Source organism: Lynx canadensis, chromosome A3 (assembly GCF_007474595.2).
Source record: "Lynx canadensis isolate LIC74 chromosome A3, mLynCan4.pri.v2, whole genome shotgun sequence".
Taxonomy (NCBI): Eukaryota; Metazoa; Chordata; class Mammalia; order Carnivora; family Felidae; genus Lynx; species Lynx canadensis.
Genome location: NC_044305.1, coordinates 3,321,200 through 3,425,509, shown reverse-complemented (window position 1 = coordinate 3,425,509; position 104,310 = coordinate 3,321,200). Strand labels below are relative to the sequence as shown.

At 40.4% G+C, this 104,310-nt stretch overlaps 3 protein-coding genes across 6 annotated transcripts; 1 reads left to right on the top strand and 2 right to left on the bottom strand.

Moving 5' to 3' along the window:
• Window positions 1-6,555: 6,555 nt before the first annotated feature.
• On the bottom strand, window positions 6,556-73,570 carry SYCP2 (synaptonemal complex protein 2). 2 transcript variants are annotated; one of them, XM_032592550.1, is made up of 42 exons: window positions 73,507-73,570; window positions 71,696-71,839; window positions 70,535-70,663; window positions 69,379-69,483; window positions 69,064-69,088; window positions 65,176-65,261; window positions 64,419-64,504; window positions 64,115-64,149; window positions 63,123-63,265; window positions 62,984-63,036; window positions 61,324-61,369; window positions 60,688-60,783; window positions 56,328-56,388; window positions 43,806-43,954; window positions 42,552-42,626; window positions 41,974-42,120; window positions 38,679-38,778; window positions 37,180-37,337; window positions 35,311-35,380; window positions 34,867-34,924; window positions 34,201-34,334; window positions 33,621-34,054; window positions 25,821-25,948; window positions 25,001-25,037; window positions 22,649-22,719; window positions 22,500-22,557; window positions 21,955-22,010; window positions 21,469-21,526; window positions 20,160-20,328; window positions 18,191-18,228; window positions 17,533-17,703; window positions 15,939-16,137; window positions 14,583-14,785; window positions 11,030-11,120; window positions 10,615-10,767; window positions 9,963-10,090; window positions 8,851-8,945; window positions 8,674-8,773; window positions 8,173-8,231; window positions 7,989-8,067; window positions 7,844-7,900; window positions 6,556-6,988 (listed from the first exon to the last, which is right to left on the bottom strand). In XM_032592550.1, the coding sequence occupies exons 1-42, from the start codon at window positions 73,528-73,530 to the stop codon at window positions 6,911-6,913; spliced, it is 4,386 nt and encodes a 1,461-aa protein (XP_032448441.1). In that variant the 5' UTR covers window positions 73,531-73,570; the 3' UTR covers window positions 6,556-6,910. The 2 variants fall into 2 exon arrangements, with proteins under 2 accessions (XP_032448441.1, XP_030165133.1); XM_030309273.1 differs by lacking the exons at window positions 63,123-63,265; window positions 64,419-64,504; window positions 65,176-65,261; ... (3 more) ...; window positions 71,696-71,839; window positions 73,507-73,570 and having other exon boundaries at window positions 14,583-14,794; window positions 62,984-63,058; window positions 64,115-64,135.
• A 14,082-nt stretch (window positions 73,571-87,652) lies between these two features.
• PPP1R3D (protein phosphatase 1 regulatory subunit 3D) lies at window positions 87,653-91,299 on the bottom strand. Its single transcript, XM_030309270.1, has one exon. The coding sequence runs from the start codon at window positions 90,831-90,833 to the stop codon at window positions 89,940-89,942; it is 894 nt and encodes a 297-aa protein (XP_030165130.1). The 5' UTR covers window positions 90,834-91,299; the 3' UTR covers window positions 87,653-89,939.
• A 36-nt stretch (window positions 91,300-91,335) lies between these two features.
• Window positions 91,336-99,616, top strand: FAM217B (family with sequence similarity 217 member B). 3 transcript variants are annotated; one of them, XM_030309268.1, is made up of 4 exons: window positions 91,336-91,441; window positions 93,016-93,130; window positions 93,260-93,345; window positions 95,214-99,616. In XM_030309268.1, exon 4 carries the CDS (start codon window positions 95,218-95,220, stop codon window positions 96,325-96,327), a length of 1,110 nt encoding a protein of 369 aa, XP_030165128.1. In that variant the 5' UTR covers window positions 91,336-91,441; window positions 93,016-93,130; window positions 93,260-93,345; window positions 95,214-95,217; the 3' UTR covers window positions 96,328-99,616. The 3 variants fall into 3 exon arrangements, with proteins under 3 accessions (XP_030165128.1, XP_030165129.1, XP_030165127.1); XM_030309269.2 differs by lacking the exon at window positions 91,336-91,441 and adding an exon at window positions 91,596-92,087; XM_030309267.1 differs by lacking the exon at window positions 91,336-91,441 and having other exon boundaries at window positions 92,159-93,130.
• Window positions 99,617-104,310: the final 4,694 nt, after the last annotated feature.

The following is a 104,310-nucleotide window of genomic DNA, read 5'->3' as shown; positions in this document are numbered from 1 at the left end:
TGGCAAGGGCTAAATGTAGGGCCGCACAGTCTCCTTGAGGAACCTTCTTTCCTTCCCAATGGTTCTTTTCCCAGGAGGCCTGTCGAGGGCAATTCCCCAACACATAATTCCCCAGGTACTTTTGTTAAGGCAAGATTACATAAAAGCCGGAGTACAAGAAGCTTTGCTGTTGGCAGGTTGCCCTGCAGTCCCGATCCGTCCACTGCCCGGGCCCTGCCATCAGGCCGGTTGGATAGCTCGGCTTCCGGCACTCAAATTTTCCTATTGGTCCACAAAGCCTAAAACATTTCCTGTATGGTCTTTTAGATAATTTACCAACGGCTGCTCTAATTTTTCTTAAGTTGAAATAAATATATAATAGAAAATGTTAAAAATCAACTACACAGAACAAAGCGAAACAGCTACATTGTCTCTAAATAAGCTTAAAATTGCTTAACCATGAAATCTGTCCCAAACATCAGTATTCATTGTAATCTCATACTGACAGTACTTGACTTGCATAAAATGCACATTTTATCAGGTGACTAGTAAAGGCCCTATTGATGTTAAGGCAGGCATTTCATTAGTGTGAAAACCCTCACCCCTCCAACTCCCTTGCATTTAAAATTAATGCTATTGCAGCATAAACCAAAATTATAGTATCTGAAGTTCAAGATAGCACAACAGACAAACCTCATTAAAAACATCAGATTCCTCGGGTGCCTGGGTGGCTCAGTCGGTTAAGTAAGTGCCTGACTCTGACTCAGGCCATGATCTCCTGGTTCGTGGGTTCGAGCTCCCCATCGGGCTCTGTGCTGACAGCTGAGAGCCTGGAGCCTACTTCCGATTCTGTCTCCCTCTCTCTTTGCCCCCCCCCCTTCTCTCTCAAAAATAAACACTAAAAAATAAACATTTGTATTCCTGGCGGGGCGGGGGGGGGGGATGTACTGAATTCTTTTCCTCTAGATGTTATTTTAGAATATTTCCATGGATATTTTGACCTGATGTGTTTTAAAACCTCCCCAAACTAAACATTACAAGCCCAGCCATAAAAAAATATAACCTCTTCTTTGATAACATCTATGCACAATTGATACCCCTACACATTTCTTCCAAGGGGCCAAGCAAATGGAAGTCCCTAGGATTCTGCATCACTACCTTGAATTTCATTTTTAAGTAAAAGGAAAGGGTTGATCTCTCACTCATCTGTGTCTAGAGTGGAGCACAGTATGTGTCCTCTAACAGAGGCTCAAGTGGCTGATTGGCTAATATTTTGTTATCAATTTTAATGGGAATGCTGCAACTCCATAAAATTTGAGGGTCTGAGTTTTAGGTACATTGGCCCTCTCTGGTTTCAGTAAAGTCCTATCTAGAAATGCTACATTTGTTCACTTACTTGTTCACGTTGTTGCAAGCTGGCTTTTTAGGGCACTTTTTAGGTTCTGGAAATAGTGGTGTAAGTTACTGTTCACAAGTGAGTAAGACAAGCTTCCTGTTCTTGTAGGATTTATAGGAGTGGGGTTATGGAAGGGGAGAAGAAAGAAATTTCTGGAGTGATATTAACATTAACAGGATTGTGAGGGAAGATCTCTCTGAAGAGGTCTCACTTACATGGGACCTGAAGGACAGCAAGTTCCCAGGAACAAAGACTCTAAGGTAGGAATGTGATTGTTCAAGACACGTTGCTTGAAGTCTGAACGAGAGGAGTAGGAAATAAGGGTGAGGAAAGGGACAGAGGCCAGCTCACGTGGGAACTTTTAGGTCCTGCTATAAAGGTGGGTTGTAAAGTGCAAAGGACACCTCTGGAGAGGTTTTGTGGGTGGTGGTTTTTCATTTTTAAGTAAAGTGAGGTGAAATTCAGACGACCTAAAGCTAACCATGTTGAGTGCACTTTGGTGGCATTTAATACACTCACAAGCCCATACAACCGCTGCTTCTATCTAGTTCCAAAACATTTCCATCACGAAGAGGCTCTGTACCCTTGAAGCAGGTTCTCCTCAGCTTCCCCCTCCCCCAGCCCCTGGCAGCCACTCATCTGCTTTGTCTCCGTGGATTTACATATTCTGGAGATTGCATAATAGTCCAGTTCTATGGTGTAACCTCATGTTTATTTTTTCACTTAGCATAATGTTCTTGAAGCTCGTCTACACTGTAACACGAATCAGTATTTCTTCCTTTTGTGGCTGAGTAAGTAGTCCATGTGTAGATACACTACATATGTTTATTCATTTAATGCCCACTTGGGTCGTGTCCACATTGGCCATTGTGACTGGTACACATTCTTAGGTATTTGTTAAATATGTCTTCAATTCTTAGGGTAGATACCAAAGGGTGAAATTGCTGAGTCATGGGATAATTCCACATTTAACTCTTGAGGAACCACCAAACTGGTTTTCACAGCGGCTGGTAGTAGTTTACTGTATCCCCAGAAACACGCAAGGGTTCCAATTCTTGCACAAGTTTCCCAACGCGTGTTTTCTGTTCCTTGACTCTAGCCATTCTGGTGGGTGTGAAGTGCCATCTCGTTATGGTTTTGACTTGCAATTTCCTAACGAATGATGATATTCTGTGCATGTTTGTGTGCTGGTTGGCCAGGTGTACATCTTCCCTGGAGAAATGGTCACGCAAGTCCTTCGCCCATGTTTTAATTGGGTCATTTGTCATTCTGTTGCTTAGCTGTAAGAATTCTTTATATAGTCTCAATATTAGATCCTAATCAGGTACGTGCAAGCATTTTCTCCCATCCTGTAGGCTGTCTTCTCACTCTTATTAAAGTATTTTTGCACAAAGTTTTTCATTTTTTTTTAAGTCCCATTTGTTTTATGTTGCTGGTGCTTTTGGTGTCTTATCTAAGACTCCACTGCTAAATCCAAGGTCATGAAGACTTACTCCTATGTTTTTTCCTAAGAATTTTGGATCAGTTTATCTTTTATGTGTGTGTAAGGTCAGGGCACAACCTCACTGCTTGGCATGGGGCTAGCCAGCTGTCCTGAACTATGTGTTAAAGATTGTTCGTTTCCCCACCAAATGGCTTAGCTCTCTCGATGAAACTCGGTTGGCCACAGGCGAGCAGGCTTACCTCTGGACCACCGTTTCTATTCCACTGGCCTAGGTATCTTTCCCTATTGAGTCACTACACTATTTTGATTGATGTAGCTTTGTAGTTAAGTGTTAACATTACAAAGTGTGAGTATTCCAACTGTATTATTTTTTTGAGGTTGTTTTGCTTTGTGGGGCCCCTTCCATTTCCATTTGATTTTTAGGATCAACTTTTTTATTTCTGCAAAAAGGCCATTGGGATTTTGACCGGGATTGCATTTAATCTGTAAATTACTTCAGAGGACTGCCATCTTGACAATATTAAGTTTTGCACTCGACCACAAGATGTCTTTCCACTCAGATCTTTAATTTCTATTGACATCTCATGGTTTCCATGTGCAAATCTTTTACCTCCTTCATTAAATGTGTTCCTTTTAATGTGCTGCTGAATCCAGCTTGCTGTTATTTTGTGGAGGATTTTTACCTTGCGTTCATAAAGTATACTGGTCTGTAGTTTTCTTGTGATGTCTTTGATTTTGGGAGCAAGAGAATGCTGGTCTCATAGAGTGAGTTAGGAACGGTCTCTCTTCTATCTTCTGGTGTTAATTCTTATTTAAATACTTGGTAGAATTCTTTGTTGATTATGGATTCAATCTCTTCACGTGTTATAGGACTGTTCAGATTTTGTTTCTCCTGAAGTAAGTTTTGGTAGTTTGTGTTTCTAGGAATTCACCACTTTCACATGAATTATCTAATTTGTTGCCATATGACTCTTTATAGTATTCTCATGATCCTGTTTCTTTAAGGTCAGTGGTAATGTCCCAAATTTTCATTCCTGATTTTAGAAATTTTAGTCTTCTGTGTATCTCAGTCTAATAATGGTTTACCAACTTTTGGTTTTGATTTTCTGTTGCTTTTCTATTCTGTTTTTTTCTTAAATCCCCAATATTTTATTATTTCCTTCCTTCTAACAGCTTTGGGTGTCACTCTTCTAGTTTTTTAAAGTTGGGTTACTGATTGGAGTTGTTTTTAACTTCTATAAATTTGCAGCTGTAAACTTCCCTCTCAGTGATTTCACTGTCATAGAAGTTCCATGCTGCATTTCTGTTTGTCCCAAAGTATATTCTCATCTCCCTTTGATTTATTCTTTGACCCATTAGTTAAGAGGATGCAGTCACTGGAGTCTCAAGTAAGGAAGTGGCCCGCTAGGATTTATGACTTAGCAAGAATGTATTGGCTGCAAAGTAAATAAAGTGTTGTGGGAGCAAGTGTGAGTGCTGGAGAGCCATTCAGGAGGCTGGTATGGTAGTCTGTGCAAGAAATAGTGACACTGTCAATAGTAGTGACAGTGCAAGTGACAGAAATTACACATTTGGAACATACTTGGGCAGTAAAATCCACAGGATTTGATCAACTAAGTGGCCACTTAGTTTCAGTTAAGGGAAAAAGAGAAATCAGAAATTCCTTCTAGGTTTTGGCTTGCATGGTCGGGTGGCTAAAAGCGACATTTACTGAGATGGAGAGACGATATTTATTTTTCCTTTGGTGTCGAAAAGGAATGCCAAGGGAGAGAAATCAAGGGTTGTTTTGAGACCTGAGATGCTTGTTAGAACTGTCAATAACGAGTGTGTATGAGATGCTGATGTCCAGAGCAAGGGTCAGAACCTGGATACATCTGGAAGTCATCATCACAGAGATGGTGATTACTTGGAACCACATGCAGTTACCTAAGGAGGAAGTATAGATTGAGGAATGAGCCCCACATCCAGAGGTAAAGGGGAAGCCAGGAGCGAGACGAGGAATGGAAAATATGCCAGGCCAAGTCTGGGTGACAAAGCAGTGAGAAGCTGAGTTAAGAAGAAGACAGAGATTAAACTTGGTAAAATCAATCACTGATGATTTTGATAAAAAGTCGTTTCGGGGAAATAGTAAGTAAAGCAGCTGGGCTGAGGGAAGGTGAAGCGCACGCAAGAAGTGTACAAGCTGAGATAGTAACTGGGGAAAATTCTTTCCCTATGCTCTGTGTGGAGGTGAGTAGAGAATTACACGGGACGGGCAGCAGTCAGAGGGGAGCTTGGTGCTAAAGGCCTTGTTTTGTTTCGTGTGTGTGTTAGTAAGTGTGGGCCACACACCCTGCAGCGAGATGCCAGAGACAGTCAGGTGCAGAGCACTGGTGGGGACGGTCCTTTAAATGAAGAGGCACATGTGCCACTGGAACATGTGGGAAATTGGGAAATGCCGGTATTGACAGGTAACATGTCAGAATTCAGGGAGAAAGGACGGGCAAGTGGGAAGTGAGGCTCTCAGCTACAGGGGGAAGAACTAAGGACAGAGGGAGGTACTGCGATGCAATGATACTCCGGAAAAGAGGCAAAGCCAATTAAAAGGGGCAAGTGAGGATTGCCAAGCAGCCATTTGAAATCTGCCGTCCTAAGTTTAAGCTTGATTATATGACTTGGCTCCAGTGACGTTCAGGTTGTGGAATGAGGGGTGTGAATTAGCGGATGCAGTGAGAGGAGAGAGTTCTTTTCGACTGAAGAGCCAAGAATAGGTAAGGAAGGAAAGACAGACAAGAAAGGGAACAGGCTTAGCAGAGCAGTGGTGGCGTGAACAGCCCAGGGCTACTCTAGACAGCAAGCTGGAGAGACGCGACAAAGGTCAGCGCGGTAAGAAGGCTGGAGACGGAGATTCAGAGGGGGAGCAACTACTGGCACTGGCCAGGTCACAGCTCACACTCGGGCTGGCGTACAGTACAGTGAGTGTGGCCGCAGAGGAGGTGCGCAGGGAGGTGGGTCGTCACGCGAGCGGCTCTCATGTCTCGCAGGGAAACACGGAGTTGCAACTCCTCCGAGTATTATTTACTGTTAAGACAGCTGTCGCTGTCTCGTGCCATAAAATGCCAGCTACCCTATCAGTAATGGAATAAAGCTAAGACGGAAAGGGTTTTCCTCTGCTTGTCCAGACTGAGAAAAGCCACTTCTATCATGCTACTTCAATGCTGGTAGTAGTAAAATTCTCTGCTACCATTAAAATAGTGAGTGAGGCTGCCTAATTTCATACTTCAGATGTCTGATTGTACGAGGATATTTTGTTTGATCCGATGTTCGTAAAATGGGGAAATGATTCACAACATTTTATTTATAATCCTTATCCAAGTGGCACAGCATTTATTTCAACTTTAACATATTAAGTGCATTTTTATATTCTAGCAAAATATTACAGTGAATAGTAGGAGCTTAAAAAGTACTTGTCAAAAGAGCATGCTTAGGAGTTAAGGTATCTACCTGGAATTAAAATATTTAGAAAATACAGGAACTCTTATAGGCTGTTTAATGCCTTCTAATACAGGTGCCATGACTGAATAAATACACTCTCCAGCAGTGGGCCAGAAGTACCGACTCTCACTCCGGTAAGCATCTGAAATCAGAGGCTTCTCCCCCTTCTCAGCAGGGCCAAGTTTTTGTTGCATGTAGTATACTCCGAACTAGTAATACCTTATATTTAGTCCAAACTGTATTCATTTAAAAGTACATTTTCTATGGTAAGTTTTAGTTTATTAAAGAAACTAGTTTTGTGAGTATAGTTAACTCAGTAAGATTTGTCCAACATAAATAGTCCTACAGAAACAAGCAAAATTCCTTTCACTATTTGGTTTTCCCAAAATTTTTCCCTAAAAAAAGAACAGTACTATACAAAGGTCTTTTGAGGCTGGAGTCATGTTATAGTGGTTCTTTCTCATCCATAAGACAACAATTTCTTTGGATTTGGAGGCTCCTACAAAAGTACTCTTGCCTGGGTGACGTCTGTTTTTCTCTCGGTAGAGCTACCGTGGGATTTCCTGGTATACACAAAAAGGGGTAAGTGGCTACAACTAATCGCTAACACCCAGACATCACACACGAACGTTTCTTTCATGAGCCATGAATAATGACATCAGTCCTCTGCGTACGTTGAGAAGCTCCTCTTCTTGCTATAGCCAGGGGGGGAAAAAAATCACACTTAGATTTTAAATGATCACTATAAAACCATCAAACGGAAAGAAAAAAGCTAGCTGTTATTAGGGATTCTTTTCAAAACAACCCCTTTCCTAAAGGTATTTTGTATCAGCGCTCATTCTATCTAGCCCCCCAGGATCTATTCCTAGGTGTCTCCAGAGTTCAGGGCTCAACACGGATATTCTAGGCGCTCAATGTAGAGATCCGGTCTTTTAAAGCCCAAATTGCTGTTGACATCTCTTTCTAGACTGCTCCCCTCCAAACCGTCTTTGCCGCAACAGTCTGCTGAGGTTCTATTAAGGGAGCAAGTACACTAGTGCTCTGTGTACAGGAAGTCTTCAAGTCTACATGGAAAATGCCATCGTTGAGAGCAGTGCCTTTGGACCCCTCCCCTCCCCGCCAAGGGTCTTTGCCCCCAGAATGCAGCTGCTGGGCTACTAGACCTTTGATCAAAGTCCACTACTTTCATCCTGCAATCTAAGTTAATGGAGTCCTGCTGTCCAAGCAGACAGCGATTCTGGTAGCTCTGTCCTGGCACACCTTCTTCAGAAGGCACAGGCCTGCTGCCGGGTACAGTGCTTGGGTACAGAACAAAGAAGTTACTCTTTTAGCTCATGTAAACATTTCTGAACTGATACTCCCTTAGGAGGGACTCATTTAAGTCACCTCCATTAATATCGTACTCTAGACTTGCTCCCATTATTCCAGTTTAAAGAACTAAACCCACTGGGCTGAAAGCCTCTCTCCATCCCCACAGGAGAAAAGGCTGTAGAAGAAGTCGCCGCTACAAGAGACGGAAGCACGTGAACCCCAGGGGGCAGCCTACCCACCGTGTCCTTCAGAAGCTGTTCCTGCAGCACCTTCATGTCCTCCTTCATCGAGCACATCTGTAAAGCAGTATTGCATCCATGACGTTTACCGTCAGATTTTCACAGCGAAACCGTATCGATTATAGGAGTGTAAAAAAGCTTGTACCTCAGATGTAAAAATAGCGTCTTCGTAATCAGTGTTGTAGAAGACATTTTTGTCCAGTGACGCTTTCAAGTGGTGAAGCCTAGCAGAGGAAGTCACTTTTGAATTGCTAGAATATTGCAATTACGTTTATATTTAAAAATTGAAAGTGTATATAGGTCATAGTCATTAAGAATGCCACACCAACCTCTGCAGCTCACTTTTTTGATAGGCACTGTACTTCTGAAATATCTTCTCTCCCAATTCCTACATTTAAAAATACAAAAAATAAAACTTGCAGAATTCCTATGTTCCTATTCCTAGTTTAAATAAACTTGGCTAGATGCTGAGCATATTCTAGACGTCATACACTGTCTCAGGGTTTTCCCCATATTATCAAAGGTACTCATCATAAGCTTCAGTCTATAAGTGTGTGTATATGAAACCTAAAACTATTGTTTTTAATGTTTAATGTTTATTTTTTGAGAGAGAGAGAGAGTGTGAATGGGAGACACAGAATCCGAAGAAGGCCTGCACAGAGCCCGGTGCGGGGCCCGAACTCATGCTCCATGAGATCATGACCTGAGCCAAAGTCAGACGCTTCACTGACTGAGCCACCCAGGCACCCCTAAAACAATTTTCTAAAGAACAAAATTAACAGAAGTTTTCCTGAGTGTGGCTCTTTAAAAAAATTCTTAAAAGCACAAACCACAAATTCCTTCTCCAAATCTTTTAAAGACTGTGAATCTTTTTCAAAATTCTCCAGCTCCTCTATGATGATGAATTGGAATTTATCGAGTTTTTTGATCCTATTAAGGAAACAAAATGAAAAAAAATTTTAAACTATAGCATTCAGAAGACTGCAAAAAAGGCTTTTAGTACAGACCTGTACTCCTGAATCTGATGGTTCATGTTGGTCAGATGTTGTTGAGCTGTTTTCCAAGACTGCTTTGCAAAATAATCCATCATTTTTTGGCGGATCTGAAAAACACATTTTTAACTTGAAAACTCTTCACAAAATAATAATTTAACCAAGACTGTTAATAACAAAGCCTTTACCATGCAAATGACTAAGAAAAACTCAGAAGTGAAAAATGAAAAACTTGGTGATTTAAACTGAAGTGTTAGTAAAAAAGCTCAGTCAGGGCAGTGTCTGGTTCCATCAAGAAAATTCTAAGGATTGAGTTGATCATTGTTTCCATAAGGACACCACACTCTATTTATAAAAATGCTAGTGATTATAATTCTCTTCAGGGACAAAGCCCAAATTCACACTCAGAATGACTGTCTTCCACAAAAACATACATTTGCTTGATCTAGCCAGATGCAGAACAGATACACATAAATCAGGGCGGCTTCTCTGTTTATAGGTTGTCCTTTGATGATTAAAATATACAGAATCTTATTTCAGACGGAGGAAAAAGACAAGAGAGGGGCTGACGATAAAAGGTGTTTTTCCACACGGGTTAACAGGAGGCGAAGACAAGTACTCCCAGCACAGGCATGTGAGATAAAGAGGTAGGTGGAGAAAACAAGAGTTAATTGTTTTAGAAAGTATTTTTGCAAACATCACCTCACTGGAGCCTCAGTGGCTAAGGCTCCACGAGCAGTGACCTGGTAAAGCAGTGCGAGAGGATTCCTCTGGCTTCCTCCTCGACCGCAGCAACCTTGCTAGCTGTCATCTCCGCGCAATGAAAACATGAGGCACGGAAAGAAAATTGTTCAGACCAAAAGAAAAAGCACGGGAGGGTCAGAATGGTAAACTGAAAAGGAAAATAAAGAATCTAGGAAAAGAAAGACTATGGAAAATGCACAGACTTGAGAAGAGAAACCAGGCTTAGAAGACAAATCACTCCGATTCTCCCCAGTCGGTGAGGAAAAGCGAGTTCCTAAACGGGTGTGTTGTTGCCAAAGGATCAAATGAGCTGCTAGTCTAGTAGACAGGTGGCATATTATTTTATTGGGTATAAAATTGTCATTTAAAGAATGGTAACTTACGTGAAATTTCCTCCTAAATTCTGTATTGAGCTTCTCACACATCATCCCCACACCTGAAATTTCACTTTCCCAGCTCTCCGCAGGAAGAGACAAGTCATTTGTTGATAACGGAGATATACTTTCAGATACTAAAAAATGGAGACAATCAGCTGAAGATATGCATTATTACAAATTTAGCCTTACTTGTCATGAGGCTGAGGACAAAAATCTTATTTTCAGATCCTATGTGTGATCTAATAATATGACATAAAAGGTAGTTAAAAATATTTTCATTTCTAAAAAATCCTCTTGGCATGGGTATTGAGGCAAAAATGTTAACAGTGAAATGGAATGTTTTTTGGAATGGTTATTTTTTTAACTATTTCCATGTTAATAACCAAATATTTAGTGACATACCAATATATCTGTAAATTTACATTCTAGTAAAATGTGGTAATCAGTAATAGAATTATAAGGAAGATTTAGGGCACAAAGACCCTTGCTATATTATTCACATAAAGTGAACTTGGTGATAGGTGACAGAGCATCATCCTTATGAGACTTTCCAAAGTTCTCTTTACAAAGGGGATTTTGTGTGTGTGTGTGATTTAAGATCTCAAAAACCACCTTCCACAATTAATTGCATTTTGACACAGGCATTTGATCTACCTACCTTTATAAGTATGATTATCTGTGTCTTCAGTTCTGGATAGTTTTTTGGGAAGCAAGTATACTCTCCCTTCCTCCTCCTCTTCTACTACATCAGCATCACTTAGATTATCTTCTTCTATGTACATTCGTTTGCGACTAAAATGCCGTGTGGGGCCTTAGGAACAGTTAAAAAACAATAGCGCTACAATCTTGATCAAAAATAACCTAATAATTTTCTTGCTTTGATTAAAAAAGCCTTTCAGTTATTTATTTGCATTGTTTTAGGCAGCTGTACATTAAATTCTCTCCAGCTTATTTTCAATTTGACATTAGCTATATTGAATAAATGGTATGACTTAAAATGCAATTCCTTCAGAAAGTGAAATTGCATAGTAGTTCAACAATATTGTTTTTAAAGCAATGCTGTGACTACAAACCTGATACATGAGTAGAGTCACAAGGAATGTCGCACCGTATTTGCTCTCTTCCTTCACTAGACATAGATAGTGGAGATGCGGAATGATTTCCCTAAAACAGGTATTAGAAATTGGGGGAAAAAATTCTGTAAGTCCTCTTGGCTTCACCTTTGATCATCCTTCTCAAACCCTAAAGCAAGTCAATTTGCAAACGTCCATTCTTTTTTCAGATACTTTTGTTTAGGTCCCTTCCCAGCCCTCCTCCGCCAAGCTGTAAAATTTTGCATTTACCGTTCTGTGTCTTACAGATTAAAAATATTTTTGTTGATGGGCTATGGACTGCGGTAGTGGCACGAAGTTCAACCGATTCCCAAATAATCGTGAGACCAGAAAGTCCCCATTACAAATACATGTCAGTGGCTCGGCAACTATATCTTCACTATTTGAGAACTTACAACTTCTCATTTCAAAAATTTCAACTTTTTTCCATGATCTGCATACTTTAAACATCAGATTTTCAAGTAATAACCGTTGAAAAATATTAAAATATATTATTTAGGGCCAGTAGTCTGATTCTTATAAGAACCATCTTAGTTTAAGTCTGATGGCTATAGTGTCCTTCAAACCTCTATTGCTCCTGTATGTGATCTTCTTTGTTACGTGCAAGTTCAACTTTGATATACTGTTTTTTCCCAAACTGTGTTTCCATCTGAATAGCTGGTGGAAAATTATGTGTTTCTTATGTAAGCACCACGGAACTTATTATTTTTTCTATGCACAACAGTATTATAAATTGGAGTATGCCTGAGCTATGAATGAGCAAGACCTACAGAAACCCAAAGGAAATTAGAAAATTATTTAAAGCCCAAAACAAAACCACAACAATATTCAACCAAAACTACTTATGTTTCGAGGGAATAATTCATTTGCTGCTAAAACTCGACACCCATTTATAACAAAAAGGGAAAAGGTCCTTGGACAACTACAACATTAATTTGATAAGTATCTACCAAAAACGATGGGTAAGTGTGTCTGCTAGTATGGCATTTATTTAACATTTCCCCAGAGGTCACAGTCACCTTAACAATAAAAAACTTAAGTATAAGGACAGGAATGGGAAATGCACAAGTTATCATGAGTAACTGTCTATATCCAGAATCCAAGGGAACCTAGGCAGGGAATTATGACAAAATTAGTGAAGGTAGGTGGAGATATAAAAATCCATAGTGTTTCCATACAAAGCAAAAACATTAAAAACCCAGAAAAAAATTTTAAGGTTTTTTTTTAGTACAGCAAAGAGAAAATCCATAAAATACAGGAATTAATTTTCTTTGTGGAAGATTTGGCATCATTTTTTGGCAATAACACCAAAATGTAGAAAGAAAAATATATGGGTGAGAAAGCACCCAGTATCAATACTAGGAAATGGCATTCTTCCCTCAAAGTAAGTCCAAAATTTACATGGATGATTCAAGGGCCATGAAGATTTTAAGTAAAAGAATGAGAGGGGTGGGATTGGTGAAACAGCCTGCAAGTGTTAAAGTCTATACCAATGACAGCAATGGGGCATTAGCACAGAGACAGACTGGCCAGTCACACAGAACACTGCCCAGCAGCTGGCCCTCCAGGTTGCCTAGGCTGTGCCCAGATTAGCATTACGAACGATGGACAAAGGAGGGCACTTCATGTATGATGCTGCACTAATGCCCGAGAAAGACTGAAAACCTAGAAGTTAAAACTAACATTTTTACAAGAAAGGAAAATATGACCATAGCTGAGGGATTTCTTGATCACAGAAAGACTCTGGTAAATTCCATTATAACAAGTTTTGTCATATGGAAATTTTTCATTTAAGTGAAATTATAGCTACTGGAAGAAGAATGTTTGCACTGCACATACATAAGCAATTTAGAATATCTAGACTATTTTAAGAACTACAAGTTTATAAAAAAAAAAGTCAAACAATTAAAAATTAGCAAAAAAAGGCAATTCACAAAATGGCCAAAAAACATGAAGTACTCACTGATGTTTTTAATCGGTAAAATGCAAATCAAAGTTATACACTACACATCAGATTGGTGATCACAAACAGAACATCTGGTAACAGTTAAAACTGTAGAGAAAACTGCCACTATCACAGAGAGTGTCGGAGAGTATAAGCTGACAGAACTAATTTATATAGCAAATTTCTAATATCTCAGAGTCAACAGTAAACGGAAAACAAATGGCCAATAAATATGTAACAATTAAAATTCTGACTAGCACAGCGTAGCCTGAAAGCAAAGTGGGCAGGGAATCCCCTGCGTTTTGAGATTTGCAAGAGGGGAGGGACACTGGAGGGACTAAAGGATTCAGGGACACGAAGGATGGTACAGCAAAGGACCATGGGATGGTGACCGGGTGGAAAACTGGTGTTCTGCAACTGAGAGCCTTGCAAAGGTGCTTTGGGAGTTACCCAGGAGGGGGGTTAGACCTGTCTGCTTTACATGGTGTAGCTCCACTGTTATTTGTTTGGCACACTGGAGGTTTCATAAGAGATTCGGTTAGAAAAATATGCTCTGTGAAAACTACTAAACAGAATAAAAGGACCTTAAAATCCTGCAGAAATACAAATATTCGGTTCAAAGTGATAGGACAGAAGTTTGGTTTTATCAGAGGTCTCCTATCTGGGCTGTGGGTACACTGAACTCTCGTTAATTCCATGTCCGTATATGGAGGTCAACACATATCAAGAGAATAATGTATCTGGGTACTTACTACGTATCAGGTATTCCGCTTGTACAATCAGACTAATTTTTCACAACCCTACTGTACAGATGAGAAAACTGAGGTGCAGCGGGCTTCATTAGCCTGTAAAATGTTACACAGCTAGCAAGTATTTAAATGCAGTTCTGTCTCACTCAGAACTCTTTCAGCTATACCCAGTTATACTATCTTGGCAATCAGTTCTATAACTTTATAGAGAGACCTATAGAGAACTATAAAATTCTCCAAATTAAGCCATCTATACAACCCAAGTCAAAATGGGATGGCAGTGGGGTGGGTTTTAAACTGGTACCGAAGTATCCACAACTTAAAACTCTTCTCTGGAGGCATAGTATTTTAACCTCACTTTGACCATAATTGATTCCTATCTTTAATGTCTTTTTACAACACTTTGAACATACCTACACGTTAGGAAGAAATGGTACACGTAACAATACACAAGAGAAGAAGAATGAAGAATTTTCCACTGTATCACTAACTCTGTTCATCTTAATATTCACTCATTCATGAACTATGTGGTTTCGATGCATAGACGAGTGAGCAGTGCCTCTGTCGAAGTGATCATTCCTTGAGAAGAGACACACTCGCTACTTCTCACGCCACCACACCCTTCCTCCTGGACAGCTAATTAGTCTGTCAATCTCACAGAGGCCGTTCTACTTACCAGTACATTATTCCTGTCCCACAGACCAAACCCAGAACCCTAAGTTAGGTGGACAAGCAATGTGTACTTGATTAAAATTAGAGGGAAATGATTTCCCCACTTCAGATAGATCTGATAAAGGAGGAAAATAGCGTATATTCTTACCAACAAGAAGGATCGTGGAATTGGTGAGCAACGTTCTCGTGCACATACATTTTTGTCACTGTTTTTAGGTGACTTTATTGGACCTCCGACTCTATATTTACTGTTTAAAGATTCAGGTGATGAAGTTTTCAGATAAGGTGATATGGATTTTGTTATACAGTCATAATCCTGAGTAAAATCCTTCTCGGTTATTTTCTCTATACCTATATTGCCTCACAAAACACAGATGACAGGTATTATCATTGATGTCTGCTTTGGAAATAGTAAGATGAAACTCTAAGACTATAATGATTTATCAAATCCTCATCTTCTTTGTATTTAAAAAGATAAACTTCTAATAAATCAACTTTAATTTATATTAAAATCATTTGATTTGTAAGGCTTAGAAAAATATTAATTGCTCCATTTAAGATGTAACTATAAGAACTTTCAAAAGCTCAAACAAAAATATCTATAGTATGAGCTGCACTGTAACGATCAACCTAAGCATTATCTTGAGTATTTTGACATCATAGCCAGAACTGTTATAAAGTCACAGAATTTTCTGGTTGGAGATGGCTTGGGAAATCATCTTATCTAAATCCTTCATATATAGGTGAGGAAATTCATGGCTGAAATAAGTCTTAGTATAAATGGACTCTTAGTTTTCAGATAAAATCAGGGCATGTGCGTCTGTTACAGTATGCGGTTATCTGAGATGTCAGTGGTCCTGGGCGCTGAGAAAATATTCTAGTAAAGAACAAAATAGCTACTTTGGAGGAAGTATATATTAACTTATGGATACTTGGAAATGCTTTAAAATATCCTTAAAAAGAACAGAAAAAAAGTGCAAACTTATAGTTACTATATTAGAAAAGTGTGTGTGTGTACCAGAGCTCCAAAGAATATGAATTTTTCTTTGTGAGTTATCTTTCAATAAAAGCAAACCTCAAAAATAATCCACTATGGGTCCACAGAATGACTAGGATATTCCTTGCAGACTTTTTTGTCAATGAAATGTAAAAGAGAAAAAGTAGAAATCCCCATCATTATTTTCACATTAAATATATCTGGGGATTAAAAACCTAAAAGTTGATTTAAGCTTTCACATTACAATTTGTAAATATGCATTAAATATTTTCCATATTGAACCATTTGGTCTTTAACGTCCTCCCGTGAAAAACTTGAGTGTCGTAGTGACACCGTTCCCACGTCTACTTAGCAAAGACTAAGTTACTAGCACTAACTAGTTCACAAAATGAAGTTTTGACTACCTATAATTTTGAGGCACATATTTAAGATTAATCTTCAAACTCTGTTTTCACAGAGTTATAATAGAAACTTGTTGAATATTTAAAAGAAAAAAATGATACTCACATCTCATGACTTCTATAGATGATGGGCTCCCAGATAAAGATACAGGAGATAAACCAAGGCTATTATCTCTTTCAGCATCTTTTAGTAGAGATGAATTTTTCCATTCTTTTGATATATCCTTCTGTGATTCGGCAGAGAAGGCTTTCTTCTGTTTCTTTGGCAGCTTTATGGTTTTGCTTCTGGAATGGATATTTTCCTCCTAATTGTATTGATACGTTTTAAATTATACTTGAATACAAGAAATTTATACTTGGACACATAAAACAAATTATGCTGAAATATTAAATATCTTCTATTGCTATACACGAGCACAACAGGGGCTTCAACATGGGTGCCAAAGGACTTTCTGCGTGTAGAAGGCATATGACAAATTCATAGGAAAATATACATGGACTATAATATCCTAAGAAATGCAAATAAAGCACTGTAAGGAGGTTATATCCAGTTTAGGGAAACTAGAAACAGTTCCTGGATTTCATGGTACTTGACGTGCTCGGGAGGCATAGAGAAGATGGCGAGGGGAGACCCCCCCGACAGGGTGCAGGGACTGGAGCTGCACAGTCTCGTGTGGGAGTCCCAGGTTAGCCCATCTGGCTGTTTCAGCTCTGGGCATACACCGGAGAGCAGGGGAAATGAGCTTGCAAAGGTATTCTGCTGCACTGACCACATAGAGACTGTCAGCGTTTTTCTTTGAAGAGGGAGATGATGACAGGGAGCTTGGGAAGACTCATCTGACTATATGGAGAGTAAATTAAAGTAAGAAGTGAGAGAAAATGGAGACGTAAGTTATGAAGTCCTTAAAGTCTTCCAAGTAAAGAATAACAAGGTTACAAACAAAGGGAGGTACAACTTTAATTATGTGCAATCAGTCAGAACAGTGTAATGATCAGACCTACCTTTAGTGCCAGACTCTTTGGGTTCAAACCTTTGTTTTACCACCTCCTAGCTGTGTGACCTTGGGCAAGTTCCTTCATCTCTCTGAGCCTCAATTTCTCATTTGTAAAATGAGATGTCAATAATAGTACTAGTCACCTATGGTACTTAAGAGATTTTAAGAAGTTAAATCTATAAAGTACTTAGAATAGCACCTGGCAAACTATAAGCACTATTTTTCTTTCTTTTTTTCTTTTTTCACTTTGTTAAAAAAGCTTTCAAGCACAGATGGCTGCGGATATGTCTGTAACATTAAGAGACAGAAAGAAGTCAAGGATAGACACAGGTGGGCAGTGTGTGGGAAGAACCTCAGATCTAGTATTTTTGCTTCCATTCAAGAGAAAGAGTCACAGCTTTCCAACAGTCTGCACTTTTTTGAAGTATAATTTGGAAAAATTCAAGCCCTTTTCTAATTCAAAAATGTTATCTTAAAGTTCTAATTTTACTAGAGTCAAACATCTGTTTTGTAACACTAGTGCCAACTTATCACACATTTTAACATACTGCCTAAAGATCAATTTTTAGCATATGACATTTCTCATATAGAAGGTTCAATCTAAATATGTGACAAATTCGACATTTTTGTAAAAATATATTCTCTATTTAGTATTTTAACAGGCTTTTTAGAAATTTTTAATCTGAATTATATCTATTTACTTACCTTTTCTAGCAATTTCTCTTTAAATGAATGTGAAAATTCTTGTTCACTCTCTGATTCTGAATTTGAGAGATCTTTGTAATTTTTTTTGGTTTTTGCCGCTCTTCGTGGAAGTCTGGTTCTCCCATCTGGAACGGTCTCCTCTACCTTTTTGGTGGTGTTTTTGTTGGGTGTCTTTAGGAGAAAAAATTTTGAATTAGTAGGTCAATATGTGAGATGTAAGAAATACAAGCTATTTGCTATAAACTTGGCCTTGTGAAAATACATAAAATATTTGCATTTTATAAAATTCCTGATTAATATTTTAAAAATACTGGATTTTATCCTTCCGTCCAAGTAACTTCCCCATCACCTTTTTTATTCCTATCACTAAAGCTCTGCGGGGTCTGGTATATATATTACCTAACTTACATAAAAAAGAGAAAGAGAGGAAAAAAGAGAAACAGCTATAGGTATTATAATCACAAAATAAAATAGACCTAAAACAGGCCAACATGATTCAAAATGGCAGAAAGTAAGAGTATGCATGCAAAGGCTAGAACAATTATGGAGAAACAAGTAACAACAAGGATAAAATTATAACATGAAAAATGAGGTTTTTTACATGCTAGGAGAAAAATAATTTTCAAGGGATGTTTGAACACCAACTTCTTGGTTTTACCATTTTAGATCTTGGTTGTCCCCTTTCCAACGATGGTCCTGCAATGCAAGAAGATAAAGTTACATTTTTCAAATAGATTAGAACTGGTATTAAAATTTATTAGAATATTTCTGCATAGAAGTTAAAATCATAACAAGAATACATATTTAAATTCATTCAAAAATTTGAATTTCGAGATGATTTGAGGCTAAACTGACATCGATAACTTTGTAGTGTTTGGTAGGATATAAATGACCAATTTCTTTTCTCCTTTACACTATGAAACTTCTTCAACATGCATGAGAATAGGGAACGTAAGTTATAAAGTGAACACCTATGCATCTATCAATTTAAAAGCTAGATTATGAATAACGATGTTATCTATTTATGTGTACTCTCTCTGAGGCTCAATATCCCCTCTGCCAAAAGGGAGTATTTTCATTATCCTGAATTGTTTCTCATTCATTTGGTCTTAAAAAAAAATAAAGTTTTACTTCACAGATATGTATCCCTAAACAATATAATGAACTTTATAAAACAGTATCCTCTCCTATGTAATATTCTACGGTGTGCTTTATTTTTCGCCCCTCATTGTTTCTAAGATTCATCCATATTTCCTGAGAGTAGCTTTAGTCCCTATTCCTTTTTTTGCCTTTCAGGCACAATCAACTTTCTGAATATTCTCTGAAGCCTAAGAAATGGGACTATCCAAGCCAAGGAAGCAATGAAGTTCTGGGAGAAAGGTCTTCCAATCCTGGCGATAAGCCAGTCCCTACATATGACTTGCAGACATGCAGCCGTTTAAACAAAACCATTCACTCAGAAGTCCAATTTTAAAACTCTGTACTGATTACAGTATTCTAACCTTGAATGTCTCAAGATGTTACAAATGAGTATAAACTCCCTGAGAGCATGTGACTTTTATCAGCTCCTGGCTGATACCACGCCGCTGCCCAGAGCAGGTGCAGTGCATCTTTCGGCCTCTTCTCACAGGTCCTGTCTGGGCTCTGGCCGCTCCCCCCGCCCCCCGCCCCCACTGCACTCCCCGCACCAGCACATGCTGCTGTCTCAGACTTCTCTCTCTCAATCTCTCTCTCTCTCTCTCTCTCGTATTAAGATGATTCTGCTGCTTCTCGTCTTGGCAGAGATGACAGGCCTCGTCTCTTTTCAAGATTCAGCCTCATTCACCAATACGTGCCAAGCTTCATTTCCAGGTTTTTGTTTTTACTTCTGTTTACGCCGTCATGCACCCCACCCCCCACATACACAGAGGCTACTATTGGTTATATTTATCCTGACATAAAGTAAAGGCTGGTTCTCTTAAATATCAACTTAAAAGGTCTTATTTTAAAAATGGAATATATAAAATCTCTGTGTTTTAGTAAACAAGCTAGGAAAATGGTCCATATGTCTAGCCAAAAACCCATACCTCAAACTCTTATCCAACTGCTTTAAGAGATTCACTAGACAAAGCAAAAGCCATATGCTGGGAAGACATTCTGTGGAAGATTTAGGCAAAAATATTTCTGCAAGAAAATGGTTTTCCTTATAATATGTTTTTATATGCATTCCTAAAAAGTACATGTGTTAGCTGTGACAGGAAATGGCATGTCCAAGATTTGATTTTTGCTTAGAGTGTTGAGTTCATGAGTATTTAATAACACACTATCCACAATTGCTAAACAATTGTATAACAGCAGGCCACGAGTGGACAAATGGTGAAGAGTATGCGTGAACCAAAGAATATGACAATCATATTTTCTGTCTTTAAGATTCCAGTAAAAAAAAATAATTTCTACACAACCATATTACTAAAAATAAAACAAAAAACAAAACCACTGTAGTGTCGTGGTGTATTTACTCTTCTATTCATAAGACTACATCGTTATCAACACTAACAACGTACAAATATACTTGTCAGCCAACAAAGCATTTTAAGTAGTTGACATGGTAAAATCATTTCCAATATTTCTCTGAAGTCATTTCTTACTTGATTTGCCACTTTTCTGTTTCTTCACATTTTTATTTCTGCTATAGTCTATCAGCTGTGGTTTTGATTTTGGTTCCTTCAGCCAGCTAACATCGGTCTTGCTGTCATCACATCCGTATTCTGTGTCAGTATCACTAAAGAGATTTTTCTTTTTATGATTTGCTACAATCTATTAAAAAAAAAAAAGAATCCATATAATAGATGAAGAAACGTGTCTCATTATACACCATTAAAGGTAAGTTAAGCTAGGGGCACCTGGGTGGCTCAGTTGGATAAGCATCCAACTTTTGGCTCAGTTCATGATCTCACAGTTCGTGGACTTGAACCCCGCATTAGGCTCTGTGCTGACAGCTCAGAGCCTGGGGCCTGCTTCGGATTCTGTGTCTCTTTCTCTCTCTGCCCCTCACCCACCTGTGCTTGTCTGTCTTTCAAAAATAAATAAATGCAGGGGCGCCTGGGTGGCTCAGTCGGTTAAGTGTCTGACTTTGGCTCAGGTCATGATCTCACGATCCGTGAGTTCAAGCCCCGCGTCGGGTTCTGTGCTGACAGCTCAGAACCTGGAGCCCGTTTCAGATTCTGTGTCTCCCTCTCTCTCTGCCCTTCCCCTGTTCATGCTCTGTCTCTCTCTGTCTCAAAAATAAATAAACGTTAAAAAAAATAAAAATAAAAAATAAAGAAATGTAAAAAAAATTTTTTTAAAGTTAAGCTAAAAAACAAAAAAACAGAAACAACCCAAGCAACAGAAAAACTAACTTAATTTTTTAGCATACTAATGTACCTGGCATTAAGAACACATATCCAGACAAACAAATCACCCAGAAACCCAGATCAGAGATTGAGATTCCTATTTTGTTGTTGTTTGAAAGTTAAAACAGCTTACTTCCACACAGACATGAGCTGATGCCATCAAAGAAAGTAACTAAAGCTATCATATCTTCTGTTAGTAGATGACTTACAAATAGCTCTGAGACCATAACAGAGTCATAGTGGGCACATGAACAGTCTAATAGGGGGGGAAAAACCCAAATATTTTTGTTTTCTAGATCTGTGATCATCTCTGGCACAGGAAATTTTTGTTTAAGTATTTATCTTGAGAGAGAGGGTGTGCATACGCGGGGGGAGGAGTAGAGAGAGAATCCCAAGCAGGCTCTGTGCTGTCAGCGCGCAGAGCTCGATCTCAAACCGTGAGATCACGACCTGAGCCAAAACGAAGAGCTGGACACTCAACCGACTGAGCCACCCAGGTGCCCCAGAAAATTATTTTTTAAAATAAAGTTCTTAACGGACACATTAGGATATTGTAACTTACTTTTTTATCTTTTGTTTTGAGAGAAGATTCAAGTTCATCATGATTCCTCAAACCTATCCTTAAACAAAAAGATGCATTAATTTTAATTTAATTACTTTTTCCTTAAGGTAACATGCACCGAACAGACACGGGTCTTCAGCCCTACTCTTTCACTAGCTCACTGTATAATTCTGGCCAAGTCGCTCATCCTCTCTGACCTCAGTTCATTATAAAAACAACAAGGTTGGATGAAGGACTGAGTCCCTCCAGCTTCATCATCGGACATGCACAGCTAACATGACAAGTGCAGAGGACGCACATGTCAGTTTCAGGAGTAAAGGCCGAAGTGTCAGGAACGTCAGGGGGCAGTCCCACCAACAACGTTCCCCATCCTTCTTCTCAGTATGGTACAGCCTCTCACACAAACTGGGAGGACATACTGAAGAAAAAGAACAGCTGAGAAACTTATTTTACTCTGATCCATCCGATTATAATAAAAACACCTACAATTTTATTGAATTATCCACACAGGCTTCTGTAGCTTCAGCTTGAAATTCCTGGATCTAGATTGTGAATAAACATTAAAAATGTTTTCTTAGTGTCAAAATAAGGTAAACATACGTTTTAAAAAATAAACATATAAATTCTAGTTTCTATCACTTCCTATCGTAAGACGCATCAATTAAATTAAGCTTACTAAAATACTTTTATATATAAAAAGTTAATACTATAAAATATATTAAAAACAAAATAAGTAAGAGCAATGGTTTTAAAATGTCTTGTATCAAGAAGCAAAGTGATGTTCTTGAAGTAGTAGGGTGAGTCCCCACTCCCATGTCCTAATTACTCATTTTTCTCTACTTCAGTCCAAAAGGTTTTAAAGGAAACCAAATATACCTAAGTCGGTACAAAAGAAGCTTTAAAGTATTTAAACATACTTTAAAACACATCTACAAGAGAATGGAAACCAAAAAACATACACTGTAATAACAATATAGTGAATACAAAATAAATACTGAATAACCAATACAAAATACTGATTTCTAGCTTACTCCAAGTTTTATAATAGGCTCATCAGCGCCATTCAAGTTAAAATTGTAAACATCATTCCTGTAAAAATGAAGAGAAATATTAACTTCATTATATAATAAATATTCTTCGTATATGAAGAAAACTGCAAGATCTATGAAAAATTACTTACAGTGGGCATTCAGAAGTAACATTAACAAAAGTAGTCTTCAGTTGCCTATAACTTTTTTTCTGAACCTTTTCCTAAATACAAAAGAAGTTTATATACAACCATTGAAACTTGTACATTAGTATACTTGGCAAACAACATGCGCAAGTGTATTTTTCATGTATTTTCTACCTGTTTCTACTCCTATTTTCCATCTGTAGCTGTTGCCTTAATGTAAACTGAATAAAAGTATTCAACATCCATACTGTTATAAATTTTGAAGACTTAGGTATTAAATAAGAATATGACTGAAAGTAAATTAAATACAAACATAGAATCCTTACTTTTTAATAGGCACTGCCATCACTGTACATAGGTAAATGACCTTTTCACTGGTTTCAAAACAAGCTGAACCTTAGTGATTCCAGAATCACAGAACAAACATGCTTCTTTTTTTTCTAGACTCGTTTGCTTTAAAGTCTTCAACAGAAAAACTTTGGGAGAGACTAAGGTTTATGGAAAATCACTACTAGTATCACTAAATGATTGCTTACCGAAAAGAGATGCTCAGAAGTCTAATGAGTTGGAAATATTAAAACAAAACACTCATTTTAGTTGTTAACTATATTCAATTTTATTATGTACTTTGGCTATCTTGTATATAATTATGTGTATTATTCCAGAAAGTTTATCCCTTAATATATTACTCCTCTGATCGCTTATCTGAGTCATCCTTTCCAGTATGATTTTTACCAGTGTTTAGATATATCTGTTAAACTCGTCTATTGCATGCTAGCGTGTGTAGGTATTACAGAAGACACAAAGATAAGCCAAGGTATCAAAAGAGATACAAAAGTAAGCAGAAGGGTCACACAGGATACAAAGATGATTTAGACAGACACACGCTAATAGAAGACACCAGAGAGAAAAAAGAACTGCAAGACTCAGTAGAATATCAACAAATGGTACCAAGAAACCGGCGTGTAGATTCTGCCCATGTGGGGTTTGCCAAGTTTTCAAAAAGAAGGCGGACTCTGAAGCAAGACTCGCAAGGAGAAATCAAGCTCTGATGAGCAGAAAAGAGTGTGAGAGCATCCCGACTCAGTTCGGTTTTTCACAAAGAGGGGAAGAAAAAGAATAAGCACTTAGGGAAAACACTTCGGGGAATCTCAAGTTATTACGCTTCAGCTAAAGGAGACATGTCTAGGGAACTAATACTAGGAAATAAAGACGGACTTTTTTTTTTTTTTTTTTTAATTTTTTTTTTCAACGTTTATTTATTTTTGGGACAGAGAGAGACAGAGCATGAACGGGGGAGGAGCAGAGAGAGAGGGAGACACAGAATCGGAAACAGGCTCCAGGCTCTGAGCCATCAGCCCAGAGCCTGACGCGGGGCTCGAACTCCCGGACCGCGAGATCGTGACCTGGCTGAAGTTGGACGCTTAACCGACTGCGCCACCCAGGCGCCCCAAAGACGGACTTTTAAAGGGACTAGAGAGCCCGCCCAAGTCTGCACTCAGTAAGCAACAGGGACCAGAGAAGGCATCTGAACAGAAGGCACAGCTGAAGTGTGTGCTTTAAAAAGAGAAAGAGCTGGCACTGAACAGAATGGCGGACTGACAAGAGAAATACTAGAGGCAAAAAAATTACACAAATGCCACTGCAATAATCCAGGGATGAGAAATCAGAACCCAAACTAGGATAAAGGAGCTACATAAGGCGGCAGAGGGTGATTCAAGAGGAACGTCCAGAAGGTGAACCTCAAAACTTGAAATTAAATGGATAGAAAGTAATTGTGAGGAATAATTCAAAGGCAATTGGTATTTTAAGCCTGCATAAATCATTTTTTTAACAGAAATACAGAGTTAAGAAAGATCTTCTTGTCAGAAGAGATGAGATTAGCTAAGGAAAACAAATGAAAACAAAGATTTATTGAATCACAAGGCAGAAAGTGAAAATATCACACTCACACATGTAAAAGAAACATTTTGGGGGCACCTAGGTGGCTCGGTCAGTTAAGTGTCCAACTCTTGACTGCAGCTCAGGTCATGATCTCACAGTTGGTGAGATCAAGCCCTACACTGGGCTCTGCACTGCCAGTGCAGAGCCCGCTTGGGATTCTCTCTCTGCCCCTTCTCTCTCGGTCTCTTTCTCTCTCAAAAGAAGTAAATAAATAACTTAAGAAAAAGGAAGTTTTATTTTGAAAAGCAGAACAGAATAGGACTCTTTTGAGTACTTGTCACTAAACTTGCGGTTGTTTAACCCATTTATCAACATGCTGAAAACATGAACTCCATCCTACTGTGCTTCCATTTTATGTTTACAGTTATCAGAGTTTGGCTATACATTTGGTGTAGTGAAATAAATGAAACCTACCTTACTGAGCTGTAGATCAGATTTGTTTGAAAAACCACTATAAAAAAGATATTGTCAAAATGAAAAAAGCAATCATCAGTGGAATGTTCTTCGTAAAAGCCATGTTATATAAGGTAAAACATTTGGATCGCTAAGTTTACATTCGATACGCTGTAAATAACTGCAGTGTGACAAGACTAGTCTCATAATCCTGCAACCTCCCTCCTCGTAAACAGCAACCATGACTGCTAATTCTAAGATGAACCACGCATGCGGAGAAAGGTGCCAAGCAATTTGAAATGAATGGTTCTGCCATGAGAGTCTTTCATGCCTTGTAATAAGGCCAGAATTAATTTAGACATGAATTAACCACCTACAACCTGTAAAGAAACATCTTTTAATAAGAAAAGACCTAACCTTCAGAAAGACTGCAGACAAAAAATAACATATTTATTATATGAAAGCGACTCAGCTCAGCTCATTTCGATTTCCTATTCCGTTCAAGCAACATATGTACACGTATTTAGTCTTACTCATTACTAGGCTCAATAAATAAAATCTGAAAATGTCTATAGCCTAAAGACTTATGAAAAGGTATGCTCTATCAATATGGTATTTTGATACTTTATAAAATATAATCACATACTACAATGACTAATTTCAAATTTAGTTCCCTTCCTGTATAATTAAAACAGCTACTATTTACAAAAGTAAGTAACAAGGTGTTTTCTACTAGAAAGTTATACTATTTGAACATGTTCAAAACTAATTTTCTTATAACTGTGAAATAATTTAGTTGGATCTGTCAAAAAATATTTATGTCTAAAATTTAAGTACATACCCATCAATCAAAGACTCTTTGAATTTTCTTGTAGACTTTATGTCATCCTTGGGTTTATATCTCTTATTGAGTTGGTTTATCAAGGATTCTGTTGCATCGGTAAATCCTTTCTCTTTTGACTTTTCCCTCTGAAACAATGTATAAGGTACTTTAAGACTCTACCAGTTAACCTTCAAGGAAAATAAAGGCTGAAAGGAATGTTTAAGAAAAATCTGGTTTTATATATAACTACAAAGAGAAATAAAGCGGGTAAGAAATGATTTAGGAAGTTTGGGCTTTGTTAGGCATTAAATAACACAGGATAGAACTTAACACAGAGAACCATGCAGAGTGCTCTGTAGAGATCAAAAGAAAAGTTCCATCCATGTAAAAATAAATGGAACTAAAATACAACTGTGATAGCATTGCTGAAGGATACAAGGTTACTATACAAAAGTTGACTGCTTTCTTATAAACTAGTGATGAACAACTAGAATTTGAAATTACATTCCGTTTACATTAGTACTCCCCCCAAAATGAAATACTCAAGTATAAATCTGACAAAACATGTATGAGCTCTATATGAGAAAAACTATATGACGAATGAAGAAAATCAAAGACTCTACATAAATGGAGAGAAACTTCAGGTTCACAGATAGGAAGGTTAATATTGTCAAGATGTCAGTTCTTCCCAACTGGATCTAGAGTTCATGTAATCCCAACAAAAATCCCGTAAGTTATTTTGTGGATATCAACAAAATGATTCTACAATGTACACGGAGAAGCAAGAGAACCCAGAAGAGCCAATATAATGTTGAAGAACAAAGTTGTCAGATTGACACTACCCTACTTTAAGACTTGCTAAGATGATACAACAATCACTATAGTGTGGTATTGATGAAAGAACAAATAGAATAATAGAACAAAACAGAGAGAAAACAGAGAGCCCAGAAATAAGCCCTCACAGTCATGTGATCTTTGACAAAGGAGCAAAGGCAACGCAATGGAGAAAGGACGGTCTTTTCAGCAGACGGCGATGGAATAACCGGACATCCACACATCCACGTGCAAAAAAACCACAAAAAACAAAACCAACAACAACAAAGAAAACCAACAAACCAGAATCCGGACAGACCTTACACCTTTCACAAAAATTAACTTAAAAGGGACCACAGGGGCAGCTTGGGTGGCTCAGTCAGTTAAGCATCTGACTCTTGATTTTGGCTTAGGTCATCATCTCACAGTTTTGAGATCAAGCCCCACGTCGGGCTCTGCTCTGAGTGTGGTGTCTGCTTGGGATTCTCCGTCTCTCCCTCTGCCTCTCTCTCTCAAACTAAACAAACATTAAAAAAAAAAAAAAAAAAAAAAAAAAAAAAAAAAAGGACCATAACCCTAAATGATGCAAGCTATAAAACTCCTAGAAGGTAACATAGAAGAAAATCTAGGTGATCTTGGGTTTGGCAATGCCTTTTTGTCTATAACACCAAAAGCACAATCCACAAAACACAAAGTTCGTAAGTAGAACGTCACTGAAATTAAAAACTTCCGTTCTGTAAAAGACACTGTTTAGAAAATGAAAAGATAAGCCATAAACAGAAAATATTTGTGTAACACATATCTGATAAAGGATTTGGACAGGCATACCACAACATACCATGGGTTTGGTTCTAGATCACAGAGATAAAGAGAGTAATGCATTAAAATGAGTCCAAGGAACTTGGTTTCCCAGCACATATAAAAGTTATGCTTATGCTACACTGCAGCCTATTAAATGCACAATACCATTATGTCTTACAAAAACAAAGTACATACCTTAATTAAAAAATACTTTAATGCTAAAACATGCTAATCACCCGAGTCTTCAGCAAATGGTAATCTTTTTGCTGGTAGAGGGTTCTGCCTCATCACTGGTGGCTGCTGACTGAACAGGGCGGTGGCTGTTGAGGACTAGGGTGGCTGGGGCCATTTCTTTTTAATTTTTTTTTTTTAACGTTTATTTTTGAGACAGAGAGAGACAGAGCATGAACAGGGGAGGGGCAGAGAGAGAGGGAGACACAGAATCCGAAACAGGCTCCAGGCTCTGAGCTGTCAGCACAGAGCCCAACGCGGGGCTCGAACTCACGGACCGTGAGATCGTGACCTGAGCCGAAGTCGGACGCCCAACCGACCGAGCCACCCAGGCGCCCCTGCCATTTCTTAAAATAAGACAGCGATGAAGTTGGCTGCACTGACTGACTCTCCCTTTCATGGGCGATTCCCGTGTAGCATGCAACGCTGCTTCATGGTAGTTTACTCACAGCAGAACTTCTTTCAAAAATTGAAGTCAATTTTCTCAAGCGATGCCTATGCTTTTCTCAGCTAAGTTTATGTAATATTCTACACTCTTTGTGGTCAATCTTCCCAGAATCTTCACCAAGAGTAGATTCCATCTCAAGGAACCACTTTCTTTGCTCCTCCATAAGAAGCAACTCCTCATCCATTCAATTTGACTGTGAGATTGCGGCCATTCAGTCCCCTCTTCAGGCTCCACTTCTAATTCCATTTCTCCTGCTCTTTCCACCACATCCGTAGCTACTTAGGTACCTCCTTCCTCCACTCAAGTCCTGAATCCCCCAACGTTGTCCATGTAGATTGGAATCCACTCTTCCAAACTCCTGTCAATGTTGATAGTCTGACCTTTTTCCACGAATCATAAATGTTCTTAATTGGTATCTCAAATGGTGAATCCTTTCCAGAGGTTTTCAATTTAGTTTACCCAGATCCATCACAGGAATCACTATCTACAGCAGCTGTAGCCATATGAAATGTATTTCTTAAACAGTAAGACTTGAAAGTAGAAATTACTCTTTGATCCACCGGCTACAGAATGGATGTTGTGTTAGCAGGCATAAAAACGTTAATTTTGTTGTGTATCTCCATCAAAGCTCCTGAGTGACCAGATATAATGTCAGAGAGAAATAATATTTTATTTTTTAAGTGTTTATTGAGAAAGAGAGAAAGAGAGAGGGAGAGGGAGAGGGAAGAAGAAGAAGAAGGAGGAGGAGGAGGAAGAGGAGGAGGAGGAGGAGGAAGGCAGAGAGGGAGACAGAGAATCCCAGGCAGGCTCCACAGCTGTCAGCACAGAGACCAATGTGGGGATCGAACTCACAAATGGCAAGATCATGACCTGAGCCCAAACCAAGAGTCACACACTTAACTGAGCCACAAAAGTGCCCTGAGAAGTAATAATATTTTAAAAGGAATCATATTTTTCTGAGCAGGTCTCAACAGCAGGCTTCCAACATTCAGCAAACTGTGCTATAAACAGATATGCTGTCACCCAGGCTTTGCTGTTGCATTTCTAAAGCACAGGCAGAAGGGATTTAGCATGATTCTTAAGGGTCCTAGGATTTTTTACATTAAATGAGCACTGACTTCAACTTCCTATCACCAGCTGCATCAGTTCCTAACAAAAGAGTCAGCCTGTCCTTTGAAGCTCTGATGCCAGACATTGACTTGTCTCTAGCTATCGAAGTCCCAAATGGTACCTTCTTCCAAGATAAGGCTATTTTGTCTACACTGAAAATCCACTGTTTAATGGAGCCAAACTTATTACTTATTTTATTCTGGCTGGATCTTCCAGAGAACTTGCCGCAGCTTCTACGTCAGCACTTGCTGCCTCACCTTGCCCTTTTAGGTTCTAGAGACAGCTTCTTCCCTTAAACTTCATGAACCAACCTCTGCCAGCTTCAACCTTTTCTTACCGCTCGCAGCCTTCATAAAATTGAAGGGAGTTAGGGCCTTGCTCTTAATTAGCCTTTGGCGGAAGAGAATTTGGCGGTTGGTTTGAGCTTCTATCCGGGCCACTAAACTAAAACCTTCTCCAGGTCAGCAGTAAAATGGTTTCACAAGAGGCTGAGCTTTTTGCTTATCTCAGCTTTCTGCTTGCCTTCCTCATTAAACTTAATCCTATTTTTAGCTTTCAACTTCAAGTGAGAGACTGAGAGACGTGTGCCTCTTCCTTTCACATGAACACGTAGAGACCACGGTAGGGTTATTAACTGGCCAAATTTCACTACTGGGTGTCTCAGGGAATAGGGAGGCCTGAGGGGAGGGAGAGAGACGAGGGAGTGGCCAGTGAGCGGAGCGGAGACGAACGCATTTGTCACGTCTGCCATCTTCTCTGGGTGTGGGGGTGTGGTCGGGTTGTGGCACTTCAATCACAATTGGAACAAAAAACACTGATCACAGATCACCGTAACTGATACAATAATAATGAAAAACTTTGAAATATTATGAATATTACCAAAATGTGACAGAGACGAAAGTGAGCAAATGCTGTTAGAAAAACGGCGCCAATACACTTGCTCAATACAGGGTTGCCACAAACCGTCAGTTTGTAAAAAATGCAACATCTACAAAGTGCGATCAAGTTTGGCGTGCCTGTATCGAAATTATACAAACAACTATTGATACTCAACAGTAACAAAGAACTCACTTAAAAAATGAGTAAGGGGGGGCGCCTGGGTGGCGCAGTCGGTTAAGCGTCCGACTTCAGCCAGGTCACGATCTCGCGGTCCGTGAGTTCGAGCCCCGCGTCGGGCTCTGGGCTGATGGCTCAGAGCCTGGAGCCTGTTTCCGATTCTGTGTCTCCCTCTCTCTCTGCCCCTCCCCCGTTCATGCTCTGTCTCTCTCTGTTCCAAAAAAAATAAATAAACGTTGAAAAAAAAATTTAAAAAAAAAAAAAAAAAAAAAAATGAGTAAGGGATCTGAATACGTAATGCACCAAGGAAGACATACAGAGGGTAAATAAAAATATAAAAAGATGCTGAAAATCATAGATCATGAGAAAACTGCAAATTAAAACAAGATACCACTGAGCACATACAACAACAGCTAAAATCCAAAACGCTGACAACACCCAATACTGGCAAGGATGTAGACCAATAGGAACTGTCTCATCTGTTGCTTGGAATGCAAAAACGGTACAGCCACTTTTTCCACTTTGGGAAGACATGCGGTCTCTTACAAAACTAAACACACGATCTAGCAATTCTCCCAAATGAGTTGGAAGCTTACGTCCACCTAAAACCTGCACGTGAATGTTTACAGAAGCTTTATTTATTAAGTGTTAAACCACGGAAGCAACCAAGACGTCCTTTCACAGGTGAACAGATAAACAAATCTCGGTACACCATGCAATGGGACGTTACTCAGCAGCAAAAAGAAATCAGCCGTCAAGCCCTGAAAAGACACAGAGACACGTCATGGCATGTCGCTGAGTGAAAGAAGCCATCTGGAAAAGACTGCATACTATATGGTTCCAATTCTATGACATTCTGGAAAAGGCAAAAGTACTACAGAGACAGCAACAAGATCAGTGATCGACACGAGTTTTAGGAGGGAGGCAGCACAGGGGAAGTGTAGGCAGGAAAATGATTACGTAGGATAATGTAACAGTAGGTACTACAGGCTGCTATACATCTGTCAAAACACATAGAACATACAACACAATGAATGAACTCTAACCTCAACTACAGGCTTTAGTTAATAATAATGTAATGATGTTGGTGCATAATTTGTAACCCATATACCCACTGATGTAAGATGTCAATGACAGGAGAAACTGGGGTGTGGGTGAAGGGGCATATGGGAACTCTGTATACTTATACACCTGAGACTGCTCTAAAAAATCCCATTATTTTAGGGGCATCTGGCTGCCTCAGTTGGTAGAACGTGCGACTCTTGATCACGCAGTTATGAGTTCAAGCCCCACACTGGGTGTAGCAATTACTTAAAAAAAAAGTAAAAACGAGTAATACTCTAAAAATGGAAGGACTACAAAGAATTCTTATCTGCATAATTTTAGGTAATTTGGCTGAAAGAAAACTCCCTATAATAAAGACATGAGTTCTCTTGTCTTGACTTTAGTTTTACCTTTCTCAGGGAACCAGGCATACGTTTTGTTTTTAACTATGGTAAAATACAACATGAACATAAATACAAAATTTACTATTTTAACCATTTTTAAGTTTATGGGTTTGTTTTGTTTTTTAAAGTTTACTTGGGGGGGGGGGAGGCAGAGAGAGAGAGAGGACCCCAAGCAGGCCCTACGCTGTCAGACACGGGGCTCCACCTCACAAACCGCGAGATCATGACCCGATTCAAAATCAAGAGTCAGATGCTTAACCAACTGAGCCCCCCGGGCGCCCCCAAGTGTATGTTTTTATATGTAACAAAGATAGTAAGTATTACTTACTATCTCTTCTTGAGATTACTTTACTTGGCTTCGAAATGTAGCAAAAATGAACTTCCCATAAAATAGCGAGCGTGTGATTTAAGAACTTCCAGCATAATTAGAGCCAACTTGGGCAATCTGTACCATCGTGCTACAGAGGTTCTATTTCTCTGGATTAACCCAGTAAACAAGAAGCAGAATCAGATGCCTACCTTAAAAAGAGAGTCATCCATGTATGCGAGTGGCAGAAAGTCTTATAACACAGGGAGCACCACTGTGTGAGACTGAAGAGAACTTACGAAGACAGGAAAGTGGATTTTAAAAAACCAGAGCACAGCTTAAAAGACATGATCAGTTTCCATGCTCCCAGGAAAAAACGAGTAGCCGGCTTAGGGAAATTCTGTGGAATGATTCTAAACTGCAAAGAAAACAGCTGAAAATAAAAGCTCAGCACTCAGACAAAAAGAACCTACTTTCCCTGGGTCTGAAGGAACTAAATAGCTAAGACTAGAAAGAACAGCATACTAAGAAACATGAAAAAGTGACCCAAAAGGATTTGGTCAAAGAAGAAAGTTGCCAAAGCAGGCAAAGTGAAATACAGATTAAAGACAAAATACAAAGGCCGGTTGAGACAAAGGAAATAATGTCTAATCATAAAAGAACAATAGGAAATTATCTCTTAAGTATCTCATTTGCATGTTGAGATGTCCCAACACATGAACACTTTACATCAGCTCTAGATATTTGGCTATCCAGGTATTAATACCACTCTGGATGATAAATGAAAATAGAAGCCTGTAAAACCTGGATCTTCTAAGGAGCAGTGAGGAACAGACTGTATTACTGGCAGTGGAAATGTATTCTAATTACAAAGTTTTCTTAATCTGCATCTTGACAGCAATGACAAGAAAAAGATTTCCTGTAACTGCTACAAAAAGTAAACTTTCAGCCTAAAGTATGGCGCCGCTCAAACTCCTACTAGAGATGTCCCACAGAGGATTAATCTCACGTAGGAGGTAAAGGCTCCAAAGGGGATGAGCAACAGGACAGAAGATCGACTCCTGCACTCCACCTACATCTTTTCTTGAAAAATCTTGCTAAACTTTGATGCAATAATTCAAGAAATGTAGATGCTACTGTGTGCAAAACTGCCAGGCCGTTCAGGATAACAACGGACAAAACACAATCTTTAAACTCTAAGAGGTTAAAGCGGGAGGAAAAAGAACACACAGAGACAACCAGTTTTTAAAACAAAGATAAGCACCGTGAGAGAGGCACAGAGGGTTGTATACACATGCTCAGAGCACCTGCGGGGCAGAGTGAAGGAGAGCCAATGGGAGGAGACAAGGGGCTGCCGGGTGTTTTCTTGCTACACCCATTTACACACCGGCCCTGCGCCTGCAGGCACACTGGCTCGGTGGGGGCTGGTGCCAGGACGAGGTGAGGGAGTCGGGAGGTACTCACTCGCACACTGGAGACCTGAGTTAAAGAACGAGGTCTCACGAATGTTAAATCTGCAGCACTCAAGAAAGCGTCTTTCACTGTCTATGTTATTAGGTAGGCATATTGTAAGTATGCAGAAACCAAACACACTGAAAGCTCACCATTTGTTTTTGTTTCAGATCCCAGGAATTAAGTTCAGACGTTAATCCTTTCCCTGATCTTCTGTGACTTTTCACATTTTTTCTAGGAGAAGGGCTTTTATCACAAATAGCGGTATTCACGTCTTTTGACAAGATGTACTTCTTCCTATAGATCAGAGACTCCTCAACGGTCTTATTTAAGAGAACGGATTTGAAAGTAGTTTCAGATTCAATACGCCAATCTCTCTGCTTGGTATTTTCAGTGTTTTTCAGCTCTGAATGTTTAGGATGATTTAGTTGTTGCTGACTGTCTCTTTTGCAAACTCCTACTTCCACTTTATCTATTTCGCTATGCTGCGTTGTTTTTTTCTTATGCGGCACCTTTTCTGTGTCTTCACAATTATCACCAGATGTTGAAGAGGATGATTTCTGTTTAGTAAGTTTTTTGACAATACCTAGTGGAAAAATAAAACATTTATCTTTGTGAACTTAATAAACTGGTAACACATAAATTTGTTAACATCAAAGATATTTATTAGACATTTAAAGAAATGAGTATTTCCCTGAGCTACTGCTATATACAGAAAAAACGATGTTTCACCTTGATTGAATGTATCTCCCGATGAAGTACTTGCTCTTTTGTTGTTACATAGATTAATACTTGCTACAGGGGTCCAACATGACCATTTGGAGTTCATTTTATTTCCACAGACGTTGTCCAACACACCAGATAACCTGGAAAATAAAATAGCCTGCTTAACGTATCATAAAACATTAGCCTAGGACTCTGACCTGAGACCTTGATTTTTTTTGTATCTAGTCAATGTTTATCGATGGTCATTTGTTAATAGTCAAGTATGAAAAGATTTTGGTAAGTCATGATGAAAGTTAAAATTTACTATATAACTGATGAGATTAAAAAATGTTATTACAAAAGGTCTATTATTGCCACTATTTGATATCTACTAATATGTCTCGTATCTTACATGTACTACTGTGCATTTAAACTAGGTTAAATTTCTTCACATTCATACCTTATTCTTTTAAAAATCCCGTTCATTTTGAGTCAATTTGAAAAAGAGTTCTGTTGGCTGCTATGGAAAAGCAGACTATTCCCCATTGTTCAGTCATAGTAATATATGTGATGATCAGAGCTACAGCCAATACCACCTTCTAAGAATACATGGGCCTTTTCTTTTAAATTTATTACATTAATCTAAAACAACATTCATATATGCTGACTTACTTGATGGTTTTTGATACTTACACAGGTTTATCTTTTTTTCCCACTGTCTGTGAATCAGGAACAGCATCCTGCAGTTTATCTAAATAAAACCAAAATTATGGCATTTTCAGTTCTGTATGCAGCTGGCAGGGTAAAATGGAGTCGGTATACAATTTGATCAAGGTTCACATATTAGGAAGGAGAGACTGATGTTCTTGGAAATAGAGACTGTAGAATATTTTCCTGTAACCTCTAAGTTTCTAAATGCATAGAGCCAAATGCATTCATTATTAATCTTTCTTTTTCAAATCAACGAAAGTCAGTGGAATTAAAGGAAAATATGAAAATAATATTTTTATAAATATTATATACATAAATATATAAATTTTATAAATATATATTATAATATAATATAATATAATATAATAAAAAGAATAAAATATTTTTTTAAAGATAAAGTAAAATTAAATTTAAGAAGTACTTAACTAAAATTTTGGTTTAGGAATTCAGTGTCCTTGTTTTCCGTCTTCTCTACAGCTTTAGCAGTTTTGATATGCTATAAAACATAGGGGACATGTTAATGTTAAACAAGGTATTACATGAAAACAACCCTTAAAAGTCACCGTGTTAATGTTTAAAACCTTTAAAATAAATTTGCCTTGCTATTAAAAGTTGGATAGTACTTCTACTGTTTCATAAAGATGATGCCCATTCCAGAATATTGCTTATCCTAAAACACAAGAAAACCATTTTCATTGCAGACAAGGCAGAAGATTCTACAAATTTTCTGGACTCATCCAGGGCTAGTACAGTAATTCAGCTTCCATCTGTAGCCGACACTTTCTAGAATCGCCACGGCACGTCTACTGCTCTGCTGCTGCTCTCACAGCCTGCACCTATTCTGGTCTTTTCACTAACACGCCTAAAAGATTGGGAAGTTACGAAACATTAGAGGATTTGGTAAAGTTGTGGCCATTGGGCAGGCGACTTCTTGCCTACACCAAGCTTCCTTCTTTCCATAGCCACAGATGCACATGTACCCAGATCAAATAAAAACCTGCCATGACTATCAGAAAAACACACCCTACAGGCTGGGACATCGTGCCTCGTCCTGCCTGTCTCCCCTACTGAATCCGGCCAGTGGGTCTCTAAGTCGCGAGAGGAGCAGTGGGAACACGTGCTGGTGCGTTTGGTTGTCACGAGGACTGAAGGGCTCCCTGACGAAAAAGCACAGGCCTAGAACACTCAGGACCATGCCACACCACTGAATGAATGACAGTGCCCGGATTAAGGAACACTTAGCCTGGAAATCGGAACAACTCCTTCTGACTCTTTTCTTAGTACCGTTTATCATTCTGCCACATACCATTTCATCTTTCCTAAACCCACCACCTATTCTTTACTGCAGTAACAAGGCTGTTAAGCTCTGCTGGAGAAAATTACACATATTTCTGAACTAATACATGTGATAGAATTCAGCCTTAAATTTAGAAGGCCTTCACTTTGCCTCACACCTTTACTTACTCTTCCTTCTCTCCATTATCTCTTAGTAGCTATTTCAATCTTTACAGGTCTCTGAGCCTCTCCTGCAACATAATGCAATAGAAACTCACCAAGCTCACCTGACACTTCAGAGAAAACAGACCTGTTAGGTGCTCCTCATCTACAAACTTAACTTACCTGCATCTCTCATTACCTCCTACATCTCCCAGGAAATAACTTTCTTTTACCTATTCTCTTATCTGTTGTTCTTCAAGAGCATCTCCTGGTCTTCACCCACGCCTCCAGCTCTGGGGCTAGGCACCTGCCCCTCCATTAGGTTCCTACTGCTTCCTTTATTACAGTCTGAGAACATTTAGACAATATTATAATTATCTTATTAATCTATCTAATTTCCACAATAGACTCTGAGATACTTAAGGACAGACTCCACTTGTATTTTACATTTCTAGCAGACACTAACTTGTATAATAAAGAATGATGGCAAGTCCATTTCTCCTCCCGAATACATAAATCAAAGTTATATTGAATGGATATTCCTAAATTTTATTGGTAGCAAAATAAATAAAAGTCATAAGGACTGACTTTCAAGAACAAGAAGTCATATATATATATATATATGTATATATATGTATAGTATTTATACATATATATAGTATATAGTATATATATATGTATAGTATATATGTATATACGTACATATATATACATATATTATAGTAATACATATATACATATATATAGTAATATTTTCAACAAAGTGAGACACTACTTGCAAAAGAAATTAGCTCAATATGTATTTCTATAGTAACTTGATAAAATTAATTTTTTAAAATGTGGTCAAAGTAAAATTACTTTGTCTGTATTATCTCTGCTCTTTCTTTCTTCAGATGGTCTGGATGTAAGTGATTCAGCATTATCCACCCCGCTTTCGGATGTTTTAGGAATATCAGGTTTTTCCGCAGAACTCATCATGTGCAGCGGTGGTTTAACTCTTCCTCTTCGTGGTGTTGCTAAAAAGGAGGACAAAGGACTGCCGTATTTGTAGGGTTTTAAACATGACATATTGCGGGGCACCTGTGTGGCGCAGTCGATTAGGCGTCCGACTCTTGGTCTCAGCTCAGATCATGATCTCACAGTTCATGAGTTTGAGCCCCATATTGGGCTCCGCGCTGATGGTGCAGAGCCTGCTTGGGATTCTGTTTCTCCTTCTCGCTGCCCCTACCCCGTATGTACTCTCTCTCTCTCTCAAAATAAAATTTTTAAAATTACATATGGTATTACTGAGGCACTTTTTAGATGAGGAATGTAAAAAAGGGAGGTGCTGGGATGGGCCCAAGACTTCTGGTTTAGATGAATAAGTGGATACAGATGCCGTTTACCAAGGTAAAAAAATGGACAAAAAACTAGCAGGGAGGGTGGAAAAATCAATTTATTGGGGACCTGTTAAAATTGAGGAGCCTGTTGGATATTAGACAATTGCCCAGGAGGCAACTGGATTTTGGGAACAGAAGGTCACTATTAAATTGTCATAAGACTAATAATAAATATGACTGTTTTATAGCAGCTAGTACGTAGCATTATGTTTTCATTTTTATTCAGCTTAGTATGTACCAGCACTGTCTAAATGTTTCACAATATTCCTCATTGAATGAATGATTTTCATTTTGTCTTCTAAACAACTTGATGAGGTAGACACTTTAGCTCCACTTTAAGAAAAGAAAACTGGTTCTAAACTCACCTGGAGGATAATCTGTACAAAGTACACACCTGGGAGCAGGAGAACAAGCCCAAGCAGCCCGAGGGACACAATGTTTTAGCTGCTATGTTATGGCTGACTCCCGCTTAAATGACAAGTTATTAACCTGGGTATTAATATTTTGAATAATGCTTATATGTTAATACCTGTCAGACCTTTCTTCGAAATTTGAAATTTCTTGGCAATTAGAAGACGTTTGTGGTTTGTATCTTAACAATTTCCATATCTCTAACTTATCCTCTGTGTAAATTAAATCCCCAGAATATCTCTGAATTAAAAAATGCCTGCTTTAAAGATAGAATAATGTCTGGGGCACCTGGGTGGCTCAATCGGTTAAGTGTCCGACTTCAGCTCAGGTCATGATCTCGTGGTTTGTGAGTTCAAGCTCCACATCAGGCTCACTGCTGTCACCCTGTCAGCGCAGAGCCCACTTCAGATCCTCTGTCCCCCTCTCTCTGCCCCTCCCCTGCTTGTGGTCTTTCAAAAATAAAATAAACACATTAAAAAAAAGTGTATATATATATATATATGCACAAAAATATGGACATATATATAAATATGTATGTTAGAAATCTTTCAAGAATATAAAACTTACATGTGTTGATTAAAAGTATTGGGCTTCTCACAGTGTATCTATCTGCACCAGGAATAATCATTGATGCTTCAGACATTTTTCTTTTGCTAGGAGTAATTATCTGAAACCATGAGAAGCAGCCACAGTAAACACACATCCTCTTTTGAAATGAACTGTCCTACAATTTTATTCGTAACATTTACCTTGACTACACCCAAAAGACATATGGTATTTTATACATGACATCATATCAAGAAATTTCTGTTTTAGGCTGACTTGAGAGGTTCTATCCTAAATATTTGGTATTGAATAGGTAGCCCAAACAAGGAATGTTGTTTTAAAAAGTATTTATAGAGGGACACTGGGTGCCTCAGTCAGTTAAGCGTCCGACTCTTGATTTCTGCTCAGGTCATGATCTCACGGTTTGTGAGTTCAAGCCTCATGTCAGGTTCTACACTGACAGCATAAAGCCTGCTTGGGATTCTCTCTCTCCCTCTCTCTCTCTCTGCCCCTCCCCTGCTCGCATGCTCTCTAAGAAATAATTTTTAAAAAGTAGTTATAGAGTATCCAGATATATGGAATACAGCACCTTTATATACCAGCTGAAAATATTTTACTGATACTGGGTGTATCTTACAACCAATGGCTCAGTTTCTTATTCTATTTCAGGGTGTGATGTTTGGATACAGACTTAGGCGAATTTGTTCGTGAATGCCTTCATAATGTTCAGCATTCCTCAAAACTTTCACATATTTTAAAAAATTGTATTAATAATCTGTGGAGACCAAATTGACTTTGGAGTAAAGGTAGCTACAGGAATTCAGAGACTCAGCAGCACACGCACGAGCTAGTGGCTCTGATAAAGATGCACATTTTCTGACTTCATTCTAGAGTGACTGAACAGAGGGAGGCAAGCAGAGGCAAGGGCTGCAGGAACAGGAGTTTCAGGGGGCGTCATATAAAGGAGGAGATGATGAAAAACTGCAAAGAGGCAGAGGAGAACTGTGTTGTTGTTGTTTTTTTTAAAGGCACCTGCCCCTGAGACTAAAAAAAAAATACTGCAGGTATTTCAATAGGTATGTAAATGGGGTGAGAAGGAAAGGTGGAAAGGAGAGGAAAAGGGGGAATTCTAAGATCAACCAGAAAACAAACTACTGAACCAATGGATTCTTGTGCAAAGAAGGATAGTTCCTAGCGGCATAGTGAGTGGGACCTGGAAAGTTACTTATTCATATAAATGCTTGACAGTTAATTCTGAACGAAAACAAAGTGGGTATTTCACAACGGTGCAATGTTTTTTAAAGACATCTTTTCCAGAGTTTATGACTTACTGAGTTTAAGGTGGGGGTCCTAAGAATTTTAAATAACTACTCAAGGTACAACTTGGATATAAAAGGCACAGCATTGCCAAGTAGTATTCCATTGTATATATAAACCACATCTTCTTTATTCATTTGAAATCTGGCCATTTGCAGCAACGTGGATGGAACTGGAGGGTATTATGCTAAGTGAAATAAGTCAGTTAGAGAAAGACAGATGTCATATGTTTTCACCCATATGTGGATCTTGAGAAACTTAACCGAAGACCATGGGGGAAAGGGAAAAAAAAGTTACAGAGAGGGAGGGAGGCAAACCGTAAGAGACTCTTGGATACTGAGAACACACTGAGGGTTGATGGGGGAGTGGGGGAGAGGGGAAAATGGGGGATGGGCATCGAGGAGGGTACCTGTTGGGATGAACACTGGGTGTTGTATGGAAACCAATTTGACTATAAATTATATTACATAAAAAAAACCAAAAGGCACAGCAACTGGCAAATGGCTTTTATAACTGAATTGTCTAAGGAAAACTGACATTTCACTTAATGAAGAAACAAGACTAACGGGAAAGGACAGCAACACCAACACGTCGAAGTGTATGGGGGAGCCTGTGAGAGTTCCAGTTGTGTAAAGGTGAGAAGTTAGTAAAAATTGCAGCGGGAAAAGGTCCATGAAGAGAAGTGAAATTAATCATCAAGCCTTGCAAACATAAGGGCCAGAGGGAAATGGGGAAAAGTGAAAAAAAAGGACACACAACACGGATGAACGTAGAGGCGCAAAAATTAGTGCGACATAAAAAAGAGGCAGTAAAGCAACTGACCTTACTCATAAAGTGGTCTTTAGAGTAAAAGGAGACGTAGAAGGTCCCAGAATTGAGTCCAAGTTTAGATGCAGGAAGGTAAACACAGAGATCACAAAGTTTCTGAGCAGAAGAATGCTACCAGGACGCCGGTATTAAGAAAAGCATGGGACACCACAAGGGGTAGCTCACAGGATGAAGCAACCATGTCCAAGAACAATGAGGGGGTGGCTGCATTAAGCCAGGTATGCGAAGATGAGCAACAGTGAAGGGCGTGAGGAGGAAAGGACTTGAGAGATGTTGTGAAAGGACCAGCGCTGGTACCTCGGTCCTAGGTGTGACAGGAGATGAGGCTGGATTCAGGACGCTATCCAAACGCTAACGGTAGCCTTACTGAAGTATGCAGACAGATGCAAATTTGACACAAAAGATAAAAGAGTTTGAAGTTAGACTTTAGGAAAAGACTTGGAGGGACACACCAAGGGAAACATTAGAAGAGTGAGGCGTCACTGTGGCACTCTGAAGAGAGGTCTGGTACATTTCAAGAGTTTACACTGGGCACGTGAAGGAGCTCTGTAAGCGAGAAGGCACAGACGTGTTCAGGAGGCTGAGCCACGCTTTTAGAGCGAATCTACATCCAGAATGTAGGGAGGGAAAGTACCTCCAACGTCGTGACAGAGTAGGGAGACAATTAAAATGCTAGCAGAAATCGGAGGAGGAGAGGACAATAGGAAAGACAGGGCTGTTGGCCATGTCAAGTGTCACAGCGAGGGAAGAAGGTGGAGTGCTGGTTCTGTTGAGTGTGGCCTAGAAGGGAGTCTCCACGAGCAGGAGGAGGAGGAGGAGGAGGAGGAGGAGGAGGAGGAGGAGGAGGAAGAGCTTAATACTTTGCTTTCTGTCCTTGTGTGAGTAAAGAGACACTGCATTATAGATTTGTGTTCTGCATAAGGCCAAAAGCAAATACAAAACAGAGGGGATAAATGTAAAAAGTGGTAGTTACTCTCTTACACTTACACATAAACAGAATTGCTAAAGCACAATGCTTTTGTTTGCATTTGTAAAAGGCAGGGGAAAATACTCTGAAATGTTATTGATGACAACCATTAATGTAAACTCTAGATGCCTTTTTCTATAATTACATATAGCAATGATTTGATCTATGCCGTTTTATAAACAACTATTTTGACACCATATTTACCCCAAGCTGACTATTCTTTCTGTCCCCTTGATTGCTGTTTTTGATACATTTTGGAGGTTTAGCGAATTCCTTTTGGGAGTTAGGTTTTTCCTTCAAACTAATGATTTCCTCTTCCATGGGTGAGATTTGACTTTCTGGCACCAGAATCTGTTGGGGAGAATGTGGAAAAAAGTATTTCAAACTCCAAACCACACAAAGTTCTCAAAAATCACTGGATGTCTTAATCAAGTGCCTAATCATCCCACACTTGCATCAATTCTTTCTGTCTTCCATGTACTTAGTCCTACAGATTGACCCAACAAAAAAGCATCCACGTTTCAAATGTCAACAGACATAAAACCAACTTTGGCATTAGAGGCAGGACATATACTTCTAATTTTTAAAGTTATCAAAACTACTAATAACTATCTTCTGTACTAAAATAATAACATACTTTAAAAATCCCATACATCTTATTGGGGCACTCTCTATGCTGAGACAAGATATCTTTTAGATACTCCCCCTCCAACATCATACTGTCCTATTACTTATGGTTCAGCTTAGCCCAGTGATAAAAATCAAGTAAGTCAGACACATACCTGTGATCCACTTGCATCAAAAATTATATGCACAGATGTTTTGGCAACGGAAATACCTTGTTTTCTGTTAAATTCCTAAAATTAATTCAAAGAGATGTCATTTTCTCTCAGTTCCTTCTATTTTACTGCAATTATCTCCTGTTTCCTTTCAAAACTGCTGTATTATCTCAAATCATTATTTTGCGTACGTAAATACCCTTCTCAGAATACCATAATGTCTCTTCACTAATCAGTCTTCCTAGCCTGCCATTTTGGTGAGGGTCCCTCAGAAACATAGTCTCTTTTTCTTTACCATAAATCTTTCCCACAGCTATAAACTGAATGTGTCCCCCCCCAAATTCACATATTGAAACCTAATCCCCAAGAGATGGTATTAGGAGGTGGGGCCTTTGGGAGGTGAGTGGGTTATCAGGGCAGGGCCCTCATGAATGGGATCAGTGCCCTCATGAGACCCCAAAGAGCTCCTTCACCCCCTTCTGCCATGTGAGGACACGGCGAGAAGCTAGCCACTGTGAACCAGGAAGTGGGCCCTTACCAGAAAATAAGTCTGCTAGCACCTGATCTTGGACTTCTAGCCTCCAGAACTATGAGAAGTCAATGTGTGTCACTGAAACCACCAAGTGTATGGTATTTTTGTTACCGCAGCCTGCACAGACTAAGACATGCATTACCCAAGCTTGTGAACGGGATATCTCCCTCAAACTTAACATGAATTGTCACCTTATGAACTCATGATGTCTTCCACTATTCTAGAAAGCACCTTATCTAAATTACACCCATCAATTTCCAAAGCCATTTCAAGCCCCGTCTCCAAAGCCTTTCCTTTAAGTCTCTTAACGAGCATTCTCTTCCCTCAACTTCTATACCCCATTTTCCCTATGCCACTCATTCACTTTTTCTGGGGTACAGTCTGTAATTCTCACAATGTTTACTATCGTAAAAACAGGGTTTTGTCTCAATTCACTTTTTAAACACCTAGCAGGAATTTTGTTAGATGTTTTGAGTACTGCAGCTTATTTTGTGATCTGAGATTCTAAACAGGTGTCTCAAGGATACAACTAACAATCTGATGGCTATTCCACATTACAAATTTTAAAAACTAAAATCTACATGTCATTTTAAGAATTCTAGGGGAAAAAAAAATCAATGAAACTTATAGCCCCAAGTAACTAAAAGTTTCCAGAATTATGAAAATAAATATTTATTTAAAAGAATTTGATGAAAGTATGTATTAAAAAGAATTAAAACACTTACCCTGTATTTATTTGCACCCCAAATTTTTTGTGTCACACTAGCAATTTCCAATGATGCATCAAAATACAGAAGCAATTCTTTCCCTTCTCTTTTACTAATTTTTACTGTATTTTTCAAGATTATGGTCAGTAGCTTCTTCGATTCTCTCACTGCACATAGACAAATCATACTGATTAGTTTACATTCATTTCTATGCTGCCACTCTATAGGTACAGTATAAATAAGAAAGTCATGCAGCATATTCATTAAATCGAAATAATATTAACTTCTGGATCTAACAATATTTAATTAATTCTGGGACTAACTATCTATGCAAACAAATCAATTCAATTCATTTTTCCGAGTCTTCTGATCGATGAGTTACAGGCTAATAACTAATAAGCTAAAGCCATAAATATGTTTTGGACACTCACAGGTTCTTAGTAAATATTTCCGGAACACATCTAAGGGAACTATTTGCTTAACTTAAAAGAGGCAAACAAAATAACTTCAGTTCCATACATAAATAAGTATATTTTTAGGCAAAAGCATCTAATCAAACATTTCTGTTAAAGCCAGTTGTTACAAACAAGTTGACAGTCAACAACGGTCAAAAAACTTGAGTGCCAGGAAACTGAAGAAGAATACGGTGCAATTCCTCATGAATTCACTGATCCAGTGAAAACAGTTAGTGCCAGTTTGTAAGAGGGATTTACCTCCCTTCGGAATCACTTGGCATCCAATTCAAGTGCCTGTACTATGGACTACAGGCCACCAGGGTCCTGTCCTACTCTGCCAGTGCTCCTGTTGACTGGCAAGTCATCACACCTGCCCCCAGTGTACACTTTGGGGCAGGAGGAAAACACCCTGATGGAAATGGAGCACACCACGTAGAAAAATTTCTCTACATCAGGGAAAGCTCTACTGGCTACTCCATGACCTAACCCACGGGATAACTGTCTCCATTGGCTATAAAATTCTGATTCCTATGAGGCTTACTCAAGCAGAAGATGGGTTGTTTTTGCAACGATATGGTCATGAAAGCTTCCAGAGTAACATCTGTCATGGTAATAAGAATTATTAATTGCTTGAAGACAGTGGTGACAGTCTCTAATTTAAAGAGTGCGGTGGTTTTATTTTGGGAAAAAAAGTCATGTGTGTCAACAGGAACAGGTATTCAGACTTTAGAGATGAAAGTTTTGGTGACTTTGAAGACAATAATGTTTTGAATGCTGATGATGAATATTAGAAAATTTATAATCCTGATGTATATTTTTGCTGATTATTGTACCGCTCTGATCTGATTTTTTTCTGCAGCTTGCTATGAACTAGTAAATGAAACATTTACTTTGCTGCTTACATAACCACGGTATTAGAAATTACTTCAAATGTTGCTGAATGCTTTGCGCCTTTATGTGCAAAGTATCCTCCACATATGTTGTAACTATATAAGAATTAGTTGATATTTGTTATCTTTTATTGTCAACTTTGTTGAAACTTCTGGTATTTCCTTTGACTGCGTGGACTATGTCATGGCTTGTTTTTAATTAGCAATATTACTGAGATATCAGAAAAGTCATTTTATTGCTTGCTAAAGAATCCAAGTATTTACAGATAAACATATTTGGACCTTATGTTATCTACATACCCATAGGAGATTCCAATACACTATAGGTACATGAATATAATAATATGCTTTCTCCTGCAAAGGCATTTAAAAAATTTTTAAGATCATCCATGGAGACTAAATAAATAAAAATTCTTACATATTATATACAAAAGGGTCTAACTGCATGCACCCATTGTGCTGCCTCCTCATCCCCTAGTCTGCAAGTTTGCTAACTGATCTCCAGGTTTTGCTTTTTTTTTGTTGGTTTTTTTTTTTTTTTTTTACTTCCATGGGTGCCATTCATATAAAAATTTGGTCTTGCCTGCTCCATACAGGTTACATTACATTACCACATTATTATGAAGGATATTAAAGGATACAAACACACAGCCAGGTGGAGAGATAAGTAGCATGAGGTCTGGAAGGGTCCGGAGACAGGAGCTCCTATCCCTGTGAATTTTAGGTTGTACCACCCTCCTGGCACAATGATACATTCTTATTCACCAATCAGGAAGCCCCCCCCCCCAAACACTTTTAATCCACATATAAAGAACTTAATTTTTTTAATAAAAGTATCCTCGTAAAATCAGGATGAGTTTTATATCGGAAAAATCTTAAAATCAACTTCAAGTTATGCTATTAAAACAATGAAAATAACTTTTTTTTGCCCAATTATGTGCAGCTACACTTGGCAAGATGCAAGACACAACCGCATTAAGAAGCGGAACAGTGATTGGCGTGAAAATAGAGGAGAAGAAATTCAAAAGATTTTAAGAGATAGTAAAAAATGGACGTGGAAAAAGATCAGTTAAGGGAAGGAAACGATCAAGAGTGGCTTCTGTATGGGGCGGGGGGAGCTGGAAGGTTATCCTACCATTTGTCAAAACAGGAAATAAAGAAGGAGTTTGGCGGGATAGAATCAGGAGTTTAGTTTTATTTTTATTAATTTTAAGTTTATTTAAATTCAAGTTAGTTAACACACAGTGTAGCATTGGTTTCAGTGATTCATCACTTACATATAACACCAATTGGTCAACACAACAGTGCCCGCCTTAATGCCCATCCCCCACTTAGCCCATCCGCTCACCTACTTCCCCTCCAGCAACCCTCAGTTTGTTCTCTGTATTTAAGAGCCTCTGGGGCTCCTGGGTGGCTCAGTCGGTTAAGCGTCCGACTTCAGCTCAGGTCATGATCTCACGGTTCGTGGGTTCGAGCCCCGCGTCGGGCTCTGGGCTGACAGCTCAGAGCCTGGACCCCACTTCAGATTCTGTGTCTCCCTCTGTCTGCCCCTCCACTGCTTGCACTCTGTCTCTTGCATCGTCTCAAAAATAAATAAACATTAAAAAAAAAAAAAAAAAAAAGAGCCCCTGGTGGCTTGCCCCCGTCTCTGTTTTTATCTTAGTTTTTCTTCCCTTCCCCTACGTTCATCTGTTGCGTTTCTTAAATTCCACATATGAGTGAGTTAGGGTTAGGGTTATTTGTCTGACTTATTTTGTTTAGCATAATGCATTCTAGTTCCATCCATGTTGTTGCAAATGGCAAGATTTCATTCTTTTTGATGCTGAGTAATATTCCATTGTGTGTGTGTGTGTGTGTGTGTGTGCCACATTTTCTTTATCCATACATTGGTCAATGGACATGTGGGCTCTTTCCATAATTTGGTTATTGTTGACAGTGCTGCTATAAACATCGGGGTGCATGTGCCCCTTCAAATCAGCATTTTTGTATCCTTTGGATAAATACCTACTAGTGTATTCCTAGGTCTTAGGGGAGTTCTATTTTTAATTGAGTTTAGTTTTAGACATGGGTTTAGATATTTTAGACATCTGCAAAAATATAAAGGTGGGATAGTTTATTGCTCACATCTCTATCTAGAGCTTAGTTAAGGAATTAGGAAAAAAGATTCAAAAATCAAAGTGTAGTCAACAGTGTCAAATGTAAGGGAAGGGTCAGAACGAGGACTGCAAGTGTGCAAACTGATACTAATAATAAAGTTTATTGTTTGGACATCTAAAATTCAGTGGAGTGGGACAGAAAACAGAATGTAGTAAGAGCAGGACTGAAAAGCAGGAGAAAAAAGATTTAGTAAAAACTCTCAAAGTTGGCTATAAATGGAAAAAGAGTAAGAGGGCTAGAAGGAAGACAGAGGATCCAAGTAGGTTTTTTGTTTTAAAATACAGTAACATATGTATCATAAAAATATGGGTACCATAAAAATATAAGATGTGAGGGGCACCTGGGTGGCTCAGTCCATTAAATGTGCAACTCTTGGGGCGCCTGGGTGGCGCAGTCGGTTAAAGCGTCCGACTTCAGCCAGGTCACGATCTCGTGGTCCGTGAGTTCGAGCCCCACGTCGGGCTCTGGGCTGATGGCTCAGAGCCTGGAGCCTGTTTCCGATTCTGTGTCTCCCTCTCTCTCTGCCCCTCCCCTGTTCATGCTCTGTCTCTCTCTGTCCCAAAAATAAATAAAAAAAAAACGTTGAAAAAAAAATTTAAAAAAAAAAAATGTGCAACTCTTGATCTTGGCTCAGGTCATGATCTTACTCATATTGCAAAGTTTCTGACGCACGCAAAAGCAAAACAACAACGACAGACAGACAGACTAAAAACTTTTTTGTACAACTGACAGCAATGGCACAAAAGCCAGGAAAGCAAAAATGGAAGTATACTCTTACGGAGTTCCCATGCTACACATAAGAGGGTATAATATTACACACTATCAAGCTAAAGATGTATAAAATAAACCCCAAATCAACCACTGAAGGGGGTATAAAGCCAACAAAAGAGACATAATGAAATCACTGGAAAAATCAATTAATACAAAAGAAGAAAGAGAGAAAAACAAACATGGCAGAAGGAGTGGTAGGGAGAAAAAACAAGAGCTAGCTGGTAAATTTAAAGCGTATTCAAAACCACATCAAACACCGTAATTCAAAGGCAGACATTGTCAAATTGCATTTAAAAAACAATGCCTTTAGTATATGATGCCTACAAGTAACCCACATTAAAGAGACAAAAATGAGTTAAAAATAAAGAAAGATATGCCATGCCATAATTAACCAACAGAAAGCTGGAGAAGGTATCTTAATATTAAAGTAGATTACAGAGCAAAGAATTTAACTACAGGAAGAACAGGGTCATTTCATAAAGATCAAGGGGTCAATTTAACAAGAAAAGATTCTACTACATGTTTATACAACTAATCGTAGAGAGTGAAAATACCTGAAGCAAAAAATGATAGAACTCAACAGGAAAAAAATCACAATTACAATGGTGACTTCCATACCCCCCTCTCAGTAACACAGGACAAGCGGATGGACAGGGTATGTAAGACTCAAACAACACTGTCAACCCACCCTCCCACCCAACAATAGAATGCCCATTCCTTTCAAGTGCACACAGAAGATTTATCATTACAGACCACATGCTGGGTCATAAAATAAGTGTCGAGATTTTTAAAAGGATTCTCAAATCATACAAAGTATGCCCTCTAATAACAATGAAATAGTTATCTCTGAAATCCCAAATACATGGACTCTACATAAAAAATTTCTAAATAAAACCATGGGTCAAAAAAGAAATCAAAAGAAAAATCTTAAAGAATCAGATTAATGAAAATGGAAATACAACATATGGTAATTTGCAGGACGCTGCTAGGAAGTACTCGGGGAGAATTTAAAGCTGTAAATTGTAAATGGCAGGACACCTGGTTGGCTCAGTTAGTCGGTTGAGCGTCTGACTCTTGGTCTTGGCTCAGGTCATCTTCCCAGGGTCGTGAGATTGAGCCCTGTGTCTAGCTCCACATTGGGCCCCTGCATCAGGCTCTGCACTGAACATGGAGCCTGCTTGGGATTCTCTCTCTCTCTTCCTCTGCCCCTCTCCCTTCCTCTCTAAAATAAAACATAAATAAAAATTTTAAAAGCATCTTCATAAAGTACAATACAATAAAGCTGAAATGGCTATACTAGAAGAATAAACAGTCTCAGATCAATGACTTCAGCTTCCACCCTGAGACACCAGAAACAGAAAGGCAAATTAAAACTAAAGTAAGCTGAAAATAAAGAAACAAGAAACACGAGAGCAGAGGTCAGCAAGATTGAAAACAGGAAAACAAAAGAGAAAAATCAATAAAACCAAGGGCTGGTTCTTTGACAATATCAATAAATCGATATTCTCCTTTCATCAGACTGATCAGGAAAAAAAGATACAAGTTATGAACATCAGAAGTGACAGAGAGGCCATCATTGTAGTCTACAGACAGTAAAGACAGGAAGGGGCCACAATAAACCACTTAACACCAATAAATCTGACAATATGGATGAAATGGAGAGATTACGAGACACAAATTATCAGTTTACTCAGGAAGAAATAGGTACCATGAAAAACCCCTTAGATATTAAATAAACTGAATTTGTGGTTAAGAGCCTTCACAACAAAGAAAGGTGCAAATACTAGCAAGTAGTTAAGAAAGAAAGAATACCAATTTTACACACATTCTTGTAGAAAACTGAAAACTACGCAGTGCCTGGGTGGCTCAGTCGGTCAAGTGTCCAGCTCCGGATTTTGGCTCAGGCCATGATCTCGCAGTTCGTGAGCTCAAGCCCCATACCGGGCAGGCTCTGTGCCAGCAGCATGGAGCCTGCTTGGGATTCTCTCTCTCTCTCTCTCTCTCGCTCGCTCTCTCTGCTCCCCTCTGCTTGTGCCCACTCTCAAAATAAATAAACTTAAAAACAAAAAAGAAACCTGGAGACTATGGAAAACTTGCCAATTCATTCCGTGAGGCTAGTAACACTGCCTGCACTCTGCCACAGGAAGACATAGACCTAGCATACAGAACATCAAGTTCCTGCCTGACTTCTGGGAATCAGTGCCAATGATACAGAAAAGGAGAATACGTACCGAAACCAAGTGGGGTTTATCCCTAGAATGCAAAGTTACTCTAACATTGGAAAATCAATGTATTTCTATTAGGAACCTAACAAGAGAAACCATGTATTATATCAACACATGCAGGAAAAGCATTTCCCCAAACCCAACATTCTTTATTATCAAGGAGGGCTCTCAGCAGCTTAGGAATAAAAGAGAGTTTCCTCAGTCTGATAGAGGGTACACATGAGAAAGTGTCACCGTAAATAGGTCATAGTGAAAAAAATGCTTTCCCCTTAACATCAGAAGCTAGGTCAAGACATAGGCTCCCATCACTTCTACTCAACATGGTACTGAAGGTTCCCGGCAGCGTAATACGGCAAGGAGGGAAGACTGACCCTACGGAGTGTCGTCAAGGATGTGGACAACTGGAACTCTCACACACTGGTGGTAAAAATGTAAAATGATAAAACTGCTTTGGACAAGTCTAAAAGTTTCTGAAAAAGGTAAACCTATACCTGTGCTTTTGATCACACTCCCTGGTATTTAGCCAGGAGAAATAAAAGCATATATATAATCACACATACGTGAAGATAATTATACATGAATATTTTCAGTGGCATTTTACAATAGCTGGAAACAGGGAACACTCCAGATAGTCATCAACAGGGGAATGGGCGGAACAAACTGAAGTAAAACCATACACTGGAATACCATTCAGCAACAAAAAGGATTAAACTCTTAATACATGTGATGTGGCTAAATAAAAAAAAATACAAATGTATATACAAAATATGTCCTATATAAATGTATATATTATGTGTAATATATGTCATGTAAAATATGTAGTATACTTCTACATGTATACTTTGTATATTATATATTACATAGACAGTATACATAAATACATCATATACTGATACAAGTATGTATGTATATACATATGCATTACTAAAAGAAAGTAGCCAGAAAAAATTGCTACATGCTGTATAATTCTATTTATAGAGACTGCAGAAAATGTAAACTTATCCAAGGTACAGAAAACATCAGTGACTTTCTGGGGATAGAGTAGGAGACGGGATGAACGGATCAAAAGGAGCATAGGGGTGCCTGGGTGGCTCAGTGGGTTGAGTGTCTGACTCTTGATTTTGGCTCAGGTCACGATCCCAGGGTCATGGGATCAAGCCCTGTTTTGGGCTCCACACTGTGTGTAGAGCCTGCTTGAGATTCTCTCTTTCCCTCTGCCCTTCTCCAGTGCTCATGCTTTATTTCTCTCTCTAAAAATTAAAAATTAATAAATCTTTTTTTTTTTAACGTTTATTTATTTTTGAGGCAGAGAGAGACAGAGCGTGAATGGGGGAGGGTCAGAGAGAGAGGGAGACACAGAATCGGAAGCAGGCTCCAGGCTCTGAGCCATCAGCCCAGAGCCCGACGCGGGGCTCGAACTCACAGACTGCGAGATCGTGACCTGAGCCGAAGTCGGACGCTCAACCGACTGAGCCACCCAGGTGCCCCTAAAAATTAAAAATTAAAAAAAAAGGAGCATAAAGAACATTTAGGGAGACTGGATATATTTACTAACTTGAATACCCTAATGGTTTCAATGTGTGTTTATACATGTGAAGACTCACCAGCTTCCTCAACCCGATGGAAGTTTATCTACAAAAACCTTCAGCTAACGTCATGCTTAATGGTCAAATACTCAACATTCTTCCTTAAGCAAAGATGAGGAAGAAAGCAAAGATGACCACTTTTACCACTTCTATTCAATATTGTACTAGAAGTTCTAGCCATTGCAATAATGCAAAGGGAGGAATAAAGGAAGGGAGGGAGGGGAGAATAAAAGAAGGATAAAGAAAGAAAGGGAGGGAGGAATGAAGGAAGAGAGGAATAAAGGAAGTAAGTTAGTTAAGGAAGGGCCTTAGAATCAGAAAGAAGTAAAACCCTATCTCTATCTGCAGATACCATGACTGACTACCTAGAATAACCTCAGGAATCCACATTACAACCACTGGAACTAAATAGTGACTTTGGCAAGACTGTAGGATACGAGGTAAGTATTGCAAAATCAGTTATATTTTTATATACTAATAGAAAATATTTGGAAAATGAAATTAAAGATTCATTCCATTTACAATCATATAAGGTAAAATTGAAGACTCAGGAATAAGTTCATCAAGGGGTGTGTAAGATTTCTACACTGAAAACTACAAAGCGCTGTGGAGCGAAATTAAAGACCTGAATAAATGTAAAGATATACCACGTTTGTGGACTGAAATATGTACTATTGTCACAATGTTGCCTCTCCCCCTCTCAAACTACAATCGCAATCATACATACTGCTACATCCAGCAGGCTTTTTGTAGCAAGTAGTAGGTCAACTCTAAAAGTTATATGGAAATACAAAAGATCTAGAATTTCCTGAAAAAAAAACCCCACAATTTTAGAAGACTTGTACTACCCAATTTCAAGACTAACTAAAAATCTACAGTAATTAAAACAGTGTGGGACTGGCATAGTGAAAGGAAAATAGATCTGTGGGATGGAGTACGGCTTTAAGAAATAAGATGTGAACTTCTATCAGTCATCTGACTTTCTTTTTTTTTTAATTTTTTTTTCAACGTTTATTTATTTTTGGGACAGAGAGAGACAGAGCATGAACGGGGGAGGGGCAGAGAGAGAGGGAGACACAGAATCGGAAAGAGGCTCCAGGCTCTGAGCCATCAGCCCAGAGCCTGACGCGGGGCTCGAACTCCCGGACCACGAGATCGTGACCTGGCTGAAGTCGGACGCTTAACCGACTGCGCCACCCAGGCGCCCCAGTCATCTGACTTTCAAGAAGGGAATCAATGACATCCAGTGGGGAAAGGAAAGCCTTTTCATCAAATGGTCCTAGAAGTGACTGCATGTCCATAGAAAAATAAAAATGAACCTCAACTCCTGTATCATACCAGAACCAAATATTCATTTGTAATGGATCATAATCCTAAACATAAAAGCTAAAACCACGAAGTTCTGACAGAAAAACAAAAGTTCTTTATGATTTGGTAGTAGGCAAAAGTTACATAAAGCTATAAGCACAAATGAAAAAAGTGATAAAGTGGACTGTAAACTTAAAGACTTCTGCTCATTAAAGACACCATTAACAAACTTAAAAAGCAAGACACAGATGGGGAGAGAATACACATATGTATCTATCAAAGGATTGGTATGCACAATATTTGTAAGAATCCAAAAACTTAACATAAAAAAAGACAGCCCAGTAAAAAAAAGGACAAAATATTTAAACAGATACGTCACAAAGGAATATATATGAATGACAACCAAGCATATGTAAAAGCGCTCGAAGTCCGGAATTGTGATGCCTACAGCTTTGGTTTTCTTTTTCCACATCACTTTGGCTATTCGGGGTCTTTTGCGATTTCATCCAAATTTTAGAATTGTTTGTTGCGGCTCTGTGAAGAATGCTGGTAATATTTTGATAGGGATTTCACTGAATGTGTAGATTGCTTTGGGTAGTACTGACATTTTAACAATAATTGTTCTTCCAATCCATGAGCATGGAATGTTTTTCCATTTCTTTGTGTCTTCTTCAATTTCTTTCACAAGCTTTCTATAGTTTTCAGCATACAGATCTTTTAGCTCTTCAACTAGGTTTACTCCTACATGTTTTATGGGTTTTGGGGCAACTATAAATGGGACTGATTCCTTGATTTGTCTTTCTGCTGTTTCATAAGTGGTATATAGAAATACAACTGATTTCTTTCTGCACATTGATCTCATATCCTGCTACTCTGCTGAATTCATGTATCAGTATCAGCAGTTTTTTGGTGGAGGCTTTTGGGTTTTCCACGTAGAGTATCAGACTTCAAGCTATACTACAAGACTGTAATCAAGATACTATGGTACTGGCACAAAAACAGACACATAGATCAACGGAAAAGAATAGAGAACCCAGAAATGGACCCACCAAGGTACGGCCAACTAATCCTTGACAAATCAGGAAAGAGTATCCAATGGAAAAAGACAGTCTCTTCAGCAAGTGGTACTGGGAAAACTGGACAGCGACATGCAGAAGAATGAACCTGGACCACTTTCTTACACCACACACAAAAATAAACTCAAAATGGATAAAAAACCTAAATGTAAGACAGGAAACCATCAAAATTCTAGAGGAGAAAACAAACAACAAACTCTTTGACCTTAGCTACAGCAACTTCTTACTAGACACGTCTCTGGAGGCAAGGGAAACAAAAGCAAAAACAAACTATTGGGACCTCATCAAGATAAAAAGCTTCTGCACAGTAAAGGAAACAATCAACAAAACTAAAAGGCAACTGACGGAATGGGAGAAGATATTTGCAAATGATGTATCAGACAAAGGCTTAGCATCCAAAATGTATAAAGGACTTCTCAAGCTCAACACCCAAAAAACAAATATTCCAGTGAAGAAATGAGCAAAATACATGAATAGACACTTTTCCAAAGAAGACATACAGATCGCTAACAGACACATGAAAAGAGACTCAACATCACTCATCATCAGGGAAATACAAATCAAAACCACAATGAGATACCACCTCACACCTTTCAGAATGGCTAAAATTAACAACTCAGGCAACAACAGATGTTGGCAAGAGAACACCCCAAAGTGTTCAAAAAGGAAACCCTTTTGCACTGCTGGTGGGAATGCAAACTATTGCAGCCACTCTGGAAAACAGTATGGAGGTTCCTCAAAAAATTGAAAATAGAGCTACCCTACAACCCAGCAGTTGCACTACTAGGTATTTATCCAAAGGATACAAAAATGCTGATTCAAAGGGGCACATGCACCCCAACGTTTACAGCAACACTACTGACAATAGCCAAATTATGGAAAGAGCCTGCATGTCCATCAACTGATTAATGGATAAAGGAAATGTGATGTTTATGTGTGTGTGTGTGTTATTATGTGTGTGTATGTATACGTGTGCGCAAACACACACAGTGGAATACGACTCAGAGATCAAAAAGATTGAAATCCTGCCATTTGCAACAACATGTATGGAACTGGAGAGTATTACATTAAGCTAAATAAGTCAGTCAAAGAAAGACAAATATCATATGATTTCACACATGTGGAATTTAAGAAACACAACAGATGAACACAGGGGAAGGGAAGGAAAGATAAAATAAAAACAGGGAGGCAAACCATAAGAGACTCCTAAATACCAAGAACAAACTGAGTGTTGCTGGAGAGGTGTTGGACTAAATGGGTGATGGTCATTAAAGATGAGCACTGGGTGTTATACTTAAGTGATGAATCACCAATTTCTACTCCTGAAACCATTATTACACTATAGGTTTACTAACTTGGATTTGAATTAAAAAAATAATAAAAGTGCTTAGCATTTCTGGTCACCAGTTATTTGCAATTAACGACAATCATGACTGGGGTGCCTAGGTGGCTCAGTCGGTTGAGCGTCCAACTCGGCTTATGGTTCATGAGTTTGAGCCCCACGTTGGGCCCTATGCTGACAGCTCAGAGCCTGGAGCCTGCTTTGGATTTTGTGTCTCCCTCTCTCTGTGCCCCTCCCAGCTCATGTTCTGTCTCTCTCTCTCTGTCTCAAAAATAAACAATCATTAAAAAAGTTTTTTTAATTAAAAACAAAAGACTATCATGACATACCACTACATCCCCACTGAAATGACTAAAATATATCTTGATATGTGAATCTGTAGTGGGGCCAGTCTTACAAGTTGTAGGACTTTGTCCAGCAATGTTATACAATGCCAGTCATAAAAGTGCAGGAACCAGATGTCTGGATCTAATCATACTGACAGAATAAAAAGGCAAGAGCCTTGAATATATTGACAATAAAGTGACTGATCATGGGTTTTAGACTAGATAACAAAAATAAGTTCCAAAAGGAGTTAGGAAATTGGGGGTGAGGGAAATGTGGGTTCAGGGAATTCTGTTATTAATGTGAATACAAGAAACTGTTGACTTTGTTTTCATGAGTATTTTTTTACCCCAGAGAGCATATAACTGCCATGTGATAAGAATCAAGTAGAAAATAAGCTTAATACCTTCAATGCTGTATATCTGTACTCTTTCCTCAGGCACAGTCACTGCTTCCCATTGATGATCCTTAAATTTAAAAACAGGTTTGACCATAAATAAATAATTTACCCCTGCTTTACACCCTCTTTAAACACCAGTTTTTAAGTTATACAATCAAGTTTATTTTTTATTAAGTACCACTAAGTAACCAGTTGATACAACCTATTTCTTGCTCCATCAATTGATTGTGTAATAAATACATTACAGGCCACATTTAATCTGCTTGTTCACTTTTTTTTTTTTTTAATTTTTTTTTTTTTCAACGTTTATTTATTTTTGGGACAGAGAGAGACAGAGCATGAACGGGGGAGGGGCAGAGAGAGAGGCAGACACAGAATCGGAAACAGGCTCCAGGCTCTGAGCCATCAGCCCAGAGCCTGACGTGGGGCTCGAACTCACGGACCGTGAGATCGTGACCTGGCTGAAGTCGGACGCTTAACCGACTGTGCCACCCAGGCGCCCCGGAGAATATCCTTTTTAAGAATGTTACCAAATCCTGTTATTTTGCCTTTGAAATACTGTGAGAAATCATGCACATTCATCAATTCCCACTCATTGACTGTCCTTAGATTCGAACACGGAATGCATATGAATAATAGCTGAAATATTTCCCCCTCCTCCCTTCCCAGTGCTTTTGCTGAAAATTTGTATAACGGGGTAACACTGATTTCACACATGCACAAAAGCTACAGGAAAAATTACATTCCACCGCTAAGAGATGGGATCCGAAAACCTCCCCCTGATCTGGTGAGGAAAACAGACCCAGTCCTTCTGCGGTTCGGGACAATTCATTCTAGGGAATTCACCTGAACCCTCCATCTGTTTGCTAACTGCCTCCACTTCTCGGCCTGGATCGAAACCGGTGCACAGGCTGAGGGCCCCACCGCTGCTACCACTACTGCAACCACATCTCTGGCTACGGTGCTGGCTGCCCCATATACCGCAAAACCTCAGGGCCGGGAGGAAAGGGTCGGTCTTGTCTTTTCTGCCCGACACTCCGAGCAGTTTCAGGTCTCTCTGGGTATAAAAAAACTTGCTCCCGTGAGGCATATGCAGCTGGCCATTTTCAGGTTCTAACTCCACAGTGATGCTTCCTGCTTTACTGCCTTCCTTTTTAAGAAATTTTTATCTTAGGGACATTTTCATATGGGTTAAAAGTAGAAGTCCTTAAAAAAAAAAAAAAAGTAGAAGTCCTTGTATAACAAAACCAACTGTGCCCTCGCCGAGCCTCCACAGGCCCTGGTACACTACGCACATCTTGCTTCACCTTCACTGCCTACCCTCCCTCCATTGTATGCTCTTCCTCTTGACCTTAGTTTTTATTTATTTATTTTTTTTTAACGTTTATTTATTATTGAGAGACAGAGAGACACAGAGCATGAGCAGGAGAGGGGCCGAGAGGTGGAGAGACACAGAACCTGAAGCAGGCTCCAGGTTCTGAGCCGTCAGCACAGAGCCCGACGCTGGGCTCAAATCCACGAACTGCGAGACCATGACCTGAGCCGAAGTCGGACGCTCAACAGACTGAGCCACCCAGGCACCACGACCTTGGTTTTTATTTAATCTATCATCCTGGCCATCGGTTTGGAAAAGCTCTTATTCTTAAAGTAAAACAAAGTACCTCACGAAAACCCTCCTTTGAATCCAATCTCACTTTAGCGACTACTGTGCCTTCCCCTGACTTGGCGTCCTGACTTCTTGCACAGACATGCAAACATTCCAGGAATGCGCAAACCGCATGGCTTCCATAGAACTGCTGTCTCACGGATCACCAGTTCTGATGTCAGTTAACACTTGATTTGACACTGTTCACCATTTCCACCCTCATAAAAAACACCCTTCTCTTCACTTTCATAACATGACACCCTTCCAGTTTGTTCTCTTTTGGCTGATTCTGTAAGTGTCCTTCGGGCTAGCATTCCTTCTATCTATGCTGTGTGTATCTGTGGTTCCCAGTTCTGTCATTACATCCCATGATCGTGTTTATCATCTATACATAGATGGCTTCTAAATCTTCACTGTGCACACTTCCCTCACTTGAACTTCAGATCAGTATATCCAACTGCCTAGCAGACATCTTTGTTGAATGTCCCAAAAGGATCTCCACGTCAAACATGCAAAACTGAACTCCCCCTATTTCTGCTACAGAACGCATCCTCCTGTGACGCAGCTCTATCCACCCACTCAAGCTTTATTAATCCTTCTTTCTCTTTTTGCCAGAGAAAAATCAGGTCTGCTCAATTCTATCTCTTTTCAAGTCTTCCTGGAATCCATTCATTTCCATCCATCTCTACTGTCACTTTCCAAGATCACACCAGCATGACTTCTCACCAGCATTACCACAGGTCTCCTGCCACTGGTCTTGTCCCTTTTTAATCTGTTCTCCCCCCCAGAAGAATCTTTAACAAGAAGGTGAGCCTCAGTGCCTAGCATAAATCTTGCACATAGTAATTTCTTACTTAATGTTCCTTGAATTGATGTTACTTCCTACTTGTAACCCTTCTTTGGCTCCACACTGCTTTATTTCTTTCCAATCTCCTTTCCACTCTATGTACTAACCATACCATAAATCTTTCAGTTCTGTGAGTTTTCTATTCACTCATTCTTGCAATAAATTTGAGTCCTTGATTAGCTATAAATAAGAAGACACAAGTCCTTGATTTCATAAATCTTATACTCTGTTGGGGGAAAACAAACAACAAACAAAATGATTTTAAGCAACAATTACTACTGTAAGGGAAATTAAAACAAGACAATGTGATATAATGTGGTTGGGAGGCAACTTTAGACGTTAGATGGAGTTACCAGAGAATATCTCCATAAAGAAGCAATATTTGTACTGAAACCGAAATGGGAAGAAACTAAGATGCAAAGATCTGGCACCTTCTAGGCAGAAGAACCAGCAAGTAGAGAGATCCGAAATGGGCATGATCTTTGTTAAAGAAATAGGAAAAAAAAAAAAAATGAATGTGGCGGGAACATAGTAAGCATAGAGAATGGTCTTGAGATGTCAGAGAAACAGCCAGGGGCCAGATCATAAAGACCCTCATATACAATGTTAAAGAGACAAAAGATGGGTTTTAAGCAGCCACTCTACAGAGTATGGATTCTAAGAAAGTCAGAGAGAATACAGGGAGAATGTACTATTGCGACAGAAATCCAGAAAGGAGGGGATTCTGAATATGTGTTTTGGAAGAAGAATCTCCCTACATTTCTAGATCAGTATCTGGAACACAGCAGGATTTAACACTTATAAATGCATTTTATACTATCCCTACCATGTATCATACTATAATTGCTTATTTTCTTATTGGAATCATCCATAACATCAAACTGAGTAAAGGTAGGGACGATATCAATCCTATTCTATCTTCTTCCAAAATGAAATCCCATTCCTAAAAATCCAGTTAAAAATATTCCTACAAACCCTAAAAGAATAAATACACTAATAAAAACTGTCAGTGACCCTGAGAAGCAGTGCTAGTATCTGGAACTCAATTTTAATTAAGTATTCTATGAAGATACTCTAACATAAAAAGAAATAATGTGGAAATCTTCAGGAGCATTTTGTTAAGGTCTATCCATAGTTTACCTGGAACAAAAAGCAGTATTTTACAAGAGCAGACTAAAATGACTAAATCCTCATTAAAGTATCCGCAACCACATCTGATTAGTAAATGCGGATCAACTCTTAGTTGGATGTTTATGAAGTGACTATATCGTTAGGACTAGAAGCTTGCCTACGGACCAAATATTAAGGATAGCTATTTGGAAACAATGACTCAAGAATTCTGCTCAGGTTAAAAAGAAGTCAGTAGAAAATATACCATCTGGCTGGAAAGTTTAAACATAGCTATTAATATAGCACATAAAGAAGTAAATCTCTTCCAAATACCACCATAAGAATCAATCCCTCTCTATTTTCAAACAGAAGATTTTAGAAGGTATAAGACCACTCGTCATTACCTGTTAATATTTTTAAGTGAGTGCCTCTGTATTTGAGTAACTGGTGTCTTTTCTAAATTTCACTCTTGTTCATATGAATGTTAAATGTTATATCATTAACATGTAATTTATTTCTGAAAAGCTTAGATTGAAAAACTAGTATTAAAATTTAGTATTTTCTGTTGCAATAAAACATCAAAAATAATTTTCATTTCTAATTAACTGCTAAAGGGTTACCATGCTCATCAAAACTATGGGGTAATACTAAAATCTATTAAAATAGCTAGAAAAATAAACATACAAAAAATCCACATTCTTTAATTAAGACACTGTAGACATACATAAACAAACATATAAAATGGTAGATGGAATAAAGCTTACGTCATTATCTCCAGCAACGTAGAATGATAGAGCCTGGCTCCCAAGATTAAAATCTATCCAAAATTCCTCAAGTTTTTCATCTGAAGGTATTTTCAACTAATAAAACAAATATATAAAACTGTTATAGACTATGACTTTAAAAACAACAACAGAAAATGAGGCCTATGTTATGTTCATGGTTCAGTTTTGTTTGTGTGTTTGTTTTTAAGAAAAGAGAAAGGTGAGGAAGATAAAGGGCAGACAAGTAGAGCATTTAAACCAATTTAGAAACAATCAAAAGAAATGCTTCTTTAATATTTTACACAGAAATGAGCTCTAAGAAATCACAAATATTCCAAGTGCAAATAAAGGTTAACAATATCAGTCTGAATATATTAATGAATGATAAATCAATTAGTGGGCTTGATTAAGGGAAAAAAAGACAATCTGAAGCACAGACTTTTATTTAAGTTATCCTTGGCTATAAATATATCACTTCAGAAAACACACACACACAGAATACTAGACTAGACTAGCTGTATCTGTGATCAAATTATGACTATTTTTAATGTTCTTGTCAATTTATAAGCTGTAATTCAGTTGACCCTGGTATCAAAATTCATCCAATAACTAAAACATGTTAAATTCAAAACTCACCTCATGTTTATCAAGAAATGCTGATAAACAAGGAAATGTAAAGACCCTGAAATAAAAAAGTAGTTTGCACTAAAGATTAATAGGCCTTCACAGTGTAATCTTGACCAGCCATAGAGAGCATATGTAGGATCAGAAGGAAATCAGGAAGTAGGCAAAACGACTGAAATCAAATCATCTTTTCTTTCTTATTACTTTTTTTTAATGTTTACTTATTTTTGAGAGAGACAAATAGAACATGAGTGGCAGAGGGGCAGAGAGAGGGAGACACAGAATCCAAGGCAGGCTCCAGGCTCTGAGCAGTCAGCACAGAGCACAACGCAGGGCTTGAACCCACAAGAGGCAAGACCATGACCCTGAGCAGAAGGCAGACGCCCAACCCTTATCCTTCTTTATTACATTTTAAAGCAAGAGTTTAATGGAAATTTGTTTCTGTGTATTATTTTGAGGATACTACTCAACCTTCCATTCTGACTCGAGTGAGTGTACCAATTTACTTCTCATGCCATCGACTCAGAGTAGAAATTCCTAATTTAGCAGATACTTTCAGTACAGTGGAAGCTCCCATAGGATTTACGTGGGAAAAGAAGAGTAGAAATAAATAATACTGCTGATAAAAATGACCTAGGGGGCGCCTTAGTCTGTTTAAGTGTCCAACTCTTGATTTCAGCTCAGGTCATGATCTCACAGTTAGTGGATCCAAGCCCCACATTGGGCTCCACACTGACAACGTGGAGCCTGCTTGGGATTCTCTCTCTCCCCCTTTCTCCACCCCTCCCCCACAAAAGCTCACATGGTCGCTCTCAAAAAAAATAAATAAATAAATAAACTTAAAAAAAAAAGACTGAATTCACAGAACGCTTTCTTGGGCAGATAATATTATGAGCACTTAGCACATGATCATCTAACTTAATTTTCACAGCAAACGTACGAGGTAGGTGTTAGTATAATTTTACAGCTAAGGAACTGAGACAAGTAAGTTTAGTACTTTGCCCAACATTAGAATAGGAAGAGGAGAACTATAATTCAAATCCAAATAGCATGAGTCCCTGCCCTTAACCCTCAGCCTGTCTTTTGTTTCCTAAAGTAAATGTGAACTCACACATCCAATAAATGTATCCTGAGCATCTAAAATACAGTGCAAGACACTGAACTCCAAATACTATTCTTTTGTTACTAACAAAAGTGATAATTATGATAATTACCTTTCATTCATGCCCATTCCCGAGATTAGATAACCTCAGAAAGGTTAGCCTTAGTGTATGTTAATTATAAAAAAATGTATTTGTTTGTCGTCTATTTTTATTACAGTACGTGGAGAAAGGAGGTAGCTCAAGTAATATTTATACCTAGATTTTTATAATAATGCAAATGGAATTCTAAATTATAGTAAATCAATTTCAGACACTCAAAGTTATTAATATTAACTAAAAATGCACGTTTCCTCTAAAAAGTACGAAGTAAAATAAGACCAGTGGAAGATTATTTCATCCTACCAATGTAGTACCTTATTACACAGTGTTACAATAGGATATTGTTTTAAGTATCTCTGTGCATTTTCCATTCCAACACAACAAATAAATTTTAAAAGTTCAACACTGTGTACTCCCTCTTGAGCTCCAGTTCTTTGTCAGTAAATGGTTGAATACTGTATTATGCTTACCTTCTCTTGTCTCCAAGCATGCCATTTACAAGGTTGAGAAATACTCTGCAATCCTAATTTTAAAAAAAAGACAGACTTTTAAAAAGCAGAGTGATTTTTAAAAACTGTTGTTAATTTGATATTTTTTTATACTACTCACTGTTTCAAATTCAGAGTCTTTAATTCCTTTAAATGCATTAGCAATAAAATCCATTGAAAACCACTGACATGAAAGTTCCTGTCTTTGTTTTTCTGAAGTCATTCTACATAGTGCTTCTACGATACCTACTTGTAAATCATAATCTTGAAAAAAATCGTTAACATGTTATTTGAAATTGTGAAAAAGAAGCTCACACGTCATCATTTATAAGGTATTAGAACAAGCAGGAGAAAGAAAGAAAACGTTAGTGTAATTCACTCTTTTTTTTTTGCCATTTTCTTTATAAGAATTAGATCTATCCCATCATCACAAAAGTGAACACAGTCCAAATAATAAGTTTACTATCAGAAAAAAGGAGTAAAACTTTTCTCCAAAACAGGATATTTAAAAGAAACTCCTAAATATTCAAAGGCTCTGCCATTCCATTATTAGAGTTATGAATTGCAAAATAACTCATACAATAATCTATAAATCACAGAATCTTTTACTTTTGTACTATGTTTATAGTTATTCCAAAGTACTTTAACCAGTGGTTTGTTCTATATGTAAATCACTACATCAAAATGTTCTCATATGAAACTTACAAAAGAAAATTTGAGTTGTAATAAACACATTGTTTAAAAACAAACTTATTAGTCCCCAAAATATTAAAACTCCCAATTCCAAATATAAAACACTATTTGAGGAATTTCTTAGGAAAAGTAATTCAAATCTATTAGAAAATTAAATTATTATTCATAAATCTACAACAGGCATAAATTATATTTAACAACTCCTATTATCATGCTTAATTATTATTTTAACCCCATAGATACAGATCATTTAATTTCTTATTAGTAATTAAAAATTGCTCAATTGTACAGAGTTTATAATTTCCTCACATAATCTCACTAAATTAAAATGTTAATGTTATTTTGACTAAGGAGATATTATATTCTATTAATAAATCTTGAATAATTTCAAATATGAACATTTGAAAAAAACATACTTACCTCCAGCATCTAAAATCCTTTCTCCCATACTACTCCTGTAAACCAAAATAACAGATCATATACTAAACTAGTATCAATTAAATAGAAAACCCATGTATTTGGGGGGGGAATTTTCACTAAAATGTACAATTGGCTAGTATCACAGACCTCTGCAGGACATATAGCCATAAATTATATTACAAATCTAAAACAGCTTATCAGTTTTAATTATTAATGCAACTCATGGTTGCCTATAGCCTTGTAAAATATCCTTTAAATTATTGACTTGAACCACTAATGAAAGCAATATAATACAAATTATTACATGAGAATAAACATTTCTTGGTCAGAGAGTATTGTTCTGGCGTCTTGAGGCATTTTGTCAAGCATAACATTCATTTTTTTTAGGGCCTAGAAAAGAAAAAAAGATAATCCATTAACTTTATATATTCAGTTATATAAATATATACATGTGTATATTTAAGTATTTAAAGAAATATTCTAGGTATACAAACTTAGGAGCCTATTTAGCACAGCATTTTATGCAGGGAATAGAGAAGGGTGGAGGAAAGAATATAAACTATAAAACAGTGAATACAAAAAAACATGACAAGGATATCAAAAATAAAATATACCATGATACCTACACTTATCAAAAACAGAATATACCATGAGTCCAGTTCTACTCTTTGCAATAAGACATAGGTTTTCTATTACTCTATTTTAAGAACTAAAGAAGCAAAATTATTATTTGTTCTTACGGTTACCTATACGTACACACATACATATAATAATACAGGTTATTTTTAGGATTTAAATACTGAGAACTCCTAATATCTGGATGGTTGAACTTATTTTCATCTGAGCTATGTGTACATAAACCCAGATGGCTAGGACTATGCAATAAATATTTAGGTAACATTTATTCATCATTTCAGGCAATAAATTAAGACAGCAGAAATACAATACATAATTAATTAAATACCAAGATAAAATGATTATTCATTTTGATGAACTGCTACTATATTTTCTTCACTTTCTCATTTTTAGGGTTTAAAAGAAAATCTAACAAATGACTTTACCTCTTGCTGAATACAAATATTCACTCTTGAGTCAATAACCAGGACACAGATTTGAGGTATAAAATTTTCCGCTACTTGCCTTTTACCTGAAAGTGTTAAATCATTAATAAATGTATATTTTAAACCATTTTAAATGACAGTCTTTTCTTATTTGAGTTAATGAAAGAATGCACTAGTTCAGACATGGCCCACTCTCTAGATGGGCATCAGAAAACATGAAATCCAATCCTACCTCTTCTATGAACTAGCTACGTGGCTCCGAAGAAACACCATTCAACAGAATGACTCATCTTAATGGCAAAGGAAAAACCCCAGATTCAGCTTCTCCTTTTGGGCACCTAAGGCAGTACTGACTTACAGTTCAAGAGTTGAAATTTCTATAGTGAAATTCTTATGAAAACAGGCCTCATTAATTTAGTCATACAGTAAAACCTTGGATTAAAAGTAACTTGTTCTGCGAGTATTCCACAAGACAAGCAAACATCTCTAGTAAATTTTAACTTGATAAATGAGCAAGGTCACGCAATACGAGTAGTACGTGATGCCGAATGTCACCTGATCACAACCAGCCAATGGTTCTTCTCTCTCTTTCTCTCTCTGAAGGATCATGGGTGACCAGCTCCCATGCTCAGATGCTCAGTTTCAGGACGTGGTATTTGGCAGAAATCAGTGATTATTCAGGACATTGGAAGGTGCCCACAATTGGTGCTAGTGTATTTTTTGTCACTTTGAAGCACCTATGGACAGTCCTTTGCTTTTCCAGGCAAGAGTGAGCTTAGGAACGCTTTGTTTCATTCTAGGTCAGGCTGCCTACAGATATAGATCCTTTCCTCTGCTGCCGTATTGCCAGTGTACAGTATATGGCAAGAGTTTATTAATACTGTAGTCAACATCTGGGCGAGCGTATACAATGGCTCCCAGCAGAAAAAGGCTGAAAAGAAAGGTGGTTAGAAGAAGAGAGGATTATGGTGGAAGTTAAGAAGGAAACCATCGAGAAGTACGAATGAGGTATGCAGTGGCCAAAACTGCAAGATTTTGTAAGAAGTCTATGTCTGCATCTCGTCTGTAGAGGAGGAGGAGAAGAGGAAGAGGAGAAAAGGCGGAGGAATCCCTCACCTCAAATGAAATTAGGGAGATGTGTAAAATGTGGGAAAAAGTACAAGATTTTGTAGAAAATCACCACCCAAATAAGGCTGTAGCAGTGCAAGCGATGAATCTGTTTAACGACAACGCAATGTCACACTTCTGCAAAATCCTCTAAAGAAGGCAAAAGTAAGTGTCATTGGATAGGTTCCTTGATTAAGTTGCACAAAAAGAAAAAGATTCCATAGATAGCAGTGATTCAGTTAGTGATAGAGAAAGCTGTCCTACACAATTACCTTCCTCTCTCTTGTCTCCTTCATCCACGCCACGAAAGTTTTCAAAGGTAAATGCAGGTTCATTTGTGTATTTTTCTTTATATTTTGTATTTTATAATTTTGTACTATATTACAATATCATAATTTTTTTTTTTAATTTTTTTTTTCAATGTTTATTTATTTTTGGGACGGAGAGAGACAGAGCATGAATGGGGGAGGGGCAGAGAGAGAAGGAGACACAGAATCGGAAACAGGCTCCAGGCTCTGAGCCATCAGCCCAGAGCCTGACGCGGGGCTCGAACTCACGGACTGCGAGATCGTGACCTGGCTGAAGTCGGACGCTTAACCGACTGCGCCACCCAGGCGCCCCCATAATCATTTTTATATGAATATCTTTGGGTTGTGGAACAAATCATCTCAGTTTACATTTCTAATGGGGAAATTCACTTCGATATACCAGTGCTTTGAATTACAAGCATGTTTTCGGACTGAGTTATTCTCGTAAACCAAGGTTTTACTGTATATTGTAAATTCCATAATGGCCATAAACTCTTGTCGATATAAAGATCTAAATATTTGAGCTTTTTCTAAAAGTTAACCCTATTCTCAAAAGAGCAGGCTTTATCAATACAAAATATATTCAGAGGAATTTGCCACATGCTATTTTATAATGCAAAGATAAAAAATAATTTTAAATAATGGCAATACTGCAACAGAAAATATACAAATTTCCAAAGTGACTACATTGAAGGGAAAAAAAAATCATTCAATGAGATAAAAAGATATAATGATTGGGGCGCCTGGGTGGCTCAGTCGGTTAAGCGGCCGACTTCGGCTCAGGTCATGATCTCACAGTTCGTGGGTTCGCGCCCCACATCAGGCTCTGTGCTGACAGCTCAGAGCCTGGAGCCTGTTTCGGATTCTGTGTCTCCCTCTCTCTGACCCTCCCCCGTTCATGCTCTGTCTCTCTCTGTCTCAAAAATAAATAAATGTTAAAAAAAAAAAATTAAAAAAAAAAGATATAATGATTTACTTAAAATTTTTTTTGATTACTTCATACTCACTGGTGCCTTAGGATGGTTTTCTTCCCTAAAAACTTACGAATTTAGACTAGACTGTTAAATCAACTGCAAAGCAATCAATGAAAAGGTAGCATCAACTACCTTTGAAATAAATAGCAATTGAGCTTTTCAAAGGTTTTGGTTTTGAAGGCAAATTGTTCCTTTATTTACAAACAATTCACCAGCCTCAATGACTAATCCTAGGTAATTCTTCCTCAACCAACAGAGATAAAATAATTTGGACTGATTGCTTGGCACAAAAAAAGGGCTACTCACAAGTGAGGATGAGTTGTAATGTGTTCTCTATTTTGAAAATTTTGTCCCATTAGATCAAGAGTTGGCAAATTATGGCCCACAAACCAAATCCACCCCACTGCCCATTTTGTATGGCTGTATTACTCATCAGCAGGTGACTCTGTGGAAATATTTGATTCAATCATGTTTCACTGAACCAGCAGTAGCAAAGTGAATTTCATTCTACTCTCATGAACTTAGCCAACATCAGTTACCGCTGAATGGTTTCTGTAATTAATTAGCATGAGCTGCAGAGTTGATGTTTCTTAATGAATCTGGCACAAAATTACAAGGCAAAATCATGCTGATATGACAAACTTATACTTCACTGAAGTCATTTCAATGAAACTAAGGTTATCTGAATCACAAGTTATGCTAAACTGTTTTATACATTTCCCAGGCTGTCAAAAATTAAAACAAGGAGTGACATCTCCATTCTCACACAAATTTACAGGAGTACATTTTTTCCAAACTCCAGCTACAGGTTGAGCAGCATTTTTGGACACTGACAAAGTGCAAAGGACATTCCCATATTTCAAAACCCATTTAAATGTGCAATTGAGGGGTGTCTACCTAACCTTCAGTTGACAGTCATTCATCTGCATGCAATGACATTCTAAAAAGCAAATATTAAGAAAGGAATCTAATCTTCTACAAATGCTTTCCAAGTGATGAACACGCTCAATTAAAAATCATGCTCATGAACTGATATTTGGCATTATCTACATGAAGAGACAGTTTCTAATGCAATATACATAAAATCTCATTACAGATAAGCATAAAAAATGAATATTTGCAATGAATTCTGATAACAGCAAACACTAACTCTGAACCATAATTAAGTGAAATGTCATCCCCTCAAGAGTACTATTCTCATTAGTTGACCTATTACAGAAACATTGTACTCAATTTTATAATATTTTGAATTGTATAAATAAAACATCTGTGGATATTTGTTTTCTTGTTATATAAGTGGCTATATAACATTCTCACTTTCTTGGTCCTAATATAAAGCTTATAATGTTTACTATCTGTCCCTTTACAGAACAAGGTTGTTGATCCCCAAATTAACTAGTAGATTCCTAATATTAGCACAATACTATGAGGATTGCAAAATTATACTAAAACTCTAATAGGAAATTATTGTTTTAATAGAAGTAAAATGCTTATTATACCTTCATCATTGGTGTCATGTATGACCTGAAAAAAAAGTGAATAATATTTAGTTTGTAATTTACTATCTTATAAGCCATTAAAAATAGTATTAAAATAACAGATCACATTGGAACTCACCATGTAATTATTTAACTTTTATTTATTAACTATTTAATTACATTAATCAGGATAAGTGCTTTAAACAATCTGAATAGAGTAATTAAATCAAGTCACTAGCCAATTTGTTAGTGACTTTTAGGCTCAGAACATATAGAACACAAATTGTTTTTTAAGTAAACAGACTTGTAAGATTAGTTAATCGATGTGATTTTTACCATCAAAAGATCAAGTAAGTCTTCTATCATATTTATAGCTGCCTCATCTTTTGAATTTCCTCGACTGAGAATAATCTCCTTGGATTTTTCAAACCAGGCAACCATGTAAAAAAAAGAAATGTGCATATTAATTACTTTGAATTCAATTTTAATAATTTTAAGAATGTACTTATCTTTGCATAAACAGTAAACCTAGGAATAAAGAAACATCAAAAATAAAAATTCCAGTATTATATGAAAATAAGTTTATGTTTTTAAACATCTTTCTTGTTTTCATTTTTTGGTATCTCACCATATTTTTCCATTGTTTAGATGGGAATAGATGAACTAATCCTAATTCTAGGTAGACCACCTTTCTTTTCCCCTTCAAATACCTAGTTCAGGTACATTCATTAACAGATAAAAATAAATTATCATCATATATTAGATTATTTTGGCATTATCACTATTTGAAAAGTTTTAGTATTATTTTATTGAATTTTTAAAAATTTTTGTAACATTTTATTCATTTTTGAGAGACAGAAAGAGACAGAATGTGAGCAGGGGAGGGGCAGAGAGAGAGAGGGAGACACAGAATCCAGAGCAGGCTCCAGGCTCTGAGCTGTCAGCATAGAGCCCGACGCGGGGCTCGAACTCATGCACTGTGAGATCATGACCTGAGCCAAAATCAGATGCTTAACCAACTGAGCCACCCAGGCGCCCGTTAATGAATTTGTCTTAATGAATTATTTTATTTTAATGAATTCAGATATTTGAGTAGATATTACATCCCAGGTACTGTTCTCAGTGTTAGGTACACAGAAATGAACAACACAAATAAAAATCAATATCCCACATTCTAGCATGGGAAGTAGAAAATAATATAAAAAGAAAAACAAATAATGCTAGATAGTAAACAGATAAAATAAAGCATGCAAAGGCCTGAGGGAGTCTTGTGATCTCAAATTCACATGATTATCAAGGAGCCTATGTACAGAGTGTCCTTTTGATCTTCATCTTTGTAACACGTAACACAGGTTATAGAAACATTTATTTTATCTAAAAGTTTTTATAAAGTTCTCAAATTTATTTTTCAACTGTTTGAGCTGTTAATTTTATTAAACGACACACCTTTAATCATACTCCCTCACATCAACATCACACATTTCATACTTATCTTCTGGACTAGTCCTTGTTTTATCATAGTTAAAAGTCCGGCTTGCCCCAATATACTGATATTGTTACTACATCTTCCAAAAGAAACAAAAATGGTTGAAACAGTTTGGATGTCCTTTTTATTAAGCTCCTGAAACAAAAGGATACACGTAAACATCTGTAAACACAAAACAGTACAGAATTGGCATTGTGCTAGGAGTTTTATAATCCTCACAGATCCTGTAAGTTTGCCATTATCATAATGTCCATATTGCAAAGTACAAAAGTGTGGTTTAGGAGAGCACTAGGGTGGCCTAAAGCCACCCAGCCAGTGAGTAACAAACTCAGTATAAAAATGCAGATTTGTATAAATTCCTGCAACTTTAGACTATGATGCAATGCATCAGTTACCTTCCATTCTACAAAGCTCTATGTATGTAACTAATGGATAAAAGAAATTTTTACTCAATTTTTAGATTCATGATAACAAATCTCCTACTGGGGGAGACTGTCAATACTCACTTTTTCTCATGTATAAAAATACCTTACATATGATAAATCAAGTCCAAGGTTGTAGATAATTTTTGTTTATTTGTTTTATTTTTGAAAACACCAAGCTCTGGCCCATAACATGAAGAATATGCTGATGGCTTTTTAAAAAGTTGCTCAAACTTCAAACAGGTAGACTATTTTTCCCCAGTTTAGGTAACAGTTAATAATTATGGGATCACTATGTAAACATAGCTTTGTGTACGTTGTATTTAGAAAACAGTAGACCGATATGTTATTTGGGATTCCTCAGGCTTTTTTTGGTTTTTAATGAGCACTTACTGGGGCACCTGGGTGGCTCAGTCGGTTAAGTGTCTGACTTTGACTCAAGTCATGATCTCGTGGATCATGAGTTCAAGCCCCACATCGGGCTCTGTGCTGACAGCTCAGAGCCTGGAACCTGCTTCGGATTCTGTGTCTCCCTCTCTCTCTGCCCCTCTCCTGCCCATGCATGCTCTCTCTCTCTCTCTCTCTCTCAATAATAAATATTTTAAAAAATGAGCACTTATTTATATAACTATAACCGAATTTGCCAAAGCCTTTTTATTCATTTTTTCCAATGGAATATTTCTTCCTAGAAAGTAGAGTGCTATCTAATAATTTCAATAATCATTCAAAGAAAAGGAGTACTTACCCTGCATACAAGGTCATCCAACTTGTGTAAAAATTGCTTGCTGCATTTAATCTTTACATCTTCACAAACACCAATTTGTAAAAGTGTTTTTAAAGGTTTGAAATCATTTTTTCTTAAAGCATCATCAATGCATTTTTCCAACTGCTAGAGAAATATAGTTAATGGCACACATATTGAATCAAAACCAAAATTATCACCTTATGCAGTCTAGTCTTCACATGAAAATTCTCAACAGATCTTATGTCAATTCACTTTATTAAAAAAAAACACCTGTACACTATTAAGTTTGAAGTAACAGAGATCAAGTTTCTTTGATAATAGCCAAGATTCTATATAAAATATATATATTCTAGTAATTTTCCATTTCACATCCTTTAAAGTCATCAGTACGATGAATTAAAAAAAAAAAAAAAAAAAAAAAAAAGACCCCAGGGCACCTGGGTGGCTCAGTCAGTTAAGAGTCGGACTTCAGTTCAGGTCATGATCTCACAGGTTATGAGTCTGAGCTCCATGTCGGGCTCTGTGCTGACAGCTTGGGAGTCTGGAGCCTGCTCTGGATTCTGTGTCTCCCTCTCTCTCTGCCCCTCCCCCGCTCACACACTCACTCTCCCTCTTTCTCTCTCTCTCCCCCCCCCCACCCCTCAAAAAATAAACATTAAAAAAAGTTTAGGATGCGCCCGGGTGGCTCAGTCAGTTGAGCGTCCGACTTCGGCTCTCAGGTCATGATCTTGCTGTCTGTGAGTTCAAGTCCCGCATCGGGCTCTGTGCTGACAGCTCGGAGCCTGGAGCCTGTTTCAGATTCTGTGTCTCCCTCTCTCTCTCTGTCCCTCCCCCACTCATGCTCCATCTCTCTGTCAAAAATAAACATTAAAAAAAATTTTTTAAGTTTAAAACAAAGACCCTATTAATAAAAGAAGTGAAATAAACTATATAGTAACTAATACTTAACACCATGGAGAAAACCCTAACACATCCGACTATAAATTTCTTAATGAGGTTTAGTTTTTTAAAAATGCTTAAAGACAGACAAAAGCACTGTTTGGAAACCACAAGTCAATATAATTTAAGAATTCACTTAGTATCCTGTGCACTTTTTAACTTTTACAGAATCCACCATCCTTACTACTAAAGCATAAACCACTAATAAGGAATTTTTATACTACAATCTAAACCCCAGATTTGGTGGTAAACTACATACACATTAAATACATATATTAAAACTTTTTACCTAAATGATAGTATCTTACAATTCTAAATCCTAACATAAAAATACCCAGGCACTGGTTATATATGCATCACTGTGTAATTCTTGTCAATGTAAAAGGTATATGTAAATAACCAGCATCTTTCATACCTCACAAGTTATAATAGGTTTTGAAAACAAATTTATCAAAAAAAATGAAAGAATAACATTTCATTTAAATTATTCTACTCTGGAGGGGCACCCGGGTGGCTCAATCAGTTAAGCATCCAACTTCAGCTCAGGTCATGATCTCACAGTTCATATGGGTTAAAGCCCTTCGTTAGGCTCTATGCTGACTGACAGCTCCGAGCCTGGAGACTGCTTCAGATTCTGTGCCTCCCTCTCTCTCTCTGCCCCTCCCCAGCTTGCGCTTGCTCTCCCTCTCTCTCAAAAATAAATAATATGAAAAAAAATTTTTAGTTAAAAAATGTTAAACTATTCTACTCTTGACCATTTCATAAAAAGAAGTAGGCTTTGTCTTTCCTAAAAATATAGCACTTAACACTTGTAAATAAACCAAAATGATTTTAGGAATTAAAATATTTCCTTTTGGTTTAGGACTACATACCTGGAGATCTGGTCTTATTGGCATTTTGATGTAATTTTAAAACAGCAAGACAAAACAAACACCTATAAAACAAAATATATGCTTTCAATACCTTATAATCTATTCTATATATGTTTATTTACAGTTCAAAAATCTTAACACACATAAATAAGCTTATACCAAAGGCAATAAATAATTTCTTCAAGTTCCTCACCATTTAAACATGAAATTACACATTTGAATTTGACTAAAGAAGTTTCTGGAAGAAAGCCTGAAGATCATTTATTCAAGCCTTCTCTTTTTGTAGATTACTTAAATACATGTCCAAAGTCTTGCCGAAAGGTCACAAAACTAGTTAGTGAAAGAATACAAACCTGGACTCTCATGAGCAATTCCTGCTGTATGTGTTTCAACTTTGGGAACAAGAGGAAAACGAATCTTTAATTAATGTGTAAATGAAATTCAGTCTAGTAACCTAATACTCTTATGAGAAGGGGGGAATATCCCAGTACGTTATCAAAGAACAGGATATAAGAGAATAGACAAATACAGAATGAAGGGAATAAGGAAAAGAAAACCTAAGAACATTGTCCCTTCAAAGAAGAATGGAAAACAGGAATCAATCGGGTTACCCTGATTGATTCACAAAAGCATCTAACATTTTCAAATGTAATTTAGATGTCAGCTCTATGAAGGAAAAGAAATACCATCTTTCCTAGACATTATAAGTGGAACAATTTAAAAATAATCTGTACTGGGGCGCCTGGGTGGCGCAGTCGGTTAAGCGTCCGACTTCAGCCAGGTCACGATCTCGCGCTCCGTGAGTTCGAGCCCCGCGTCGGGCTCTGGGCTGATGGCTCAGAGCCTGGAGCCTGTTTCCGATTCTGTGTCTCCCTCTCTCTCTGCCCCTCCCCCATTCATGCTCTGTCTCTCTCTGTCCCAAAAATAAATAAACGTTGAAAAAAAAAATAATCTGTACTTAAAGAGCTCTGTAACAGAAACACCAGGAAATCCACCATAGAGAGGCAATTAATTAATCCAAGGTGAATACAGGACCATGTATTCCTAAGAGAACGAGTGGCATTAGTCACAGTCTACTTTCTTGCACACGCTAGTAGAGAAATTTAAGCGCCAACAAGGGCACACATATCAGGCACGGAAAAGGCATGAGTAAAAAATCTCTTATAATTTCAAATTAACTCTAGGGGGAAATATCTGATCCTCAGAGAAACATTCGCTCCATGTTTATTAGGAGCCAAGTCTAATGATGTTTTTGCAGCACTGTGGTAAGTGGCAACAATTCAAAAGTACCCAGATAGGCGCTGGGAATGGGAGGGAGAGTGAAGAATGAATAAATAAAATGTGGTATATGATAATCAATTTTGTAAACGTAACAGATGAACCAGAATTTTAGATATCTGCAGTCAATTTTAAGTTAAATTAAAAAACAATGTTGCCGGGGCGCCTGGGTGGCGCAGTCGGTTAAGCGTCCGACTTCAGCCAGGTCACGATCTCACGGTCCGTGAGTTCGAGCCCCGCGTCGGGCTCTGGGCTGATGGCTCGGAGCCTGGAGCCTGTTTCCGATTCTGTGTCTCCCTCTCTCTCTGCCCCTCCCCCGTTCATGCTCTGTCTCTCTCTGTCCCAAAAATAAATAAACGTTGAAAAAAAAAAAAAAACACAATGTTGCCAAATGATACATACTGTGTAATGGCATTTATGTAAAAAAAAGAAACACTGTTTTATGTATGATTATATCTCTAGGTGTAAGTATACACATATTTGCACACATGTTTGTGTGTATTTGTGTGTGTGGTAGGGGGAGATAGAGAAGGAGAGAGGTAGGGGGGAGAGAACGAGAAAGGGAGAGAGGTGGAGGGAGAGGGAGAGAGAGATAGAGACCTGTACCATTTCAGGACAGTTGGAAAGTTAGCTTACTGGTGAGGAAGAGTAGTGAGTTCCACAGAAATGTAACTTGCTATTTGTCAGAGGCAGGCTTTACCTGTAATTTATGCTTACGTGACTTTTTAAAAGCACAATAAATTCTTGCCAAAATATAGGTAAGTGGAATCCAAAACATGGGAGATGTAAAATGCGGGTGGGGTTATAGTGAGGGGACAAAAATGACCCAGGCCAGCCTCGATAGTTAAGCAGGTGGGAAGTCTAGCTGGCTCCATCCAAACCTGTTCAGAGTCCAGCTGTGATTTTGTCCCCCCTGGTTGTGCTTGTCTGCTCTGGCCTCTACTGTATACTAAAGGGGCAATTCTAGGTCTGTGGCTAGCTGGGAATTCCAATACACCAGCAAGGATTCCAAGATCTCTAAGTAGCTGGAAGTCATTTTGTCACTCTGCCTAACTCAGAGAGATATGACCCAGAAAATATTGGAAATGCAGGGACTCACTGTTTGCTTCCCCAATTCCAAAGAAGGGGTTTATCGATTTTCTATTTGGCTTAACTCTTTAATTCTCCCCAGGCTATCACAGAAGATAGAAATTTAGGTTGGTCCTGTTAGAGAAAGTTTTACTATACACTTCCAAGATTTTAGTACACCCCCCCCCCCCCACAGACTTGCTTCATATATAGAAAATAGTGGGGGAAAGACATGAAAAATATTATCTCAAACACAGGAGTAAAAAATAAGTACTGAAGGTCAACAACCAAATGGGGGTTAATGAGGAACAGCACTGGCTAGAGAACCTTAAGTATCCATTACTGCCACTATTATCATAAGCCTAAAGCTTAGGGGGGTGGCCCTCTGTATAAGGGACTATTCCTTGGGTAATATGATCCAGAATATCATAAGGAAATGAAATGATAAAATGTATACAAGAAAAAGTTGATATATGAAGGAGAGATGTAGATATTCCAGTAACTATTCAATAAGAATGCCAAAAATTATCTTAAAAAGACAGTGGGGGTGGTAACAGAATAACAGGCAAGAATTTCCCCAAAATAAACATACACATCCATGAATTTAAGGAGTCCACTGAATCCCTAAGAAGACAAATTTTGAAAAGTACATCTATAAACATTGTGAGGATATTTCTGAATAATAAAAGAAAAAATCTTAAGTCACAAGAGCAAAAACAAAAGCAGGCAAAAGAATATGATACCCTGTTTTCATAATACAATAAATTTAGACATCTGCTACAAAGATAGCTTTAAACTTCCCATCTATTTAGAAACTAAAATATGTGCATGTGAATAGTCCTCATGATATGAAAACAGAGAAATGAATAAGTATTTAGTGAATGAGAAAATGTGTGTATACAAAAAACTGTAAGACGCAACCAAAGCAATATTTAAAGTGAAATTCATAGACTTGGGCCAATCTACTGAAAAGTGACAAACAACAGTAGTAGCCTAAAGTAACAGGGTCACAGGGCCTCCAGATGGTAAAGTTATTAAACACTTTACAGTAACTATAAGTACTGTGTACATAAGGATTATTTAAAAAGACTGGGAACTTTGGCAGAGAACTAGAAACTGGGGTGGGGAGTAAGGAAGGCCACAGTAATTTGAACAAGAACCACATAATTCTAGAAACAAAAAAATAGTCAATAACAAAATTATTTAGAACAAAATAGAAAGACACACAGATGAATGAAAATTACAGAAATGGGAGCCATATCAGAAAAAAATATCTACAAAGAAACAAAGATACACAAAAATATGGGGAGGGAGACTAGAAGACAGAACAACACAGAGGGTAAATAATAAAGCCCTATGTATCTGTAAGTGAAATCCCTGGGAGATAGTGAACGGGGCAGAGGCAATAGCTAAAAAATGATGACTGAGAATTTCCCGAAACCAATAAAAGACATCACTATTGATTCAAAAAGCCCTATGAACCCCAGAAGGAAAAAGAAAAACTATACCCAAGTGTACCACAGAAGACTGCTAACAATCAAATACAAAAACATTAAAAGCTGCCAGAGACTAAAAAAAGACAGCTTACTTTTAAGTAGCCTGATAAGACTGATAGCCGACCAACAGAAACCATGAAGGCCAGAAGGCTTAGAACAGTATCTTCTTTAAAGTGCCTAGGAGGAGTCTGGGTGGCTCAGTCAGTTGAGCATCTGACTTCAGCTCAGATCGTGATCTCGCAATTTGTGGGTTCGGGCCCCCCACGTTGGGCTAGCTGCTATCAGCGAAGAGCCCACTTCAGATCCTCTGAACCCCTCTCTCTCGGCCCTTCCCGCATTCATTCACACTCTCTCAAAAAGAAAAAAAATTTAAAGTGTCTAAAGATCAGACTTAACCTACACATTAGACCAGATGGACCTAACAGATTCACACAGAACATTTCTTCCAACAGCAGCAGGATACACATTCTTCTCAAGTGCACATGGAACGTTCTCCAGCATAAGTCATATGTTAGGCCACAAGTCTTAAGAAATTTTTAAAAATGTAAACCATATCAAGCATATTTTCCAACCACAATGATATGAAACTAAAAATCAATTACAAGAGGGGCGCCTGGGTGGCTCAGTCAGTTGAGCATCCGACTTCAACTTAGGTCAGGATCTTGTGGTTCGTGGGTTCAAGCCCCGCGTCAGGCTCTGTGCTAACAGCTTAGAGCCTGGAGCCCGGAGCCTGGAGCCTGGAGCCTGCTTTGGATTCTGTGTCTCCCTCTGTCTCTGCCTCTCCCCCACTCATGCTCTGTCTCTCCCTCCCTCTCTCTCGCTCTCTCAAAAATAAACATTTAAAAAAGTCAATTATGAGAAGAAAACCAAAAAAAAAAAAAAAAAAAAACCACAATTATGTTGAGATGCTTCTGAACATGTTTCTGAACAGCCAACAAAATCAAAGGAGAAATTAAAAAAAAATACCTTGAGACAAATGAAATGGAAAAACAACAAAACAAAAATTATAGAACACAGCAAAAACAATTATTAAAAATGTTTCTTTATTTTGAGATGAGGGAGAGGGCAGCGAGAGGGAGAGAGAGAATCTCAAGTAGGCTCTAAGCCTGACCTGGGGCTCAATCCCACAACCCTGGTATCATGACCCGAGTCAAAATCAAGAATCGACTGAGCCACCCAGGTGCCCCATTTTTAAAAATGTTTGCAAAAACAGTTTTAAAAGATAAGGTTACACTGAAAAACACTTACAGTAAAAGAAAAAAAGATCTTAAATAAACAACTTAAACTTACACCTAAAAGAACTAGAAAAAGGAGAAAAAACGAAGCCCAAAGATAGTAGAAGGAAAGAAATAACAAAGATCAGCATGGAAATGAAGGACACAGAGACTTAAAACACAATAGATCAATGAAAATAAGAGCTGGATTTTTGAAAAGATAAACATAATAGACAAACCTTTAGCTAGAGTTCCCAAGGGGAAAAAAAGAGGACTCAAATAAAATTATAAATGAAAGATACATTACAATTGATACCACAGAAATATAAAAAAATCATAAGACACATTAACAATTACATGTCAATAAATTGGACAACCTAGAAGAAATGAAACCTAGAAGAAACATACAATCTAGAAAAATACAAGACTGAATTGTGAAGAAATTCAAAATCTCAACAGATCAATCACTAGTAAGGAGACTGAATCCGTAAGTAAAAACCTCCCAACAGGGGGGCCTGGGTGGCTCAGTCAGTTGAGTGTCAGACTCCAGCTCAGGTCATGATCTTGTGGTTTGTGGGTTTGAGCCCCTCTTTGGGCTCTGTGCTGACAGCTCAGAGCTTGGAGCCTGTTTCGGATTCTGTGTCTTCCTCTCTCTCTGCCCATCCCCCACTCATGTTCTATCTCTCAAAAATAAACAAAATGTTAAAAAAAAAAATTGAGGGAAAAAAACAAAAACAAAACAACTCCCAACAAAGGAAAGTCCAGGGCAAGAGGCTTCACTGGCAAATTCTACCAAACATTTAGAGAAGAACTAACACCAATCCTTCTCAACCTCTTCCCAAAAACAGAAGAGGAAGGTACACTTCCAATTATGAGTTAGCATTCTCTTGATACCAAAGCCAGACAATGACACTACAAGAAATTACAAAGTACTGAAAGAAGAAACTACAAACACAAATTTACAGCCAGCAAAAATACTATTCAAAATTAAAGGGAAGAGGTTTAGAAGAAACATACCTCAACATAATAAAGACTCCTATATGGAAAATGCACAGCTAATCTCATACTCGATGGTGAAAAACTGAGAGCTTTTCCCTTAATGTCAGGAACAAGACAAGGATGTCCACTCACACCACTTTTATTCAACACAGTACTGGAAGTCCTAGCCACAGCAATCAGACAAGAAAAAGAATAAAAGGCATTCAAATTGGCAAAGAAGAAGTAAAACTCTCATTATTTGCATATGACACGGTAGTACATATAGAACACTCTGAAGACTCAACCTAAAACTACTAGAACTGATAAATGAATTCAGTAAGGTCGCAGGATACAAAATCAACATACAGAATTCTGTTGCATTTCTACACACTAATAACAAAGTAGCGGGAGAGAAATTTAGAAAACAATTCCATTTACAATTGCACCAAAAATAATAAAACACCTAGGAATAAACTTAAACAAGGAGGTAAAAGACCTGTACTCTGAAAACTATAAAACACTGATGAAAGAAATTGAAGACAGACACAAATAAATGGAATGATACTGGGATAGGGAGAGCAAATATTATTAAAATGTCCTTACTATTCAAAGTCATCTCCAGATTTAATACAATCCCTGTCAAAATACCAAGAACACTCTTCACAGAACTAGAAAAAATAATCCTAAAATGTGATTGAACCACAAACACCCCAAATAGCCAAATCAATCTTGAAAAAGAAGAAAAATGGAGGTATCACAATCCCAGATTTCAAGGCATACTACAAAGCTGTAAAAGAGAAGTCAAAATTGTATGGTACTGGCACACAGACACATGGATCAATAGAACAAAACAGAAAACCCAGAAATAGGGGTGCCTGGGTGGCTCAGTTGGTGGAATGTCCCACTATTGGTTTTGTTTGGCTCAGGTCATGATCTCACAGTAGTGAGATTAAGCCCCATGTCCAGCTTTGCACTGAGCATGGAGCCTGCTTGCAATTCTCTCTCCTTCTCTCTCTGCCCCTCCCCTGCTTGTGTGCACTCTGTCTCCCCACTAAAAAAAAAAACAAAAAAAAACATTAATTAAAAAAAAAAAAGCCCAGAAATAAACCTACAATTAAATGGTCAATTAGTCTTTGACAAAGGAGGTAAGAATATGCAATGTGAAAAAGACCGTCTCTTCAACAAATGGTTCTGGGAAAACTGGACACCTACATGCAAAAGAATGAAACTGGACCACTTTCTTATACCATACACAAATATAAATTCAAAAATGGATTAAAGATCTAAATGTGAAATATGAAACCATAAAAATACTAAAAAGAGCACAGGCAGTAATTTCCCTGAAATTAGCCACAGCAACATTTTTCCAGATAGGTCTCCTAAGCCATGGAAAACAAAATAAAAAATAAACTACTGGGACCGCATGAAAATAAAAGGCCTGCACAGCAAAGAAAACAATCAACAAAACAAAAAGATAACCTACTGGACGGGGGAAAGGTATTTGCAAATGATATTATCTGATAAGGGGTTAGTATCCAAAATATATAAAGAACTTATACAACATCAAAAACACAATCCAGTCAAAAAATGAGCAGAAGACATGAATATAGACATTTCTCCAAAGAAGACCTACAAGTCGCCAACAGACACATTGAAAAGATGCTCAACATCATTCATCTTTGGGAAATGCAAATCAAAACCACCATGAGATATAACCTTACACCTGTCAGAATGGTGAAAATCGACAACACAAGAAACGACAAGTTTTGGCAAGGATGTGGAGAAAAAGGAACCTTCCTGCAGTGTTGATCAGAATGCAAACTGGTGCAGCCAGCGTGGAAAACAGTTCCTCAAAAAAGTAAAAATCAGGGTGCCTGGATGGCTCAGTCAGTTGCACACCCAACTTTTGGTTTCAGCTCAGGTCATGATCCCAGGGTTGTGGGATTCAGCCCCACATTAAGCTCCACGCTGAGCATGGAGCCTGTTTGCAATTCTTTTTTTCTCTTTCTCTCTCTCTCCATCCCTCTCCCCCATTCACCCACTCTCTCTCTCCCTTAAGAAAAAAGAAAGGAAGAAAGAAAGAAAAAATAGAACTACCATATGATCCAGTAATTCCAATGCTGGGTAATTACCCAGAGTACGAAAACACTAATTCAAAAAGATCTATGTACTCCTATGTTTAGCAGGATTATTTATAGTAGGAAAATTATGGAAAAAGCCCAAGTGACCATGGATAGATGAACAGATACAGAAGATGTGGTATATATACACATGTATGTATGTGTGTGTATGTATATATGTACATACATATGTATGTAGTAGAATATTACTCAGCCATGAAAAAAAAAAAAAGAAATCTTGCCACTTGCAACAATATGGATGGATCTAGAGGGTATAATGCTAAGTGATGTAAGTCAGAGAAAGACCAATACCATATGATTTCAGTCATATATGGAATTTAAGGAACAAAACAAAGGAAAAAAGAGACAAAAAACAGACTCTTAAATATGGAGAACAAACTAGTGGTTACCAGAGGGAAGGAGAGTGGTGGGATGGGTGAAACAGGTAAAGGGGATCAAGAGTACACATATTGTGGTGAACACTGAGTAACATAGAGAATTGTTGAATCCCTATATTTTATGCCTGAAACCAATGCAACCCTGCACATTAGTTATACTGGAATTTAAAAATTTTTAAATAATATAAAATATAAAGTTAAAGGGAAGAATAATCTTTTTTGATAGTAAAACATATTACAAAGTCACAATTACCAAACAAAAAAACAACAGTGTTAAGAATAGGAAACAAATGGACCAATAAAACAAAACAGAATGCAAATGCACACCCCATGCATATATTGTAAGTTCATGTTTACATAACGCTTCATAAATCAGAGGGAAAAGGTAAACTAGTTGATAACTGGTATTAGGAAAACTGACTTACCACGTGAAAACAAATTAGACCTCTATCTCCCACCATTCACAAAAATAAAGTCTAGATGAATTAACTATCCAATGTAGTAAGTGTTTAAAAACTACTAGAAGGAATACATACAGGAGAATATCCCAATGACCTTGAAATACAGAGGCATCTAAGACACAAAAAGTATAAAGCATAAAAATAGGAGCTTTTTGTACATCACTGTCTCTCTCTTACACACACACACACAATTTTATTAAGGAGCACACAGGAATCTCTATTCATTCAGAATCCAGAACTGGCCCAGCAAGTCCTAGAACCACGAACACATTAATTCTTGTAATTCGCCACCTTCAGGCCCCAGAGAAACACTTTCCTTGCCTATGCCCTTGGAAGAAGGGGACTTTAGTTAATTACACTATTCTGTTTATTTTATATACGTTAGAATCTTCTATTTTAAAAGTTTAAAGGCGTGGGGGGAGGCTAAAACAATGCTGAGAAGGTTGCAGGTTGTGCTGACACTGACACTTTTGTTTCTGCTTTAGAATGGAGGTAGAATTTGAGAAACCTAAGTGCTCAAGTATGAGAAAAGACATTAATTCACTGTCAAATCCTTCTGTTAGCAGAACAAGAATACAGCTGATTCTTGCATAATGAAGAACTGATCCTTAACAGTGCCAAATGCCCATTTTCTTGCTTTTCTTTGCATTTCAACTTGTGGCTCTACAAGTACCAGCAACTCAGTGCACAGCTGCGCATGGTGACTGAGGAACATCTTGTAGTTCTAAGCGATTCATAGTATTCTTTAATTTGTACACATGTAAATCTAGACATAAATTGCACGAGCATAATATGGATTCTATCATAGCAGAGGGCAAGTAAACACTAGAATGATGACTAAGTTTATGTTTATAAAAAATTTAGTAAGATTCAATTATTCAAAAATAATTTCAGCATTATTAAAAGAATTTTAAGATTAATGTTCATTAATAATTTGTATTTTATCTTAATCTTAAGAGAATTTTAATATTTCAAACATTTTTAAGGAAAAATATTTTTATACTATGTCATGTTCTTATGAAAATATTCTCAAATTAGATTTTGAAAGCAATTACATATTGTTTTAATCCTTAAATCATACTGTCCATAAAACACAAAAGTAAAAGTCTTGATTGTAACATATTGGTGATTTATCCGAAATTAAAAATTATGGCATATATAACTTCTGACTTACATAGATCGATATTTTATTACCTATCCAAAATTCACCAGTCCATCACCAAAGATTCAGTTAATCTTTGATATTTTGCCAACATTCAATCATAAAAATAATAGCTTTACACATATTTGTCTATTTTATTGCGATGAAGGTATATCTGTAAAACTGAAGATTAGAACATTTTATTTAACATTTGAAAACTTGGTTAAAAAGTTTAGATACTTAAAATATATTTTAGGGACATCAATTTGTACTCTTTTCCTAGGGCCAGCAACTTTGGGGGCAGGCATGCCTACGTCCTTATTGCTTTTCTGCCTCCACAAATAAAACAATTTGGATTTGAATCTAAAATGTACTTTACGAAGTACTCTTGAGACATGAAATACAGCAAAAATCACTTATGGCCAAGAGGCACAAAAATGCTAACAAGATGGTTTAGTTCCAAGACTACCTTCCTGCAAGATGTCAGCCAAGGAAATCTGCTTAGTATCTACGCAGGCCGATTGAAAGTGAGAAAACTAAACAATCCGGTGACCTGTCCCTCCGTCGCAAGGCCGAATGCCTACTGGCCTCAAGAAAGCCAAAAACTGAGTACCGTTCGTTAAACAAGCCAGACATTTGCAGCTGAGCGATTAAGGCCGACTCTAGAAGGAAACAAAGGGGATACACTCAACTGCCAGAACCAGTGACCCCCTCCTAAAATATCCTTCCGAGGTACCACGCAACAGAACGGGAACACCAAGAGGACGTAAGAAACCCGGCACAGAACACTTTTCACAGAGACTGTGGGGCTGTGTGTCCAAGCAGGCTTTGAACCCCGGTCCACTTAGGGGCAAGACAGAACCAGTGAGGCGATGAATGCGAACACGCAGGCGGACGAGGACGGAGGTTTGAGAAACGACCAGACAACTTGACAAACAGGAGGGGCGTGTACTTTCCCCGCAAAGCTGAACAGACACTTAGCAGCCTGGGATCAACACAAGGTCCCCTCCAGCACCGGCCCGACGGCTCACATTTACAAATGCAAAGAGGAGGCCGACCCCGCCCGAGGGACGGGAGGAAGGGGGGGGGTGCGCCACGGGGGGCGGGGGCGACGGGATGGAGACAAGGGAGGACGAGGAAAGGGGGAGGAGGACGGGGGGGGGTGCCGGAGACCGGGGATACGGGGTGGGGAACGGGGTAGACGGGAGGACAGGGGATAGGGGTGGGGTCGGGTCTGGGAAACGGGAGGACGGGTGCGCGCGGGGGGCCGGGTGGGGGTGACGGGGTGGGCGAGCCGGGGGGGGGGGCCTAAAGGACGGGAGAGGAGCGAGCACCACCTTTCTGAAACGTTAACCCCAACTGTGTCATCAAACCCCCGTGATGGTATTACCATGGAGGCCAGCACGCGCTCCCATTTTATCCGAGCAGGGCAGGCGGCGCTCGGATAGAAGGCCGCACGGGGCACGGAAGGCCAGGGAGGGGAGCACGTTGGCCACGGCGAGCCGGCGCGCGGAAACGGCACCCGTAGATGGAAGCGCGACCAGCCCAGCCCCGCACCCCAGCGGGGAGCGCGGACCACCCCGCCACACCCACGCCAACGGCGGCCAGCACGCCCCCACCGGCGTCCCCCGACAGGCGGCACGCGGACCCGGCGGGGCCCCGCCCAGATCCTCCCGGCCCACACCTGCCACACCCACGCCTGGGCGGCCGGCACGCCCCCACCGGCGTCCCTCGAGGGGTGCAGCGCGGACCCGACCCCGCCCAGCTCCGCCCCGCCCACCTCCTCCCGGCCCACTTCGCGATCTGCGCGAGGCCGGCCCGGCCGGGGTCCGCCTCTCGATCCCGCCACCGCGCCGCCCAAGTCGTTTTCACAACGGCTCCGCCTCAACCGTCGGGAGATGGCCGCCCCACCCCCGCCCCCGCCGCCAGAGGCCGGCCCGGTGCCGCGGTCCTTCTCCACACAGCCCCGCCCATCAGGGTGGCCCGCCGCGGCCCCCGGCTCAACCTGCGGCTGGAGAAGGCCTCCGCGTCGCGCCCACGGAGCCGCCGTTACGGTCGCCGTCCCGCCCCGCGTCTCAGGCCTCAGCACCTCACCTCAGGAGGCCGACGGAGAGCGGGAAGCGTCTGCCCAATCGGCGCCGCCTGCGTGGGGGACCCCGTCCTATCAGCGCGGCACGCAGGCCAGGCTCCGCCCCTCGTGCCCGTCAGCGACGCCGGGGTCGCCTGAGGCGGGGGGGGGGTGCGGGGGGCGCGACTCCTGGCCTTACTGGGTAGGTGGACTGCGGCGCCTAGGCCACGAGCCCTGCCCCTGCCCCGGCCTCGCGGACGCGCCCCAGGAGCCCTGACTTGCCTCTGCAGGATGCCGGTCGGCCCCAGGAGGCTCCCTGGCTATCCACCACCACTCTGGACGTCGACGGCTGGACGGGGCCGCCGAGACCCGGGGTACCAGCCTAACCCGCGAGGGGGGCGAGGGTCCAAATCCCTGGAGGAACACACACTGTGGCCCGCGGACGACCGCAGAGGCAGAGCGGGCGGGTCCCCACTGACTCTCGCGTACTGCCCCTGCTGCTTGACTTTACGGGCCGGCCACCTGCTCCACCCGGCCACGCCCCCGGAGGTCACGCCCTGAAGACCACGCCCCCTGGCGCCCCGCCCCGCCCCGCCCCGCCCCCATCTTCATTTCCTAGAAGCAGGAGGTGCCAGGTTCTGCTGTCCTCATTAGCCAAACCCCACACTCCTGAGGGACACCAGGCCCAGGCCATCTAGGGGAGATACTGGGCACAATCATCGACAATATATTCCAGGCTTTTAGAACATTTCCGTTTGAAGTGTCAGTTTAAACGATAAGATCAATGGATGCTTGGTGTTTAAAAACATGCATGGATACATGGATACAGCAGACAAGCACTTCAAAATTTAAACTACTGATTTCTCATCTTGCCACTTTTTAGTAGAGAGAAAAAAATAATTGTCCTTTCTATTGTTTCATGTGTCTGGAAAGCAGAAGGATTGTTTAGTAATACCACATGGAAGATCAAAGCAGATCAACTTAATCTTACTTGAATTGTTTTTAAATGGGTTTTTAGAATGTGGTGTTAGATGGAAAAACCTCATCAATCAATCACAATTGGACTTTCAGTTAAATTTAACAAGCACTTATTGGGAACACCCCATCACAGGGCAGAGCAGGTGGATTCTGGTATAGGTTTGAATACTGACTTTGCTCCTTACCAGCTGTGGGTCTTTTGAAGAATTAAGCCTCTCTGAGCTTCATTCTCATCAGCTAAGAAAATAGGGACATTATCTACCTGGTAATTTTCAGAGTCTAATGAAATCAATACATGCAGTAGCTATCACTGTGGGCAAGCCAGTGAGAATGAGTGAGTGCACAATAAATGTCACAGTTTCCTTCCCCTACGTGCCAGGCTCTGCACCGGGTGAGGGAAGGCAGATACACACTCATCACTCCATACACAGGATTCAGTAAGCACTGAAAGAACAGTAGAGTAACTATCCCATACCCTACATTCCCTTAGAGCTTTCTTCCTATGTTAGCATCGACCTGGCATAAAGATTGTATCTCACGGGGCGCCTGAGTGGCTCAGTCGGTTGGGCGACCGACTTCGGCTCAGGTCATGATCTCACGGCTTGTGAGTTCGCGCTCCGAATCAGGCTCTGTGCGGACAGCTCGGAGCCTGGAGCCTGCTTCTGATTATGTGTCTCCTTCTCTCTCTGCCCCTCCCCCACTCATGCTCTGTCTCTCTCTCTCAGAAACAAACATTAAAAAAATTAAAAAAAAACCCTGTATCTCAGTTTCTCAAAGACATACACAACTGTGCTTAAGCTGAGGTACAATCACAATTCTTTTTTGGTAAGGCCCTAAATTTGATAGTGCTTTAGGAAGGACAACACATATATGAAATGATTTAAACAAACAAGAAGTTTCTCAAGTCTTTTTTCTGTATTAGACCACAAGAAAAACACTCATCAGATAACAATGTATGCACATACTTTAATATTTAGGCTTGAGTGAAATCATCTTAAGTGACATTAAAATATGTTTGGGGAGACAACCCCACAATTGCACAATCCACTGCAAAATTTTAACATGTAAGCACTATAACTGTGTTAGGGTCTGAAAGTTCTCCTTCAGCTGAACTTTTATCAACTCCTGAATCAACTAGGCAGGTATATGTAAGTTTTTAAATTTTTAAATGTTGATTTTTTTAAAGGCACGTTGAGGTTCTCTTAATATCGAAGACAAAACATTTACTTTATATTCCGTGACCAGAACCTTTTTGGCAAGTGACTGTCACATGGATAAGATTCTTACATGCCTTTACACAACAATACATTTGGCAGCTCTAACTCTTACACCTGAATACTCTGGGCAATTGTCTTGCATTCTGGGCTGGGGCCAACGACACAGCAGCCAAGGCTCTCACAGGCTTGCTGACCTAATTGGACAGTTTATTAAACAGCAGGAAATGGAACCAGGCTTCTGTCTCTCTTGCATATCAATGTAGTGCACAGTGCTAATAGCCAAAGGTTGTTCAATTTAATTACAATACCTTAAATCAAAATTCAGTGTTGTTATTATCAAAAGGTACCAAAGAACGCCATCCCTCTTCTTGGAATTTCAGAAACCCAGAAGTTGCAGTTATAAAAACAAGTTGGTTAAAAGGCAAAACACATCTTTTACATATTGATTTGATAAATGTCAGTAAGTATTCAACAATTTAGAGTGAACTTATTGGTGACAGCTATCACAGATTCACCCCACCGGTTTCAGCTGTATCAGAACCAAACGTCACAAGCTGGAGACCCTGTTCATATTAGCTGGGTTTTCACACCCTCAGTGCTGGCATCTGCTGTCAGAAACCACCACTCAGCACCAAAAGAAATGATCAGCGCCTTGCTGGGTGTTTGAAGTCATTGTGGCATTCGGCAGGGGACAATGGCCTTGACTTCTTGGAGATTTAAAAAACAAAACAAAGAAGACAAAGCATTTAACAGTTTAAAAACTAGGGGGGGGGGGGAGCCCAGACGGATGTTAGAAACTCTATCTGAAGGCACAAGGATGTTAGAAACTCTATCTGAATAAAGTTGGCAGATAGCTGATAAAACTGGGCATATATAAATACAACTTAAAACGATTAAAAAGTATAAATGTTTGTGATTTTTTTCCTCTAGGGCTCTGGCTATTGATGAAAACACCTTCTAGTTCCACTTGGTAACCTGACTTCTGAAAGATGACTGCTGGGAATTTTCTGACACTTAAGCAGACATAAAAAAGAGTCACCTTAATCATCAAAAAGGTAATTGCAAAGGGCATTGTTGCCTGAAATTACTCTATAGAGCTGCCTGGAAATTGAAATAACTTAAGGCAGAATTTCTTAAAATGTTTAGGTAGTCTCAAACCTAAACAGAATGGCCTGATCACATGCAGATACAGAACTGTCAAACACGAAGAAGGGAAACTCACAAAGAGAGAAGAGAGACTCCAAGAGAAGGGGCTGTTTGGCTAGTTTAGAAGTTAAGCTTTTCCCTCTTCCTTGGCTCTTCCTTTCCTCTTCCACGGCCTAACCAGGGCAGCCTGAACTCCCAGGAATGGTTGTATGATGACTGATGAGGCATAAATTTCTTGCCTATTAATAGTTTCCCACTGTTAGAGGTCTACAGGCTTTGGCAAGCAAACCTAGTCTCAGGTTTTCCTTGTCCCAGGGCAGAAATGCCTCAAGGAACCACGGTGGGAGTCACACCATGCGTTCTGTTTACAATGGGCACAAACACACCAGACTGACTTATTCTTTAGCTTGTTAAACCCAGAATGTTCCTGAGAAGGCATCCAGTAAGGGTAAAATGTTCCAACATCACAATGATAATAAATAACAGCTACGTTTACAGAGACCCAATCAGGACACATGCACAAGCCGCAGGCCTTTCCAAAAAAAAAAAACCAACTGACCCCACGCGGACCGTCGCCGGAGGGGCCAACGCTGCCATGCATCTCTCCCCCCCCCCAGCACCCTCCCCCCACCCCGGACGTGACACTACTCGGCCGTCTGGCCACCTGAGGCTACTTTTTGAGACCTAGCGACACAGGCAGTTCAAGTAGAAGATGGGAAGGGCCACTTCCCAGGGATCCTGCAGCGGGAAAGGAGGTCAGAAGACTCAGGCGGGGGGGGGGGGGGGGGGGGGCGTGTGAGGAAGCGTCGCCGCCTGGCCCGGAGTGCCCAGCGCGGGAACCACTGCGGGGCGGCCTTAGAGGGGACTCGCTCAGATGAAGTGGATCCAGCTCTCTTCGCACTCCCCGCGAGGCATGTGCAGCGCGTGGTTGCGGCACGTGAGGCTGTAGTCTCGGCCGTGGTTGTTGTCCCAGTACTCGGCGCCGGCCACTCGGTAGCGGAGCGCGAAGTGCACGCGCGAGCCGAGCTCCAGCAGGAAGGGAGGCACCGGGAAGCCGAAGGCGAAGACATCCTCTGTGCCCGCTGCGCCCGCGGGCCCGCGCCACCTGGCCACCGCCTCGTGCGCGCTGCGCCAGTCTGAGAAGGTGTAGCGCACCGCCACCTGCTTCTCGAAGGCCACGTTGCGCACGCGCACCGTGCCGCTGATGCCCAGGTCCGAGCAGGTGACGCGCTCCAGACAGACGAGCTGCCGCCCCAGGCGCTCGCCGAAGTCCGCGGCCTCGACGGGCGGCGGGAAGTCGGGCACCAGGCACTGCAGGGTGAACTCCAGGTCCTGGCTGCTGCAGCACAGGTCCGAGTTGATGGCGAGGCGCGACAGCACGTGCAGCGGCACCGACGGGTCTTCGCCCGCGTTGAACACCTTGACCTGCGCCAGCTCCAGGCCCAGCGCGTCGGCGAAGCGCACGCGGAGCTGTCGGCTGCAGCCCGGCCGGCAGGCGGCTCCCGGCGCGCCCCCGGCCTTCTGGCGGCGCTCGGGCGAGCTGGGCAGCGAGCGCGCCCGCCGCAGGATGATGGGCCGAAGCGGGGGGTCGCAGCCGGACGGCTCCGGAGGTGGCGGCGGCGCGCGGCCCGGGCTCCCGGGGGGCCTGCAGGGCCGTGGCTCCCGGGCGGTGCCGCCGTCCAGGTCTGAGAGGCAGCTGAGGCTCCGCGGGGCGGGCTTCCGGGGCCCCGGGACCGGCGTCGCCGGGCCGAGACCTCCGGACATGGCCCGGCCAGCCGTCGGGCTACGGGGAGGGGGAAACGAGGGGCGGCCTCCGGACCCCGCGCCCCCTACCTCGGGGTCCCCGCCGGGCCGGAACGGCAGCGTGCAGGGAGCGTCTGGGGCGGGCTGCGCTCTCCCCTCGCCCGCCACCGCGCCCCCCGAGTCCTGGCGCGGGTCTTCCGCCTCCGGCAGCGAGAAAGGAGCTCGTCTGCAGACACAGGAGTGCTTTTTCTCCAGGGGAGAGGAGGTTTTTCCGGGCGCCCCCGGGAGCGCGGGGTGGCGCCTCCCTTTGGCCGCCTCGGAGCTTCTCGGGGGCGGGGGTGGGGGGGAAGGCTGCGTCCGTGGAGCCGCCCCTCCCGCCTTCCCCGCCCGCTGCGTTACTTACATGGCTGCAACTTGTCGGGGCGCAACTTCCCGGCGAGCCTGCGCCCCGCCCCTCGTGACGCCGCCGCGCGCCCGCCCCGCCGGTGGGGCGCAGCCCCGGAGCCCGCCGTGCCGCGCGCCGCCGCCTCCCCGGCCCTGCCGCAGCGCGCCGCAGTCCGACCTCCGCGCCCGGCGCCGGGAAGGCCGGCGGACGGCCTCGTCACGTGTCCTCGGCGACCGCGGAACAGGTCTGATCCGTTTCTGTCTGCGTCTGCCCGGCCCCTGCGCCTATCGACCGCAGATCTGTGTCTGCACAAGCGGAGGACGAGGAAGATGCATGCGGCGGGCCCTTGGATTTCTGGGTTACTGGGGGTGGGGTGGGGGGTGAAGGCAAAATGTGGCCTCCCCGGGAGCTGGTCCCCGGGCCAATTTGAAGTCTCTGGGCTAGCCAGCTCTTTGGACGTGTGCACTGCAACGCAACCTGGAACCCCGTCCGGATCCAGGGAGCCTCGCTGCGTAGAGGACAGGCGACCTGACCACACATCACCCACAATGCTTTGCCGCCCAGACGGCCGGCCGGCCAGTTCCCTGGAGGGTGGGGAGGGGCGGTGCTGCCTCTGTCCGTCTCCTGGCGCCTAGCCTGAGAGGAAGATGCGGGAAGGCGAGTTAATGCCCTGTGATGAATTATGCAGCTGCCCTTAGTCAGCCGCTGGCGCTTGGGAAGCAGTTTTGTAGCCAGTCTCAGACTTGTAGCTTTGTTCCAATGCAAGCCTGAACCATCAGGGAACCCGGGAGCTTGCTTTCTGCATCTTAGGACCCTACAAGCGTTCCTTTCCTGTGTCACTCAGTAACGTGCCCAGAAAACGCTGCCGCTTATGGTGCAGAGCATGCCAGGTGAAATGAAGCGGGGGAAAAGGTGGAAGGGCACGTTCCCGACAGCAGTCTGGGGCCAGGCGTTGTAGAGGGGCCCTTTTCGCTGTCCCGAGGGAGAAAGCAGAAGGAAAACCAAACTATTGAAGGAGGGCTGGTAAAGGGAAGAACCTTTTCTACATCTCAGATGAACCCAGCCTGTTGATTGTGATAGAAGTCATTAACTGCGAGAGCCTGAAAAGGCACACATACTTATGAAAAGTAATACAGCAGAATTTCAGGAGGACAAAAGAGTCTTCTATAATCCCACCTTTTTTCTGTTTTACAGAGGCAGGGGATATTATGAAAGACAATATTCACTTTGAAATCAGGGCACTTTTTGTAGGCCACCCACTGAAAATCAGGGAAAGCAGCAGCATTCTCTATGTGAGTCAACAGAGATAGCATTATGTGCACAGAGATAGCATTATGTGATAGGTATTACTAGATTGACAATCTTTTACTGGATTGATGTGATCGAAAAGGCAGGAGGATTAAAGGGAGCTTCCCTAATAGTTTTAGTTCTATGAGAGCAGGGATATGTGCATTTTCTAGGCTCTCCTGTAATTGTTGAATGAATGAATGAGTGGACATGGGAGATTGGAGTAATACCTGACCTTAATTAGCCCTGCAAATTTCCTGAAGGTGTTATTTCCGAGGAGACTCTGTGTGTATGTGAGGAGAGAGAGAAGGATTCCATTGGCAGCATTTATAGTGGTCTGATTTTGTATCTAATATCCACCGTGAAAAATAAACAAGCAAAAAAGATGAAACTATAAACAGAAGGCAATACCCCCCACCAACATTTCAATACTATGCAAATATTTCAAAACAAACAAGTGAAAACCAGCCCAGTACTGGTGGCAGAGCCGTTTGCAATCCATACTTACCTACCATGTTCTGTTACTTCTAGTTCCGGTGGCCTGGAGGAGTCCTTTCCAAATATAAGAGGAATAAAGAAGTCACTTCCCCAGCTGTCATCATCTGCCAACAGATTGAGCAAGAATATTTCAAGCACTACAGAAAAGGTGATGTAAATTTTGAGGGGAAATCTTACTTAGATTTGTTTTGCTGTTTTGTTTGGTGTGTGTGTGTGTGTGTGTGTATGTGTGTGTGTGTGTGTTCATGGTATTTATTACTGCATGTCTGTTTTTTAGACAGTCCATCAAACCCTAGATGATGATCAGCCATGTGATTTTTTCAAGAAAGGGAATCGGGTGAATCAGTGTCATCAGAAAAGCAGGTAAATAATTTTAATTGCTTTCTCTTGCAAATGGCATGTTATATCAGTGCTCCAGACCGAATATGTGTGGCTGGAAAAAAAAGTAATGTCTGTGGATACGAAATATGTACTTACGTTTTTGACCCATCAGAAATGAGTGGGCAAAGTGGTTTTAAACAGTACCAGTTAGTAAAAATTCCAGAGGCCATAATTCTGCCACTGTTAGCAGAATCTATAATTTTAGGTAAGCCCCTTAATCATCCTTCTATGCGTGCTTCCTTTTTTATAAAACGGATATTGATAATAACTTTTATTGATATACACTGACAGAGTAAACAGAAGTTATAACGGTTTTGGTTATGAGTTCTAAGTAATGACAATTCCTTTATTCATTTTTCTAATATATATTAAGCACGTGTTAGCTATTGCACATGATTCAACACCCTCCATATTTATTAAAAAAAGTAACACATTTTCAAACAATTGCTTAGTGTGGCAGAAACCACTGGACAGGTGACCTCTGAGCTTTCCAGAAGGCCTGTTTACTGCCCATTTTCTTTTACCCTACCTGACTTAATGTTCCTGAGAAGCATTATGAATCCTAGTGAGAGGCTGTGTGTTGGGTAAAAAGAAAAGAAAGTATTTTCCACTCTGATATGAGATCCTGCCTGGGAATAAATCACCTCCGGGGGAATTGCAGCCGTGCTGGTAATGCACACAGACTCCGTCATTCCCATTTCCTGCCATTCACAAGGGAGCATGAGTCCTATGTTTTTCATTCATATGGTGTTTTAAGGCACCATACAATTTTTTCTCTCTCATTTTAAATACGGTTTTTCTGAGTGCACTTCCTATTTGAAAACACATGAATAAGCTTTCGATGTGAGGTACAGGTTATATATGCTACACTCTTTCATGTTAAGAGTTTATTTATTTATTATTGGGCCCACCTGGGTGGCTCGGTCAGTCGAGCGGCGGACTTCAGCTCAGGTCATGGATCTCACAGTTTGTGAGTTCGAGCCCTACATCGGGCTCTCGGGCTCTCTGCTGTCAGCACACAGTCTGCTATGAATCCTGTCCCTCTTCCTCGCTGACCCTCCCCTACTCACTTTCTCTGGCTCTCGAAAATAAATAAAAACATTTCTTAAAAAGGTTTTATTATTTATTTATTTTGAGAGAGAGAGTGAAAGGGGGGAGAGGAGCAAAGGGAGAGAGAGAGAGAGAGAGAGAGAGAGAGAATCTCCAGCAGACTCCACGCTGCAGGGCTCAGTCCCACGACCCTGGGATCATGACCTGAGCTGAAATCAAGAGCGGGTTGCTCAACTACCTGAGCCACCCAGGTGCCCCTTTCATGTTAAGATTTTAGGTGGTTCAGGCTCAGAATCACCACCAATCAGTGACTAAGTTCTATACAACTTGCATTTTACACCTTGGTTACTTTTCGTTGAAAATAGGCTCGTCAAAGAAAGCTGTGGCTTTTACTTGTCACTGTTGTTAAACACTGTTCATCATTAACAGAACAGATTGAGAGTTTACAACAGATTTTCTCCAAACTGGTGGGGTTTGTTTGTTTGTTTGTTTGTTTGTTTTGGAATATACACGACTGGTCTAAAATTACAAGCACTTTAAGAACTGTCAGTGTTTTTCCTAAAGGGATCTGGTATCAGACAAAATCCATGCATCCACTCTGGGCACCTGTGTCCTGTCACGTTTCTTGAGTGGCGTCCTGTGTGCCCAGTTGCTCTGTGAGCACCACCGGCTGGTCAGGGGCCATGCGGGCCTTCCTGGGGACAACCGAAACGCCACTGGCGGGTGCCTATTGTCTGTTTAATCACCGGCAGGCCAGGTCTTGTCCAATGAACTAAGAATTACAGTTTTATCTCTCACAGCAATATGAATGCTGGCCCATCTTGGAATAAAGCACAACGTTCAAAAAACTCTTCAGGAAAAAGGCAGAGTAAATCCCAGGCACCCCAGGTGTCCCCCCATCTGCCTGTGGACAGACTCAGAGAAAGCGTTTCCCCGGAAGGCAAACCCAAAAGGAGCCCCCTGGACCCCAGGTGTCGGGGCGCCTCGGGGAACGAGCTGTTTCTCGACCTTCAGTGCATGAAAATCATGAAGGAGGGCGCAGACGAGGACGAGGACAGCGCCAGCGACTTGTCGGACTCGGAGAGAGTCCCGGTGCCGCCTTCCGCGCTCGCGCCCCCGGAGCTGCACCTGCGAGCGGAGGAGATCGATGCCGCCGACCCGGATCCGGACCCCGACCCGCGGGGCACGCAGACCACCTACCGCTACGCGGACTTCCTCCCGGCCCCGTTCAGCTCCTGGGACCTCCGCGACCTGGCCGTGCCACCGGGCGCCGAGCCCAGGCCAGCGGCTCAGGGCGGCGCTGCGGGGCTGCTCGCCAGGTACATCGACAGGCTGCTCCAGCTCGAGTGGCTGCAGATGCAGACCGTGCAGGGTGAGAAGGGGAAGGGCGCCAAGGCCAGGCCTCCCACCGCCCCCGGCATGGCGGGGGCTCTGAAAAGCCCAGGCAGAAGCAAGCTGGTGGTCAGCGCGCCCGCCAGGCCTCACCAAGAGGGGGCTCCCAAGCCAGGCGCTTCCCGAAGGAGAGACCTGCACCTCGAGGAAGCCCGTCCATCCTATTACGCCTTTGACACCCCCCGCAAAGCTGTCCACGTGGCGCGGAGTGGGGGACCAAGTTCGCAGAAGCCAGCCTTGGAGGGCAGGACAGAGGAGCAGAAAAAGAAATGGAGTAAGAGCCCCAGGCCGCAGCGCCGGGACCTGCCCTGCAGTGACAGCGGCCCCCGCGCGGACAGCGGCGGTGGCGGTGCTTCGGCGCAGGCGGTGACCACCCCGGACTCCTGCGGGGCCCCCAGAGCGCAAGCTCACGGGAACCTGAAGAAGAAGGGCAGTGCCAGCACCTGCTCTCAGGCCACCATATCCAGTGAGAAGAAATTGAAAACCAATGGAGTAAAGCAAAGCACATACAGGTTCAAATAATAACTGAAATAACGAATTGCAAAGACCCGCGGATACCTAAACATGAGAGCTCTGGCACAAGTCACGATACGGTGCATTTTAGGACATTTTATGATGACTGACATGTAAGTCGTTGACTGGCCCTTTAAGTGCATCCCCACCCTTACCCCAGCCACACTGGGCTTATTGCCAAACAAAGGTGTCTTTCAAGAAGCCTTTCTTTGTCTTGACTGTCTTAAGCAAGTGAGAGCCCTTTTGAGGAAAATTTAACCAAGATCTGTGCCATATAAAGAAAATGACAGGGAAAGAGAGGTCTGAACTGGAAACAGCGGCCAGCCCACAACATAAGGCAGGCGGTAACGTTCAGCCCCCCCACTTGCAGTGCGCCTGCGTGTAGAAAGCGCATACGTACTGCTTTGAACCCTTGTGGGATCTGAAACGTTTGAGATCGAGTTCTTGGCGTCCTCCTCATGAGCTGTCCAAACAGAAGTTGTGTCCACTTCAGCCCGAGGAGAAGCTTCAGCTCTTTCTCAAGTTTGGGAGCATCTCTTTTGAGCAAAGTTATGTATCACTAAGCTGCTTGCTCTTTCTAGACCGTGGAATCTAGCACTTTCACAGTTGTTGTTTTTTCTTTAAAGTATTTTAAATGTCGAGGTGGTGGGGAAGTCCGCCTTTGGAGTCTTTGTATTTGCGGTTAAAGTGGTGCCAAGACTTTGTCCGGCTTAAGTTAGCGGGTCTCGGCAGGACCGCTACTGTTTGGTGGGAGATAAACATGAACTTTTTGGCACCCTAGTGTTTCTGTATGCATGTGCATACATGCAGTGCATGTATGGCTTCTGGAAGAAGGTGCACAGAAAAACCACCTTTTTAGAGTTTGTACATGAAAGGCCTACAATCAGACACACACAGAGGCACATGTGACTGTCACAGTCATTCCATTACTGATTTGGATATCCTGCTGTCTATAGTCAGTATAAGGATCTGTTTTACTTTGCAAGAGCAGGATTTTACCACCTTGCTTCGGGGCACAGGAGTGAGGACACATTTCAGGATGGAGAGGGGCAATTGGATAGGAATGATAGGGATTACTGAGTGTCTTCTTAACATCCTTAGCTGGTCCCTGGCTCCCTGGCTCTCCTAGATCCTAGATGCTGCTTATTTAACTGTCCTTAAGTGATGCCTGCTTGTCCATACACTTGTGCTGTGACACAAGTCACATACAGATTCAATTCTGTTGCTACTGTGAATATCTTTAAAACCTTCGGTTGACTGCTGGATGTCCAGTATGTTTTGATGACTATAGCTGATTTTATGTCTTTAAATGATCACTCTCTTTGTTTTCATACACATGGGTTTCAATTTTTTCACCTTTGGGGCAAACTAAAAACTTGGCTCTTTTCATTTGAAAATGCATACCGGCCTGCAGGCTCCGTGGACCCTGCCATCCAAGCGCCATCTAAGATGCTTTAAGTTAATAAATAGCCTAAGGACAAGATGCATTTGTAAATAAAAAAATCATGGGCAGAAGTTCAATATTAAGGTGCCATTTTAAAATCTGACTTTGATAACGTTAAACAACATACACACATTTTCAAGGTCATTTTTTTCTTCCAAGAGTTTATGTCTAGAGTTTTACGGATTCCCTGTTAGAGTCTTTATCTTTCACAGCACCCTATGGGAGAAAGCATGATCTTCACACGAAGATCTCGTACCTTCCTTTGGATGTGAACAAAGACGTGCATCCAGCAGGCATGCCTTCCCGAGTTCTCGGTGACGCCGTCACTTCCATACCCGGTGTCCGTGTTGTAACTTGAAAACAGCGCTGATCTTCACCTTTTTGTGCTTCCTGAGTGGCACCCCGTGTGTCCTGCACCCTACCTGCTGCTCGTGAGTGCACACGGACTGGTCCTTTATACACGGCTGGTACTGCACCTCGTGCACAATCCTTTCTCTACTCAGATTTTTACACAGCTCTTGATAACATTTCAGGGCCGATAAATCTCTGTAAGCACGTTATACGCACATATATATACTCCTGTTACCGATACTACGGGGTTTAGGCTGCGTCGCTGCCTTCTCTGGTGATGCTCCCTTTGGGTACTCTTGGACACCCCCCAGGGCGAGGCTGTCGGGCTTCTTTGCCTCGCGTGTGTCGGAGCGAACCTGATTAAGAAATTTACAGGTGGCACCTGAGATGTTCCATTTGTTCCTTGCTCTTTGACTTGAAGTCAGTTGCCTAATTTGGGGAATAGTTATAATGTCTGTCACCTGTTGAGACCATTTTAAAAGGCTGTGAAAGTGACTTTGCCTGTTTACTTTTTTGCCTCAGGTTGATGCTTTATTTTAACCAGTATTCTTGCAACGGGATCGGGGCTCCTGATGAACCGCATAGGTTCACTGCAGAACGTAAGCACAATTTGAATTCTGTGATTTCTAGTATACATCCCCAGCACAGCCTCCTTTTGTAAACGCTGCAGACAGGAGTGTGGCCATTTTCACGCAGATGGCCCTGGCAAGTGGGAGTCGGGACCTCCTCTGGCTGGTCCGGTCGCAGCCACCGAGTGTCCTGCTAGTCTGGGGACATGAGTCGTTCATTCAGCATTCAGAGAAGTGCCTCTCATTTCTGGGGAATTGTTTACATCCATGTTATGCTTCAACCAATTAAAATGATGCAAGGTAAAAAAAAAAAAATGTAGAGAATGTAAGAAGAATTAATTGCTTCCGGCTCAGAACCAGTGGAAAATGTAAAAACATACAAAAACAAACTGCAAAAATATATCAGTATTAGTACAGTTATTTAGATTGAGACTACTTCTCAAATCTTCAATGGCTCGATTGGCCAACGGTTCGTAAGTGACTGGGCACTTACGAGGGCAGGGTGGGTGCCCCGTGTCAGCAAAGATCGGGGGACGTGGTTGATCTCATGGCAGCTACGGGCTCAAGGGAGGAAGGTTTGGAGTGGTTCTTAAGCTATTAGGTTAGTTTCCGGAGAAACGGAAGAATCTTTACCTTTCATGCTTTAAATATTGCCTAAGTTCTCTTTATGCTCACCTACTTGAGTGGTTAAAAATATAAAACTCTAGGTAGGTGGTAGTGGATTTCACGGTAACAGAGAAGCAGTATTTATTATGCATTCACGTGCACATACAGAGCTCCGTTTCAAATGGCCTGACTCTGTGGGGCATGTTTGTTATTTGCTGTTATAATTATCGTATGCTTGGTTTTGTACATAATAATACAGAGCGCGTGCAAGTTTTTGTGAGTCTGGATTTCTTTCCTTGAGATCAATTAAACAGTAGGAGATATTGTCTGCCTTTTTTGGATATGGTTTTGTTTCGCTTTTCGTGCAGTTCTCTTCCCGTTTGTCTCTTTTCTCCCGGATCACCTCACAGAACCACAGGGGAGGGGACTCTGCCCCAATCCTTTCTTAATACTGAGCAACGTATGTGACAACATGACCTGAGAACCACTGCCGGTGTGTTTTTGAGTCCCTCTTCCTCTTATACCCCCAGAAGGTGCTGAACGCTTAGGGAACCGGGATGGAAATTCAGTAAAAGTAAAATGGCATGTGACAGAAGGGGCTCACATTTAGTTTGCACGTCTAGGACTGAGCGCCTGCTGTCCCAAGGAGGGCACCTGGGTGTCGCAGACATTCCGAAAGGCCCTTTGCTCCTTCATCTAAACTCTTTGCTCCTTCTTCTAAATTCATATCTGGCAAGGAGGTGCATTCTTTTGAGTCTACCGAATAGTGGTATTTAGAAAAAAAATTTTTAACATTTATTTTTGAGACACAGAGACAGAGTGTGAGCAGGGGAGGGGCAGAGAGAGGGGGAGACACAGAATCCGAAGCAAGTTCCAGGCTCCAAGCTGTCAGCACAGAGCCTGACATGGGGCTTGAACTCATGACCTGAGCCGAAGTCAGATGCTTCGACTAAGCCACCCAGTCGCCCCCAAATCGTGGTGGTTTAAAAAATAATTTTGGGGGTGTTAAGAATTCAACTGAGAAAATTTTATCGATCTTACTGGCTTTATTTAATGATGCATGAGTCAGGCAGCATCCCATCCAGCAGATGGAAAGGAGCCCCAAGGGACGTCCAAAAGGGAAGGACTTTTATAGGCAGAAGGGAGTGGGCACAAGGAAATTGTACAAGGTCACTTTCACTTCTGGGGTGGCCAAGGTCTTACCAGGCGGATGGCCTCACTAGTGCTGATCACATGACTCCTGACTATCTGGTTTAAGATCCTGCTCTGGGAGAGGCAAGACTGTGAGTAAAGCTGGGTTCAGTGACGGGCCGGTAGGCTTGTTGTCCGGGGGTTTAAAAATAAATTTTTGGTAGTTTGAAAATTAACCACGGTGGAAGTTTTAAGTCATAAATTTGTACATAAGATGATAGATTGTTTTTGGATGGTGCTGTGTTATTATCCACAAGGTAGCAACTTAACCTCTAGACCTAACCTAAAACAACCTCAGTCTGCCATCTCCCTGTTTGATTGCTTTAACACCTTAAAACAACTATATCAAGTGTAGAATAATGCTCAATGAAATAACATGGATGAATAATTTGTAAAAATCTTCCTAGAGACCCTGTTTCAAAAAATAGGCCTCAAATAGCCCTGTCCTCAGCGGTTTGATATGTAAGGAATTAACTCTGATAACGCTGGGAAAATATAAGTGGGATTTTAAAAATGGAATAGTCATGAATACAGTTGTCCTCGTGTGAATGATACTTTAGAGGAAGCCAGTGTACGTTTCTCTGTACATTACATTCAACCAGAGCCGTCTCATGCCGTGCTACCCAAGCTTGTGAGCCCCACCTCAGACCTGCTGCACGTGAAGGAGTTCAGCACACGCCACCCCAAAACGTGACACTCTGGCCAACTGACTGCCTTGAGCCAAAGGCACTTGAGAAACAGCAACTCAAAGGAAAACACTCTTCCCTTTCTTTTTCTTCAAAGCAGGAGATGAAATTCCTATATGAAAGACATCCTCCCTGCGCCAGAAAGGAAGTAATGTGCTTCTCATCGGGGATGAGAGGCTGAGGCCAAGAGGACTCTACATGCATTTTGTTTGTTAAAATGACCCTTATCTGGGGCGCCTGGGTGGCTCAGTCGGCTGAGCATCTGACTTCGGCTCAGGTCGTGATCTCGCGTTTCTTGGGTTTGAGCCCCACGTCGGGCTCTGTGCTGACGACTCAGAGCCTGGAGCCTGCTTCGTGGATTATGTATCTCTCTAGCTCTCCCCCACTTGCCCTCAGTCTCTCTGTCTTTCTCGCTCCCTCCTCTTCCTTAGTCTCCCCACATGGCTCCCTCTGTCCAACCTAATACCAAAGCAGGTAACCGTGGCCATTTCTTTGGGTCTTTGTTCCTTAGGAAGTCTGCATCATGGAAAACTTGTATTCTAGAATTTGCATGCTTTTGTCCCGCTGATCTGTCTTCTGTCAACTTAATTCTCAGGACCAGCCAAACAGAACCCTAAGAGGGTACAAGGGGAGCCGTGTTTGCAGCCCCAAAATACACCTCTTTGACATAAGGATGATTTTAGGCTCCTTATATTTAAGAAACAGCATACACATAGGAAAAGCTCTGAGAACTGAGAAGTTACCCTTTTGTAAGAGACACGTGGGGGAGATCTCCATCTGTGAGGGTGCCTCCCTTTTGTACCAGGAAGAGGATAAGGAAATCTCTAGAAACACTTATCAACTCTTATCTCGTTAAGGCCTGGACTTACATCTGCAAAACAGCCTCGGCCATTTATTGTACTTTTCCTAGTAACCTCATATATGCGCCCCCCCCCATCCCCACCCCTCGTATCTTTTGTTTTTTGGTGGAGGTGACATTGAAGGTGACAACGCGAGGCATTTCAAGGACTCTCCATTTCCTGGGTCTCTCCCACGTATGCAGGAGGCATACGTGTTATTAAACTTCTGTTTGTGTTCCTCTGTTAATCTGTCTGCGTCCAGAGGTCTCCGTCAAGAACCTAGCTGGGTAGAAGTAAACTAATTTTTCGTCTCCTGTGAAGGTAAGGGTAACATTTTACCTCCCCAACAGAATCAAAGTCTGCATCTGAACAAGATCCTTGGCAGGTAATGTTTGACAAAACTCACATTCGTGGCACTTAAACATCTGCAAGTTTGAGGGGCGCCTGGGTGGCTCAGTTGGTTAAGCGTCTGAGTTCAGCTCAGGTCATGATCTCACGGTCCGTGAACTTGTGTCCAGCTGTGTGCAGCCTGCTTCGGATTCTGTGTCTCCCTCCCTCTCTCTTCCCCTCCCCAGCTCATTCTCTGTCTCTCTCTCCTTCAAAAATAAACATTAAAAAACAAAAGTCTGAAACGACTGTTTTGACCACACGCCCCTGGCTGGACCCCCTGCACTCTGGCCACACTAACAAGTGTGTCTGCTTATCTGTATCCTATTTTCTCCGGAGCTTACAAGCCCTCTGCTATCTCTTTGCCCAAGAACAGGTCATTAAGTGGCTTGATTTATGGCCTCTGATAACCTGTGGGGCAAGCGAGTGCCAAGGAACTGAGGTTTCTCAGAATATGTCCACCTTGAACACACTTCTACTTTCAGGCACTTCCACTTTTATTTATTTATTTTAAAGAGTGTGAACATTTTATTTTTATTTAGAGAGAGAGAGAGAGAGCGGGGGAGGGCAGAAAGGGCAGAGAGAGAGAGAGATAGAGAGAGAGAGAGAGAATCCCAAGCAGGCTCTGCACTGTCAGCACGGAGCCCGATGCGGGGCCCGAACTCACGGACTGAGATCATGACCTGAGCTGAAGTCAACAGACGCTCAACCGACTAAGCCACCCAGGTGCCCCTACACTTCTGCTTTTAAACTCAGGAGCGAGAACCTCACCGTGCCCTCAGCTCGCCTTCCCACTGCCTTCATCATGCTGGCCACGTTTACAAGACTCACTGCCGCCTGTCACCAAGCTTTTCCTCTGAAACCCTGTCTCGCAACATTCCCACCCCAGCACAGTAAGGAGAAGGAAAAGGAAGGCTTTGCTTTTGTCCCATGTTGCTCAGTTTTCTAAATACTGGAATGAAATGCTTTTTACTTATAGGTCTCACACAATAAATGAGCTGAATGGTCTCCCAAGTTTAGTTGAAGATGTTCTAATTAAAGGAAGTATGTCTTTTTCCCTCAGCAGGACAGTTTTGATGTGGGAGGAGATTAAATAGCCCCAAAGTTCTCTCTTCTTTCCCGAAAAAGCATAAAAATATTTATATACATAAATCACTGAAAAAAAAGCTCAGTGCGTCTGCTATCAATATAATTAGTATAAAACATACTTGCAGAAAGCGAGAAGCACTTCAATCTGTTGTATTTGGCAGTGTTTCTAAGCACCCCCACCCTTTCATCTACAATTACTAGTTGAACAAATAGGGGCAAGAAATTTCTCCAAGGAAATGTTCTGGCCAGCTCTTGGTGGCTGACAAAATACGAAAACGTAAGGACCACGCTTTCTCATCAGCCAGCCTACGTGACTACGAAAGCATCAACACAGGACAGACAAAAATGTCTCGGTCCCTTACAGCAAATCAGGAAATACAAATGACGAATAATTTTATTCTCACGTGAAGTCTACCCTTCACTCCCACACATGGCAGGTATCGGGGTACAGTGTTAGATACACAATATTAGACTGTAGGCTCAGAGTACGCTTAGCCATAAGTTGCATTTTTCTTTTTTTTTTTTCAACTTTTTTTATTTATTTTTGGGACAGAGAGAGACAGAGCATGAACGGGGGAGGGGCAGAGAGAGAGGGAGACACAGAATCGGAAACAGGCTCCAGGCTCCGAGCCATCAGCCCAGAACCTGACACGGGGCTCGAACTCACGGACCGCGAGATCGTGACCTGGCTGAAGTCGGACGCTTAACCGACTGCGCCACCCAGGCGCCCCATAAGTTGCATTTTTCAATGCAGGAGTCAAATTCGCTTTTCTGATATTTTCCCCCCAACATCGTGTTATAAAAATCTTCAAACATACAGAGAAGTCGAA

Excerpts from the sequence above, each read along its gene's own strand:
- SYCP2 (XM_032592550.1), bottom strand. The coding sequence starts at position 73,530 with ATGCCAATAAGACCAGATCTCCAG. Across the intron at positions 43,955-56,327 it reads ACAGATATACAGCATTGAAG|TGAGAGAATCGAAGAAGCTA; the intron begins GTATTAAGCTTA and ends GTCTATGTGCAG. Across the intron at positions 21,527-21,954 it reads GTGGATAATTCAATAAAATT|GATAGGTTTGAGGAATCATG; the intron begins GTAGGTGTTTTT and ends TTTTTGTTTAAG.
- PPP1R3D (XM_030309270.1), bottom strand. The coding sequence starts at position 90,833 with ATGTCCGGAGGTCTCGGCCCGGCGACGCCGGTCCCGGGGCCCCGGAAG.
- FAM217B (XM_030309267.1), top strand. The coding sequence starts at position 92,918 with ATGCAAATATTTCAAAACAAACAAGTGAAAACCAGCCCAGTACTGGTG. Across the intron at positions 93,131-93,259 it reads TTTCAAGCACTACAGAAAAG|ACAGTCCATCAAACCCTAGA; the intron begins GTGATGTAAATT and ends TCTGTTTTTTAG. Across the intron at positions 93,346-95,213 it reads CAGTGTCATCAGAAAAGCAG|CAATATGAATGCTGGCCCAT; the intron begins GTAAATAATTTT and ends TATCTCTCACAG.